The sequence below is a fragment of the Rhinatrema bivittatum genome, chromosome 19 (genome assembly GCF_901001135.1).
Source record: "Rhinatrema bivittatum chromosome 19, aRhiBiv1.1, whole genome shotgun sequence".
In the NCBI taxonomy this organism is placed as follows: domain Eukaryota; kingdom Metazoa; phylum Chordata; class Amphibia; order Gymnophiona; family Rhinatrematidae; genus Rhinatrema; species Rhinatrema bivittatum.
In genome coordinates, this window is record NC_042633.1 from 28,724,322 (window position 1) to 28,868,146 (window position 143,825).

The 143,825-nt window shown below is 47.6% G+C and overlaps 3 protein-coding genes across 4 annotated transcripts; 1 reads left to right on the plus strand and 2 right to left on the minus strand.

Moving 5' to 3' along the window:
• Window positions 1–10,358: 10,358 nt before the first annotated feature.
• On the minus strand, window positions 10,359–96,614 carry MSH5 (mutS homolog 5). The gene is made up of 27 exons (XM_029584326.1): window positions 96,498–96,614; window positions 95,704–95,828; window positions 89,800–89,923; window positions 81,508–81,588; window positions 80,728–80,796; window positions 72,286–72,407; window positions 71,648–71,757; window positions 69,602–69,637; window positions 69,173–69,255; window positions 63,661–63,706; window positions 56,148–56,286; window positions 55,656–55,718; window positions 55,088–55,216; window positions 51,314–51,386; window positions 47,285–47,394; window positions 46,826–46,906; window positions 38,416–38,503; window positions 31,958–32,144; window positions 28,581–28,707; window positions 26,985–27,134; window positions 26,062–26,136; window positions 25,719–25,862; window positions 18,777–18,914; window positions 18,625–18,698; window positions 13,848–13,961; window positions 12,442–12,495; window positions 10,359–10,582 (listed from the first exon to the last, which is right to left on the minus strand). The coding sequence occupies exons 2-25, from the start codon at window positions 95,812–95,814 to the stop codon at window positions 13,850–13,852; spliced, it is 2,472 nt and encodes an 823-aa protein (XP_029440186.1). The 5' UTR covers window positions 95,815–95,828; window positions 96,498–96,614; the 3' UTR covers window positions 10,359–10,582; window positions 12,442–12,495; window positions 13,848–13,849.
• Window positions 96,615–117,172: 20,558 nt separating this feature from the next.
• Window positions 117,173–128,848, plus strand: CLIC1 (chloride intracellular channel 1). Its single transcript, XM_029584175.1, has 6 exons — window positions 117,173–117,548; window positions 124,083–124,192; window positions 124,416–124,541; window positions 125,932–126,038; window positions 126,232–126,413; window positions 127,130–128,848. The coding sequence occupies exons 1-6, from the start codon at window positions 117,510–117,512 to the stop codon at window positions 127,289–127,291; spliced, it is 726 nt and encodes a 241-aa protein (XP_029440035.1). The 5' UTR covers window positions 117,173–117,509; the 3' UTR covers window positions 127,292–128,848.
• A 3-nt stretch (window positions 128,849–128,851) lies between these two features.
• On the minus strand, window positions 128,852–142,684 carry LOC115080130 (CCN family member 1-like). Of its 2 annotated transcripts, none has more exons than XM_029584174.1 (8): window positions 142,345–142,684; window positions 141,271–141,484; window positions 138,839–139,015; window positions 135,296–135,505; window positions 134,068–134,247; window positions 133,538–133,735; window positions 131,753–131,943; window positions 128,852–130,622 (listed from the first exon to the last, which is right to left on the minus strand). In XM_029584174.1, the coding sequence occupies exons 1-8, from the start codon at window positions 142,399–142,401 to the stop codon at window positions 130,311–130,313; spliced, it is 1,539 nt and encodes a 512-aa protein (XP_029440034.1). In that variant the 5' UTR covers window positions 142,402–142,684; the 3' UTR covers window positions 128,852–130,310. The 2 variants fall into 2 exon arrangements, with proteins under 2 accessions (XP_029440034.1, XP_029440033.1); XM_029584173.1 differs by having other exon boundaries at window positions 138,839–139,018.
• Window positions 142,685–143,825: the final 1,141 nt, after the last annotated feature.

The following is a 143,825-nucleotide window of genomic DNA, read 5'->3' on the forward strand; positions in this document are numbered from 1 at the left end:
TCTCTCTTAGCCTGTCTTATCAATGTCTTACATTTAACTTGCCAATGTTTATGCTTTATCCTATTTTCTTCTGTTGGATCCTTCTTCCAATTTTTGAATGAAGATCTTTTGGCTAAAATAGCTTCTTTCACCTCCCCTTTTAACCATGCTGGTAATCGTTTTGCCTTCTTTCCACCTTAATGTGTGGAATACATCTGGACTGTGCTTCTAGAATGGTATTTTTTTTTAACAATGACCACGCCTCTTGGACATTTTTTACTTTTGTAGCTGCTCCTTTCAGTTTTTTTCTAACAATTTTTCTCATTTTATCAGTTTCCCTTTGAAAGTTTAGCACGAGAGCCTTGGATTTGCACACTGTTCCTTTTCCAGTCATTAAATCAAATTTGATCATTATGATCACTATTGCCAAGCAGCCCCACCACAGTTACCTCTCACCAAGTCCTGTGCGCCACTGAGAATTAGATCTAAAATTGCTCCCTCTCGTCGGTTTCTGAACCAATTGCTCCATAAAGCTATCATTTATTCCATCCAGGAACGCTATCTCTCTAGAGTGACCCGATGATACATTTACCCAGTCTATATTGGGGTAATTGAAGTCTCCCATTATTACCACGCTACCAATTTGGTTAGCTTCCCTAATTTCTCTTAGCATTTCACTGTCCATCTCACCATCTTGACCAGGTGGACGGTAGTATACCCCTATCACTGTAGTCTTCCCTGACACACAAGGGATTTCTACCCATAAAGATTCAATTTTGTATTTAGTCTCATGCAGGATGTTTATCCAGTTGGACTCTATGCCATCCCAGACATAAAGCACCACACCTCCTCCCGACTGCTCCTCTCTGTCATTGCGATATAATTTGTACCCCCGGTATAGCACTATCCCATTGGTTATCCTCTTTCCACCTTTCTTTATCTGTTTTTTGTAAAAAATTAGTTTATTTTTGAGCAGGGATTATGATGGTTTATTGTATTTTTTTCTGTACTTTTCTTTAACTTTTTGCTGATTTATTTTTAATTTTTTATTATATTTTATTTAATTTATCTTTTGGTTAACTTGATCTATATAATTGATTCTTGTAAACCGTCTTGATCAAACTAGTTTGAAAAGAAGGTATAGAAATATTTTTAAATTAAATAAATGTCTCTGAGATGCCAATTAAGACTGTCATCATTTACTGCTATACATTCTAATTCTCCCATCTTACTACTTAGACTTCTGGTATTAGCATACAAACATTTCAAAGTTTGTTTTTTGTTTGTATTTTTATTCTGCTTTTTAATTGATAGGGATAAGTTAGAATTTTTTAGCTCAGGTGAGTTTTTAGTTACAGGCACTTGGACTACTTTTCTAAGTATTGGAACCTCAGTAGGGATGCCCTAATTCTAATGCATCATTAGTATCCTTTAAAGATACATCTCTCCGAACCATGTGCTGCTGAGCGACTGTCGGCTTTCCCCTTTGTTCTAGTTTAAAAGCTGCTCTATCTCCTTTTTAAAGGTTAGCGCCAGCAGTCTGGTTCCACCCTGGTTAAGGTGGAGCCCATCCCTTCAGAAGAGACTCCCCCTTCCCCAAAAGGTTCCCCAGCTCCTTACAAAACTGAATCCCTCTTCCTTGCACCATCGTCTCATCCACGCATTGAGACTCCGGAGCTCTGCCTGCCTCTGGTGACCTGCGCGTGGAACAGGGAGCATTTTAGAGAATGCTACCCTGGAGGTTCTGGATTTAATCTTTCTACCTAAGAGCCTAAATTTGGCTTCCAGAACCTCCCTCCCACATTTTCCTATGTCGTTGGTGCCCATGTGTACCACGACAGCCAGCTCCTCCCCAGCACTGTCTAAAATCCTATCTAGGTGACGCGTGAGGTTCGCCACCTTCGCACCAGGTAGGCATGTTACCGGGCGATCCTCATGCCCACCAGCCACCCAGCTGTCTACATTCCTAATCAAATCACCAACTATGATGGCCAACCTAACCCTTCCCTCCTGGGCAGTAGGCCTTGGGGAGATATCCTCAGTGCGAAAGGACAATGCATCACCTAGAGCAGGTCCTTGCTACAGGATCCTTTCCTGCTACACCTGGTTGGTGCTCTCCCATTATGAGACCTTCTTCCTCCAAGGCAGCACCAGCGCTGCCAGTCTGAAGTTGGGACTTGACTACTATGTCCCTGAAGGTCTCATCTATATACCTCTGTCTGCCTCAGCTCCTCCAGGTCTGCCACTCTAGCCTCCAGAGATCGGACTCGTTCTCTGAGAGCCAGGAGCTCTTTGCATCGCATGCACATGTACAACTTCTCACCGGTGGGTAAAAAATCATACATGTGACACTCGATGCAAAAGACTGGGAAGCCCCCCTCTTGCTGCTGGACTGCTGCCTTCATCTCAATTTTGATCAGTTCCTAGTTAAGTTTTAGGTTGCTATGGGAGTAGGAATGTGTCTAACTTCCTTTAAATGTATTAGTGAATTCACTGTGTCTGATAGTGGCCTACTGGGGTCTGATCGAATTCTCAAAGTTTTTGTTGATTTTTTTTTTTGTGAAAGTGGCACCTGCCTATAAATTAAGGGATGAGCTAGGGTTGGGAAATACAGTCTAACTTCAGTTAGTCAGCCTGAGTGGCTCACTGCTCCCTTGATTAACAAATGTTGGTCCCTATTCAAACCCAATCACACTACCTCAATACCTTTCCAAGGTGAGTAACTGAGCTGAACTATTCAACTTTTTTACTTTGGTATACACTGCTCATGGCTTATTTCTAGCTTCTGGCTACTTTTTTGTGGGGTTTTTTGGGTTTTTTTCAATACAATGCACTCAGTATTAAAAACAGTCTGCTCTTTAAAAGTCTGGAGAACACTCAGTGTGTTTATTTTTAAAAGTCTGCAGAACTATCTACTGCTACCTTATTGACTGACTACATTAGGCACTGTATCTTTCACTGGCTAACCCCATATACCTATCCAAGTTATATGGACCTGTTCATTGTAAGACATTTACTTGTAAATGTGATTGTTCTGTTATAATGTAAACCGAGTTGATCAGTAATTCTGTTGGAAAGTCAGTATATAAAAATGCTAAATAAATAAATAAAAATAGAGTCTAACTTGTTTATTTACTGCCTTTATGACTATTAAAGGCACAAACCCACTAAATATTATCAAATAGTTAACTTCAGGGTCTCTCCTGTCAGGCTATGTTGGCAGAAGTTCTCTTCCTTTCTTAAAGGTAACATTACACAGGAATAGATGCAGGGTCTCCCCTGTCAGGCTGTGTTGGTGCCACCTTCCCCATACCTTCTCCAACCTCTGCCTGCACCTCTCCCCTGAGCTGGGAGCTCTCTCTGTAGGGCTCTTGGCAGGTCACGGCTGGACAGAGGGTGAGAGCCTGGGACCTGGTCCCTCCCTCCACGTCCCCTCTGCCCGTGCCTCTCACCACCTTCTCGGCCGGGCCTGGATCCATCACTCTGGGGTTCTCTGAAGGTTCTGCTCGCTGAGAAGGAACTGCTGGTACTGGGCTGTGCCCCACCTCCTCACCCCTACCGTCCAAGTGCAGGAGCAGGAAGGGGTGGGGCTGCAGCAGGGCTCTCCTGTGATAGGCTCTGACCTTGCCTGTCTCGTGCTCACAACCGTATAATATAATAACAAGGAGCGACCAGCAGTGGGGGTTTTACTACTTTCTACTAGGAAAAATGGCCCAAATTTCATCAAAACTACCCCTTTCTAGTCCTTGTGATCAGTAACATTCTCTGTCGCGTAGAGGATATTGTATCCCACGGTGTTACTAAGCTGGTGGGGCTTCAAACCCAGTTTCAATGGTATTAACCCGGCTCTTAACCTTTAGACCAGCGAGGCTTTCACACAGAGTACTTTTCGGAACTTACATTTGACTTTTTCAGGGCGTAAAAACGCCTCCCCAACCACCTCCGAAAAGATATCTTTACCAGGAGCACTACATACTCCCAAGCTCCCATCAGTGGCTTAGGACTCAGAGGGAAGCACTTATAAGGCACAAGTCCACCGGTTCACATTCTGCCTCTGTCTTACTTAAACACGCTTCAATGTTTTTAATACAATAAAGTTTTTTTTTTAATCAGGAAAACAGCAAGTGCACAACGCCTCTATCCATCATAATTCAGTCATCAGCCAATACAAAGTACAGAACATTATTCCCCCACCCCGGAGAATGCTAGGAGTTCCACATCTCCTAGGGCTTCCCTATATCTGTAAACAATCCAGCCCGTTTCTTCGTATTGCACTGACCTGCTCCATCCCCTGTGCATCTCATCCGGACGGCTGCAGGCCCGCGACATTGCCGGAGCGGCGATCTTCTTCCATTCGGCCGGATCCGAGCGTCTCGCAGCCTTAAGAACCTGAGACATGAACTGCATGACCTGGGCAGGAGCCTCCTCGATCGCCGCATTAAACAGCAAAACGTTAGATTCCCATAGGAAAGCAGAGTCCTCACAGTCTTTATGAGCTGCTGAAGGGCTCTGCATAAGGGAGCGATCCCCACACAACAGCATCACACACGTCCCCCGGTGCCTTCCTCCCCAACCTCTGCCCGCGCCTCTTCCCTGGGCCGCGATCGCTCTCTCTGTAGGGCTCTTTGCAGCTCGCGGCCGGACAGAGGGTGAGATCCTGGGACCCGGTCCCTCCCTCCACGTCCCCTCTGCCCGCGCCTCTCCCTACCTTCTCCCCTGGGCCTGGATCCGTCTCTGGGCTTCTCTGAATCTCCTGCTCGCTGCGAAGGAACGGCTGGGACCGGGCTGTGCTGTGCCCCGCCTCCTCCTGCCGTCCAATCACAGCAGCAGGAAGGGGCGGGGCTGCAGCAGGGCTCCCACCCTGCCTGTCTCGCCCTCACAATCATGGCGGAGCTGTAGCTTCCGGTCGGTGACCGAGAGCTCGGCCGTGCGCTCCGAGAGCGGGCAGCATCCGCCCTGCCGGGAAAAGCCGCTTAGCACGGAAGGAGCAATGGGGGCTAAAGGTGGGGGGAAGCGCGAGTTCTGGCCCAGGCATGAGCGGCGCTTTACGGCCTCCCCCTCCCCAGGCTTTAAGCTTGCAAGTCCTGCAAACTGTGCAAAGGTCCCCGGGTTTTAAGCGGCTCTTCCCGCCAGCCTGCTCTCACTGCTCCTTGTTCACGGTCTGATTGTGACAGAGGTGTTTGCATGGAACCAGAAATCGGCTAAATAAATGACCGAGGGATGCGATGAGAGGGTGAGCGGTAAATATCGCACACGGGGAAGGCAAAATCTGTCCTGGGGCTTCCTTTCCCAGGGCACTGCTGGACGGTCTGTGCTGGCAAGAGATGGCTCAGAAGCTCCCCCTGGAGCCCGTGTCTAACAGCCCCTGCTAGAAACCCATAATCTCTGCACGTTTAATGTTTGTTTGCATAGGGGAGGAGGTTTCACCACGCACTGTGTGCGTTAGAAAGATTCTTTTATTTTAAGAGAGAACATTTCATTCTTGTGATTGCGGGCGAGGAGCTGTTAACCACTGGATGGTGTAAGACAAGAGAGTCCTGGAAAGAGGGGTAAAACCCCGGAGCCTCTGTCCGCGGCTGCCTGGAGAGTGCAGAGCCGGCTGTGAAGGGCTGGTCCTTAGGCTGGAGTCCTGTGCTAGGAGAAGAATAAGGGGTAAAAACCCGGGAGTGTTTGAATAACAAGAAAGAGCCACCAGCAGACTGGGGGTTTTACTACTTTCTACTAGGAAAAATGGCCCAAATTTCACCAAAACTTCCGCTTCTTGCTGCTTCTGATCAGTAACATCCTCTGTCGCGCACAGAGGATGTTCCATTCCGCGGTGATACTGAGCTGGTGGGGTTTCGATTCCACAACCTCCCGGATAGGAAACCGGCGCTCAACCCTTGAGCCAACGAGGCTTTCACACTAAGCGCTTTTCGGAACTTATATTTGACCTTTTCAAGGAGCAGAAACGCCTCCCCCAACCACATGCGAAAAGATATCTTTACCAAGAGCACCACAGCCTCCCAGGATCCACTGGTGGCTCAGGGCGAACTACATATAAATCACAAGTCTCAGGGTTCACGTTCAGCCTCTGCTTTATTTAAACCCACTTCGATGTAATTTTTATTACAATAAACTTTTTTTTTTTATCAGGAAAACAGCAAGTCCACATCAATCAGCAACCACCAATATCCCCAACCCTTCTTTTATTCCCCCGCCCCGGAGAATGCTAGGATTTCCACGTCTCCTAGGACTTCCCAATAGTTGTAAAGGATCCAGCCTGTTTCTCCGTATTGCCCTGACCTGCTCCATCCCCTGTGCATCTCATCCGGACGGCTGCAGGCCTGTGACATTGCTGGAGCGGCGATCTTCTTCCATTTGGCTGGAACCGAGCATCTCGCAGCATTAAAAACTTGACAGATGAACTGCTTGACCTGGGCAGGAGCCTCCTCGATTGCCACATTAAAAAGCAAAAAGTTAGATTCCCATAGGAAAGCAGAGCGCCTCACAGTCTTTATGAACTGCTGAAGGGCTCTGCATAAGGGAGCGATCCCCACATAACAGCATCACACACGTCCCCCGGTGCCTTCCTCCCCGCACCCTCTCCAACCTCTGCCCGCGCCTTTCCCTACCTTCTCACCTGGGCCGGGATCTCTCTCGCTGTAGGGCTCTTTTCAGCTCCTGACAAGGCTGAGGGTGAGATCCTGTCCCTCCCTCCACGTCCCCTCTGTCCTTGCTTCTCCCCACCTTCTCCCCTGAGCCTGGCCGTACAGCAAAATGGCGCCGGCCGAACGGCAACACGATTCGAGTGCAGGAGGTCGTTCCTGGACCCCCGCTGGACTTTTGGCAAGTTTTGTGGGGGTCAGGAGGCCCCCCCAAGCTGGCCAAAAGTCCCTGGGGGTCCAGCGGGGGTCCGGGAGCGATCTCCTATGCTCGTGACGTCTGGGAACAGGAACCAAAATGGCGCCGGCGCTACCTTTGCCCTGTCATATGACACTGTAACCAACTACATAACAAGGAAACTGCTTGTTATGTGGATATTTGGGCGGTTGCCCGCCTCGAAGCAGCCTTTTGTTCTGACTGCCCCCCTGGGATGGCTCCCGTATTTTATTCTTTATTTCCTTTCACAACCCGATTTTTTTAATTTTCTCTTTTTTGTCTGATTCAGATAACTATTTTGTCCATTGCTCGGTTCCCCCGTCATGCGGATCGACCCTTTACCTTCCTTTTACCTTCCGAAGTTTATACTCAAATTTTCTTATCTATTAGCTTTTTGCCGCTGGTTTCGGGTCTACTCCGCCGGCCCGACATGGGCCATGTTTCGGCGTTCACTGCCTGCTTCAGGGGCCGCGGGAACAGGTTTGGGACGGAGTCTGCATATGGACCTAAAAATATAACTATTTTTAAATCTTACTAAAAACTAAATAATGACATTGTTCTTATACTTTTAAAATAAATATTACCCCACTATTCAAGCCTAAAAGTACTTACTGTATCTTGTGGTTTATTCATTACCGTGAGCGGCGCCTTCACTCGCAAATCCGGCTTTGCGACGCCGGGTTTTAAATTGAATTCTGGCTGTGATGGGGAGCCAATGAAGTTGTTTGAGAATAGGTGTGATGTGTTCTTTTCTGCGTGTGCCTGTTAATATTCGTGCAGCTGCATTTTGTAGCAGCTGCAGGGGGGCAAGGCTGTTCTTCGGGAGACCTAGGAGTAGAGCGTTTGAGTAGTCTATTTTAGATAAGATGAGGGCTTGTAGGACTGTTCTAAAGTCGTTGAGGTGTAGGATAGGTTTAAGTTTTTTGAGGGTGTGTAATTTATGGTGTATGTCCTGTATTGTTGAGTTATATTTGTTATTTGTGTATTTTAGCCCCTGAGGCAGCCCCAATGTGGGGGCAAAACTCGGCCTGAGTCGGGCTCACCTTAAAAAGAACACATCTCCATAAATAAAGTTTCTAATCGGACATTCTTTGGCTTCTAATCCAATTTAAAGTTCATTCTCAGCCATCCTGCAGTAGGGATTGTGTGAACAAACTCCTCCAGCTGTCATCAATGCATCCGCACTGCACAACTGACAAAAATACGAGAAAGAGCATTCTCCCTCGCCAGCCCCAAAATTTGGAACACACTTCCGACCGAACTAAGGATGCAACCCAACCTAAAAGAATTCAAGAAAGATCTAAAAACTTGGCTGTTCACCAAGGCTTACAAAGACAGCCTAGAACAACTCAATAGCCCCATCACAACTGACCTCCTAACCAAAAATAAACATGACCGCATCACTCAGACAACATAAGCACCTGAACTCTCATTTTTGCTAACTGTAAACTGTATACATACCCACTTGAATTATTATCTACTACTTATTATTACCCGCTAACACTGTTAATGTTACCGCGATCTATTCCATTATCTAACTTTCTGATACCTGCCTCTAAATGTACCTGCTCCCATACTTATATTTCAATTTACTATAATCTTGATCTTTGATTTTCCCATTTAAATTGTCAGTCTCCGATCGAAACTTGTAAACTGTTGTGATGGCGAAACCGAACCACGGTATCTAAAACTCGATAGATAAATAGATAAATAAAGATGAAGAAATGGAGACTTTGCAGCGACATGTGCCAGGCATGGCTGAACTGGGGGAAAAAAAAAACCTTTGTGGGGAAATCCCTGCCCTTCCCAAGACACTTCATACTTTAAAAAATATTGTGCTGGTGAGCAAAGTACAGAAAAACCTGCCAGAGAGTAGCATACCATTGTCCTGACTGCCCAGTAAGAGGATTAGTATGGAAGCTGGGTTAAAATGTCCTTTGGCACTAGAGAGAGAATGAACATTTTCCATGGTTGCAGCATTACCCACCTACCTGAGTTATCACCACATCTGTACAACGTACAACCAAGCTGCCAAATACACAGCCCCTTGCTCCTCGCACATCAAATTTTGCAAAAGTACAGGGACCTGCTACAGTCTGGGTCAGTAAGGTTTAGAAGAACTGCTGCTGCTGCCTGAGAGCCGGGCTGAGTGCCTTTTTGCCTGGATTTCAGAGGCCCAGCGATCTTACACCTCATGCATGGGCTGCCTTTTATTCTTCTTTAGGCTCCTTGCCCAGAACACAGATACTGAGCTGGGCCACAGCCTCTCTCATGCACTCTTCCCCCTCCATGCCTTGTGACCCTCGGGGCGCTGCTCAGAGCAGAGTGAAGAATCCTTTTCTAAAGGTTGGCTTTTCTCTAGCCTTGAAAAGTCTTTTCTGTGAAGTGTTTCTGTTCTTTATAAACACGTTTATATTGGATTATTTAACGTTAACCCCAGGGTCCTTAAGGGTTGGGTCCCAGTCGAGCCATGAAGCTGCTCACTTTTGATGTCCGTTTCTTGGCTAGCATTTGTAGACTGCCTGGTGACAATAAAATTATTTTTCAGTAAAAGGATTTTGGATTTCTCATTGCAGGCATTCGTTTTGCAGAGGGAAGGAGTCTTTGACAATAACTCGCCATACAGAAATCACAACTTAGCTGAGGACGAGGAAATTCTAGCAAGAGAGTCGTAGCATATTTACATGACCAGTTCTTGCCAGCAGTGTTTTCACCCTAAACTGAGTACTGCTAGGAGTCTCCCCTCTCCCAGAGGTGCAGGTACGGGAGGCAGGAGTAGACGGCAGCCTTTGTCCCTGTTGGGATGGACAGGAGTTATTACATCTTCCTTTCCTCACCCCAGAAGAGACGGGGAGGATGCAGACTAAAAGAAATCAAAACATGCGGCAAAGGTTACAAAACTCTTTTACACTCAGCAGGTTTTCTTGTTCCGCCTTTGGGTCTTCAGCTTAGTTTTTTTTTTTTAAACTCTTCCCACCCCAATACATTGTCTGGCAATTATAGCCAGAGTCCTGGGCCAGGGGCCGTGCACCAGGGCTGCGTCCAGAACCCTGAATCCCACCACTGACTTCCTGTTCCCTGTCTACCCCCCTTCCCACCCCCAATACATTGTCTGGCAATTATGGCCAGGGGCTGTGCACCAGGGCTGCGTCCAGAACCCTGAATCCCACCACTGACTTCCTCTTCCCTGTCTACCCCCCCCCACCATGTGTGAATTCTGTTCCCCAGCCCTCACACTCAGGTGTTGAATCTGAGTCTTTCCACATGGCAGGATTCATACATTGAGTTACCATGAAAGCATATAGGAAATCAAGGAAGTGCAGCTATTTCCTTCGTAATGTTTGTGAGAAATGCACTCTCGCTATGATCAGGTCCAGAAGTGCTATAGCTTCTAAGAGAAGTAGCTTTATGTAACGTTTCCTTGTGGATGCTCAAATGAAGATTTTTATATGATCGTTATTTAGGACAACTATAAACCGTCCAAACAAAGAGAAAGACAACACAACACACAAAAAATGTAGGTTCTTTTTAACATTTATTCACAGTGAAGAACTTAGACTGCTGCTACTACCTGGAAGCCAAAACTGGACATCTGTAATCAAATCCCTCTTCCAGGTAAGAGAAGAAGAGGCAGGTCAGCAGCAGCCAGGGAAGAGCCAACAGTGTCTGCACCTGATACCAGTCGACTGCCATAGCGCTCAAGTAGCTGTAACGCCACACCATTTGTCCAACCAAATCCCTCCTATAAAATCAGAGATCCCCAGCATTAGATTCACTGAAGCCAATTTCCACTCCTGCAGCATCTACAAGCCTAGGGCTGGATCCACCCCGGTATCTGGTCTGTCCCTGCCTACAGCACTGGTAATGGCAAGGATGCACTGCACCTAACCTGCAGGCCGATACAGTAAAGCGCGGCCGCGGTTACCCTGCTTCTAACCCGCTTTGTACCCACAATTTGGCCGCGTAAGTCCAACCCGCGATTCACTATCCCTTTTAACCCATCCTTACCGCTTCTTTAAATCAACGGGTAACCCTTTCCGCCCGCGGCATGTATATGAGATGTAAACGATCGGATTAGCTATTCCCTCCCATACAGTAACATGCGCCCCGATTATCGCCTTTTTAACCTGCAGTTTTGCCGCGTGTTTAACCTGCTAATTTACTGCCTACCTTTACCCCTGCGTTAGTGTGGAGCGTCAGGTCAGAGAGACGAAATTTCACGGGCAAACGACCCCCTCATCCCCTGGGACAAGACCTTTAGAGGAGCCAGGATTGGGCAAACTTTCCCCCAGCCCCCGCTCACCTGCCCTGGTCGCGTCCATGGATGCCGGTCTCCCGTGCGGGCGCGCTGACAGCTCTGGAGCAGGTGAGCAATGCGAACAGTATTCTGAAAAATAACTTTCAAACCCAGGGTGGTGGAGCATTGTTGTGCTTGATAAAACCTGCACTCAACAGGATCGGGCAAACTTTCCCCCAGCCCCCGCTCACCTGCCCTGGCCGCGTCCATGGGTGCCGGTCTCCGGAGCAGCCCCAGTCCTCTCTCCCCTCCTCCCGGGGGCAGCCGGCAGCGAGAGCGGCTTCAGCAGCCCGGGGCGGATCGGGCACTCCCCATGCGAGGCGGCTTCCAGCAGCCCCCGCCGGCGAGGGTGCATGAGCGCACGCCGTGACCTGAGCGCCCGGCTGGACGTCCGAGGTCATGGCGTGCGCTCATTCACCATCGCCAGCGAAGGCTGCTGGAAGCCGCCTCACATGGGGAGCACCCGGGCTGCTGAAGCCGCTCTCGCTGCCGGCTGCCCCCCGGGAGGAGGGGAGAGAGGACTGGGGCTGCTCCGGAGACCGGCACCCATGGACACGGCCAGGGCAGGTGAGCGGGGGCTGGGGGAAAGTTTGCCCGATCCTGTTGAGTGCAGGTTTTATCAAGCACAACAATGCTCCACCACCCTGGGTTTGAAAGTTATTTTTCAGAATACTGTTCGCATTGCAGTGGAAAGGAGAATGCATTGACATAGCGGAGAGAGGAACTGGGACGCTTAAAAAAAATCTTTCGTCCTTCCAGTGATGGGATTAGTCGCGATCTGAAGAGCGGCTTTCCCGGTGCGTTGGATTTTAGGTTGGGCAGGCAAGAGTTTAGGTTATGCTTGGAAACAACAGGTCCTTCCTAATACGTTTTTCTTTTGGTCTGATTTGATTGTATTTTTTCCCCTAGGGGAATTGTCTTGCTAAATCATGACCCTTGCTGTTAATGGCCGGCTGATACCTCTCTGATCCTTGTCTTTTGCTTAAAGTTGGGATCCACTTCCTGGTACCTGTCATTTGAAACGACAGATACCAGCGCACCCAGGATACTGTATAGGCGCTGTATAGCGCTCTATACAGTAAAATGGATTGCGCTTCATGGACGTGCGTTGGACGCGCTTTGGACGCGGCTTGCATTTGCATGCCATTTAAATACTGTATCAAGCGGTAGGTGATCCGAAGTGTGCGCGCGGCAAACGAGCGGGCGCCCGGCACTGCCGCACTTTTTCTACCGCGTCCTTACTGTAGCGGCCTGCTGGTAAATAGTTTTTCAGCAGCACTTTCAAAGTTCAAATCCACCTTTACCTGCACGTCATACTCTCCACCTCCTCCAGGCTTTCCATCTCCATTCATGGCACACTAGAGAGAGAAGAAGAGAAAGTGAGCTAGGCAAAGACCCCCAAGGGGGCAGCGTCATGATATGTCCCCCGGAGATGCAGCGGGAGCAAGTGCCTGCAAGAGAAAGGCGCAGGTGTGTCTCCCCCACATGCCATGCACTGCCCGCTGAGCTGCATGGTTGAGGAATTACTTAGTCTTTTTTTTTTTTTTACAACCGCTGCACGAGCTCGCACGCGCCAACGCCGCCAAAAACCAGACCTTAAGCGCACTCGACGCCCCCGAATCGGAACGCTGCGAAACCTGGCCAAAGCACCCGACCAGCACCACAAAAAGCAAAGAAACTGTGAGGCCTTTTTTTCTTTTTAAACTTTATAGAAAAGACTTCTCTTTTGTGGCTGCAGGTTCTGGCTGTCCAGCTGTAGAAGGGAGGAGAGGGAACTGGCCCCACCAGTTAGCGGGTCAAGGTTCTGGACAGACCCAGGGGTTTCCAACCTCGCCCTCTCGTCTGCTCCTTTACATGAAAGGACGGCCCCCACCAGGACCTATCGACCTTCAGGGAGGGCTAAGTAATAATCTTAAACTACTTCTAAAATCTTTTTTTTTTAATTCTCCTCAGACTGCGGGATTGGCACCACCTTCCATCTGCTGGAGACAGAGAAATACTGAGGGACTGCAGGTGGCACACCAGGTTAAGTGACAGTGTCAGTAAAACTTTCTCTGTCTCCATCTGCTGGAAGGGAGGCAAAACCCAGGAGTCTGGACTGATCTGGGTACGTACAGGGAACATGGTTTTTGACCTAATTTTCTAACAGCTTGTTGCAATAGGCGGACAGGAGAATGATGGGTGATGTATGGGTCCCGTTTTCTTTTATTATTATTATTTTGCAATTGTTTTATTAGTTGCATTTTGTTTGTTTTTGATATGTGATGCATTTTATATTGTGATATGTATTATTGCTGTACATTACTTTGGGGATTTCTTTTAATCAGTGAAGGGATTCATAAGTACTATAAAATAAAATGTGCTGGGATTTGGAGAGGGGGAGAGACATAAGGGCTGGCAAGCTCTAGTGATTCTCCCTTTTTTTTACTCTTTTATTATAATTATTCTTTATATTACTTTGACAACACATGTAAAATTGTCATGCCAATAAAGTTAGCTGAATCTGTAAGGGACAGACTGAACCAGTCCTGTTTTACCCACACTGAATCTATTGATCTGTAGTTTCCTGCTTCTCAAGGAAGTCAGTAAAGGTTCATAGACACAATGGGGAAAAACTAGGCCTGACTCAAGCAGTCTTCAATGTCCTCTGGTGATGATTAGGAAATGAGTCAGAAACAGTGGGCATGTGCTGCTCAGGCTGGTCACTTACAGTCACATGATGGAGGCGGCAGAGGGTAGCACATCCTGGCTGATGAAGTTCTGCAAGTCTAGGCTGGGATTCTCCAGATCCAAGACCAGGAACTTGTCCACCAGAGTCCTACACCTACAAAAACAAGCAACAGCAGCAGTGCCTCATTACTTGACTAGCTTGGGCTGAGACCCCACTATGATTCATTGTTGTCTGTTTAGTATTCTCGGAGCACGTCACAGTACATTGATCCCATTGGGTGCAGAGGGTGAGAGAGTCAGGTCTTCAGGCCTGCGGGGTCTGGGCTTCTCCAGAGGGAGCACCCCCAGCCTCTGGAGGGTTGGGAGATCTTAGCCATCGCAAAGCAGTGACATTTATGAGTGAGATTCAGGATGCAAATGTACCAGGTTCCAAAGCGAGCCACAGCCCATGACCTCCTATTAAAGACTGTCGCTGTGATAGGTGGATTATAGAATGAGGCAAGGTAGTAAATTAAAAAAAAGAGGGGTAGGAATTTGTTCAAGGCTCTCAGGTCCAGCATAGGACGTAAGCTTCCAGTTCTCTTTGGTATCAGGAAATACCGAGAGTAGAACCCCCTGCCCCGCATGTGGAGGGGGAAGGGTTCCACTGCTTCAGCCGTTAGAAGGGTGGAGAGCTCTGTCAGAAGTATTTCCTGAGGAGCAAATGAAGCCCACGATGGATGTGGGGAAGAGTCCGCAGGGATGTCCCTGAAATTTAGCCAGTACCCTCTGTGAATGATGCTGAGAACCCACTGGTCCGATGTAATGTGGAGCCAGCGGTGTGCAAATTGACATAGCCTGCCTCCGACCAGGGTACGGCAATATGGCTCACGCTCCCTCGCTCCCAATCAAAACCCCATGGCGGGGCTCTGCTGGGGGGGGGGGGTGGGCTGAGGCCTGGGAACCCGTTGCTGACGGGAATGACCTCTGGAACCAGCGAGGGGAGTGCGGGCCCGCGAGGCAGGAGGATAATATTTCCTCTGGCAAAAGAAACATTTTCTCGAGCTTTGCCTCGAGGATTTCTTGACCGAGGATGGCGGGTCGAAAGCACTGCCGACAGGTGTTGCAGGGTCTCATGGTGGTCCTTCAATTGAGCCACTGTGTCCCTGACCTTATGCCTGAAGAGATTCTGACCCGTACAGGGTAGATCTGCCAGCTTTTCTTGGACCTCCGGCTACATTGGGTCATACATAGTTGGCAGAAGACGATACGGGTGATGAGCTTAGCGCCCTGAAACACCTTCCTACCCAGGGCATACAATGCCTTGTGCTCTCTCGCTGGAGGGGCAGAGGCATGGGTGCTAGAGCGCTTGGCCTTTTTAAGGGCGGACTCCATCACAACCAACTGGTGTGGAAGATGGCGCCTCTCAAAACCCAATGCCCGTTGGACCAGGTAGATGGCATCTGCCTTCTGATTGACCGAAATGATGGACACAGGTTACTCCCAAATCCTGAGATGTTCCTTAAAAATATCATGGACTGGCACAGCTATTTCCTTTGGAGCATCTAAATTTCATTTAGACATCATGTTGTATGTAAACCGATGTGATATGTCAAATCAAATGTCTGTATAGAAAAATAAATAATCTACAAACTGGAGGACCTCCAGCATTTTGTGACGGATGTGACTGGCATCCTCTTCTGTGAGGAGCTGGAATGGAATGGCTTCATCCATGGCCTGGACAAAGCCCACAAAGAAAAGATTCTCCGGGGGAGATCTATGTCTCTCATCCGGAGGAGAAGGCTCTGAAAGAATATCTTCAGAGTCCTCTGAAGAAGACTCCGAGGCATCATCCCCCCAAGGGTCATATGGGGCCTCTTCCTTGCTAAGGTCCCTTGGGGGCCAGCGAGGATGGTCTCTGCCCAGGCCTCTCGATTTGGGCACTGGGGGCATCAATGGTGCTGAGGGTATTAAAGGCACCGACAGCCTGGGAATGGGGCCGGAAAACTCCGGCAATGGGCCCAGTGGTCCCATAGGCACCGACGGCTGCGGCAAGTCTTCCTCCTCAGAGGATCCAATAATGGGTATCACTCCAGAGGGAGGCATCAGAGGCTACTGAGGAACCAATGGTCCTCCCAGCACCGGCTGCGTCAGAAGGACGTCTAAAAGGGCGTCCAGACTCTAGCAGGGGTGCCAAAAGAGATGGTGCAGGCTCCGGCACCGCCATGGGGACCGGTGCTGATGGCGGTTCAATACCCTGCAGGGTTCGGAGCACCGCCATCTTAACCCTGCGGGCCAACTCCTCCTGAAAGTCCGGTGAAGGGAGAACGGAAGGAGGAGGAGGAGGAAGAGGCGTCACCACAGCTTCCTCGGAGCCCCGAGGAGGCTCAGTGCCTGGCACCATTATCAGTGAGGGAACGCCTGGGACTTCCGGATCTGATAAAGAACGATGCCTCTTCCCAACAGGGTCGCTTCAGTGGCAGCAGGGCGGCCGCCGATGCCGCACTGGCTCCAGAGCTATGCGTGGACCAGTGACGGTGTTTGCGGTGGTGCTTGGCTTGGTCTTTTCCCAGCACCGAGGTCGCTGAAGATTCTGACATCTTGGAATGCGACATCGGAGACGGTCTATCTCTGGTTTCTCTCTCTCAAGATGGGCCTGCTGGGGGAGTGGAAAGGGATGGCGTATACAACGGCTCACCTTGGCCTCTAGGTGAGCCGTTGTATACGCATCCTACTGCATCTTGTCTTATCTCCCGCCAACAATGATGTATCTTGTCATATCTCCCGCCAACAATGATGCATCTTATGGAAATGCTTATTATATAACCTATTGAAATGTTAAGACTATGTTAATACTATATTCACAGTTCCTATCCATTTCTCCCTCTCTCTCCTACTGCTGTTATTCACGCTCCCTGCGCGCTTGCTTTCACCCTGCCCTCTGCTCTCCCCTTTCCTTCTCTGCTCCCCTTCCCTGTTATATGTAATTCTTTTTTCCCACCTCTTTGAGTTGATTGTAAACCGGTATGATGTGAACCACGAATATCGGTATAATAAAAGTTCATAAATAAATAAATAAAATAAAATAAATAGGAGTTGACACCCCCGACACCGGATTGGATGGATCAGACTTTGAGTGCAAAAAGCTCTTCCATCTTATCCAGCCGGGCACAAAGGCCCTTAGGGGCCATCTGATCACACAAGATGGCACCTACAGACATCCTGCGATACCCCCAGGCAGAGGATACAGACCTTGTGCGGATCAGTAATAGACATGGGCTGCGGGCACTGGGGGCACCATTGAAAACCGGACGCCATGAGAAACAGCCAGCGAGCAGTTGATGGCTGGCAGCCACTGACCGGCAACACACTGGGAATTGACCGCAACGAAGGGGAAAATAACAGCACCTACCACGCCGCTGGACGGCACAGACCGGAGAAGAGAGACCTGGCTCAGGAAAAGTAAAAACAAAACAAAACAAAAAAAACGACCGGGAACACTTTTTGAGAAAAAAACAAAGCACGGAGCTCCAGAACCACGAGGCAATTACGTCATGGAAAAAAAAAAAAAAAGACTGAAGGGGGACCCCGCATGGATACATGGATAGTGGCATGCTCAGTGTGCCAATCAAAGTTCTAGAAACTTTGACAGAAGTTTTCCATGCTGGGCTCCACTGATAATGTCACTCATTTGTGAGGACTACCACATCCTGCTTGTCCTAGGAAAACAGATATATTTGAGATATATATCTCTCAAATATATCATACATATAAGAATTTTTATAAAAAGTTTTTATAATCTATTTGGTGAAATTGAAAAATAAAATACAAATTGGTATGTTATGGGGTGGCAGTACAATGATTGGCTAAAGGACGCCAGAAATATGGTGGTGATTCCTTTCTGCATAATTGCAGTGTTATGATATGAGTATTACCACTCCATTATAGATAAAAATAAAACATTAAAAAAAAAGTTCTTAAAAAATATACAATTTTTTAAAGGGATATTTCAGGTTGGTCTCCACTTGGTCACTACCAACATTTGGTGTATTAATATTTTACTGACATGAGAAAAAAAAAGCATCCTAAATTATTCATGTACATGTCATTTAATACATGTCATTGTCAATAACAATGAATGGAGGAAAAGGCTTCTGCTGCCAAATTTAAAAGCTCTAGGCTTTCCATTTGGTGGAAAAGGCACTTTAAAGCACAAAGAATAAATTTATGAACAGGTTTTCTGACTGATGATTATGCCTTTTAAATTTGGTATCTGAAGTCTTTATCTCCATTCATAAGTTATTCACAATGACTGTGTGTCTATATGAATAATTTAGGGTTTTTGTTTTTCATGTCTGTGATTTAGAGTACCCATTGAGATTAATATTTTACTGTCAGAGGCCTCCACCTGCTGGTAGGGATACACAACCCACTTCTCTGGACTGATCAGGGTATGTTCAGGAACCAACTCTGTCAAATTAACCTGGCCAATTTCAGCAGCAGAAGATAAAGAGGCAGAGATGCCAGTATCAGAGACAAAAATCCTGCATATCCTGAAGGAACATCACAAGTGGTTAGAGTACCGCATGGTACATCCTGAAAAGTCTGTGGAGACCTCACATGCATGGTGTGGAGATTGCTGCAGCATACAACACATGCTCAATGAAGCAAAGAACACCTCCGTCCTCAGTGATGTCACACCAGATATGGGACTGACTTTCCTGCTTATCCAGGGAGAACTCCCTTTATATATTACAGCTAGGTGCTTCATGACAGTCCATGAATTTTTTTTTGAAGACTCTAACTGGTTGGTGTCATGCCATAAATGCCCAACTTACCGCTCCAACTGGTCTTCCACAGACAGAGGGTATGGGCGCCGGATGGGCTTCCCACTTCGGAATAGCTCTGACACCTAAGAAGAAAAAGGAAGACAACATCAGGAGCTGCAAGGGCGGAAGCCTGAGGTCACTATCTCCCTCCTGTCACTTACGTCAATGCCTCTCCTGATGATTTTTGGGGGTAGGCCAGCCAAAGCAGCAATATTAGCAGCATGGCTGATTGTGGCTATGCCCTCTTTCAGGCGGTAGAAGAATACCAGCTCATCTCCATCCTGACAGGTTTCCAGGGTCTGGGAGGAGAATGGGAGAGAATGATGAAAGGTAGTGTTTTCACACGGGCCCACCCTAGTAAGTTCTTTCATGGAACCAACAACTAGTGATTTTTTTTATTGAAGTGTGCAGGAAAGCAGAGTTGCTTACCTATAACAGGTGTTCTCCAAGGACAGCAGGATGTTAGTCTTACACATGGGTGACATCATCAGATGGAGCCTGGCATGGAAAACCTTTGTCAAAATTTCTAGAAACTTTGATGGACAAACTGAGCATGTGGAGGGGGACGGGTTCCACCGCTTCGGAAGGAACTTTGGATGCGTATGCAAGACCACCTTATCATGACAAAACATTGTATAAGGGTGGTACGACACCAGAGCCTGCAGCTCACTGGCCCTGCATGCTGAAATAATCGCCAACAAGAATATGACCTTCCAGGACAGGTACTTCAAATCGCAAGACCGAAGGGGCTCAAATGGAGCCTTCATGAGCTGGGACAGGACTACATTGAGGTCCCAGGAGACTGCTGGGGGCCGAGTAGAAGGCTTAAGTTGCAACAAGCCTTGCATGAACCATTCCAATAGCGGATGGGTGGAAAAGGAAGCACCATCTTTCCCCTGGTGGTATGCTCCGATGGCACTAAGGTGAACCCTCAACGAAGTGGCTTGCAAGCCTGACCTGGAGAGGTGCAATAGGCAGTCTAAAAGCTGTGGTGGAGAACAAGAAAAGGGATCTAGACCGCACCCAACACATCAAGCTGAAAACCTCTTCCCTTTAGGTTGTAGGATTTCCTCATGGAAGGTTTCCTGGACTCCAAGAAGACCCAAGACACGCCTTCCGAGAGACCTGTATGGTCACCTGGTCAACATCCAAGCCGTGAGAGACGGGGCTTGGAGGTTGGGAAGGCGAAGCCTATCCTGGTCTTCAGAGATCAGGTCTGGAGCAGTCCCCAGCTGGATCAGGGGGGCGTGAGGCCAGCTCCCATAGAAGAGGGAACCAGACCTGGTGAGGCCAAAAGGGTGCAAACAGGATCAGGGTGCCTCGGTCCTGTTGGAGCGTTTTCGAGATTAATGGAAGGGGAGGATAAGCATACAGCAGACCGGTGCCCCAATGACGTGAGAAGGCATCAGACACCAATCCCCTGTCTACCTGTCCTAATGAGCAGAATCAATCCACCTTCTTGTTCTCTGGGGAAGCGAACAAATCTATGTCCGGGGTCCCCCATAGGCAAAAGATGCAGTTCACTAACTTTTGATTCAGGGACCACGTGTGGGGTTGGAAGGCCCAACTCAAAAGAGTCTGCCAAGACGTTGTATGTCCTGGGCAGATACACGGCCCGAAGGAAGATGCCGTTCTCGAGGGCCCATGACCAGATTTGGACGGCCTTGCCTCTTGGCAAAGGAGGTACGACCCCCATCCCTTCCTGTTTGTTCAGATACCACATCGCCACCTGATTGTCGATTTGAACCAGGACCACCTTGTTGCATAGGTGCTTCCTGAATGCCTTCAGGGCGTAATGGATTGCCCGTAACACTAGGACATTTATCTGGGAATACTTCTCCTGCAGGGTCCAAAGACCCTGAGTGTGAAGATGTGCAACATGTGCCCCCCAATCCATGTGAGACGCATCTGTGGTGAGGACGATCTGGGGCTATGGGCTCCAGAAGGGCATCATTTGCTCCAGATTGGATAGGAGGATGCCAGAGGGGAGTGGTGATCAGGACCCGAGCCTGAAGATCCTAGGTGGCTTGACACCACTGGGAACATAAAGTCCACTGTGCTCTGCGCATGTGAAGCCGAGTGGAGTGACATGCATCATCGCCGCCATATGTCCCAGAAGCCTCAGAAACTGGTGAGCCGAGACATGGTAGCATTCGGAGTCTACTTGAACAAGGGCAGCAAGGGTCTCTGCCTTGCCTCGAGGCAGAAAAGCCTTCTTCTGGACAGTGTCCAGTCTGACCCCAATGAAGTCCAGTTGCAGTGATAGCTGGAGATGTGATTTCGGATAGTTGATCAGAAATCCCAGATTTTCCAAGGCGCATATGGTGGACTGTAGGGAACGCAGTGCTCCCTGCCTGGAGTCGCTCTTGATAAGCCAATCATCGAGGTAAGGGAAGACATGTACTCGTTGCCTCTGAAGATACCTCCAGGCACTTGGTGAAGACAAGGGGCATTGACGTGAGGCCGAAAGGCAGTACGCAGTACTGGTAGTGTTCTTCCTCTACCAGGAACATTAGATACCTCTGATCCACTGGAGAAATGGGGATATGGGCGTATGCATCTGAGATCGAGGGAGCAGAGCCATTCCCCAGCTTTGAGGAGGGGGATCAAAGTGCCCAACGAGACCATCTTGAACTTTTCTCTGACAAGAAATCGGTTTAACACCCTCAGGTCCAGAATTCTTGGGAATCAAGGAAATACAGGGAGTAGAACCCGTCCCCCCCATTGGCCTGATGGGTCTGGTTCGTCCGCACGAGCCATTAAGAGGACGGAGAACTCTACGCGGACTATCTGCTGATTCTCTACATCTCCCCACTGGGGACACGGGGGGAACGGGGTGGAGGTCATTGGAAATGCAATCTGTACCCCTGCCTCACGAGGGATAGGACCCAGTGGTCAGAGGTAACTGACATCCATCGTTCTGCAAATAGCTGTAGGTAGTCCCCCACTGGGGAGTCAGTGCCCTGGGGTAGGGTTGGCTGGCTCAAATCCCCTGGCCACCAGTCAAAATCCCGTGATGGAATTTTACGGCGGTGCCAGAGTTGGATGGGGCGCACAAGGTTGTCATGCCCTCGATCTTGCCGGTGCCTACTGAGGCCTTGACCTAGAGGCCGGCAGGTAGTATTTGCGCGGCCGGTAAAAGGGCCATCTAGGATATTGCCTCAGAGGCTTTTTGCTTGAGGGCTGAGAGTTTGAAGAGTTGGTTGACAACAGTGATTTTTTAACTAACCCTTAACGCTTATCCATCAGCATCTCATCTATATATAAACCTGAAAGCCTGTGTCACTAAACTACTCGTCTGACTTATCCCAGTTACTTTCCTACCCAATTGCCTCCTTGTAACCCCACCCTACGTGTATCAGCACATGTTATAGCAACTAACCCACTAATTATCATGAAGCTGCAAACCGATGTAATAAAAAAAGTAATAAAAATACGCTGTTATATTATGTAACTAACACACTAACCAAACGATGTAAACCGTTCTGATGGCAAAACCGAATGACGGTATACAAAACACAACAAATAAATAAAATAAAATAAATAAGACTGCTGAAGGTTTTCATGATAGTCCTTCAGCTGGGCAACTGCCTCTTTAAACTTGTCCCCGAACAGGTTCTCCCCTGTACAGGGCAGGTCTGCCAGATGGTCCTGCATCTCAGGGCGCAGGTTGGATGCACGTAGCCAAGCCATGCAATGAGCTCCAATACCTGCAGTGGCAACTCTCATAGCTGTCTCAAACACATCGTACGATGAGCAGACCGTGATTATCACAGTCCAGGCTCTGCTGAACTATTTTCTGGAAGTCCTCCTGAAATTATTGTGGGAGGCGCTCTTCCAACTCCTGGGCTTGTTTCCAGAGATTTCTGGAGTACTGCCCCATATAGAGTTCATAACAAGCAATCCTAGCTGCCAACATTGAGCCCTGGAAAACCTGTCGTCCAAGAGCATCCAGAGCTCTGTGTCCCGGCCCGGGGGGGCCAAGGCATGAGTCCGAAGTCTCTTTGCCTTCTTTAATGCCGATTCCCCCACCACTGACTGGTGAGGCAGCTGACGGCGCTCAAACTCTGGTCTGGGCTGGACCAGGTAGACTGTGTCCGTCTTCCGGTTCACAGGAGGAATGGAACTGGGGTGTTCCCAGAGTCGGACAACTAGCTCTTTAAAGATGTCATGAACCCACTTCTTTAGGGGCATCAAAGAATTGCAGGATCTCCAACATCTTGTGACAAGAATCCTGTTCTGTCAATAGCTGGAAAGGCACCGACTCTGCCATGGCCTTAACGGAACCAGCAAAAGAAAGATCCTCTGGAGGGGATTTCCGCCTCTCTGCCAGTGGAGAGAATTCCGAAGGCAAGTCTTCTGATTCTTCAGTGGAGGAAAACAATGCCTCCCCTTCCCAGGGATCATAGGGGGCTTCCCCCTCACTTTGAACATCCGGAGACATGGGGAGTGGAGGTCCCACTTGCACCCGGGCCTTGAGCCAGAGGGCTTCGGGGGCAACAGTGGAATCGAAGACGGATCTGACGGTACCGGTGGGTTCCCGCATTACCTGGGCACGGACGGATCCATCGGCTTCGGGAGCACTGGAGGCATCAGTGGCATCGAACCCAATGGGGCCGGGAGTGCCAGAGGTTGCTAGGGTGTCATGTGCTTTCCCCACCACGATGGCTGGGGATAATCACAATGTGTGTGTAAGCCTCCTTGAGATTGAGGGAGCAAAGCCAGTCTCCTCCTCTGAGAAGCGGGATCAACGTGCCCAGAGAGACCATCTTGAACTTTTCTCTTATGAGAAACTTGTTCAACGTCCAGAGGTTGAGAATGGGGCACAAGCCGCCATTCCTCTTTGGAATGAGGAAATACCTTGAATAGAACCCTCGGCCCTGCTGACTGGTTCCACTGCGCCTGCTGCAAGGAGGGTGGAGAGTTCCGTGTGAAGAATGATCACGTGGGCGGACGAATCCCATGATGGACATGGGGGAGAGGTCTCTGGGAGTCGGCTGAAATGTAGATGGTACCCTTTGTGAGTGATAGAGATGACCCAGCATCCGACGTGATCTCTTCCCGGTGACAGGCAAAGCTCATGAGCCTGCCTCCTCTTGGAAGTCCGGAGAGGCCAGGACTGAGGGAGGAGGATGAGGCATCACCAGCCCTTCCTCGGGTCTCCGAGGTGGCACGGTGCCCAGCACAGGTGTCGTGAGGAACGCCTAGGACTACCAGGGGCACTGGAGGATGGGGCCTCCGATGGCTAGTGTCACTTCTGTGGAGGCTCGACAGCCGCCAATGCTGCCCCGGAACCGTTGCTGTGCGTTAACAGCAACTGGTGGAGATGCTTGCTTGCGGGACCTCCTTGAGTGCTCAGCCTGGTCTTTCCTTGGCACCGAGGAAGCAGAAGGTCCCGATGACCAGGAGAGTGGCGAGACCATCAAGGATCGATCACCGTTCCCTCGATCCTTGGAGGTACTATCGAGGGGAATTGCCACGGGAAGTGTGTCTGAAGGCTCCCCATGACCTCTTGGTGTCGAAGGAACCAACGCAGGAGTAGAAGGAGAATATTTTGGAGCCCCCAAAAAGTTTCTCCATCTTATTGAGGTGTGCCCGACTAATCACACAGACAGCACCATGGACATTGAGCGAGGCCCCCTGGCAGAGGACACAAACCTCATGTGGATTCGTGATGGACATGGTCCGCGGGCACTGGGGGCACAGACGAAAGCCGATCGACACCACAAAAATACCCAGCATGCGGTTGATGACCAGTGGTCACTGTGAGGCGAGAGTCGGGAATCGACCGCAAAGATGGAAAAATAAGTGAGAAAAAGTCTACCACGCCGAGGGGACACTGACCGCGAAGGAGGACCCGACGTGGGAAAACACAGAAATCCAAAACTTGAATCATGAAAATAAGAAAAGAGACGAGCTCCATGACCATGAGGCAACTGCACCACGGAAAAGAAGAGACTGAAGGGGGACCTCGCGTGGATATGTGGATAACGGCAGGCTGGGCATGCTCAGTCTGCTGGTCAAAGCTTCTAGAAACTTTGACAAACATTTTCCGTGCTAGGCTCCATCGGATGATGTCACCCTCATGTGAGGACTACCATCCTGCTTGTCCTAGGAGAAGGAGAAATGCCCACCTGAGGAGCAGAGGGAAGCCGTCTGAATCCCTGGGGGGGGGTTGGGGAAGAGAGGGGAGGAAGAGAGGAGTGGAGGCCAAAGGGAAGATAAAGAAGCTGGACGGGTCCAACAGCTGAATTCCTCAAATTAGGTGCTTTCAAATGCTTCTTGGCTGCCCCCTGCATCTAGGTTATACTTGACTGGGGGGGTGTCAGCCCTGAGGACTGACCCCCTAGGAGCCGTTACGCTCCCCATCTCACCAAAATGTGCCTGCTCTGACTGGGGAAGCGAGCCCAGAGTACTGTCACCCCCAGAAGCTGCCACATCTCTTCAAATTTCCTCTTCATCTGGCCTAGACCAAGTCTCAGCTCAAAGCATGGGATGCTTGCCTACCATCTGCTGGAGAAAAAGAATACTGGCAGGCTGAGGTCAGCATGGATGCATATAAGGGGTGATGTCAGCATACCTGTTGATCTCTTGTCACCATCTGCTGGTCGGTGAGCATAACACATTCATCTGGACTGGTCTGACTGGATGAAGAGGAACTCATTTTTATTCATGTAGACTTGGAAAAGCCACTACTATCCCTGTGAGTGAGCTACAAGGAACGAATCGACTCTTTGGGAGCTGCTGGGTACTTGAAACCTGGATTGGCCACTGTCAGAGACAGGATGCTGAGATCAATGGATTTCTGATCAGATTCAGCATGGCGCATATTCTTTAAATAAAGCTCCCATCAAAATGTGTGCTTCCCCTCGCACTCCAATCAGAAGCCTGCTTACCTGCATACACCAATCAAAAACATTCTTTCTTCATGCTCCAATCAAATCACAACATTATGCATGTGCATAATGCATGCATCCTTGGACATGCCATAAGAATTTTTCCTGTAACTTTATTAAGAGTGCTGCAGTGGGACTCTTAAGCAGGGTCTTTTAAGGTAATGCCACTGGGGTCTGTCAAGCAGGGAATATGAGGAAGGAACTTACCAGGAACTGCAGCAGAGGGCTATCGGGCAGCAGTCTGAGGTGCAGCAGACTGTGGAAGTTGGTGGAGATGAAGATATATGGGCACTCATTCCCTTGTCTGATCCAGTGTCTCAGCACAGCAGCCAGCAGAGCCAGACCATCCACCTAGGAGAGGAGGAAGAGCAGACCTCACAGGTCAGTCTATGAGGATGTCTCTTATACCCCAAGAGAACAGCTCAAAGGTTAATCTGCTCTCTGAGGAGGTCACCAGGAATAAATGTTATATCAATAGTAAATATGAGAAACATTTCAAGCTGTCTCCAAGATGGACGTTGTGTAAACATAGCTGTGTGTGCTCACGTACCGTATTAGTGCCTTTGCCAAACTCATCTATCAGCACCAGAGATCTCTTGGTGGCATTGTTCACTGCATTTGCTACCTAATAGAAAGAGAAAGATATTAGTGAACTGATGCTAAGAATAGGTCCAGTTTTATGGGAGGCAGTGCACCCCACCTGCATGATCCTGTTCCCCATTCTTCTGAAGAGCAGCACTTCATGCCGTGTTTGTCCCTGCTGACTGGCTTCATGCTGAATTTTGCACATGTGGGGTCCCAGAGTATTGTGGGACCTATCAGCCTGTGCATTCAAACCGCCAGACTGAAGAAGCTGACTGGTGCTAACCTAATCATTGTCAGTAAAGCTTTTCTTTTCTATCTCCATCTGCTGGTAGGGGAGAAAAACCTCTGTCTGGATTGATCTGGGATATGAACAGGAATTGGCTATATCTGGTTCCATGCATGACATACATACAGATGTTGTCATCAAAAAAGAAAATAAACAACTCTGTCTTCAATGCTGTATGAGGGGACTAAATCCACATGTTCTTGACTGGTGTAGCAGAAGGAAAGGAAATTATTAGGTAAGGCTTAATTTCTGTTTCTCCTGCCTAACCAGGCCTCAGCTCACAGCATGGGAGGCTTGCCTACTATTTGCTTGAGACAGAGAATATTGGCAAGCTAAAGTCAACACGAGAGTTTATAAGGAGTGATGTTAACAAACCTTTTAGCCTCTGTCTCTATCTGCTGGTTGGTGGGCATAGCCAATGCATCTGGACTAGTCTGGCTGGATGAAGAGGAAGATATGACTCAACTCCTGCAAGCCATGACAGGCAGAAATGCCAAAGCTGTATCCCCCCCAGGCCACAGTGCTACCAATAGGCACCATGTGCTAAGAGCAACCTCCAATGGTTTCCCATTCATTATGCACTCTCTCAGAGCTCTCCTCACCTGGTTCAGGTCGATCATAAAGGTGGAAAGCCCCAGGGACACAGACTCCCGGCTGTGTATACGGGTGTAGATCCCGTCAATGGCCCCAATCTCGGCTTCTGTGGCTGGGACATAGCTTCCAACCAAGGCCATAAACACAATGAGACCTACCTGTGATGGGTAAGAGAACAAAGGTTACTTGGGGAACTTGGTCATGCTAGTGTTCAAATCCAGGGCATTAACAAATGAATACTTCTGTAATGTTTAGCCGACTGCGATATAGTGCCGCAGTCAGCCCCACTCCTCCTCAGGGTCCCTTCCTGACTCACCCGAGGCAGGACAACACCATCACCATACCACTGCTTGCTGCCGCCGTCTCCTTAGGCGCGCACATCCCCTCCTTAAAGGCCCTGCAGCACCTCCTGATGACATCAGCCATGCCAGGATATTTAAAGGCCAGCCGTCCAGCTAAACGCCAGCTCAGCAACAGGTCCTCCTGTGCTTCATAGGTGTTGGTTGCTGCTCGTTCCCACTTGTTCCAGTTGCTGCTGTTCCTGCTATCCTATCGTTTCTGCCTTGCCCCTGCCTGGTTCCAGTTCCCTGTTCTTGCTGCTGCCCTTCCTTCTCCTTTTCTTCCTTCTCCTTGCCCCCTCTGACTCTTGAACCTAGCTTGGTTTCTGACTCTGCCCTCTTAGGTCAGGGAATCAGCTATTATTAGAAATACTCTCTTTTAGACTAATTCGTACAGATGAACCACGTGAGTGGCTTTTCATGATACAGGGTCCTACGCTTTGGAACCTTTTACAATTAGAGATAAAAAAAGAAGTACCATTTAAATTAGAAAGTGGATAAATACATTTTACTTTAGTCAAGCTTTTAATAGCTTTTAATATGTTTTTAAAAAGGGAGTTTAAACACTCCTGGATTGAGATATTGTTGTGGCATACTCTTGCTTTTTTGTTGTTGTTAAAAGAAGCTATTGGAATCTAGGCAGTATTGAAGCTTGAACTGTGTTGTTTTGATGTAATGTATGTCTATTGGAACTTGACATGTCTTTAGTGATTTAATACATGCTTATTTTAAGATGTTTTATTTTGTATTTTTGTATTAATTATGAATATTTTTATTGTAAACCACCCAGTAATTGATGGGTGGTATATACATTTTATAAATAAATAAAATAAATACATTACTCAATACAGACCTCATACAGGTTGATTTTCAGTGGGCCGTGACCAGGAAAGTTACTTAGATAACTATACCCGGATAAGTGTTCTGTTGAACGTACCCAGATAAAGTCAGTGCTCACTGGCTAAAATATAACCACATCCCCGGAATGCCTCTATCACTGCCTCGTTCCATCCAGTCAAATTTTGGGAGGGTAATGAGTTTAATATCCTGACAACATTTAGCAGTCAGCTGGGGGAAATATTCCAATCTCGGGTTTTGTCCAAGTAACTTGAAAAGTTACTGGCCAAACCTTTGAAATAACATCATAGTGTCCAAATCCAGAGAGTTGAGAATGGAATACTGCATTGTAGTGTGCCAAATCCATTTTCAAAGCGGTTCTTCCTGGGTTTGTGAACTTTGAATCTCTCTTAGACCCTGCTGCTCTACCTGCTTTAGGTACACACTCTTCCCACAGGAGTTTGGCCCCGTGAGTATCTTTATCCTGCCAGTCTGTTCACTGCTTTCCATGGAGTTTGGAACGAAGGTTCTTGTGCACAGCTCCATGAGTGGATGCCTGGAGAAAGAAGCCTGAGCTGTGGTAAAGAGCCTTTGACAGCACCATCACTTGCTCTCTGTAGAACAAGGCTGCTGCACCTTAGCTCACAATTCTTTTTCTTTTTTAATTTGAAAGGAAACTATTAGTTTTAATGATTAAATACTTTGAGGCCAATATTCAAAATAAGTTGAGTTACTAAATTTAAGCACCTAACCCCTACATTTATCAAAATGCCGTATTTATAGTAGAAATAGCGCCTGTGATTAAAAAAAAGGGGTGTGTTTAGGAATCACACGCTTCCTTGTGTTATTTAAACACATCACTTCTGAGAGAGAGAGAGATACTCTATATAGAAATCAATATGTCACTCTCTATTTATACCACTGTATAAGAGAGGGCACTTTTAACTTGGTGTGGGGTTTGGGGGGGGGGTGGGGGTGATTTTACATACACAGTCAGAGGTACAAACAGCAAAGTTGACATCACTGAAGATTTTCTGTTTGAATTGATGAAAGGTACACGAGGAGTTGATTTGTACAATGTACTCTCTACCTAGCTTCAAACAAGTATAAATCAACTCCTCGTGTACCTTCCATCGATTCAAACAACATACAATCTTCAGTGATGTAAATTTTGCTGTTTGTACCACTGTGTATGTAACCGCCCCCCAAACCTACCCCACCCTCACAAACCCCACACAGAGTTAAAAGTGGCCCCTCTTATAGTGCATTAAATAGAGTGACATTGATTTCTATACAGTCTCTCTCTCTCACTTACATGTTAAGGCCCTATTGTGAAATCATAACCATCTTAGGCTCAAATTTAGGAACCTAAGTCCAGAACACATGGGTTTTCTCCCCGTACTAGCAGATGCGGCCAGAGGACACGCCTTTTCTGTGACATCATCACTGGTCGTTACCATGGGGCAGCGCCAGCAAAAAGCCAGTATTCGCTGTCACTGGATGCCACACAATGCCTTTTTTCAGATGCTCTGGCAGATTGCACTGGTTTTGGCGAGTGCTTGCAAAACAGCTATTCCAATAATAGGTGGCACAGCCCTGAAAGATCACCAGGAGAGAAAGATTTTAGTCATCCACATCTTTCCTGGTGCAGATCACCATCTGTGATGTATACAGAGCTCAGGAGCTTGCGCTGGGAACAGCAGCTCTCTGAAGGGCCGGAGGGGGCTTGGCTGCAGTGCAGTGCTGCTTTCCTGGAAGCTGTCTTGCATGGCGTTATTGGAATCTAGTTGTGTAGCCTCGCCGGTTGCGGCTACGGCAGGGGCAGCAGATACTTCCTCCAGAGCCCATGTAAGCCAGCTGTTCTTACTGCTCTTGAGTAGCTTCTGCACTTGCAAGCAGTGGTTCCAATTCCATGTGAAGTACAGGGGCACGGGTCAGTACTCCATTTATTTTGTGACAGTGCTAATCAGCAGTCTTCACATTTCCCATTCCATATTAGTGACTGTGTGGCACTACACGTTTCTCTCTTCTTGGAATCTTTCTGAGGCTTACTTCTATATTCCTATCTGGGAAGATTATCATAGGGTTCTCCATTTTTTGCATCCTGAAAAAGCCCTTTCAGTTCAGGGCACTCCCATTTTAGTCTCTTCAGGGCTCTAAGAATCTTTTCAAGGGAATGGCAGAGGTGGCAGCTTTCTTACAAAAGGAATGAATTACGGTTTGTCCAGACCTCGGCAATTGCTTAACAGGACCAAGTCCCACCAGGAAGGTCTCTACGGTGGCCAACAGACTTGCGCAAGTTTAGAAGGCTTAGGCTGGGGATCATTAATCCAAGAAAAGTTTGGAAGGCTCATTTCTTTGGAGGATCCTTTATGTGTTTCAAATAAAGAATATGTTTAAGAGTTTGAATCATTCTTAGCTTTTTCTTCTATTGTTTTTCACATAAAAATACTGGCTTTTGGCTGGAACTGCAAAATGGTAACAGCCAGTAATAGCACAGAAAAAGGTATGTCCTCTATCTCCATCTGCGAAAAACAACCCATCTGAACTGGTGCAGTAGGATGATAAGAAATTAGGCATTCAGTACATTTTCAAAGGGGTCAATGTAGGAGCCCTACTTCCCAAAGTTAGGAGCCTGAACCCTTTGAAAATCGGCCTCTCTTATGAAACAGAAGTTCATATTCAGAAGCATTTAGATGGATAACTCAGAAGTTATTCAACTAAAAGAATATGCTATATTTTAGCCAGCTAATAAGTTAGTCAGCTAGAATTTAGCTGGCTAGAAAGTTAAGGGCATTCCAGGGGCGTAACTGGGAGGAGCTGAGTTTGCCAGCTAAGTTATCCAGCTTACTCTGATATTCAAAGTTAACCAACTAATTTAGCCAGCCGAGTCTTAGTCGGGCCAAGTTAGCTGGCTATATTCATCAGTGCGGCTGTACTATTGAATATCCCTCCAAAGTTAGCTGGATACGTTTATCCGACTAACTGCTATCCGAATGGTGACTGAATATGGACCTCACAGAACATAATGAAATCCAAACTGTATTTCCCATTTGCACGTCAACAGTAAACGGGTCTTGTGGAGGCCAATTTTCAGCCTCTGAACTCCCTCATGATGCCAATATTAAAATGTGTCCATTCTTTATTTGTTATACTTTTGATTTTTATGAAGAGGAACAGAGAACAAGTTCAGGTCCAGACTGATCACTCACTTTTTATATAAGTATCTGACAAGTCTTACCTTAATAATACTAAAACACCTTGATGCCAGGTAAAAGTAATAATAGATTTCTTATTAGCTTATAGGAATAATTTACAAACAACACTAAATGGTACAAATAACACTAAATGGTTGAGTACAGACAATAACAACTACTCAATTAACAGAGATCCACAGAGGTCGACAAATCACATTTTCATGAAAAAACGTTTCCCAAACATTATGGGGACAATTTTCAAACTGTCTGCACTGGGACAAAGTCCACACATACTTTTTACTCGTGGACTTCTTTGCAGGGACAGATTTAGAATTTTGCCAACCCTAGGCACTTTCACCCACCTATCCACTTCCCTGCTGTTACAGGGTAGCAGAGTGCTGCTCTCTGCTGAATGAAATTTAGCAGAACTGGAATGCAGCAAATCTTGACCAGCCTGCTGCCTCTGAATGTTTGCTGCCCTAGGTCCAAGCATAATGGGTGCCTATTGACAAATCCAGGACTGCTTCTTTGCCCCAATTTTCAAAGCAAAAGCTGCAGTAAAGCATGACTTACCACAGACCAGTTCGGACTCGAGGAGCTTGCTCTCACCTGCCATCCTTGATACGAATGCCTCTGCACTGGGAGAAGCTAGGTCTGCTATAATTGCTCTCCCGGGCTGCGACCGCCAGTGCCAGCAGAACATCCAGCTGTGCCACATACTCCGTCACCTCACTCAGCACCTGCGATTTCTCCAGGACCTTGGTCTGCAACTGGTGCATAATCAGGGCCTCATGGTCTACACGACGAGATGCACAACACAGGATACAGAAGGGCCAGCCATGGAATACATAAATACGCAATGGCTTGTTGCAGAAATAATTTACTTTCCTTGCTCACAAACCTGTGGCACTGGGTTTGTGGGAAACCCCTCCCCTCCCTTATGGGCTGTGAGACTTAAACCTATAATACTTATCATTTTTATAGCCCTACTGGTTGTACACAAAACTGTACAATGGTGATAAGTGTTCAGGTATGATAATTCCCTTCCCCATAGGGTTTATGATCTAACAGGCCGATGCAGAAAGGTGTGCTCACCTGAACGCATAGGTTTACCTGCTCTTGAACACACATTTTGTGAGCGTAAACCTTACTGCCAATGCAGCAAGTTTTATGCTCACAAAATAGAAATATAAAGGAAAATTGGTTCTTACCTGCTAATTTTCGTTCTTGAAATACCACAGATTAGTCCAGACAAGTGAGTTTTGTAACCCTACCAGCAGATGGAGGCAGAGAATAAAAACTTTTCAGGCACTGCTACATAACAGAGAGTGCCACCTGCAGTCATTCAGTATTGACCTGTACCCAAGCCAAGTAGAGCCACAAACTCAAATTCAATGAACAATGTCTCCTACCAGGCTGATCATAGTTGGAGCCCCCTGAAGTAGAGCCCTCACATTCAACAAGGAACTGAAAACCTAACCGTTCTAAAAGCTCCAACTATATACTATTTATTTATTTATTTATTTATGAACTTTTAATATACCGACATTCGTAGGACATATACATATAATAAGCTCTGCCTAAACACTTATCACAACCATGTCAGTCTTTTAGAACCAGGGGACAGGTCTCTGGACTGATATGTGGTATTTCAAGAATGAAAATTAGCAGGTAAGAATCAATTTTCCTTTTCTGTTCATACCCCAGACCAGTCCAGACAAGTGGGATATACCCAGGCTCCCCTACACTGAGCAGGCCCCTGAAAGACCCGCGATCAGGACATCCTCACTGAAGCTTGCCTCCTCTGGCGCCTGCACATCTAAGCGGTAATGCCTGGTGAAAATGTGAAGTGAAGACCATGTCGCCGCTCTACAGATCTCTTGAGGCAATTCCAACTAACACTCCGCCCAAGACCGCTTGCATTCTAGTAGAATGCGCCTGCAACTCCTCCGGAACCTTCCGGCCTTTACAGAGATAGGCCGAAAAAATAGTCTCCTTTAACCATCGAGCAATAGTGGCTTTATATACTTTGGCTCCTTTTTTTGTGCCCCCAAGTAATCAAACAGATGATCTGATCATCGGAAATTGTTAGTGACCTTAAGATAATGCATCAAGGTCCGCCGCACATCCAACAAGTGAAGCTCCCTCGCATGCACTTGCTCTGTAGACAAATTCAAAAATGCCGATAGTCCACAGTCTGGTTGAGGTAGAAAAGAAAAATCATCTTCGGCAAACATGAGGGTTCAGTACGCAAAGTCACACCATCCTCTGAAATCCACAGGAACGGTTCCCTTCAGGATAGGGCCTGAAGTTCCAAAATCCAGAAATCGCTACCAGAAACATCGCTTTCAAGGTGAGGTCTTTCAGCGATGCCCTCCATAAAGGTTCAAACGGATGCCCACAAAAACGTAGCAATACCAAGTTAATTTTCCACAAGGGACACATTCTTCTCATTGGCAGTCACAAACGCTTGGCCCCCTTGAGAAAATGTATGATATCCAGATGGGAAGCCAAAGGTCTTCCCTGTAACTTCTCCCAAAGACAACCCAAAGCCACTACCTGTACCTGAAGTGAAGTGTAGGCCAAACCCTTTGACAAGCCCTGCTGCAAACAGGCCAAGATGTACGGAATATCCACTCACAATGGGTCCAGGTCCTCCTCTATACACCAGGACTCAAACACTCTCCACACTCTGACATAAGCCAGCGAAGTGGCTGGCCTCCTTGTCTGTAGCAATGTAGCCTCAACCAACTCCGAGTACCCTTTGGATTTTAATAGTTTCCTCTCAAAAGCCAAGCCACAAGACAAAAGCGATCAACCCGATCTGAAGAGACAGGCTCTTGCCTGAGCAGACCTTGCAGATAAGCCAACCAGATGGACCCGTCCACAGCGAAATGAATCAGATCTGCGAACCACGGATGCCGCGGCCACTCTGGCACTACCAGAACCGTGCATGAATGTCGCTCTATGTGCCACAACACTCGACATATGAGAGACCATGGAGGAAACAAGTAAAGCAGAATTCCCGTTGATCACAAAAGAACCAGAACGTCGATCCCGTCGGCCCCTACCTCTCTTATGCAACTGAAGAACCATGCTGCTTGGCGTTGCCTCAGGTCGCCATTAAATCCTGCTGGGGGCTGCCCCACCTGGCTCGAATGAGATCCAAAGCCTCTGCCAACAGCTCCCATTCCCCCGGATCCAACTGCTGTCTGTTGAGAAAGTCCGCTTGTATGTTGTCCACTCTGGCCACATGAGATGCCACAATCCCCTCCAGATATTGTTCTGCTCAAACAAACAATTCCTGAGCCTCCAGAGCTACACTTTGACTCTTCATCCCACCCTGCCAATTGATATATGCCACTGTTGTTGCACTGTCCAAGAACGCTCTGACCATTCAACTCTGAACTTGCGGAAGGAACTCCACCAATGCACTGCGCACAGCCCTAGTTTCTAAATGATTAATAGACCAGGATGCTTCTACTGGTGACCACAGTCCTTGTGCCGTCTGCCCTTGGCAGACCGCCCTCCAACCTCTGAGACTGGCAACCGAGGTCATCGTGACCCAGTCCAGAACCTCCAGATCCACACCCTTCTCCAAATTGGGCAGAGAGAGCCACCATGAGAGACTGGATCTGGAGATCCCCCTGCAGCAGTAAGGGCCGATGAAACTCCTCAGACAACGGGTTCCAACGGGGTAGAAGTGCCCTCTGGAGCAGACGCATATGGGCAAAGGACCATGGCACCAAATTCAGCGGAGATGCCATAGAACCCAGCACTTGAAGATAATCCCAGGCCTGGGCACCAGCATTCACAGAAGCCAGACCAGAATCCTTATTTTATTTATTTATTTTAAAATACTTATATTCCGCTGACCCCAGAGATCAGTTCGACACGGATCACAATAAAACATTCATAAAACAATACAATATAAACACATACATTCTACACTAAAATAAAAAAAAAAAACACAATACATCAACAAGTATAAAATATCAGAAACACTTTGCCCATCTGGTGTCGAAACTCGCTCCCAAGTATTCCAATGTCTGTGTCGGAACCAGGTGACTCTTTCCTAGGTTCACCACATCTCCAACACCCTCTGAACCAACTGACGATTTTCCTCCTCTGACTTTGCTTGGACAACCCAGTTGTCCAGGTAAGGATGAACTAGGACCCTTTCCCTTCAAAGCGCCGCCACCACCACATCCATCATCTTCGTGAAAGTGCGTAGTGCTGTCGCTAGTCTGAATGGAAGGGCCTGAAACTGGAAATATTGACCCAGCACCATGAAATGAATACATTTCTGATGATTCACGCATATAGGTACATGCAAATAAGCCTCCATAAATGCCAATGAAGCCAAGAACTCCCCTCAACGGACCGCTGCTATTATTGTCCATAATGTCTCCATACAAAATCAGGGTACTTGCAGCGCCGCATTCACCTTCTGCAGGTCAAGGATGGGTCGAAAAGTCCCCTCCTTTTTGGGAACCACAAAGTAAATTGAGTACCTCCTTCAACCCTGCTCCATTGATGGCACCAGAACAATCGTACCTAACTGCTGAAGGCAACACAATGTATCCAGAATCGCTTCCTACTTGCCGCAGGACATGCAATGTGACACTACGAAGACTTCCTTGATGGGGTAAGAAAATTCTAAGGCATAGCTGTCTCTTATCACCTTTAGCACCCATTGCTCCAAAGTGGTACACTCCTTGTAAAATCGTGTTAGGCATCCCCTGACCACTTCCCTGAGAGAGTGGACCAGCCTGGCTTCATTGCGATGGCTTACCACTTCTGGTGCCTTGACTGGAGCTCTCTCTTGGAGGTCTCTGGGAACCCCGAAAGGACTGATCCCTGCTTCAGCAAAAATTTCAAAGAGCTCTTGTTGGGACAAAACCATCTCGTATCCCAAAAAAGGGCGAAGTCTGGAAAGCCTCCCTGCTGGTCTTCTTGTCCTCCGGCAGCTTGTTTCCATTTGACTATCCCAAAATCTTCATCAACTGCTCCAGGGTCCTCTCCAAACAAAAACTTTTCTTTAAAGGAAGATTACAGAGCTTAGTCTTGGACCACATATCCGCCAACCAATTCGGTAACCACAGAAGTTGGTGCGCTGAGACCACCACGACCATACTCCTGGCCGAAGTCCAGATCAAATCATACAATGTGTCAGCCATATATGCAACCCCGGCCTCCACCTGGGCTGCCTGCCTAGCATCGCTAGAATTGGCTAAGGTCTTCTCCTGAGACTTCTGCACCCAGTGCAAACAGGACTTTTCATGAGACTACCACAGATCACCACTCGTAGGCTCAAAGCCAAGACCTCAAACATCCTCTTCAGCTGAATTTCCAGCTTGTGGTCTTGAGCATCCTTTAACACAACCAATCCCGTCACCAGAATGGTCATCTTCTTGGTGACCAGAGACACTGCAGCATCCACCTTAGGCAATACTAGTAGTTGCAAAGCATCCTCCGTTAAAGGGTATAACTTTGTCATTGCCCTAGCCAACTGGAGACCAGTTTCCAGAAAATCCCATTCCTGGTTCACCAGTTTCTTCACCTTCTTAGGCAGTGGAAAAGCCTTTGGCTTCCCCAAATGGTTTACTTGGTACTAAACAAAAAGCCGGCCTGATTTTAGTCTCTTACAGAAAGACCACGGTCCATCAGCTTCTCTTTCCCCTATCTCATGTGCCTGTACATGCCAACAAGGGTTTATGCTTGACTTCAGCTGATAGGCTGAAGCAGTTAAGATGAGATTCTGAATTTGTGACAAAAGGCAAGGAAATAAACCTTCTCCCTTCTCTGCTAAAATACTCTGTGCAAAGTTTAGATTACTTAACTCGGTCTCTTAGGAGGGTGAACTATCCATGTCTCCTGGGCCTGAATTTCTCTGGAAAGGAAGTCTCTCAGCTCCTGGTTCCTCCGTCCCTTTATGGAATTTTACATGTAGCTCGGCTAAGAAGCAAGAACAGCTGTTTGTCTCTCTATTTCCTCAGAGCATAGACTTCTTTCTTTCCCTCTCGATAATTAGCTTTTCAGGAGAAGAACTGATTGCAGGGCTGCCAGATGCACTCCTCTCTTCCTGGCTCCAACTCCTTGCTGTCCCTGCCCCCCATACACAAACAGAGCCAGACAATTTGCACCTTTTCTTCCTTAAAAGATCTCCCAGCATTCCTTTGATTTCTTCCTCTGCTGGCTACGTAGTGCTGTTCTCAAGGCAGGATAAATAGTACAGACCTTATCCCAACTTGTTAACACTGTGAGTGCTGGATGCTGGTTCTTGCAGAACATTTGTCATTCACAGGAGAGCACACAGGGGTTTTTGACATTTTTATATTCTTTCACCTTGGCTGCAGCAGCTTGCAGTCTCTGCAGGGTTGAAAACCCTTTTTTGACAGGTCCAAAATTCATCACTCAGATCCAGATGCAGCTCGGTCCACATTGTAAGGCTTCAACACAAGATAAGCTCATGGGGGCAGGAACCTGGTTTATAGTAGCTTGCTACATCTGTTTTCCAGGCCTTGCCCCTGTCTTCCGGTCCAAGCCTGCCCTTGATCCCAGTCCTTGTCTCCAGCCCTGCCTATATCCATCTCTCAGCCTGTATCATGTTCCTGCTCCCAGTCTATGCCATGTTCAAGCATCAGCCGTGCTTTCAGTTAAGTCCTGCCAGCCGCCAGAACCCAAGGCCCAACATGCAGGGGAGGTGGCTAGTATAGGAAGAAGACCATCTTCAGTCCTGCCTGCAGCCCTGTGTCAATTGTGTGTGAATGATCCCCGATTCCAGCCTGCTAGACCATGACACTGGGTTTCCCTAGTTCTCAGCCCATTGCCCTAACCACTAGGGCACTTCCTACAACCCACACCATTTCCTCTGCCCATTTTGCCTTTATCACATGTGAACCACACTAATTTTAAAAATAAGTTACATCTATTCATTCACTCATCTATCTATCTAACCACCCCACCATCCATAAATCTAGTTTATCTTTTATAGCTTCTACTAATCCATCTATCATCTCTTTTTCTAGTATCTAATCACTCTGTCTATGGATAAAAGTTCTTACCTCTGATCTCACAGTGCAAGTCTCCCAGCATGGCATCGAGCTCCTTGGTCCTGCCACTTCTATAGTGCAGCCTCTCCTCTGACAGGAACTGATGGCAAAGAAAAAATATACTCGTGAATGCTCTTCTCACAAAATTCTAAGCGAGGTATTTGTCGTGAAAACAATAGGTGAAAATGAAAGACTAAAGTACCTCTATTTACCAATAATATTAACCCAAAACAAAAACAATTTTTTTGTTTAATGAACTCATACCAGGCTTAATAGTGCAAATTCTGCAATCATTCGCCATTATGTGCGGGATAGCATGTATTGGTTGCTTTCAACACGCTATATTTAATCATCGATCATTAAAGTTTTTTCATGCTCATCATATCTAAAATATAGGTGATTGTAATATATTTATTTATTTATTTATTTCGGATTTTTATATACCGGCATTCGAGACCGCAGTCACATCATGCTGGTTCACATAAAACAGGGGTGCATAGTAAACTTAAACTAAAACAATGGTGCGGAAAAGGCAGTTACATATAACAGGGTGATAAGAACTTGGCAGAGAAGGAAGAGAAAGGACAGGTTATTAATTCAACAAGGTAAACGATAGTGGAGATGGTATATATGTACCATTTATGTGAATAAAGTCATTTTGTGAACTTGTTGCATTGTCCCTTTTTTTCATTGCATTATTTTGCATAGTTATATACAGTTTTCCAGCTACTTAGCTGTGTACACCCGGACGGGTTAAATGCAGCTATTGAATGGTATACCATCCTGTGATTATTAGCTACCGTATTCATGTGGATTATCTGACGTCAATATCATCATTTTACGTGGAGTCCTTACATTGGCCAAGAGCCCTTTAAAAATGGCGCTCACACGTCCCCTCTCCGGTGGAAGAAACACACTACCGGATGACGGAGTTAAGAGACGCTGAACTTAGTCAATCTTTAGTACCTCGATTACCGTGCAAAATAATAATTTTTGGTTTACTGTTATAGATAAAATCATGTGTATTTGTTTTTTCATAGATGGCCCTATGAGGAAGGTGTTCAGCCAAAACACGGACCGTGTCGGGCAGCTTGTCAATACCTCTAGACAATGGGTCAAAAAAGTGTTTCTCCATGATAAAGCTATGTAGCTGGAAAACTGTATATAACTATGCAAAATAATGCAATGAAAAAAAGGGACAATGCAACAAGTTCACAAAATGACTTTATTCACATAAATGGTGCATATATTACAATCACCTATATTTTAGATATGATGAGAATGAAAAAAACTTTAATCGACCGATGATTAAATATAGCGTGGTGAAAAGCAACCAATGTTACGGTCCCGGGCCGTGCCCCGGGACCTCCACTTACCACGCGGCCGGCCCGGCCGCAAAGATGCCTTCCCCTGGCCTCCAAGGCCGAAGACGTGGCCCTCCGCGGCGTTCTCCCTGCAGGGGAGACGCCGGCGCTGATTCCTGGCTGGCCCCGCCCCCTAGGCGCACACACGCTAGGGTTCCCTCTTAAAGGGGCCAGTGCGGGAAAACACAGGAACAGTCCCTGATGATGTCAGACGCTGCCGGGCCATTTAAACCCAGCAGCTGCAGCAGTTCAAGGCCTTGCAAAGAGGTTCCACAGTCTTCTGTGTCTTTAGTTGCTGCTTTGGACTTCGGTTTGCCTCTGCTGACTCTTGACTCCTGGCTTCTGACCCTGCTTAGTCTCCTGACCACGTCTCCGGCTTCCGCTCCTGGTTTGGTTTGTTCTCGGACTTCTGGCTTTGACCCGACTCCGTCCCACGACTCTGTCTTCGGCTTACGTCCCTGGCTTTGGTTTGGATATCGGACTTCTGGCTTCTGACCCGGCTTCGCTCTTGGACTCCGACTTCGGCTTCTTCCATCATCTCAGGTATCCAGTACTCGCTGGCCCAGAGGATTCTCCTAAGTCCCAGCAGCTCGGGCTCTCATGGGCTCCTCCCGGGGGAGCCACGGGCTTCTGAGGGTGAAGACTCTTCAGCTACCTGGGCCCAGCCGTCCTTCATCCATCTCTTTGGCCGCCTTCCGGACCCTTGGTCGCATAGGATCCCACCTAAGTCCAAGAGGTCCGGGTCTCTACGGGCTCCTCCTGGGGGGACCGCGACTTCCAGTGGTGAAGCCTCTTCCGAGTCTCTTCAGTGCCGCCTTCCGGCTGAGACACTCGCTGTGGGCCTCCGCAGTTTACCATCCACTGTTTCAGCCGGCCCAAGGGTCCACAACCGTAACAACCAATACATGCTATCCCGCACATAATGGCGAATGACTGTGAAGAATTTGCACTATTAAGCCTGGTATGAGGTCATTAAACAAAAAAATTGTTTTTGTTTTGGGTTAACCTAAAGAAAAAATATAGCCATGAATTTGAGGGTAAAAAAAAAAAGACAATATGAAATTCAGAAGAGAATGGACACTAAAAGATGAAAATAAAGCAAAATCAGATAACAAAAACTAATTAAAATAAATAAATATCCATATATCTAGATAAAATGTTAACTGCACTAGAGCTAAGCGCATGGATATTTACCCACCGAGAGACTTTTGTGGGAGCTGGTCACAAACATCCTCTTTCATTGCTAAAGGAGAAATTTATTCTTACCTGATAATTTCACCCCTTACAGGCACCCATCTGACCTCAGCCTGCCAGTAACTTCTGTAACAAACTAAGAATAACTCCCACCCCCCACCTCCCTAAGGCAGGGGGCTTTGAGAAAGAACAATTAGGAGAGAAAAAAACAACCCACCTTATACAACTATAGACTCGGTGCTTACCACTTCCCATTGGAAACATACCGTAAGCTCTATTTCGTCAAATAAACACAGCTGTAAGAAACGTTTGGCAGAATAGGGAGGGTCCTGGACTGGTCTGGCTAGACTTAAGAAAGGAAATTATCAGGAAAGAATACATTTCTTCAACCAGACCAACTCAGACGCATGAGATGTAATCAACTAACCCTCGGGTGGGCAGAAAAACCCGCCAAAACCAACTCTCAATACTTCTGAACCAAAGGAAGCTCTAGTTTGGACATTCAGTCAATAATGTTTTGAGAATGAATGGAAGAAAGACCAGCTCACACCAAAACATTTCTTTACCAAAAAATTCAGAAAACAGTGCATGGAACAATTACAACTAGAAGTGTAAAGTAATGAGAAAAAGACCTCAGATGTATTTGTATGCCATTACTGAAACTCGTTAAGGAATGCTAATGCATTAGCAGCTATAAACGCAAATAAATATATAAATACCGATGTAAGCATTGGTCAAAAAACTTCCAACCTTCCTTTATTGTTTAGACTAAAACAGTTCACATGCTAATTTTTTAGGCTTTTAAAAATTTTTTTGAAGAATTTTCTATATGAAAACAACTTAACTTAAGCAGAAACTTTTTCCTTTTTTTTTTCTCACATAAATGAACAGGTTACTTCTTATAGGATCGAAAAACAAGTTATCCAACTGCCGCATTTAAACGGGTCATTCAAAGTTAAATCAAAAGGGCAACCTGCCCAACAACTGACATTGACCAGCGTTTCACTTTCACTGCCTCAGGGTGAAATCGAGGCACAAAAGAAAGTGTGCGAGTTATGAAACATAAAATGCTAGAAAACAGCACTGCAAACTTAGATGAAACACCACATTTAGAATTTGCTCTTAATTGAGCTTTAGATGCAAAAATGCCCAAGCATGCACAGAGCATGTTTTAGCCTACACGGGACATGCACGTTAATGCTAAAATAACATGCATGGTTAATGTAATTGTAACACTATATATTCTATATCCGAAAAAGCAGCCCATTCTGTGGCCAGATTCAAGCCTAGGGGCTTCACAGATTGGAGTATGACAATCCATCTTTGCTCAAGTTGAGTTAGTGAACGGTCCCGATCATCGCCACGAATGCTTCTCTTGATTAATGATGAAACATTTGAAAGATGAAAAATCATGTTGTTTATCCATAAAATGGGAAAGCAGTGGTACCTCCAACTTGTTGGTTTTCAAACAGCTTTTATGTTCCAAGATACGTCTTCTGAATGTTCTTTTGGTTTTCCCTATGTAACATCTTGCAAAGGCAGAAAATAAAGGTAATAAAGTGAGTGAAACAATTTTAAGTTTCTAGATCTGGTATAGGCAAAATGGATCTTTTTGTCCTTAAAACAGGGATGTAGTCCTAATGCAGGCAGATGTCACTGAATGATTTTACTGATGTTGAGAATCAACATCGAATAGTAGGCCACAAAAGTAAGGACTTCCTGTGTACAAGACGAATTTGGCTTACCAGATAACAGTAATTCCATTCTATGGCCAGATTCAAGCCTCATCTGAAAAAAAGATATAGTTGCGATGGAGAAGGTACAGAGAAGGGCGACCAAAATGATAAAGGGGATGGAACAGCTCCCCTATGAGGAAAGACTAAAGAGGTTAGGACTTTTCAGCTTGGAGAAGAGACGGCTGAGGGGGGATATGATAGAGGTGTTTAAAATCATGAGAGGTCTAGAACGGGTAGATGTGAATCGGTTATTTACACTTTCGGATAATAGAAAGACTAGGGGCACTCCATAAAGGTAGCATGGGGCACATTTAAAACTAATCAGAGAAAGTTCTTTTTCACTCAACGCACAATTAAACTCTGGAATTTGTTGCCAGAGGATGTGGTTAGTGCAGTTAGTGGAGCTGTGTTTAGAAAAGGATTGGATACGTTCTTGGAGGAGAAGTCCATTACCTGCTATTAAGTTCACTTAGAGAATAGCCACTGCTATTACTAGCAACAGTAACATGGAATAGACTTAGTTTTTGGGTACTTGCCAAGTTCTTGTGGCCTGGTTTGGCCTCTGTTGGAAACAGGATGCTGGGCTTGATGGACCCTTGGTCTGACCCAGTATGGCATGTTCTTATGTTCTTGTTTGAAAAAAGCGCTCTTTTATACACCCTCTTTATGCAGAAGTATCCATGCTTGAGCAACTTTGCAGAAAGCTTGCTAGACTGATCTTTGAATTCTTTAATATTTATACAATTTCTCCTGATACACAAGAACTGAGAAAAAGGTAAACTTTGTTTCGACTGTGGTGAGTAAAAACTTGTGAAATGAAGAAAGATATTGTGATCCATGGGCTTTGAAAATACAGTGGTGACAATAGAACCCATCTGACATTTTAACAATTCTGAGATCTAAAAAAGAGATTCATTAATGATCAAAACTCATAGAGAATTGTATGTGTTGATCGCTAGAGTTAATCCATCAATGGAAAGCATGTAAATCCTCTATTGAACTATTCCAAAACAAACACATCGTCAATGTACCTCTTCCACAATTTAATTTGGTCACTAAAAGGAGAATGTGAAATCCAGCAGTCCTCAAAATCAGACATAAAAAGGTTGGCCAATGAGGGGGCCATAATAGCTCCCATCGCAGTACCGGAGATCTGCTGGTAAAATTTGCCTTCAAAAATAATAAGAATTTTTGTCAAGAACAATGTAGCCAGCTGAAGTAAAACAATGAATTGGTACAGAATGGGGACATGCTCGACTGCTTAAGAATTTTGCTAAAACTTGAGTGCTTCGTCCTTGGGAATACTGGCATATAGTGATTTGACATCCATTGTGACTAAATACAAACCCAAACAGTTCTCATCAAAAGTATCTAAAATGTTCACAAAATGAGTAGTGTCCTTAATATAGGACTTAATTTCAAAGACAAATGGTTTTAAGAAAAAAAATCAACATAAATGGACAACCTTTCAAGAACTGAGTCATTAGCGGAAATAATAGGTTGCTAGGGGGGGGTGTTACTCATGTCCTTATAGATCTTAGGCAAAGTATAAATTGTAGGTATACATGGATGTTTAGGGTTCAAAAATCAAAACTCAAGCCAGGATAAATACCCAGCTTGTAGAGCACTTGTTATTTTCTTGATGGCATTCTGTAAAGGTTTAGTTGGATCTGCACATAAACTTTTGTAGCAAGAAGGGTCTTGAAGCTGGTGATGAATCTCACTCATATATGCTCTAAGACTTTGGACTTCTGATGATTTATCCTGTTCCTTTACAGTCTGCGTCTTTTTTTTTTTTTTTTTTTTTTTAAGAAGTGGGAGCAACCCCAAGAACGAGATGCTGCTGAATATCCTTTGTAAGTTAGCCAGACAAGTCTTATCCAGCTAACTTACTTAAACGACTATGTTTGAATACTGAGCCTCCAAACCAATGGCATAGCCAGAACTGAATTTTTGGGTGGGCCCAAGGTTAACATGGGTGGACAGTAGGCATACAGGTCTAGGATCTACTAGTTGTACTGTTATCGATAAATAATGCCTTAGCATGCACCATACAATGGATTTCTAAAAAGTCTGCAATAGCCGTCATGCATCATGAGTGACATTTTTAAATATTTTAATTCTATTATTTCAAGCACTTACCAACATTAAAAATGCCTTATTAATCTGGATTAAATTTATGTTATATTTATTGCAACTTATAAATTACATAATATCATGTAAAAAGTAAACAAAGAACATTTAACAGAAACATTAGATCCAATCACATAATAAAAAAAAGTACTCTTTTATGAATACTCATGATATAACTACAATAAAACAGCAATAATCATAATAATCATAAGAACTTAAGATTTCCAATGGGTGCAGAACAGAACTAGGACATGCAAAAAAATATATATTCAAATTCTGGTGTCATCTCAGTGATAACAAAACAAACTTTCCCCACTGCCAAACACTTTGTGAAGTAACACAAATTCTACAAAAAAAAAGGACACCATACCATTCCATAACAGCAATAACTCTCAGGACTCAAACTGCAGCGAGCTGAAATTACTTCTTACCTGATAATTTCCCTTCCTCTAGGACAGGCAGGCCAGTCCATACAAGTGGGTTACGCACTCCAACCAGCAGATGGAGACGGAGACAAACAGACTCACTGATGTCACTGTATATATAGCACTGTACCGACATCAGCCAGCACAGCACTATCCCTGTCCAGTAATGGGCAGGGAAAAGGAGTGATCCAATTGAAACTCCTGAAATCACTATTGGCAAAAGAAAGGAAGTCACGCACCGAAACAGCCCACGGCAAGAACATCGTATAGCTCAGAAATCAAACGTGCTGAACAGATTGCCACAAGAAAAAACTGCCTTCAAGGTAAGTAGCCGCAAGGAAAGACTACGCAGTGGACAAAGGTTGTGAACCGTTTAATATGGATGAGAAGACAATGGTCCGCCATTGACTCGTCCCCTATAACAAGCGAGTTGCTACTTGAATTTTCAGGGTGTTAAGGGCCAAACCTTTAAGCAAGCTTCCGGCAGAAATTCCAAAATTAAAGGAATACATGCGCAATATGATTCTGTGGTATTATACGCCCAAATAATATGCGCTCCCAACAGGATGTGCTCAGAAACAGTATGCGCTCAGATAGCATGTGCCCAAGAAGATACACATGGTATGCGCACAAGTGCCTGTGCATACATAACCTATGCACACAAAACCCCTGCGCTCAAGAATATGCCTAAATATAGGCCCCAGCCTTACATGCCCAAGTACACACACACGTGCGGGCTTACATCTGTGCACCGCCGCACAGCGTGCTCACACGCCAGCACAAGGGAAAAAACACCGCCGTGGCTAAAGAAACTGAGCCTTTCGAATGGGGCCCTAGCCAAGGGCTGCTCAACCTGCCAAGCCCACGCTGCCTCTGCTCGACAATAAACACAGAGAACTGAGAGGGAAGGGGGAAGCACGATGCACACCAAGTGCCAAGGGAAGGAGACCCAGTTAGGAAGGAAAAAGAAAACTAAAAACCTCCCTAAACGTTCTTCTTCTTTTGCATATCTGAGCTCAACCTTCCCTCGCTGAGCACATGAACTGTTCTCCGGCTATGGGGGAAGAGGGAACAAGCCATCACTGCCGAGCCCTCCCTCTGGCTCCAACTGCTTATCTTTTTAAGTCCACGCCTGGGGCAGGCTCCTGGACTGCAAATGCTCAACTGAGGGAGGGACCCACTTGTGTCACCTCAGGAACTCAAGCAGTTTCCGAAAATCCATCTTCTCTTTTTTCTCATTATTATTATTATTTTTTTTTTTTACCACAAGCAATCCCCAGAAGGGACATGTATGTAAGCAATTTGCTGGAGACGGAGAATACTGGTGGGCTGATGTCAGGGCAGGGCTATATGTCCATGACATCAGCTTTTACTCTGTCTCCATCTGCTGGTAGACGTGCACAACCCACTTGTGGGGACTGGCTTGCCTGACTGCAGAAGAAGAGTCCCAAGTGGATCCTAAGGCTTTGGGTTAACACCAAAGGTATGTTGAAGAGTCCCATGTGGGCCCTGAGTATCAGGAAGGATGTAGAAAAGAGGAACACCATGCAGCAGAAATAAAAGGACTCACCATGAAGTCCAGCCCATCTATCTCAAAGTCGCCCTTCTCCAGCATGGAGGGCAGGCGTGGGATGGAGAGTAAGAATCCAATCTAAGACAGCAACAGAAGACGTTAAAAGCAGTGTGGCCTCAACCAGAGACTGGGAATCTATCAAGCAAGCTGGGCTGTGGGCAGGAAATCATATACTACCCACAGATTCTGAGCCAGTCCTGGTTTACCTCCACCTACATCTATGCACTTGTAGTTCTACTTTTATTACAGAAATAAGAGCTAAAGTCCTTACTGTAATCTTATTATCATTAGTAATATGCAGGTAAGAAGTCCCGAGTTCACTTTGCCAAAGCTAGGGTAAAACCATGACTGGTCGTTTACTGTACCCCACTGTTAATAAATAATGCAAACGCGTATGTGTGTGCAGTAGGGAAAGTGAGGAATACTGTGGTCCTCCCCTGCCCCCAGTTCGCTCACCAGCGGGATGTAGATCACACAGCAGGATGGAATGCGGCTGTCCAGGGTCTCCAGTTCCTTGCGGGCCACATCGGTCAGGAAGTCCGAGAGGCCCATCAGCTTCCGCTTCTCTGCAAGACAGCAGGGAGATATATTAGGACAGGGTCACCAGACAGATAAGCCAAATGGGGAAAGAAGAGTTGCTTACCTGCAAGCAGTGTTCTCAGAGGACAGCAGGATGTTAATCCTCACACGAGTGACATCAGATGAAGCCTGACATGTAAAACTTATGTCAATGTTTCTAGAACTTTGACTTGGCACACTGGGCATGCCAAGTCCACACGGGGTCCCTCTTCAGTCTTAAAACTAGAATTATATATAAATCAAAAATAGGAGAAACCCAACTCTGCGGGGTGGCGGGCGGGTTTCATTGAGGACTAACCTCTTGATGTCCTCTGAGAACACATGTTACAGGTAAGCAACTCTGCTTTCTCCGAGGAAGAGCAGAATCGTAGTCCTCATACAGGGGTGAAGCCCTAGCTACAGGCTGCTCCCCAACATAAAAGGGGACCAACAGTCACTCAAACCAGGTGCCACCGGGCACTATAACAATGGTGCTGTTGGTAACAGAGGGGGAGACAGCCTGAACCCAAACAACAGGCCCTAGGTGGAAGAGACTTGGGTTCTACACCTCAAACAGATTCTAAAGGACAGACTGGCAAAACCTACTATCGCATCAGCCATCCCTATCCAAGCAATAGCGAGATGCAAATATGTGGCGAGAACTCCACATTGCAGCCTTGCAGAACTCCACGGGAACTGCTCGCAAGTTGGCTACAGACGCTGCCATGACACGGACAGAATGAACCTTGACATGACCCCCAAGATGCAATCCTGCTTGAGCATAACAGAAGGAGATGCAACCTGCTAGCCAATTCGATAGTGTCTGGCAATGCCCAATCTGTTCCTATCAAAAGTAACAAAAAGTTGGGTGGATTTGTCTATGGGCTTCTGTCCGCTCCAGACAGAAGGCTAAGGCTCGCTTGCAGTCCAAACTATGCAGGGCTCGTTTGCCTTGGTGCGAATGGGGCCTGGGAAAGAATGTTGACAGATGATGGATTGGTTAAGAAGGAAGTCTGTCACCACCTTAGGCAAGACCACTCTGTCATGATAAAACTTAGTGTACGGTGAATAAGTCACTAAGGCCTGAAACTTGCTGAACCTGTGCGCTGAGGTGACCGCCACCAAAAATATGACCTTCCAGATCAGGTACTTCAGGTCACAGGTGCACAGCGGCTCAAAAGGAGCTTTCATCAGCTGAGCTAACACCACGTTGAGGTCTCAAGACACAGCGGGAGGCTTCAATTGAAGCAGGCCCTGCATGAAACATACAACTATAGGCTGTACAGAGATGGGCATATCATCTACACCATGGTGATATGTGCCAATTGCACTCAGATGAACTCTAACGGAGTTGGTTTTCAAGCAAGCTTCCGATAGGTGTACAAGGTAATCAATTAGTTTTTGTGTGGGGCAGGAGAAAAAGATCTAGGGCCTTCTGCTCTCACCACACTGAAAACCTCCTCCACTTCAGTCCACAGGACTTTCTAGTGGAAGGCTTTCTAGAAGCCACCAGGACTTGAAACGCATCTGAAAGATCAAGTGGTTGCAGGACTAACCTCTCAAAATCCAGGCTGCGAGTGACAGGGCCTGGAGGTTGGGATGTCTCAGCCTGCCTTGATCTTGCATGATGAGGTCTGGGGAAGTCTGAAGACTGATCGGTTTTTGGATGGACAGCTTCCGTACGAGTGGAAACCAGACCTGTCTCGACCAATAAGGGGCTATGAGGATCATAGTGTCCTTGTCCTTGCAAAGCTTCAAGTAAGTCTTCGCCACTAAGGGAATCAGAGGAAACACGGACAGAAGACCTTTACCCCAATATCAGGAAAGGGTGTCCGAGGCTGGTTTGCCATCTGTTCTGTACAGGGAGTAGAATCAAGACACCTTTCTGTTGCAAGGGGATGTGAAGAGAGCCACATCCGTGCTCCACAGAGGCAAAATATCTGGGGACCACTCATGGGGAACGAAGGCACGAATCAGTCTGCCCGCTAACACGTTCTCCATCCTGGCCAGGTACATGGCCCTGAGCACCATCCTATGGGACAAGGCCCATGACCAGATCTGAACTGCTTCCTGACACAGGAGGTACAACCCTGTACCTCCTGTACTTACTTTTTTAAAAATTTAGTCTCCCCACTTGTTGACATACCACATCGCCACCTGGTTGTCGGTTTGGATCAGGATAACTCTGTTGGCTAGATATCTCTGAAAGTCCATTGCGTGTACCGGTTTGCCTGGAGCTGCAGGAAACTGATTTGGCAACAGCTTTCCTGGGCAGACCAGAGACCCTGGGTGCTGAGCCCATCTACATGAGCTCCCCATCCCAAGGTAGATGCATCCGTGGTTAGGACAATTTGGGTAGGAGGACTTTGGAATGAGATCTCCCATTCCAGATTTGAAAGTACCTGCCACCAGGACAAAGAGTCCCGGAGGGGCGAAGTGACTTTGATGCAATCCTGGAGGTTCTGAGTGGCCTGGTGCCACTGCGACCTCAAAGTCCATTGGGACTTGCGTATGTGTAATCATGCCAAGGGAGTGACATAGATAGCTGTGGCCATATGCAAATAAATCAATATACAAAGCAGACAACAATGCATTCAATAACATCATAAAGATACACAGAGCACAACGCACAACAAGAACCGCAAGTAAACTTCACCTAGTCATACCATCACTTCCATCAGCTAAGCTATCCAACACAAGAAACAGAGCCATTTCCATTGCAGGCCCAAAATTATGGAACTCACTACCAGATTACCTGAGCTCACAAAGCAACATCAAATCATTTAAAAAGGAACTCAAAACATGGATCTTCAGTCAAACCTTCAAAGACGGTATCGGTTAAATTCACATATTAACACATAACCAATTTCGGTTATGCTAGAACAATTCCGAAGACTATTACACTGAACATTTAAGCTTGATTGTTCAACGACAATAATTATACTACATATTATCCGCAGACTTTTAAAATCAGCTTCTCATAGATAAACCGAACCTTAATATACTCTTCTTCCCTTTAAAAATATATTTTCCCCATCATTAATAACATATTTCTCCCCGTCAACGATAACTCATTTCAAATTATATAAATTAGCCCACTCTAAGCTGTTTTATGTACATAATTTCTTTAAATGTGCTGATTATCACCTGGTTGACCCCAACTATACCCTATTTGGTTCAACTGTTGTAAAAATGTTTTGTATATATTGTTGACAAAATGTACTAAGTTGTTATATCTGTAAACTGGAGTGAAGGCATCTAGCTATACTTCGGTAGAAAAAAAAACATTTAAATAAATAAATAAAATAAATAAATATGGCCCAACCACCTCAACATGTGCCCGGCTGACATCTGCTGGCTCTGATGAATCTCTGCCGCAATGGTCAAAGTGATGGCCTTTTGATTGGGCAGGAAGGCCTTGGCCAGATCTGTATCTAGCAGGGTTCCTATGAAGTCCAATTGAGGTGACGGGCTGAGATGGGACTTTGGATGACGAACCTTAGTGTGTTACGATTCTGGCTGCTATGCAGCCTCCTTACCACCAGAGGCCCTCCACAAGCACTCTCCCCTGGCTGGCCCAGCCTTCCTTGACTATCTGCCCTATGTCCAGACCCCAGTATTTAACCCTGCCTAGCCCATGCCTCGGTGCACATGCTTTCCTATCTCTGACCTAAACCCTCTCCTTTTTTAATGCAGACAAAAGTACATGTGCAGTTTGACAGAGAGATGGGAATCTGGGAATGGAGTCGGAGGAGAGCAGGAGGGAAGATACTGCTGGATAAGGCGGAAATGTGGAGGGAATGCTGTGCCAGAACCACCGGTGCCAGAGGGGGTGCTCTATAGCTGCCAGAGTAAGGGATGAGGGTATACACAAATTTGATACCTATGGGCACCAAATGTGGCCCTGTTCTGATGGAGGTGTCTTACTTTCATCGATGGCCGGGTCCACGTTAGGTTTCACAACAAAGCGATTCTCTGACAGGCTTTCCTCAAAATCTACCTGCAGGTGAAGAAAGAGTGTGCAAGAAAGTGAAACATCTGTGTGTGTCTGTCCGTATGCATATGATAGTGTATGTGTGTGCATTTGTATATGTTGTGTCTGCATCCTAGTATGTCTGTGTGTGTTGTTTTGTGTCTATATCTGAGAATGTGTGCGTGTTTGTGTATCTGAATATATATATATGTCTGAGTGTTGGGTCTGTCTGTCTGCATATATCAGAGTGTGTGTGTGTCTTTGTAGATCTGAGTGTGTGTATGGAGAAATTTGTTCTTACCTGATAATGTCCTTTCGTTGAATCCAGCTGCACCAGTCCAGACATATGGGTTATGCCCACCAACCAGTAGATGGAGACAGAGACAAACAGGTTATTTATTTATTTATTGGTTTTTATATACCGTCGTTCAGTATTCTATCACAACAGTTCACTGACATCATCCCTTATAGGCTCCCATACGGACTTCAGCCTGCCAGTATTATCTCTAACAAGCTAAGAACATAACTCGTAAAAATTCTCCCCTACCCCACAACCAGGGGGCTTCCAAGGAGTCAGAAAGAGAAGAAAAAAAATTATTTACATCAGCATAAAAAAAAAACTTACCATTCTTCTGCTGAAATAATCATATGAGCTGTTCATCCTAAACTTTAACAGATGTAATAATAGGTTTGGCAGAGAGAGTAAATAATCGATTTACATTAACTTGTTCAAGTCCTTTTATAATTTTGTAGATCTCTATCATATCCCCCCTCAGTCGTCTCTTCTCCACTGAACAGCCCTATCTTCTTTAGTCTTTCCTCATAGGGCAGCTGTTCCATGCCCCTTATTTTGGTCGCCCTTCTCTGCACTTTCTCCATTGCAACTATATCTTTTTTGAGATGCGGTGACCAGAATTGCACAGTATTCAAGATGCGGTCTCAGCATCGAGCGATACAGAGGCATTATGACATCCACTGTTTTATTCGCCATTCCCTTCCTAATAATTCCTAGCATTTTGTTTGCTTTTTTGATCGCTACAGCACACTGAGCTGACAATTTCAATGTGTTATCCACTATGATGCCTAGATCTCTTTCCTGGGTGACAACTCCTAAGCTAGAAGCTAACATTGTGTAACTACAGCAAGGGTTATTTTTCCCTATATGCATCACTTTGCACTTGTCCACATTAAATTTCATCTGCCATTTGGAAGCCCAATCTTCCAGTCTCACAAGGTCCTCTTGCAATTCATCACAATCCGCTTGAGATTTAAACTGCATAATTTTGTGTTATCCACAAATTTGATCACCTCACTCATCATATTCCTTTCCAGATCATTTATAAATATATTGAAAAGCACCGGTCCAAGTACAGATCCCTGAGGCACTCCACAGTTTACCTTTTTCCACTGTGAAAACAGACCATTTAATCCTACTCTGTTTCCTGTCTTTTAACCAGCTTGCAATCCACAAAAGGACATCACCTCCTATCCCATTACTTTTTAGTTTTCTTAGAAGACTCTCATGCGGAACTTTGTCAAATGCCTTCTGAAAATCCAAATACACCACATCTACCAGTTCACCTTTCTCCACATGTTTTTTTACCCCTTCAAATAAATTGTAGGAGATTTGTGAGGCAAGACTTCCCCTTTGGTAAATCCATGCTGGCTGTATCCCATCAAACCATGTCTATCTAAATGTTTTGTGATTTTATTCTTTATAACAGTTTCCATGATTTTCCCAGCACTGAAATCAGGCTCACTGGGCTATAGTTTCCCGGATCACCTCTGGATCCTTTTTTAAATATCGGGGTTACATTCTCCATCTTCCAATCTTCAGGTACATCGGATGATTTTAATGATAGGTTACAAATTAATGGAAATAGGTGTGCTTTCTGTTGCGGTGGGAACTGTGGCCATATTGGAACCATGATAAGGGAGTACCTCAGAGCAGGGGCCTCCTATGCTGGTTCTGGTGGTCTCAGACGTTACAGTGGTCTGGTCTACAGCTCCTCCAGGTGGAGTTCCAAGAGGAGCAGTTCCCATTTCTTTAGGTGGAGATGTTATTTCCTTTCCCTGGGCTTCTGTTCCCACAGAGTTTGTGAAGTATTTGCATCAGGCCATTTTCTATAGGGCAGAGTGCAGGACTGGGTTTCTCTCCTGCAGAAACCCCTCCCTGGGAATCCAGAGCAAGAGAATGAGAAAAGAAGTAAAGGTGGATTGAGAAGGGAGAAAGTCCGTGCTTTCAAATTTGTCACTTGTAGACCTTAAGGTTTTAAGAAAAGTAGAAGTGAGGAAGGAGGAGAGTCCTCTGACCTGGATGACGTGGCATCATCCACCTCTTCTTCCTCCTCTTTCCTAATCCTCTATCTCCTTGACCTTCCTAGAGTTCCCTGGGGAGGAGGGACTACTAAAGAGAACCCTGGGTCAGAACTTTGCCCCATATCAAAAAACTTGGTGAAGATATGTTTTTGTTTCCTAATTTCTTTGAAACATGCCCAGGCAGAGGAAGGTGGCTCAAAATTCATGGAGAAAGCTGCTCACTGCCCACACATGGTCTGCTGAATTTAGATCTGCTTCCTGCACTGCAGGACTGAGGGAAAGAAGTCCTAGCTACTTATTCTTTTGCCGCAGTTCAAACATGGCTGCCATTCCCATATAGGCAGCCATCCTGCCGGCAGGAACAGAGAGAATGGCTGGCCCGCTGATGTGGACCCTCCCTCCCACCAGAACAGCTGAATCTCCATGCTACTCAGTCCCCTCTTCTCCTCCACACACCCATTGCACGATGAACCTTTCCCCAGCATGCTACGGATGCATAACTGACACAGAGTGTGGTTCTCTTCCTGAGCTCCAAAGAAGATATGGCTTTTGTATTGCCGCTCCAAACCAAAACCTTCACCGCTGTAACCCAAAGAAGTGAAAGAGGTGCTCAATTCACCTGGTGCTCTCCTTCCTGAGTATCATTACTAACCACTCCTGTTCTTCAAACTCTTCTCTTTTTTTAAGCTATAATGTGCCCACTGGAGGCGGCAAAGGAAAACTATAACTTTTTTTTTTTTTTTTTGTGAGGTGAAGAAGAGATCCCAAAAAGGGATCAGAAGAGATAAGGGGGGAGAGAAAGGGGAAGGCTACCTATAGAAGAGTCTGTACCTAAACCAGCAAAAACAAACAAAACTGGAAGGCTCCTGGCCCAGGGCTATGCTCAACTGAGGGAGGAAGTATTAGACTTTCACTTCAGGAGCTGCCCTTACAAAATTTCTCAAATTCTTCTTTAACCAGCCAAATCGTGCCTCATCTCACAGCACAGGATATGCTTGCCTATCGCCCGCTGGAGTCAGAGAATAGTGCAGGCTGAGGTCTGCATGGATGTATAAGGAGGTGGCATCAGCGAACCTATTAGTCTGTCTCCATTTGCTGGCTGGAGGGCATAACCCATATGACTGGCTTGGTCTGGCTGAATGAAGAGGAAGTGTGTGTATATGCGAGTGTGTGGCTTATGTGTAAGCCTTGGCTAGTATTGCTATTTTTCTTCACAGTGGTGATATCCAATTCAGCAATTCTGTGCTGCACCGAGAGTGGGTTCTAATCCCAACTCTGCCACTAATGTATTTATTTTATTTAAAATTGTTTAGGAGTCCACAAATTTATTCTGCATGTGACCTTGGTTACATCTTGCTGGGGTGATGGAAAGCATTGTGGCTGAGGCAGCCACTGTAAAGGAGACGCACCACTTTGCTGATGAGGCTGGCAATGTAGTGGAGGTCATCAGTGAAGACCCAGGAGATCCTGGCGAAGAGGTCAATGGACTGTGGCAGGGAGCGGCAGGTGTCCCGGATACACAGCGAGCTATATACTGTCTGCAGAGAAAGTGAGAAGAGACACAGTACCAATGAGCTTCAGGTCACGCCATGGAAGAGTGGTTCCCAACCCTGTCCTAGGGACACCCCAGCCAGTTGGGTTTTCAGAATATCCATAACGAATATGCATGCAAATTTTCTCTCATGCATATTCACCTCGGATATCCTGAAAAGCCGACTGGCTGGGGGTCCCCAGGACAGGGTTGAGAACCACTGCCATAGAATGATGCCCTTATTACTGAAGCATTTTAGGGTATTTCAAACCCATAAAGCAGGTCTACATGCCTCTCTCTGTGGCATCACTAATCTATGCATTTCCTACTCCTAGTTTTCTGGGAGGGTTATTTTACTAAATTGTTTTTTTTTCTGTTGAAAAGCTGGTGAAGACTTGGAAAATAAGGATGTCCTATAGGTACTCATATCTATGGAAAAGTTGTACCTTGTACAGCGCCTGCCAGTCATTGACCTTGGTGTAGGAAAGAGCCATCCGCTTCAGTATCAGCTGCAAGAGGACACACAGCTCCAATCAGAAAAGAAGGTAGGGATTTCACCAATCAAAGAAAGGTGAAAGGGATGGTGTCACCAGTGAGAAGGGAGAGGAGGGCAGCATCCCCAGAAGAGCTAGGCAAAGAGGGAAGTGTCACTAGTGAGATCAGGGATAGGAGGACTACATCACCAGTGAAAAGATCAAGTGGGACAGAGCCACTCGAGAGAGAAGGGTGAAGTTGACATTGTCACCAGGGAGAGAAGCACTAGGAGGCTAATTTTATTGGCAAGAGCAAATAGTGAAGTGTGCTACGTCACCGTGTAGAAAAAAGAGTGAAGTGGCCTGCATCACCAGTGACAGAATGGCAACATTGGCAATATCACAGTGAGAGCAGTGCAAAAGAGATAGTGTCACCACGCACAGATGATCATATACTTCCTTTACAGGTATGTTCTTGATGTTCCTCAGACAGTCCTGTAGGGTCTGCACCGCCTCCTGGTTCCGGGCCAGCATGAAGAACTGGATGACATCCAGACGTGCATTCAGTACTTTCAGATCCTGGGTGGGCCGCATGAACCACAGCCTGCCATAGAGAGGGTGACACAAGAAGGAAATCCATGAGCCACACAATGCACAAAAGAGGGCAAGAGTTGAAGAGGTGCATGGGTGCACAGCTCAGAGGGACTGAACCTTATATTAGTCAGGCCCACTACTGTCAGGTATCACAGTCAAAAAACAAACATTCTCCAAAATGAAAAATCATTTCTCCTAGGACAAGCAGGATACATGGGTGACATCATTGGATGGAGCTCGGCACGGAAAACTTTGATTGTGCACACTGAGCATGCCAGGCATGCCCTAAACCATGCAGGGTCCCGCTTCAGTCTCTTTTTTTCCATGGAGCTTTGTTAATACCTAGATATAGGTGCTAGTTTTGCACTATTTACAATTGTGCCATTTTAACCTGTTGTACCATCCTAGTTTATCTATTGTGCATCATCTTGGGTGAATCCTTTTTCAAAGGAGAAATTACCACCTGTTAATTTTCTTTCCATGAATCCTACTATACCAGTCCAGTCGAGACAATTAGAAAATACCAAAGCCCAACCAGCTCTGGAGGGAGGAAGCAAAGGCCACATTGAGAACACCAGTCCCAAAGGCTACATTCTCCAATCCAACCTGTAATGCTTAGATTTACCAAGTAGCTGCCTTATCAATATTCACCGGCACAATAGCAATTCCTTCTGACCTGGAAGAAGACGGAGCATGAATAATCTCGGACATCATGCGGCCTTTGATATAATATAGGAAAATTGGTTCTTGTCTGATAATTTTCGTTCCTGGAATACCACAGATCAGTCCAGATGCATGGGTTTTTCATCCCTACCAGCAGATGGAGACAGAGAAGAAAAGCTTTACTAACATTGTTACATAAGATAGCAATGCCACTTGCAGTCCCTCAGTATGCCTGTACCCAAGCCAAGATGAGATTAAAATAAAAAACTAACTTCATCTCCCCACCCTCCCCACCTAAACCAAGCAGGAGGAAAGTGGAGCCCCCCAAACTAGAGCCCTTTCTCCAACTAAGGGGATTAAATCTTCCCCAACAAGTAACCAATTCTCCACTGTTTACATACAGAAAGGAAAGCAGTCTTTCCAGTGTGAAGTGGGCTCTGGACTGATCTGTGGTATTCCAGGGATGAAAATTAGCAGATAACCCATTTTCCTTTACTGTTCATACTCCAGATGCATGGGATATATCCAAGCTTCTCTAAACTGGGAGGGAACCTGAAAGACTCACTCTTAGCACACTCCAAAACCAGCCATTTCCAGTGCCCAAATATCCAGACCATAATCTCTTGTGAAAGTGTACAATGAAGACCAAGTTGCCGCCCTACAGTTCTCCTGCAGGGAAACCCAACTCTGCCCAGGAGGCTGCCTGCACCCAAGTAGAATGAGTATGCAGTCCCTCGATAATTGGCCAACTTTTGCAAATATACACAGTCACAATTGCCTCGTTCAGCCACCACGTGATGGTAGCTTTGGAAGCCTTACCCCCTTTCTTCACGCCACCCCACAGAACAAAGAGGTTGTCAGATCTCTGAAAACCTTTGGTAAACATGAGATAATGCAACAAGGCTCAATGGACATTCAACAAATGAAGCTCCCGTACATGTGGAGTTGCCAAATCCAAATTTAAAAAAACGGGCAGCTCCACTGTCTGACTGAGGTGAAAAATAGACACAATTAAGCATAATTAAGCTCTGGAATTCATTGCCAGAGGATGTGGTTAAGGCAGCTTGTGTAGCTAGGTTTAAAAAAGGTTTGGATAAGTTCTGGAGGGGAAGTCCATAAACTGTTATTAATCAATAGGGAATAGCCACTGCTTGTTGATGGCATTAGTAGCATGGGATCTATTTTATGTTTGGGTACTTGCGACTTGGATTGGCTACAGTTGGACACAGGATACTGGGCTTGATGGACCCTTGGTTTGACCAAATATGGCATATCTTAAGTTCTTATGTACCTTTGGTAAAAAGGAAGGCACCATTCGCAATGACCTTCCTCTGAAAAATGAAGGAAAGGATTCCTAGAAGTCAAGGCCTGAAGTTCCGAAATCCTTCTGGATGAGCAAATCGCCACAAGAAAGACCACCTTCAGGGTAAGATCCTTTAATGATGCCTAACGGCTCAAATGGAGCACCACAGAACACTTATAGCACTAAATTAAGGTTCCATGAGGGACACACTCTTCTTACTTGTTGTTACAAATGCTTCACCCCATAAAGAAAATGGACCACATGCAGATGCGAAGCCAGGGACACACCATGCACCTTACCTCAGAAACAGCCTAAGGCCGTTACTTGAACTCTAAGAGAATTAAATGCAAGTCCCTTCACTAGGCCATTCTGCAAAAAGGTCAAAATATGAGACACTGAAGCTCGAGTAGGCTCAATTCCCTCCTTGAGACACCATGTCTCATTCTCCACACCCTGACATAAGCCAAGGAGGTGGAAGATCTTCTAGCCTGTAGTAAGGTGGTAATGGCTTCTTTTGAATATCCCGTCAGTCTCAAATTATTCCTTTCAAAATCCAAGCTGCGAGACAAAAGTGATCCACTTGATCCAAGAAGACTGGTCCCTGATGAAGAAACTTCTGAAGATGCCAGAGCCCTAGAGGGCCATCCACCGCAAGATTTACCAGATTCGCAAACCATGGCTGATGTGGCCATTCTAGAGCCATGAGAATCACCCTCTCCCGGTGAATCTTGCTATGTTTTAACACACTTCCTATCAGGGGCCACGGAAGGAAGATGTATAACAGAATCCCTGGCAACCATGGGAGAACCAGAACATTGATTCCCTCTGCTTTGCTCTCTTGCCTGTGACTGAAAAAGTGGTGCACTTTGGCATGCTGTCTCAACGCCACCAAATCCAGCTGGGGAATGCCCCACCTGGTATGAATGGGCTACAAGCACGTCAAGGCGCTGAGGGACACCATGCGGCCAAAGTCAGCACACTCTGCGACATTTTCATGCTCGACGCCATCTAAGTCTCCAAGCTCTGCACCATCTAAAGCACCAAAAGAGTCTGTGCCGTATACACCAACGAAAGTACCCATGCTGTCCAAGGTGCCAAAAGACTGCACTGACCAAGGTGCCGAAGGACTCAACGCTGTCCAAGGTGGAGAAGTCAGTGGACCAACACAGGGTACCTACTCATACCACGCCAACAACAGCTACAGCGCCATCTAAAGTACATAAACATGCCATCCCCTGCTCTTTGGTGCACTCCCAGGTTACTTCACAGAAATCTTCTCATCTGGTTCTTCCAGAGTTCAAGCCAATGTTTTCTATTGAGCTTGTTTTGGAATCTATCCAAGACTGGTTCAAACCACATTGTCAACTGTCCGATTCTTCTTCTGAGTCTAGTCCGGTCTGTTTGGATATGCCGCTGGACCTGTCGGACCCTGCCATACATGACCATTGGCATGCTTTTCTCAAGGCTTTCTTCAAGGACATGCCAAAGCCTCTCTCGGCTCCGTCCTCTCCATCCCCACACTTGTCTCCAGTGCATTTTACGCCAGTGTCGACTCCAACTCCTTTTCCTCTACCAGTGAGTGCCTACTCCTGACGGGACACAAATCTCTTCCTTGTCCTCAATCATGACCTCGGCCATGATCAAGGTCCCTAGACTCGCTGGATTTGATATATTCGCCAGCTTATTCTCCAGTTCCTTCTTCCCCAGATTTCTCTTACATAGAAACATAGAAATGACAGCAGAAGACGACCAAACGGTCCATCCAGTCTGCCCAGCAAGCTTTCACACTTTTTTTTTTTTCATACTTTTCTGTTACTCTTGTCCCTTTAAATAATTTTTTTTGTTCTATTTCCCTTCCACCCCCGCCATTATAGATAGCAGTGCTGGAGCTGCATCTAAGTGAAGTATCCAGCTAATTGGTTTGGAGTAGTAACCGCCGTAATAAGCAAGCTACTCCCACGCTTGTTTATCCAGCCTCTGCAATTCAATCCTTGTTGGTTGTTTGAATATAAATCTTCTTTTCTTCATTCCCCCTGCCGTTGAAGCAGTGAGCTGCGCTGGATATGTATTCTAAGTGAAGTATCAGGCTTGATTTGGGGTAGTAACCGCTGTAACAAGCAAGCTATACCCATGCTTATTTGTTTTACCCAGCCTGTGTAATTCAGTCCTTGTTGGTAGATGTCTGAATATAAAACATCTTTTCTTCATTTCCCCTGCCTTTGAAGCAGAGAGCTATGCTGGATATGCATTGAAAGTGAAGTATCAGGCATTTTTGGTTTGGGGTAGTAACCACCGTAACAAGCAAGCTACTCCCCTGCTTTTATGTGGATGCAAATCCTTTTTCCCACATTTCCTCTTGCTGAAGCATAGAGCAATGTTGGAGTCGCATTACCCGTGTGTATTTTTACTGAATAAGGATATTCATCTCCAGGTAGTAGCCGTCATTCCCACAAGCCACCCCCATGCCTCTTCTCTTCATTCACATCCTCTAGACTTTATGGATCCACAGTATTTATCCCACGCCCCTTTGAAATCCTTCACAGTTTTGGTCTTCACCACTTCCTCCGGAAGGGCGTTCCAGGCATCCACCACCCTCTCCGTGAAGAAATACTTCCTGACATTGGTTCTGAGTCTTCCTCCCTGGAGGAGTTTTAAATCGTGACCCCTGGTTCTGCTGATTTTTTTTGCAAAGGAAAAGGTTTGTCGTTGTCTTTGGATCATTAAAACCTTTCAAGTATCTGAAAGTCTGTATCATATCACCCCTGCTCCTCCTTTCCTCCAGGGTGTACATATTTAGATTCTTCAATCTCTTCTCATAAGTCATTTGATGAAGACCCTCCACCTTTTTGGTCACCCTTCTCTAGACCGCCTCCATCCTGTCTCTGTCCCTTCGGACATACGGTCTCCAGAACTGAACACAGTACTCTAGGTGAGGCCTCACCAAGGACCTGTACAAGGGGATAATCACTTCCCTTTTCTTACTCGATATTCCTCTCTCTATGCAGCCCAGCATTCTTCTGGCTTTAGCTATCACCTTGTCACATTGTTTCACCGACTTCAGATCATTAGACACTATCACCCCAAGGTCTCTCTCCTGCCCTGTGCACATCAGCCCTTCTCCCCCCCATTGAATACAGTTCTTTCGGATTTCCACACCCCATATGCATGACTCTGCACTTCTTGGCATTGAATCTCAGCTGCCATATCTTCGACCACTCTTCCAGTTTCCTTAAATCCCATCTCATTCTCTCCACTCCTTCCGTCGTGTCCACTCTGTTGCAGATCTTAGTGTCATCTGCAATAAGACAAACCTTACCTTCTATCCCGTCCGCAATGTTGCTGACAAAGATATTGAACAGGACCGGTCCCAACACAGACCCTTGTGGCACTCCACTCAACACCGCTCTCTCTTCAGAGTAAGTTCCATTTACCATCACACATTGTCTTCTGTTCGTCAACCAGTTTGCAATCCAGGCCACTACCTTGGCACTCACTCCTAAGCTTCTTATTTTATTCACCAGTCTCCTGTGAGGAACCGTATCAAAAGCTTTGCTGAAGTCCAAGTAGATGACATCGAGTACTCTTCCTTGATCCAATTCCTTGGTTACCCAGTCAAAAAAGTCTATCAGATTTGTCTGACAGGATCTTCTCCTGATGAATCCATGCTGCCTCTGGTCCAGCAATTCTTCTGACTGTAGATAGTTCACTATTCCTTCTTTTAACAGCGACTCCATTACTTTTCCCACCACCGAGGTGAGGCTAACCGGTCTGTAGTTACCAGCCTCTTCTCTGTTTCCACTCTTGTGAAGCGGGATCACCACTGCTCTTCTCCAATCACTCGGCACCACTCCCGTTTCTAGGGATCTATTGAACAGGTCACACAGTGGACCCGCCAGCACATCTCTGAGCTCCCTCATCAGGCCCCATGAACCTCATCAGGCCCCATCTTCTCTGGCCTCTCCAGACATTATTGGAGGCTTTGCTCCACTGGATGATTAAGCCTATTCATTTTTTCTGACAAAGCTTGCTTCAGCCAACAGATTTAACCTTCTTGGCAATGATGCTCCACTGAAAACGTACAAAGGAGTTTTCGAACTCCTTCAGCCTCCTAACTGGGCTTGTGTGGTCCCCGTACATGATGAATTGCTGGATGCCCAACAGAAGATCTGGTCTACTCCTTACACTGGTTCTGCGGTCTCCAAATCGGTTGACACTAAGCATAAAGTTCAACCTTGTCTGGGCCATTCATGATCTCAAATTACTTCAAATTCCATTATCGTGGAAACCACTCTTCTTTGTGCTAAGCGCTCCAGATCTCGCAATTCAGCTCTACCCAGGAAGGATCCTTGGTTTCTTGATAACATGGGGACAAGGATATTTCAATCTGCGGTACTCATTGCTCATATTGCAGCACATCAAGTACAGATTGTATGCTTTTAGTTGTCTTATTTTTATTTTATATGCTTTTTACTTTGTATGCCTCTTATTTGTTTTTATTCTTTAATTTTTTATTATTTTATATTGCAACTGTAATGTTTTATTGTTATAACTTTGTACATCGCTAAAATTGTCCTCATAGATTGACAGTTTATAAAAGCAACACATAAATAAATAAATGCTACTATGTAACTTGCTGGGCAGACTGGATGGACCGCTTGGTCTTTATCTGCTGTCATTTACTATGTTAGTGAAAATGGTGCTGCACCACCAGTATGTCCTACTATCTGCTGGAGGAAGAGAATACTGGGTTGTTCCTGGGCTACACCACTTCTAAGTAGTGGTGATGACGTTACCAAGGAAAACTGTATTCTCTGCTACTATCCACTGGTAGGGGACCATAACCCACTTGACTGGACTGGTGTAGCAAGATGAAATGGAAAAGGCAGTTAACATATTGTAATAATGTGATCATGCTTGGACATCAGAGTAGTGAAACTCATCACCAGGAACCCAAAAATAGTAGGGCACTTTTAATAATGCTTGGTTACATCAGCTGAATACATAGCATGAGAGGATTCAAGATCAATGTTTTCATTTTTTAAAAGTAAAATCTATTGATCCCAGGGCTTATGGAGGCACAAGATCAAAAGTATCCAGGAAAAACATAAAAGCTCTTTAAAATACTCCCTGGTATGGGTTATGGCTTGCTTAAAGCACTCCCTGGGCCCGTCATTAGCTATTAGTTGAGGAGATATGTCAACTTGCTCTTCCTCAGCTAGGCTGGCGCTGCAGTACTCGAGACAAGTAGATACTTGGAAGAGTAATGACATGAAAGCCAGTGATTGGAACATGTCAGAGGAGCACCCCAATGGTAGTACAAAGCCAGATTTGGTGCTGAGGCACGTGTGCCCATGCATGTGTGAGTGTACACATGTATGAGGCACAACTGAACATGAAGGAAATTACTAATCAGCTCACCTCATCAGTTTCTCTCCCCACTTAGACTTGCAACGGTTCATAATTCCTAAATAGAAGGTAGACATCTTTATACCACCACAATTTCTCTTTTTATATTTTTATCCAATATAGGGTTATGCAATGAGCAGAGACCACTAGAATGGTATTCCGCCACTACTACTACTACTACCAGCACTACTGCTAACAGACATTCTCTTCTTAGCCTGTTCAGACTCTGAAGCTTGACTGAATCCAACTGATCTTATTGATGTCATTGAAAGCTACAAAGGCACTCTGTGAAAGAGGAAGTCAAGAGTAGGGAGAGGACAGAAGTATTCAGATACCTTAAAAGCAAACCTTTCTCAATGAAAAGGACATTTTAGACCAAGGACTCACAAATATGAGGTTGAAGGGGGAAACAGGGCATTTTCAATTTGTCTGCATCGAGACAAATTCCATGGGTACTTTTTATCTGCAGATTTTGCACTAATTTTCAAAGAGAAAGTACAGGAAAATTAGTTTCTTACCTGATAATTTTCGTTCCTGTAGTACCACGGATCAGTCCAGACTCCTGGGTTTTGCCTCCCCTCCAGCAGATGGAGACAGAGAAGTTTTTTCAAACAACCCTGCCATATATACTAGGGTGCCACCCACAGTCCCTCAGTCTTACGTAATGTCAAAGCAGAATGGAATAAAAAATCTATTCAACCGTTAACTAACCTAAAGCTCATAATCAACCCGCAAGTAGGAACCGAACTCTCAGAACCAAAGGAACAAACAAGAATGAATGGTAAATAACCTGACCAGAATATATTATACGAGCGGACTCTCCATTACTTAAGAGTACACAAGTATAGGGCGGGACTCTGGACTGATCCGTGGTACTACCTTAACGAAAATTATCAGGTAAGAAACTAATTTTCTTTTCCCTGTATGTACCCGGATCAGTCCAGACTCCTGGTATGTACCAGAGCCAACTTACTGAGGGTGGGATCCAGAGAGGCCCGCTCGGAGCACTCCTTCTCCAAATCCCCCAGCATCTGGAGCACGCACATCCAATCTGTAATGCCTGGCGAAAGTATGCAAAGACTTCCAAGTGGCCGCCCTGCATATTTCCTGTGGTGAAACTCGGTGACATTCCGCCCAGGAAGCGGCCTGAGAATGTGTAGAATGAGCGTAAAGCCCCACCGGTACCGTCTTACCATGCAATAGATATGTTGAACCGATAGCCTCTTTCAGCCAACAAGCTATCGTAGTCTTGGAGGCCATACTGCCTTTTCGTGGCCCATTCCACAACCCGAAAAGAATTGGTAACCTCCAGATATCGAATCAGAGCCCTGCGGACATCCAGCTTCCGCAAATCCTTAGCTACCGGATCCGAACGATCCAGACCAGAGAAGGCTGGAAACTCGATGGATTGATCCAAATGAAACAATGACACCACCTTCGGAAGAAAGGAAGGAACCGTTCGCAAGGACACCCCTGAATCAGAAAATCGCAAAAAGGGTTCCCTGCACGATAACGCCTGTAATTCGGACACCCGGCGTGCTGAGGAAATCGCCACTAAAAATACCACTTTCAGCGTAAGATCCTTTAGCGTCGCTCGCTTGATAGGCTCAAAGGGTGCCTCACACAACGACGAAAGCACGAGATTGAGGTTCCAGGAAGGACACGGATGACGGAGGCCAAGCGCCGCAACCTGCGCCCTTAGGGAACTACAGGACAGACCTTTCGACAGACCGACTTGTAGAAAACCTAGAATATCTGACACTGACGCCCTGGTGGGGTCCATCTCACGACCCGAACACCAAGCGTCAAAAACTTTCCAGACCCTGACATAAGCCAGGGAAGTAGATGGCTTTCTCGACCTCAACAATGTGGCTATGACTGCATCCGAGTAACCTTTATTTTTCAACCATTGCCTTTCAAAAGCCATGCCGCAAGACAAAAGCGATCCGCCTCTTCCAAATAGACGGGGCCTTGACGCAGCAGCACCGCGGACTCCCGAAACCACAGAGGGTCCGCTATTGACAGGTTGAGTAGATCCGCAAACCAAGGACGCCTCGGCCATTCCGGAGCCACGAGGATCACTTCCACCGGATGGAGCCCTATTCTCCTGATCACCTTTCCGATCAGTGGCCAGGGAGGAAAGACGTACAGTAAGATGTTTGGCGGCCAGGGAAGTACCAGGGCATCGACTCCCTTGGCCCCCGTCTCCCTGCGCAGACTGTAGAACCGTGGGGCCTTGGCATTTTGGAACGTAGCCATCAGATCCATACGTGGTGTGCCCCATCACTCGCAGATTAGCTGAAAAGCCTCGTCAGACAACTTACACTCTCCGGGATCAAGATGGTGGTGACTGAGGAAGTCCGCTTGAACAGTCTACTCCGGCAATGTGAGAAGCCGCGATGCTGACGAGATGCCGTTCCGCCCAGTCCATCAACTGTTGCGCCTCCGTCGCCACCGGACGACTCCTGGTTCCTCCTTGGCGATTGATATATGCCACTGTGGTTGCATTGGTGGACAAGACTCAGACCAATTTCCCTCGCAGGAGCGGAAGGAAGGCCTCCAACGCCAGAGCTACCGCTCTGGTTTCCAACCAGTTGATAGACCACTGCGACTTCTCGGGACCACTGCCCCTGCACCAACTTTCCCAGGCACACCGCTCCCCAGGCGGAGAGACTGGCATCCATAGTAACAATCGTCCATTCGGGCATTACTAAAGGAACGCCTCGCTCCAGGTGGTCTGAGACAAGCCACTAGTCGAGACTGGCTCTCGCTGAATCCGTAAGTGGAAGCGGAAGATGGAACTGTTCCAACACCGGCTTCCAGCAGGACAGCAACGCTGATTGTAAAGGACGCATATGAGCGAAGGCCCAGGGTACCAATTCCAGGGTGGACGTCATGGACCCCAAGACCCTCAAGTAATCTCTCACCCTGGGCACTCGCATGGACAATAGGTCTCTCACCTGTCCCTGTAGCTTGACTATCTGTTCTGTGGTGAGGAACACTCTCCCCAGCATCGTGTAGAAAAGAGCTCCCAGAAATTCCAGAGACTGCGAGGGCACCAGCCGACTCTTGGCAAGGTTGACCACCCAGCCGAGGGAGTGCAAGAGCTGTAGAACCCTGCGGATAGCGGCTTGACACTGAGCCTCGGACTTCACACGAATCAGCCAACTGTCCAGGTAGGGATGCACCAGCAGACCTTCTCTTCGGAGTTGCGCCGCAACCACCACCATCACCTTGGTGAACGTCCTGGGGGCGGTGGCGAGGCCGAATGGCAACGCTCGGAACTGGTAGTGTCTGCCCAGAATGCAGAATCTGAGGAATCTTTGATGATACGACCAAATACCGATTTGGAGATACGCTTCCGTGAGATCCAGAGACGCTAGAAACTCCCCCTGACACATGGAGGTGATGACCGACCGGAGCGTCTCCATCTGGAAATGCGGTACCCGAAGATATCGGTTGACCTTTTTGAGATCTAAGATTGGTCGGAAAGTTCCTTCCTTTTTTGGAACTATGAAGTAAATGGAGTAACATCCCTTGCGCCTTTCCGCCGATGGGACCGGTGTAATAGCTCACAAATATAGCTCCCTATATTCCACTCGTTATGCTTGTTCAACTACAGTTCTACTCTAGTACAATTTTGTTAATTATGTTCTTATTGTTGGCTGTACAAGGTTTAGTTAAATTATGTTCTTATTGTTTGATGTAATTTCCAACTGTTGGTTCACTGTAAACCGAACCGATATGTACTTGTACATGATCTTCGGTATAGAAAAGTATTTAAATAAATAAATAAATAAATAAATCCAGAAGGCGCTGGAGCGTTCCTCTGACCGCTTCCCGTTTCTCCCGGTACACACAGGGAGAGATCAGGAACTGGTCCCAAGGGAGCCGTATAAAATCTAAAGCGTAGCCTTGACTTATGACGGTGAGGACCCACTGGTCTGACATTAACTTGGTCCATGCCTCGAAAAAGAGCAACAGTCTGGCTCCCACACTTGATACTTGGTGGATGATGGATACCGAGGGATGGACGGCCATATTTCATTGTGAGGCCTTAGTCCCCGCCATCGCCAGGGGGTTACCGGGTCTGCCAAAGCGTCTGCCACGAAAGGACTGATTCCACGACTATGTCTGTTGGAGCAGGAACGAAAAGAGGACCCCGACGACCGCACCGGCCTGGGTTTCCGACTACCACGGAACCGAGCCCGAGCTGAAAACGATCCCCTGGAACGGGGCCTATCCTCTGGAAGCTTATGAACCTTGTTCTCTCCTAGGGATTGTATCATGTCCTCCAATTCCTTACCGAACAACAACTTTCCTTTAAAAGGAAGGGAACCGAGGTAGGACTAACGTATCACAATCCGCTTGTGATTTAACTACTCTGAATAATTTTGTATCATCCACAAATTTGATAACCTCACTCATCATATTCCTTTCCAGATCATTTATAAAAATATTGAAAAGCACCGATCCAAGTACAGATCCCTGAGCCACTCCACTGTTTATCCTTTTCCACTGAGAAAATTGACCATTTAATCCTACTCTCTGTTTTCTGTCTTTTAACCAGTTTGTAATCCACGAAAGGACATCGCCTCCTATCCCATGACTTTTTAGTTTTCTTAGAAGCCTCTCATGAGGGACTTTGTCAACCGCTTTCTGAAAATCCAAATAAACTTCATCTACTGGTTCACCTTTATCCACATGTTTATTAACCTCTTCAAAAAAAGGGTTACCGATTCTATTGACTGTCCCCTCACCTGCGGCTCAGTTGACAGCTCGGGAGTTCCAGGAACTCTGGGTCCGCACTGAGGAGATGCTCCAGAAGGCGGCAGAGAGAGCCAAAAAGGCCACGGATGCACACATTGAAGCCAAGGGACAAGGTCTGGCTTAGCACCCATTATATTCGACTCCGGATGCCCACCATGAAACTCATCCCCTGTTATATCGGGCCCTTCCCAATCACCAGCAGGTGGGTCCAGTAATCTTCTGCAGTGAGGTAGTGAGAGGTAAAGTTTGGCACAGGCACAGAGGAACTTCAGTGGTGGGGAAAAAGGGGTAAAGCCTGGTACAGGCACAGAGGATCCTCTGAGTTGGGAGAGAAGTAAAGCTGGGATTTGTTAGCCACCTTATCCACAGTATAAGACGGGAAACATAAAAAATAGTGGGCTAAGTGGATTAAAAAACAGAAAAAATACAGAAAATAACTGTAATAAAAAAACATACAAGCCAATATGAACAAAACAATCAAAAGCTATTTAAACAGGGGGATGACAAACACAAATAATCTGCTAAGAAAGTAACACAGTCTGAGACTAGTCATCATTAATACGCACCTGAAGTATTCATGCCTCGGATTTAAAAGTTTCCTGCACGTTGTAACACATGTAAGGTCTATGGTACTATAAAAGGAAGAAAATATGGGACACAGACACGGGGGGGGTGGTGTTTGGAAGTTTTCACTTGTTGCCATATTCTACATTTCTCTATCAGTACTCTCTGCAGAAAAGCGACCAACACTCACCGTATAGGCTAAGTCCCTCCTTCAGCCCTGTGGCCAGCTTGTACACAGAGGGATGCACCTCACTCTTAAATATCTGTAGGACGCTAGAAAAAAGTGAAGTCAGCAGGAGATAGTGCCAGACGTCTCAAGACAAATGCAACAACTGCACACACATCTGGAGTTCTTGCTAATAAGCTGCCTTTCCTGACAATAGTAGTTGCATGGATATATTTTTTTTTATTTATTTTAAACATTTATATCCCATTAATTCCAAAATCCTAAGCAGCTTACAATATAGTAAAGTAATTTGCCAAGTTCACTGTTATACTAATTTTCTGATATGACAAGTTTCTTATTTATAGCTAATTCGTTAATATTGTTAATTTCTTGATGTGGTGATCCTCTCTTAATAGTGGTGAGTTTTCAGGGTATATAGACATTTAGTCTTACCAGTAAGTGTCCTGGTCCATCTGCACAATATCAGTCCTTAACAAAAATACAGACATACAAGGTGATTTAACATTACTTATACCTCCTTTGTAATAAAAAAAAAAAAAAAAAAAGCATTCTGGCGTATAAAGGCAAAGTAATGACGAGGACAATCACCTGGATGTGGGGCAGTTTTATATAAGTAACATCATCTGAGAAGTCTAAAGAACTGATCAGTTTTAATCGGCCATGAGCGTGCACTGACACAGAGAAATGTACTCTTACCTGTTAATTTCCTTTTCTTGAGTCCAGCCAGACCAGTCTAGACGAATGGGTTATGCTCCCTAGCCAGTAGACAGAGAACAAAAGTTTACTTATAAGGGGTGATGTCAGCAAACATTTGTTCTCTGTCTAGCTGAGGGGCATGTCCCATGCATCTGTACTGGTCTAGCTGGATGAAGAGGAAAAGGGAATTAAAACAGCACTACTGGACATAATTCCCAAAAAAGCTGTTAAAATCTCTTTCCTCACTCCACAGAAGATGGTTTCATGTATTTGCTTAGATGTCACTGTCTCTATTCAGTTCCCACTGAGCTCTGGGAGACTGCCCCACTTCCTTCTCTGATTTCTAACCTGGTGTAACTAGGATATTCTGACAGATTCCTCCTCTCATCTCTCATAGCTCAGTCAATAGGAAGCTCAATATTTCATGATGCAGGAGGAAGGGACATGGCCATATTTAAAGTGGATCTTCCAAAATTATTTAAACAAATACATTTAAAAATGATTTTTCTCCTAATTTTGACGTGGAGGAGTGAAAGAACTGATTGAATTACTTTAGCCAGAGGGCGGCTAGAGGAGCCTGTTACCTGAGTATACTAGCTGTCTGAACATTACCTGGCTAACACAAGTAAGTGTAAGTGTGTGTGTGTGATCAATAACACACATACTTTTAACATGGTAATAAGCAAGCAGCCCTAGGGGTATATTTAGGTTGGAGGATGGATTATACAAATCTACGCATGTTGAAATCCATATTCAAAAACATTTATTCAGCTAATTCAGATGTTAGCCAGCTAATAAGTTAGGAAACTAGAATTTAGCCGGATAAATTAGGGGTGTACTGGGGGTGTAACTGAGAGGAGCTGAGTTAGTCTGGTCAGGCCAAAGAGCTGCCCTAAGGTTAGCTGGCTGTATCTGAATATGGACCCTGTCCTTTTCAAGGGAAAAGTACCCACAGAAAATAAGAGGAACAAATCTTTCAGCTATTTTTTCCCAGGGCCATTTTCAAAGGGAAAATATAATCATACTTTCTCTTTGAGAACTGGTGTAAAGCCTGCAAGTACAAGTACCTGCGGACTTTGCATCTATCCAAGCAGTTATGAAAATTGCCCTCTTAACGCACAACCAGCCTTAAAATCAAAGGTGGAACAATGCCGAGGTGCAGACTTCCATCCACCACCACCTCCTGACCTAAGGTTTCCAGGTCATCAAAGTCAGACTGTGCCAGTCCTAGTTTTACCTCTTTTCCTCCTCCCATCTATGGGATTTATAATTCCAGGTCTCTGTCAGAAGCAGAAGTTACAAGTCCCAGCATGCACTGGGGATAGCCTGATTCAGCCTGTCCTTGATGACCTGGAACTCTATGGTCACTTTTCCTTAACGTCCGCTGTACAGAGATGGAAGCAAAAAACAAACCGGAAGCCGATCCAATATAGCTGTGTAGCGACCAAGAAGAATGCGTGTCTTGTATTTATTCATATTTATTTTTATTATTTATGTTATATCGTGATGTCAACCCATTTGTTTTTTAATGTTTTATGCTTACATTTATGTATGTTTTAATTATAGTAGCCCCTGAGGCAGCTCTATCCATAGAGCGAAACTCGGCCAGATATACTGTGAGAATAAAGTTCTTTGACTATACACCGACCGCATTCTTCTTGGTCGCTACACAGAGATGGAATGCAGGACAATAGCTTCAGAAAGAGGTCAACAAGGTTGTATGTGAAACCTGAAAAGGTACCCTCTGTCCACTCACTGCACTGGAAAAAAAAATAGACTCACAGGACATACTTCTTGAAGGCCAAAATGGGAACCCCCATAGTTGGGTCTTCCAATTCCACACCAATCCGCCTGCGATCCAGAAACTTCAGGAGGCCCCCCAGAGCTCTGATCTGGAGGTGTGTGGGGATGAGGGGTGGAGAGAAGAACAAGCAGGGGGTTAACATGGACGAAAATGGAGCAGCAGTTGTAGAGAAGCAAAGGGACAGGGGTATAAACTATCCTAGTGAATTTATCTAAAGCAGGAATCAGATGATGCAGAGGAAGGTAGGAAAGGTTTCCAGCAGAAATGCAGAAGCTGAAGCCCGGCAGGATCTAAGAGTGTTATAGTGCAGGCATTCACAGTGCCGTCCTCAAAAACACAAGAGCAACACCCATATGCCAACCGGACACCAGAGGTGACTGTCGTCCCTGTGGCACTCAGTCAGAGGATCAGTATTTCGAAGAGGGAAAAATCCTCATCTTTACTTGGCAAAATCTCAGCTTCAGCTCCCACCTACTCCATCTCTCTCCACTGTCTCCCTGGTGAAAAGCAGAGCCAGAGCCTGCCTGCGTGCGTGCCAATGGAGACCAGCTGACCATTCCCTCGTCATTAGTCTGTCTAAGCTGCAACAGCCAGAGAAGCATCCCACGGTACTTACCATGACAGGGCTGTCAAATGGAAGCACAGAGGAGAGGTAAAGAATCCGCTCTGTCTCTGTCATGTGAGTTGGGATAAAGGGGAAGTACCCAGACAGCACGCGCTGCTTGCACACTTCAAGTCCTGCCGAGCAGAAGGTACAAAAATAGTTATGCTTCTAATACATTTGTAATCACACAGGAAGTAGGATTCTCCCCATTTTCATGTCCCTCCTTCCTATATAACTGCCATCTCTGGGCCCACAAAATGTGTAATGAGATCATTTAGCCCAAACTGATGAACTCTGAGCCACACACAGCCAGAATATACAGAGGCATGACCCTGCAGTGATATTTGCTAATATTTAGAGAGATAATAAAAAGGTCACCGACACTGATCCTGCAGTCATGAGATCCCTTTGCTACTATTTACAGAAATAATAAAAAGATCACTGACCTTGTGAAACCTGAAGAGAGGGGAATAAAGTCACTGACCTCGTAAAACCTGAAAGTTGTGATTAGGCTGAGGGAGGGAATGCTTCTCCCGCTCCTGAATTGCAACTATTTTGGATACATCACAGAACTGTATAAAAATGATCAGAACTATCAGAAATCAGATTATTCAAGCAACAAACTTCCAGAAGTGGCTCAGCCAGCCAATTTCTTGGGCCCTAATTGAACACTGTAAGGAATGTATACTTTGCCTATTCTTGCTTATATATGCAATCAGCCAATCAGTGATTATTAGCTTATTTGCCATTTATTTTATCTGATCAGTATATACTCATGATAAACCATTATTCGCCTAGAACCAAATAGTTTCAGTGTGTGTGTGTGTGTGTGTTTTAGAACCACCATACCTGCGGTGGGGTGAGAATTACAGTGAGCTTCTATATAGGATAAGCTGTAGATCTCTCTGAACAGGGAGGCTGCAGTGAGCTCCTATAAGGGATAAACTGTGTGTTGTGTATGTATGCTTGTAGGGTAAGCCCTGCCATAGTCTCAGGTAGGTAAATTCCTGTGTGTCTGAATAGGAAAATTGGTTCTTACCTGCTAATTTTTGCTCCTATAGTACCACTGATCAGTCCAGACTCCTGGGTTTTGCCTCCCCTCCAGCAGATGGAGACAAAGAAAGTTTTACTGAAACTGCCACTTAACACGAGGTGCTACCTGCAGTCCCTCAGTATTGATCTGTACCCAAGCCAAAACAGAAACAAATACCAATACAATAACCAACTAACATCCCCTGAACGAGCAGAGGGAAGAGGAAACCTGGAACAGATAAGCACGCCCACACAAAACCCTGTGCCATTCTTCAGAGTATTCACACTAAAACAGAACAAACGGACTCCACAATTATCCCTTTCCTCAACTGGGCAGGACTCTGGACTGATCAGATCATCGGAAAGAATTGGTGACCTTCAAGTAACGCAATAGGGCACACCGCACATCCAAAAGATGGAGATTCCTACCCATGGAGGGATCACGAGACCAGTCCGGAAATCCCAGTAACTCCACCATCTGATTCACATGAAAAGCAGAAACCACCTTAGGAAGGACTATACGTAAAGAAACCTTGTCGACCGAGATCCACAGGAAAGGATTGCGGCAAGAAAGGGCTTGCAATTCCAAGATCAGTCTAGCCGAGCAAATGGCTACAAAAAAGACAATCTTCAAGGTAAGGACCTTTAAAGATGCTCGACCCAAAGGATCAAAGGGATCCTCACAGAGAGCTCGCAACACTAAATTGAGATTCCACTCCAGACACACATTCCGGAGAGGAGGGGACGCAGATGTTTAACACCCCGCAGAAAACGCACAACGTCAGGATGGGAGGCCAAAGACTTAAGAACATAAGAAAATGCCATACTGGGTCAGACCAAGGGTCCATCAAGCCCAGCATCCTGTTTCCAACAGTGGCCAATCCAGGCCATAAGAACCTGGCAAGTACCCAAAAACTAAGTCTATTCCATGTTACCATTGCTAATGGCAGTGGCTATTCTCTAAGTGAACTTAATAGCAGGTAATGGACTTCTCCTCCAAGAACTTATCCAATCCTTTTTTAAACACAGCTATACTAACTGCACTAACCACATCCTCTGGCAACAAATTCCAGAGTTTAATTGTGCGTTGAGTAAAAAAAGAACTTTCTCCAATTAGTTTTAAATGTGCCCCATGCTAACTTCATGGAGTGCCCCCTAGTCTTTCTATTATCCGAAAGAGTAAATAACCGATTCACATCTACCCGTTCTAGACCTCTCATGATTTTAAACACCTCTATCATATTCCCCCTCAGTCGTCTCTTCTCCAAGCTGAAAAGTCCTAACCTCTTTAGTCTTTCCTCATAGGGGAGTTGCCCTGCACCTTCCCTCTGAGACAACCCAGGGCCGAAACCTGGACTCTAAGCGAGCTCTATAAGCCAATCCCTTGGACAAACCCTGTTGCAAAAAGGACAAAATGTGCGGAACGGAAACCATAAGCGGATCCAAATCCTGCTGCCACACACCAGGTTTCTAAAATCTTCCACACTCTGAAATACGCAAGGGAAGTAGCCAGCTGTCTAGCCTGAAGAAGGGTAGCAATAACTGGTTCCAAATACCCCTTCAGACGCAAATGCTGCCTCTCAAAAGCCAAGCCGCGAGACAGAAGCAATCCACCTGATCCGAAAATATGGGACTTTGACGCAGCAGTCCCTGTAAGTGAGCCAGACGCAGAAGCTCGTCCACAGCTAGATGTAGCAGATCGGCGAACCACGGGTGTCGTGGCCATTCCAGCGTTACTAGAACCACCAAACCTGGATAAGCCTCTATTCGTCTGAGCACTCGAGCTACGAGGAGCCATGGAGGGAAAACATAGAGGAGGATTCCTGACGGCCACGGGCACACTAGAGCATCGAGGCCCACCGCTCCGGTCTCCCTCCGGCGACTGAAGAACCTGTCATGAGGTCCAGTTGAGGGGTCCCCCAACGGACACAAATATGATTCCAGGCTTCCGGGGACAGTTCCCACTCCTCCGGGTCCAACTGCTCCATCTGAGATAGTCTGCTTGGACGTTGTCCACTCCTGCAACGTGAGAGGCTGCAATACCCTCGAGATGGAGTTCTGCCCACATGAACAAGAGCTGAGCTTCTCAAGCCACAGTGGAACTCTTGGTTCCCCCCTGGTGGTTCATGTATGCCACTGTCATCGCATTTTCTGAAAACACTCTCACTATTCGACTGAGGACCAAGGGAAGAAACACCTGAAGGGCTTTGCGCACCGCTCGTGTCTCCAACCGATTGATAGATTACGATTGTTCCAATACTGACCAGAGGCCCTGGGCCGACCTGCCCAGGCACACCGCACCCCAGCCCCAGAGACTGGCATCCGTGGTCACTACCACCCAATCCGGGACTTCGAGGGGCATTCCCTTCTCCAGATTGCTCCTTGTCATCCACCATGCTAGACTGGACCTGGGTTCCTTTGAAAGGAGCAGTGGAAGAAAATACTGTTCTGACAGAGGGCACCAGCGGGACAACAACATCTTCTGCAGGGGGCGCATATGAGCGAACACCCAAAGCACCAGTTCCAACATCGAAGCCATTGATCCCAGGACCTGCAAATAATCCCAGAATTTAGGAATAGGGAGGCGAAGCAAACAAACTATCTGAGCCTGGATCTTGACCACCCTGTCAGCAGTGAGAAACACTCTTCCTTGCTGTGAGTTGAATCGGGCCCCCAAGTACTCCAGGAACTGAGAAGGCACCAGGTGACTCTTTGGCAGATTGATGATGCAGCCCAGTGATTCCAGTAGAGAACTCACATGGAGTACAGAATGAGAGCACTCCTGATGAGCCAGTCGTCCAGACAGGGGTGCACCAAAACTCCATCCTTTCTCACAGCAGCCGCAACGACCACCATCACTTTTGTGAAGGTTCGAGGAGCCGTGGCAAGGCCGAAGAGAAGGGCACGAAACTGAAAAAGCTGACCCAGCACCTTGAACTGGAGAAACTTCTGGCGGTCCTGTCAAATGGGGATGTGCAGATAGGCCTCAGTGAGATCCAGAGACGCCAAAAACTCTCCTTTTTAGACCGCTGCAATCACGGTACACAATGTCTCCATCCGGAAGCGTGGTACCTTCAAACTCCGGTTGACCTTTTGGAGGTCCAAGATGGGTCGAAAGGTGCCCTCTTTCTTTGGAACCACAAAATAAATGGAGTACCTTCCCTGTCCTTGTTCGAAAACTGGAACCGGGACTACAGCTTCCAGACTTAATAATCTTTGGAGGGTCTCCTTGATTGCCACCCACTTGCTTTGGGAAAGACAGCGTGACTCCAGAAAGACAGACCTGAGAGGATGAGAAAACTCTTAAGGCGTAACCTTTCCTGACGACCTCTAGCACCCACTGGTCGGAGGTGATCTTGCTCCTTGAGCGGACTCGCCTCTAGAAGACTTTCTGGAACCTCGAAAGGACTGTCTACTTGAGGACTGCCGCATCGTTGAGGATCCAGCAGTTCCTCCAGAGCGGAATTGTCTCGGCTCTTGAAACCGGGGTTGAAAGGAGAAAGGCTTCCGCGTTGACTTCTTATCCTCCAGTAGTCTGTTGCCTTTGGTCTCCCCCAAGGATTTCATAAGCTGGTCGAGGTCCTCCCTGAACGAAAGCTTGCCCTTAAAGGGAAGGTTACATAACTGTGACTTGGTCGAAAGATCCGCCGACCAATTGTGCAGCCACAACAGCCGTCTTGCTGCCTCCACCGAAACCATGCTTCGTGCTGTGGTCCGCACGAGGTCATATAAGGCATTGGCCACATAAGTGACACCCTCCTCAAGGCGGGCCACCTGAACTGGGGACAGCGTCCCTGCAGAAAATTATGTTGGAGCCAGAAGCCTCAGAGCAAACAGGCATGCTGCATCAGGCTGGCACAGACCGCAGCTCGGAGCCTGAGAGCAGACACCTCAAAAACCCACTTGAGCTGTACTTACAGTTTATGATCCTGAACGTCCTTCAGAGCAATCACCCCAGCAACTGGAATCGTGGTCTTCTTGGTGACAGCCAACATGGCGGCATCCACCTTTAGGGTTTTGAGAGTATCCAAATGATCCTGCAGCAAAGGATAAAGCTTCGCCATTGCCCTCCCCACTTTTAAGCCTGAGTCCGTGGAGCTCCATTCTCGGCAGATCAGCTTCTCGAACTTCTTAGGAATGGGAAAGGTGCTGGGAGGTCTCCGTAGGCCATCCAACACTGGATTAACCCCCTCGTTATCAGACTCCTCCAGAGACAGCTTAACCCCCAATTCCTCCAGGACTTGGGGAATGAGGGAAAGCAACTCCACCCTCTTGAAAAGGTTGACCACCCGCGGGTCATCACCCTCTGCCTCGGGCCCCTCAAAGGCCCCCTGATCACCCTTAGGGTCATCCGAGTCCTGGGGATGCCCCCTATCTGGGTCTGCATCCAGATCTGCCGCCGGAGACAAACCACCCTCACCCTGAGGGTCATCGGAATCCTCAGAATCCCTGGGGTCGGAGTCCAGGCGCGCAGGGCAGGACCCTTGAGGCTGTTCCCACGATTCCGCGGAACTCGTAGGGATCACCCTCGGTCTTTTAGTGGAGTCTGCTGGGCTGTCCTTAAAACGCCTCTTTCCTGCTTCGCAAGCCAGGAAAGCCTCGTGAAGTAAGAGGACGAATTCAGGCAAAAAGCCCCAAGGGCCCTTCCAGGCTGCTGGGGCCCAACCCAAGCGGCCCCTCCGCATGCTGCTGAACCGCGGGGGATAGAGGAGGAGGGGGGAGTCCCTGGAGCCCCGGGATTGAGCCCCCATGCCCGACCCCTTCCACAAGAGACGGACCGCGTCCCTGTGGCCCCCCGCCGCCCTCACTGACTGCGAGGCAGACGGCGATTTTGACGGCTTGGCAGAAGCACACTCCCCCCCACAGCACAAACCGTGCAAAGGGGGAGGGGATTAAGATATTCAGACCAGACTCCGCAGGCCTGGCAGGCTTCCACCAGCGGCCTTGTCCGTCATCGGGCCTGAAAAAAACACTGTCCACTGATGTCGCGGGGGGGGGGGGGGGGGGGGGGGGGGGGGGGGGGGGGGGTTGACTCACCATGCAGTCACTGCCGGAGCAGGAGAGAGAGGGCGCACTGCTATGAAAAGTTCCCGCTGGCACGAAGGAGAAGTACTGACGCAGCGGGAAACGCGGTCGCTACTGCAATGGGAGCAGTGTAAGAGTCACTTTCCCATGTCTGGAGGCACACTCCTATTGCGGCAGAAGTCGAGCCTCCCCTCCCTGCACAGCCTGAATCCTCCGAGGCCGACCCCCGACGATCCCACCGACCAGGCCGCCTGACAGGCTGCCCAGACACTAAATCTGGGCTGCCGTCGCTGCTGATCCTCTTAGACTTTTTATTTTTTAAAGGAACCACAGGAACCAAGAATCAAAGGAAAAGAACCCCAAAGGGGGATATTTCCCTTAATCCCAACGGGCAGGAGGGGGGGGGGACTTTCGGGCCCTATTGAGGGAACCAGTCCCCTTTCTGTCAGTGGTCCCGGGGTCGAGGGCTAAAAATTACTAGGGGTATCTAACCCCTGTTCGCCCGGCTCAACCCGAGGGATGGCCCTCCACAGGAACCTGGCACCTCAGGAAGCAGCAATCTTCCAAATACCAGATCAGTCAGGACTGCAGATTAACACCTCTACCATCTGCTGGAGGCAGAGAAATACTTAGGGACTGAAGGTGGCCCTCTCGGATAAGTAGCAGTGCCCAAAGTTTTGTCCTCTGCCTCCATCGGCTGGTAGGGATGAATAAACCCACTTGACTGGACTGATCTGGGTATGTTCAGGAACAGCACATACCAAGGCATCAACCTTTGGGAATTGCAACTGCTCCCTTGCCTTTGGATCCAAGAGATATAGGCCCACCAAACAACGCCCTACTTTAAAGCTTGCTTCTGGGGTGTTCCACTCAAGGTCAATTAACTCTTGAATTGGTTCCAGGAGGGGAAAGAAACAGGATGCCTTGCACAAGGTAACCAAGATAGGATCTTTCTTTTGTGATCCCGTAGTGTCACCCCCATCTACTCCAAGTGTTTTCAGGGTCTAAGTCAACAGACCTGGCAACTCGTCTTTATGAAATAAGCAGAGTAGAATCCTATGTGGTTCTAAGTCAGGCAGAATTTCCCCTTCTTCCAGAGGTGTGAAATCTGAATCTCCACCGGAATCATCCAACGGGCCATGATCCTCATCCTCCTCTATTTCCCCCAGGGGCAAGCCTCTCTACGGCGCTTGCCCGACTTGGACACCAAGTGCAAAGCCCTATGACGAGCCTTCCTTCTTACAGGGCTGCTTCACCTCCGCTAGACGCCCTTTCAGAAAGGCCTATAAACCCTGGAAAAACACCCAGGAGAAGGAGGATGAAATCTGTACCAGGGCTCATAGGACCGAACATGGCACTCCTCTGATCCTTCCCCGTGGATGTCCCTCATATCGCCTCTGCGCCTCCTCCCATAGAGTCCTCCATCAGTGGAGGGGATGCCCCAACGGCAGCAAAATCCTTGGGAGTCAAATCACCTTGAGCCTCCAGACAGCACTGGCACGGCGAAGTAAGAGAGACAGCTGATTTGCTCTTATATGGCAAGCCGCGCAAATGCAAGGTGCTTAGACTTTTTTGTCCCCGGCGCCATTATCCTTCGCCAAAAAGGTCACTCTCTTTCCATACAGTCTCCTACACGTACACCAACGTGTGCATGGGCCTACCTGCGCAATTACGTATCTAAATCTAGGCCACGGGCTTGCACTCACGTGCCTACGTTAAGCCACTGCTGTACCGTGTGTACACGAGCATGCGCCTGAGCACGACAGGAAAAAAAACAACCAGTCGCGTCCTACCACGTGACTGACTGACTGAGCGTGTGATGCGGGGCCGAGCGAAAGCTGCTCTACCCACCAACCCATGCCTCCTCCACTAACTCCCCAGAGGCGAAGGGGAAGGGTAGTAAACACCAAGGGAGCCATGACCCTGTAATGAAAAAAAAAAGGATGGGGGGGGGGGGGGGGGGGAGCTTAACACTTCCCTCCTTTCTCTTTTTTACCTGAGCTCAGCCCTTCCCTGGCTGAGAGCATGATCAGGTCACTGGCTACAGGGGGAAAGAGAAAGGGCAAAAGCCTAAGCCTGGCCAGGCATCAAGCCTTGAACTGCTCACCTGAGGGAGAGACCATTCAGATGTCACCTCAGGAGCTCAACAGCTTCCTTCTAATTTTTTTTTTTTTTTTTTTTTTTTAAACACTAGCAATCTCCACTAGGGAGCTGCATGTCCACCATCTGCTAGAGACAGAGAATACTGGCAGGCTGATTTCAGGGCAGGGCTATAGGTCAGTGATATCAGCGAGTCAGTTTTCTCCTCTCCATCTGCTGGTAGGCGTGCACAACCCACTATTTCTGCACAGACCTACAGGAATGAAGCTGGTCTGCTTTCAGAGCAAGGTCCCATACCAAAGTCTGTATTAGAGAACAGTACCACTTCTGGCTTGCCATCCTCTCTACTACTGCCTTCGACAGATCCTGCGGGAGGTGAGAACAGAGTGAGGAGTCACTTAAGAGCTGCTTTGACATAACACAGAAAACAAGTCAAGCGTTTAAACAAGTTAAATGTAGACAATTGTTTAGAGATGCTGCCTTGAACTTGGATGGCCTGTACATTACCGCCCGAGGCATTTGCACATGTGACCAAGCACCCCCACATACATTTCCAATCTGACAGTCAGACATCCCGTACTGGCCGACAACCTGCTCTGCTTTCCATATGCTTCAACTAAGGGAAACAAATATTTGTCTCTTCAAATCTACCCCATTACTCGGCATTTCAGTGTGACCCAGAGGGCCTCGTGCATGATTTCCGAATCATATGGCCAAGTATCATTCACTTCCATTATAAAGAGAGATGCACAAGGACCCATGATGCTAGCAGGTTTTGGCTTCTCTGGGGTGCTGTTTGAGGGCAGCATGGGATTGTGACACTAGTGTCAGTCTCTGAGAACCCCTCTACCCTTCCAACAGGTCTCGGTTTCCAAGGTATCCACGTTGAATATTTTCATGCTATAGTTGTATATAATTGGTCTAAGAATCAGCTTGATTTGCAAATCATGGTCTCCCTGAAAAGCAGACACATTTGGCTTGGGGAAAGGAAAAGATGTGATTCGCAAGGACTAGAGTTAGAGAAGCGCCATTCCCAGGAAGTTAGAAAAAGAAATGAAGGAATTTCTGGCCACTCACCTGCCTGTTTCAGAAAGGTCGCCAGGTTCTGGTCCTGCTTGGCACTGGTGATGATGCACCTGGGCTGCACTTCCTCTATGACTGTTGAGATATGGGGCAAAAAGAGGAGAATCAGCACTTATCCAGAGTGTAAGTGGTGCATGTGATGAGAAAACATAGCAATTAATGTGTGGTGCAGAAAGAAAAATAAGTAGATTGTACTCTTACATAGCATCCATTATTAGAGGTCGAGAGGCAAGGACTCATTAAAGAACTCCTAAAAACTTGCCACCTTTCCACATACAATTTAAAAGTGGGGAGATCCGGAAGCTCTGTTGAAGTTTCATCAATAGAATGAAAGACAAAATGTTCAAGGAGCTCTCAAATGAAGGAGATGATCACACAATGGACAAAACCACCCAGGCTTGCACCCAGTGCTTTAAACATCGGGCTCTACACGTTAGTCTTTTTGCATTTCTTATTTTGCACATAAAACGGTCCAACAATACAGATAAAACTTTTGTTGCTGAACAGAAACATTCATAAAACATCCTCAAATAGTGTAAAAGTGCGGAATCCTGTAGCATGCAACATTAGAGATACACCAGCAGTGCACAGACCTGATAGGATTCATTGATTCTGGCAAGAAGATTTAACCAGAAACACTCTGAACACACACCAGGACTTCACTAAAAGCATTCCTAACACAGGGGCTGTGTTTTGAAAATAAAATCTGTATCAGGGCAAACCCCTTGCAGCACAAGTTCATAATGGAGCCATACCAATCTACATGGGTAGCTAATCTCAACAAGCATATGTAGACTGTTTTATTATCTTTATTGATGGCCTGTTATGAGTGATATGAAAAATATAAAAATAGTGCCAAAAGACACATTTACGTGTGGGGCTTGATGACTAGAGCACAGGACGAAAGCTTGGCTGTTTGTCAATTGCTTATGGGTGACACCTAGTGGTCATGACTGCAGGGCTCTGTGGTTGCATTGATCAGATAAGGTATGTTAGGGTGGTGGATATAAAACAGGAGAATAGTTGTGAATGAAGGCTTATGGTGCCAGATTCCACCCATGGTTCTGATTCAGCCGGAAGGAGCAGGAAGAAACTGCCAGGAAAAAAAAAAAAAAAAAAAAAGGCGAAATTACTTCTTACCTGATAATTTCCTTTCCTTTAGGATAGGCAGGCCAGTCCACACAAGTGGATTATGCAATCCATAGTAACATAGGAATAACGGCAGACAAGGACCAAACGGTCTATCCAGTCTGTCCAGCAAGCTTCTTATGGTAGTATTTGCCGGACCGTGCAGTTATTCCCAAACCTTACGATAACCCATAAAAGATTTACTGCTAGCAACATTTTTACTGCCAGCAGATGGAGACAGACTATATATATATATATGAGTGACTTGCTGACGTCACTCATATATATACATAAGAAAATGCCATACTGGGTCAGACCAAGGGTCCATCAAGCCCAGCATCCTGTTTCCAACAGTGGCCAATCCAGGCCACAAGAACCTGGCAAGTACCCAAAAACTAAGTCTATTCCATGTAACCATTGCTAATGGCAGTGGCTATTCTCTAAGTGAACTTAATAACAGTAATGATAAGAACATAAGAATATATTCCTGAACAGACATCAGCCTGCCAGTATTCCTGGAAAAGCCAACTGTGGACAACTATACAACACTTAAACTGCAAGAACCAACATTTCCTGAACCCAAAACCTTTTATTTATTTATTTTTCTTTCTTTCAGGAGATCAAAAGCACTGGGCTCAAGAAAAGAAATCCATTAACAGCAGCAAGAAAAAAAAAATCCATTACTTACCCAGATTTTCATTATCCCGAACCTTTACTGGTTTCCAATGTGAAGAGAGAGGTTTACCCTGAATATGCCCTTTATAACAGGCAAAGCAACTACCTGTACTTTGAGTGTATTAAGAGCCAACCTTTAATCAATCAAACCTTCCTGCAAAATGTCCTAAGATTAAACGGCACCCCTGCCTTAAGGGGATAACACGAGCACTCCTTACAACCAGTTCTCAAAAAAATTCTCCAGACACTGACATAAGCCAAAAATGTAGAAAATTTGGAGCCTGTAATAGGGTGTTCACTATCTTTGTCATGATTTGAACATTTTTCTTTACTCGTCTTCCCTTTTCTGATCAAGATTGTTTCTTGAAAATGTATTGAAACATGCATAAATAAAGAATTTAAAAAAAAAAAACCTTTCTATCCTGAGCATCCTTCATAGCCGCTCCACCTTCCACCAGAATCGTGGTTCATCTTGGTGATGCAAGCACAAAAACGCAAGCCACTTGCAGAAACTAAGTTTCTCTCTTGCCTTAGGGTCCAGAGGGTAAATTCCCGCCCCTCTTAAAATTCACCTCTGGCGCACTCAATCAGCTCCTGAACCCCTTCATGAAGAGGAAAGAAACAGGATGCCTTCCATATACTAACCATAAGGAGGTCTTTCTTCTGCATCTTTGACATGTCAGGCTCAGCTGCCTGCATTCCCAGAACCTTCAGCATTTGAGACAAGTCTAGCAACTCATCACGGTGGAATAAATGCAGAATAGTTCTGTGTGGCTCCATGCCCGGTGGTGTCTCTCCTTCCTCCAAAACTAGTTCTCCTAAGTCACCCGGAGAAGAAGCAGAGTCACCTGAAGAGTTCTCAGAGACAGCGTGATCCTCCTCTTCTTCCAACCCAATCCCTCCCTCCTGTGCTTGTCCTGCCTTGAAGAGGGGAGAGGGTGGTCTTGAGCATTTGTTGGCCCTCAGGGAGGGTGACTTCAGCTGGACTTTTTTCTCTTGACCATGGATTCCTTTCTTCCTGAGCTCTGCAAAAAGTCTGCAGACCTTTAAAAAATTCCACTCAAGAGAATGAAGCAGGATCCATTCCTGGCATCATAGGATTGGACAAAGCAATCTCAGACCCTGAGCTCTCAGGCCCAGTGGAAATAGGCATCAGGAATGGAGGGAGAGCTCTTCCCTCTCTCTAGAGGATTGCCGAGCCTCCCCCTCTTTCTTGGGTGTCCCCTTCTGCTGGCCTCTCTATTCCAGAGAAAGAGGCTCCTGTAGAAGTAAACTCAGCTGTAGGCAATTTCCCCTCGAGTCTCCCAACACCTCTGGCACATACTAAGTAAAAGGGAGGGCTGAATTGGCCACATAAGGCAAGCTATGCAAATAGGAAGCCTCTTCCCACATTTACCGCCCTGCGACATGACCTACACAAGCAATGCTGCAAATTCAAAATGGTGCCCATGCCGCTCTCAGCTGCACAGTAAGTGCATGTGTACATCTATGCCACTGAAAACTAAAGCGCACCGCAAGAAGCATCGGCATGGTATGCAGAAATCAGCTGGCTTGAATCTAATTTCCCCAAGAAGATTTGCCGATGCTGCCGGCCCAGGAGTCGCCTATAGCCCTGAGTCGTGCCTCCTGTCACCTGTCCCACACCTGATAGGCCTATCTATGTCCACAGAAGATATGCATATCTGCCATCTGCTGGAGAAGGAGAATACTGGCAGGCTGATGTAGGTACAGGACTATATACTGTATATGAGTCTGTGATCTCCGACTCCTTCTGTTGGCAAGATTGCATAACATACTTATGTGGACTGGCCTGCGTAGACAAAAAGGAAAGGAAAATTGGTTCCTACCTGCTAATTTTTGTTCCTAGAATACCACAGATAGGAAAATTAGGTTCTTACCTTTGCTAATTTTCGTTCCTGTAGTACCAAGGATCAGTCCAGACAGCTGGGTTGTGCCTCCCCTCCAGCAGATGGAGTCAGAGAGAAAACTGAAGACACCCCCTAGATATACGGGTGTGCCACCTGCGATCCTTCAGTATATGTGATATCAAAGCAGAAAAAACGACAGGACCACTGTAGCCACGGTCAAATTTTAACGATATATTTTAGAACTCATTGACCAGAACAAGCAAAAACTTCCCTGAGGAATAACAAGGAACAAGCATGACAACAGCCATGACAACCTAAACTGTGTAGAACACCACAAAACAATGACAACTTACCGCCGAACCTTGGCAAGTCGCTTGAAAAATTAGCTTGAAAAAGAATCAGTCATCGAGAAATCGAAATACGAGCGGACTCCCAGACACCATGGGCGGGCGTCTGGACTGATCCTTGGTACGACAGGAACGAAAATTAGCAAAGGTAAGAACCTAATTTTCCTTTCCCTGTACGTACCAGGATCAGTCCAGACAGCTGGGATGTACCCAAGCCGCCTTATCTGGGGTGGGACCCCGAGAGTCCCGCTCGAATGACGCTGCTCCCAAAGGACTCCGCAGGCGGACCGTGAACGTCCAAGCGATAATGCCTGGCAAACGTATGCCGAGATTTCCAAGTGGCCGCCCTGCATATCTCTTGGCAAGACACCAACTGATTCTCTGCCCACAAAGTCGCCTGAGAACGCAACGAATGAGCCTTAAGTCCCTCAGGAACAGGCTTACCACAGGCAATATACGTTGACTCAATCGCGCCCTTCAACCAGCGAGCGATAGTAGTCTTTGAAGCCTGAAGCCCCTTCTTGGGACCATTCCACAACACAAATAGATGATCGGACCTGCGAAACTCATTAGTAATCTCCAAGTACCGCAGGAGAACCCGACGGACGTCCAAACGCCTCAATTCTCGACCTTGAGAAGACTGCAGCTCCTCCTCCGAAAAGGAAGGCAATTCCACTGTTTGATTAACATGAAACGCCGAAACCACCTTTGGCAAGAAGGATGGAACGGTGCGTAAGGAGACTCCCGACGACGAAATCCGCAAGAATGGTTCCCTGCACGAAAGAGCTTGCAGTTCCGAAACCCGACGAGCTGACGAAATGGCCACCAGAAAAACCGTCTTGAAAGTTAGGTCCTTCAGCGAAGCCGACTTAATAGGCTCAAAGGGAGCCGAACACAGACCACAGAGAACCAGGTTCAAGCTCCAGGTAGGACAGGGAGCCCTCACCGGAGGACGCAAGTTCCTAACGCCTCGCAAGAAACGAGCAACATCAGGATGACATGCAAGAGAGAACCCCTCGACCTTACCTCTCAAGCACCCCAGTGCTGCCACTTGAACCCTAAGCGAATTGTATGCCAAACCTTTCTTCAGACCGTCCTGAAGGAACGTAAGAATATGCCCCACAGAGGTACGCCGGGGCGCAATACCTAGAGTACCACACCAGGTGTGAAAAACTTTCCAAACCCTAGCGTAAGCAAGCGTAGTAGAAGATCTGCGCGCCCGCAGAAGAGTGGAAACCACCGCGTCCGGATAACCTTTCTTCCTTAGCTGCCGCCGCTCATAAGCCAAGCCGCCAGACAAAAGCGATCCGCCAGATCAAAAAATACCAGACCCTGACGGAGGAGATTTGGAAGATGGCCCAGACGCAGTGGACCGTCCACTGCTAGATTGACGAGATCCGCGAACCACGGGCGACGTGGCCACTCCGGAGCTACTAGAATAACCAGACCTTGATGGGACTCTATGCGCCTTAACACCTTCCCTACTAGGGGCCACGGAGGAAACACATAAAGGAGTATACGACGAGGCCACGGAAGTGCTAAGGCATCTACGCCCTCCGATCCGTGGTCCCGCCTGCGACTGAAGAAACGCGCCGCTTTCGCATTTAGCCGAGTCGCCATCAAATCCAATCGCGGAACCCCCCAACGCTGAACGATGAGGTTCATTGCTTCCGCCGACAGCTCCCACTCTCCGGGATCTAGATGCTGCCGACTGAGGTAGTCTGCCTGCACGTTGTCTACCCCTGCGATGTGGGTGGCCGCGATGCGTGATAAATGACGTTCCGCCCAGGCCATCAACAACGCCGCCTCTATCGCCACTGCCCGGCTTTTTGTGCCGCCTTGTCGATTTAGACAACGCGACCACGGTGGCGTACAATCGGTAGGAGGAGACGTAAGGCCAGACGTACCGCCCTGGTCTCCAAACGATTGATGGACCAGGTGGACTGGAGGGCAGACCATGTCCCCTGAACCGCTCGAGACTGGCACACTGCTCCCCAGCCATACAGGCTGGCATCCGTTCCAGAGCACAAACAACCTGACCAGGACAGGACCGCAGGTTATGCCTCTCAATCTGCTAGAGTCAGAGAAAATACTGAAGGATCGCAGGTGGCACACCCGTATATCTAGGGGGTGTCTTCAGTTTTCTCTCTGACTCCATCTGCTGGAGGGGAGGCACAACCCAGCTGTCTGGACTGATCCTGGTACGTACAGGGAACAGTCCAGACTCCTGGGCTTTGCCTCCCTTCCAGCAGATGGAGACAGAGAAGAAAAACTTCACTGCTATTTAACCTAGAATGCCACCTGAAGTCCCTCAGTATGACCTGTACCCAAGCCAAAATGAGAATAATTATAATAACTGAGACTCGCAACCCCCCTCAATGAGCGAGAGGAAGGCGGAGCCTCTATGGAAAATTCGTTCCAACAACACTAAGTAGAACTTGATTTAACCAAACAACTCACTCCTCATCATTTTCATATTGCCATGACGAGCGGGCTTTATTGAATAAGCGGGGTTCAGGATTGATCGATGGTATTCCAGGAACGAAAATTAGCAGGTAAGAATCAAATTTTCCTTTCCTGTTCATACCCAGATCAGTCCAAACTTTTGGATGTACCCAAGCTCCCCTATTTTGGGCAGGAACGTGATAGCCCTGCTCGGAATACGCACTCTCCAAAAACCCGTGAAGTCTGGATCTTGCATATCCAAACGGTAACGTTTAGCAAAAGTGTGTAAAGACTTCCAAGGCACCGCCCAACAGAATTCTTGAGGCAAGACCAGCTGACACTTGGCCCATGAGGTCGCCTGCCTGAGTCAAGTGAGCCCTTAGACCCTCTGGTACCAAACAACCTTTACAAATGTATGCCAAGCCAATCGCGTCCTTCTGCCAGCGCATAACGGTAGCCCTGGAGGCATTTCATTCCTTCCTAGGACCACTTCATAGCACAAAAAGATGATCCTATCTCCAGAAATTATTAGTCACCTTGAGATACTTCGAGTGTGGCTCTGATGAAGCCAAATTAGGAAAAGCAAGAATTCCACTGTTAGACCAAGCTGAAAAGCTGAAACCACCATTTGGCAGAAATGGGGGCACTGTTCAGAACGACATTCCACTCTCCGTAAACTGCAGAAAGGGATCTCTACAAGACAATGCCTGAAACTCTGAAATTCTTCTGGCCAAACAAAACGTCACCAAAAAAAAAAAACCACCCACTTTCAGGGTTAAATCCTCTAGAGTCGTCTTCCACAACGGCTCGAATGGAATCCCACACCAACACCCTCAGAACCAAATTAAGATTCCAAGAGGGACACACCTTCCACACTGCCGGCCACAGTGTTTCGCCCCACGAAAATAACGAATCAAAACCATATCACGTCCCCGAAGACAGCCTAGAACCGCTACCTACACCCGAAGGGAATTATAAGCCAGGCATTCACTAGGCCTTTCTGCAGAAAGATCCAAAACTAGGAAACTGAAGTCCAAGTAGGCTGCACGCCTCAATCGACACACCAATGGAGCAACGTGGAAATGATGTCTTTGGAATATCTCTTTCATCTCAAGCATTTCCTCTCAAAAGCCAAGCTGCAACACAGAAATGATCTGCCGGATCCAAAATTTTGTACCCTGACGTAACAGCCTCGAAAGGTGACCAAACCTTAAACGATCCATCTACCATTAAGTTTACTAGGTGGCTGACGTGGCCACTCTGGAGCCATTAGAATCACTTTGCCTGGGTGTTCTCCTTACGTCTTAGTACTTTCCCACCAATAGTCATGGGGGAAAGATGGAAAGAAGAATCCCTAATGGCCACAGAAGCACCAGAGCATCGATTCCTTCTGCTCTATGTTCTCACCTGCAACTGTAAAACCGCACCACATTGGCATCGTCTCGATGCCACCCAATCCATGCATGGCATTCCCACCTGGCCCAAATAAGAAGCAGTGCTTCCTCAAAACCAGGGGGGATGGCCCCACTAGGACCTAACAACCCCTGGGAGGCAATCTCCAAGAAACTTAACTTTTTCTTTTTTTTTAATTATTCTCAGTCTCAGACTACAGGCTTTGCACCTCCACCATCTGCTGGAGACAGAGAAATACAGAGGGACTGCAGGTGGCACCTCGTGTTATGTGGCAGTGTAAATAAAACTTTCTCTGTCTCCATCTGCTGGAGGGGAGGCAAAACCCAGGAGTCTTGATTGAACTGGGCACGTACAGGAAAAGCAAGTATACCCCCCTCCTCTGGAAGGATACAAGGACTGTGAGATGTTACCTTTCTGCAGCAGTTTCAGGTCGTCCCCATCCGGGACTTCGGGCATGAAGTAGATTGCGCACTCACTGGTGATGTAGTAGGCGAGGCCCAGCTGGCCAGAATGCCATAGCACACTCATGTAGGTCTGGTGGGATGGACAAAAAGACTAACTGTTTATTGGGTAAAACTGCTTTTACAATTGAAACAGCAAATGCAAATTGTAAACATTATCACCGACCTTCTGGGGGAAAAAACTGCAGCTACAGTTTACAGTTAATAAACATTACCATTTATATTCTAAAAACCTGTAAACATTTCAGTTTACAGCTAGTAAACACTGAAGGAAAATTGGTTCTTACCTGCTAAGTTTCATTCCTGTAGTACCAACAGATCAGTCCAGTCTCCTGGGTTTATTCATCCCTGCCAGTAGATGGAGACAGAGAAAAGCCTCGCTGACACTGCTTGATAAGCCCTGGTGCCACCTGCAGTAGATCAGTATTAATCTGTACCCAAGCCAAAAACATTATGTGCCAAAAACTTGATAAAAAACTTGTAATGTATGAGCAAACTAAGAACAGAAGTATTCTGAAAGGATTATAGCTGAGTGGAAGACTCTCCCCCTTCAACCCGGGCGGGTTCTGGACTGATCCGGACGGACGCTGATGATCCGGACGGACGCTGATGATCCAGACAGACGGGGATATATAGATACACCTCCCTCAGATCCAGGGGAGCCAGAAACTCCCGAGAGCGCACCGCCGAAATCACTGAACATAAAGTCTCCATGAGAAACTGTGGTATCTTTAAGGACGCATTGACTGACTTGAGGTCCAGAATGGGGCGAAAAGCACCCTCTTTTTTCGGCACCACAAAGTAGATGGAGTAACGACCCCTGCCCCGCTCGTGCGGAGGAAGTGGGATCACCGCCCCCAACTCGTGCAACCTGCACAAAGTCTCCCGAACTGCAAGACGTTTCGCCAAAAAACCTGCAGGGGGAGACTAAGAACAGGTCGCGAACGGGACGTGCAAACTCTAACGTGTAACCGTCTCTTATCACAGAGAGGACCCACTGATCTTGCGTAACCTTGGTCTACTCCCCATAAAACCCTGCTAGATGGCCCCCTATATAGGGAACGGCGGAGTGAACCGGTTTCGCTTCATTGGAAAGACTTGACCCCAGCAGCTCCCCCACCCGTGGGAGCCCTGAAAGGCCTCCAGCCACCCGAAAGGACTGACCCCAATTCGTGCTTCAAGGTTGAAAAGGTTTCTGCGACTGCGACACCACAGGACCTCTAGAAGGACGAGATCGCCTGCCGTCCCTAAAATGTGACCTGGACTGAAAAGCTGACGATTCCGAGGCTTGTCCTCCGGCAAGTTGTGTACCTTCGTTTCGCTCAACTGCTTTATCAGCTGCTCCAACTGCTCCCCAAACAACAGACGACCCTTGAAGGGCAAAGAACCTAACTGGGCCTTAGAAGACACATCCGCGGACCAACGACGGAGCCACAACAAACGTCGGGCTGCTACAGCGGAACTCATAATTCGAGATAGCGAACGCACCAAATCATAGAGAGCATCAGCTACGTATGCGACCAACGCCTCCATGCGATCTGCATTAGACGTGTCAGTCCCAGGTTGCGTTTGCCGGTCCTGAAAACTCTGAACGCAGCGCAGAGATGCCCTTTGCATAAAGCTGGAGCAAATGGCGGCATGCAGTCCCAAGGCCGCCCCCTCAAAGATCCTTTTGAGATGAAGCTCCAACTTCCGATCCTGAACATCCTTAAGGGCCGCAGCTCCCGCAACCAGAATAGGGGTCTTCTTAGTGACCGCAGAAACTGCTGCATCAACCTGCGGAAGCACAAAAAGCTCCAAAGGTTTGCTCCGGCAAGGGGTAGAATTTCTACATTGCTCTACCCACGCTCAACCCGGAGTCTGGGGAATCCCACTCACGCTCTACCAATTGCCGCTCAGACCTATGATAAGGAAAAGCGGAAGGAGGAGCCCTAAGGCTATCTAGGATAGGATCTGCCTCATCCATCTCCAGAACCTCCTGAGGAGTTTTCAACCCCAGCTCCTCGAGAACTTCAGGGAGCAGAGGCTCCAACTCCTTCCTCCGGAACAAATGGAGAATTTTGGGGTCATCACCCTTTGAAATCGAAGGGGTCCCCATGTCATCTCCCTGATCTCAGTCCAGGAACCCCTGATCATGTGCTGCCGACGCTGTCGCTGCCCCCCCCCCCCCCCCAGAAGGACCGGGACCTCTAAGTCCTCCCCCCCCACCGGCTGGGCAAACGCGGGCCCTGAAGTCACGCGACCGAGTAGACCCTGACGTGGCACCCAGAGGCTGAAGGCACAGACCCTGAGGTGACAGGGGCAACTATGGGCATCCCAGACCTTCCTGCTGCGCCAGATAGGCTTGATGAAGCAGGAGAATACAGTCAGGGGAGAAGGGGCGCGAACCCGGAGGCAAGACCGGAACCTGCTCTCCCCCAGGCCCCTGAGACAAAGGGACCTGCCGATTAACACCTCCGGAGAGCCCCTGCTCCTCTAGGGGACTCAGTGGACTGGGGAGAGCCGCGGAGGAAGATCCCCCTCCCAACATGGCGGCGCGCGTGAATCCGGCATCCAAATGGCCGCCGCTCCCGCCACAAGGGAGCCGGCAGACCCGGAGCCAGCAGCCGCATGATAAACCATCTCGACCGCGGCAGCCACGCGCTTATGTAAGCGCTGATGTTTTTTGACCTCCGGGAGGAGGGAGGGCCCTTCCCCCCCCCCCGAAACGCACGCAGAACAAAGGCCAGCCCGACTAAGATGCGCTGGGACCGCACCACACGCATGGCAAGCTGAGCCGTGAAGCATTTTCCCGAGACAAGAAGAGAAAGAAAGGTAAACTAAAAAACAACAACAACAAAAAAAACAGCCCGACCAATGGGGGGGGGGGGGGGGGTCACCCCAGAGCCTTACCACTCAGACGTGTCTTTTTTTTTTTTTTACTTTACTAAAAACCAAAAATAACAAAAATAGCAGGGGACATTCCTCTCCTAAATCTGAAAGGAGCTGTCCAGCTCAGATCAGCTACAAGTCAACAATGAGAGAAACCCCTGAAGACGAAAAAGGGGGCTGAAAGCCGCAAGACCGACCTCATGAGGGGAGGGATCTGGACCACCAGATTTCCACCCCACGGAACAATTTGGATCTCAGCTGGTTCACCTCAACCGAACAGGGAATGGTTCCCAAGGGAACCAACCCCCTGGGAGGAAGGCTCACCTGAAAAAATTCAAAGAAGGCAAAAAAAGACTGCAGGTTTATGCACCTGCCATCTGCTGGAAACAGAGAAATACTGGTCTACTGCAGGGGCCACCAGGGCTTATCAAGCAGTGGCAGCGAGGCTTTTCTCGGTCTCCATCTGCTGGAGACTGGACTGATCCGGGTACGTACAGGGAATGTTACTATTTATCTATTTAAAAATGCTTATAGACCAAAACATGCAATAAATCTTGTTCTGGGCAGACAAACTCAACACACATAATAGATAACATACAAAACAATATGTCAAATTACAGGAAACAACAAAAATAGTAAAAACAAAATACAAAAGTCTAAAAATCAAATCAGGATTAAAAAGCAAATTTAAAACAGCCAAGCTCACTTAAGATAACTAAGCTAACAATTAAGATGAATAGTTGGACTTCCAATTCATGTTTAAAAAACTGTCAGACTGTTACTTAAAGAAGCATTCTAGATAAACAACCACAGGAAACCTTTTTTGGAAATGTTTGAAAATATCATTCGATATTATCTAAACTACCTACAATGTGTTAAAAAACCAAATGTTATTACTTAAATGTATCTGCATTATACTTTTTAGACTAACAACCTAAAGATACGTCAGCAAATTTGTTACATCAAATCTTTGTAAACCGTTGTGATGGCGAAACTGAACAACGGTATATATAACTCGATAAATAAATAAATATATATATATATTTTTTTTTCTTTAATTTGGTTCCTTAAATCTTTGTAATTAGAAATTATAGTTTACTGCAAGTAAATGCTGATATTACCATTTACAATATAACTGTAAAATACTGCAATAAACAGTTATGAAGCACTTTTACTGTTCACATTACAAACTGCAGACACTGACGTTTACAGCTAGCAAATACTAATGCTTGCATGGCTGGCCCAATAGCTCAGTTCACTTTGATGCAGAAGTAGTGTTTGATTCCTGGGCCAGGTTTCTGTTTGCCAGGCTGGAGATGCTACAGAGGCAGCAGTCACAGCCCTTGGAGAGGGGGAGGGAGTCTTAGCTATTGGCTCAACAGCAACACCTGGAGACCAAACTTGGGATTCATGTTAGCCTTGTTCCACAGGGAGCCCCTGGCAAAGGACTGTTGCTGGGATGGCTACGCTCAGTTGGGAGGAGGGTATAACAAGAGGGAGAAAAAAGAAAAAAAAAGTATAGCAGTTGTGAATGAAGGTTCATGGAGCCTTAGCTAAAGATAGGTCTGTTCCAAGAAGCCCACAGGAACAGGAGCTACCAAGCCAAAACAAAATTATCATTTACATTGTAACTGTGAATATAGCAGGTTACAGTTAGTGAACACTATTATTATCAACTCTGCTCTAAAAAGAGCAAGCAGAAGACCTGGATTTTCTGAGTTCTTCCTCTCCAGCCTGATATATTCTGCTACACGTAATGCCGATTAGTAACATAATAGATGACAGAAAAAGACTAGTGGCCTATCCAGCCTGCCAGACTACCCTAGCTGTGAAGTTGCCTGCATTCTGCTAGGACTGCTAAAATTTCATATTATCTACTTTCAAAACAAATTTTCACAACAACTTGAGGAAAACTGCAAACAAGCAGATTATATGTTTGACAACAACCATTCAAAGAATTGTTCAAAAAGACAACAACCAGCAGAGAGTGGTATCAGAAGATTGTATAGTGCTTCCAGTCTCATGGGCTCTTGCCCTTACAGGGCTACAACCCCTCTCTTGTATGAACACTGTTTAGTCACGTCATTTACCAACTCACTGATGGCTTGTCTGATTAATTTTATGGGGTTGTAGCCCTGTAAGGGCTACAACCCCATAAAATTGCCCTGTAAGGGCAAGAGCCCATGAGACTGGAAGCACTATACAATCTTCTGATACCACTCTCTGCTGGTTGTTGTCTTTTTGAACAATTCTTTGAATGGTTGTTGTCAAACATATAATCTGCTTGTTTGCAGTTTTCCTCAAGTTGTTGTGAAAATTTGTTTTGGTTATAAATTTGAGGATGTGAGCCAGTATTAAGATTAAAAAAAAAATAAAAAAATAATATTATCTACTTTGCCATTCCTTTTTTATCATTCTAGTAGGATAATTAAAAAAAAACATTTTTTGGAACCCAGATGTTTCCTCCTGTCCTTTGGGCATTCCACTCATTCAGAACTAGGGCTGAGGTCTGGAGCCATGAACCTTCTTTAGCAACTACCCAGGGATTTTCCCCTTATTTTATATCCTTTCCCCACTGCAGTGACATTCCTCGAGCAGGGACCATGTATCAGGGCTCTTTCTGGACCCCTGCAATCATGGCTCCCAAATCCGACCAATAGGTGCTGCCATTACACAAGGACTGAGACGCTATCCCCAGCTGATCTGGGGAACGGAAAACCTGAACTGGGAATCAGGCCACCAGGCCTTTCCTGGTTTAACCCTATTGCATACAAGAACTTGTAGTTTTGACTGTCCCATTGATTTGCCTGGAACTATCAGAACTACAAGACCGTGCATACGGCCAGGTGACAATCCTAGTCACTACAAGTGGGATGTAAGTTCAAAAAAAACCCATGAATTCCCAAAAGTCTCTAGTCAGAAACCAGTTCAGGTGTGCATGTACAAGGAAGACTACAAAAAAGAAAAAAAAAGATGGTGCACCGTGGACTCCTCTTGCTCGTTTTCTTGACTGGTATGAGCAGGGAGTGCGAGAGTGGTTCGGCTGCTCATCCCACCACCACCATTGCTGCTGCTGCTGCTAGCAAAGGCCATTTCAGCCGCTTTGCCTGTGAATAACAAATATCATCATAGCGGTGGTTAAAACTATAGTTCAAGTTAAGCAACCCACCTACCAAAACCCATCCTCATCCCCCTTCCAAAAAAAAAAAGAGACTGTTTCTACCCGCATTTATAATAATCAATGGTTTTATTATTAATGCAGCATTATTGTTATAACACTGCTGTAACACAGCAGGGATGGAGCCAGCTGAAAATCCTCAAGTGCAAGACAATAGCTTTAATTCCCCTGCACCAAAGAGGTGAGATCTAGGTTTGGGATAGGAGTGTAAGTGAGTAGCCACAATCCTGCACAATGCTGGTCAGGATGTAGCAAGGCTAAATCCGGCCAGGGTGGAAACTCATTTTAGCAGGAAAGCCTTGATAGACGGGGGAAAAGGGAGCAGGTCACCAACATCCTCTGAATACACAGCCCTAACTCAACAGAATGGATTAAATTCCAGTCCAGCTAACAGAAGTCTCTCCTAGGCCCTTGCCTATAGGGGTCACGATCTCCCCCCTAACCCCTCCCTAGCCTATAGTGCAAGGGATCTCACCCCTTTCAGCCCCGCCCATTATATTTAGCTCCTCCCCAAGAAGCCCTTGGTCTCTCAAACACGCCTTTAGCCCTCCCTATATTCACTTAGCCCCTCCCACATGTTTTTAGCCTCCCCCCTCACCCAGCTGAATGGCTCCTTCTTCCTCCTCTCGAGTCGTTTGCCCCTCCTCCTCACCACCTCGTTCCCCACTTCCCTCGCTCTGCAAGATGTCGGCGGCTTGGGCGCTTGAAGGGCGCAGGTGAATGCGATGCTTTGCGTGTGCGCTTGCATGCGCGCGCTGACTCAAGAACCTGTGCCCCGCCCTCCAACGGCCGCCCACAGGTATAACGTGTTATAGTAAGAAAGACGGGGTGGGGGGGGGCGCGAGGAACTTCCCTGTGCTCGCACCTCTGCCGGTCGAGTTCATTTGAAAGGGGAGGGTTAATTAATTGCACTCTTTTCCTTGAGGCGCGACAATGCAGGTCAGAACTCAGAAACTCAGATAAGATTATTCCAAGCCTTATGAACCCGGTGGACATGGGCACATAGGCATAGCAAAAAAAAAAAAAAAAAATTTTGTCTTGACTATAAATATAACTCCCTCTATAATGGTTCATTCCAACAACATGCGTGTCGTCACTTTGGGGGGGGGGAAAGGCTGAGAAGGCGTGGTATCAGCGGATTTGGGCAGTAGCAGGAATTCAGTGATTTTATACTCAGGCAGGAAAATGTAAACCATCGATACATAAATATGCATAACATATATTGTCTGTTATGCTTTTGTCCTTATTTTTAGTTGTATGGATTGATCTATTTTCTATGTTGCATTGTACCCCACCCGAACCCTGGAGAACATGAGTAACAAATATTTTAAATAAATAAATACAACAGAACCATAAATAAATATATTGTCAGTGACAGCCAAGGGCTAGAACTCTGGCAAGCTTGCTTTCTTGACCTCAGCTCTTGCCAATAGAGAAAAAGAGGCAACAGCACTCCTAATTCAGCCCTGAAGGAATCTGCACTGCCATCCCCACCACCATGATCTGCCTCCTCAGGAAACCGCTGCTTCCTGTCAGATTAGTAGGGTCTCAGACAATCCCTGCAGCTTGCTTTCATGTCAGAAACTCCTCCAAAATTAAGCCCCCATATCCTTGTTCCCAGGGCCAGTGCAAGGTATTTGGCGCCCTAGGCAAACCTTTGGTCATGCACCCCCCCATCCTCAATGTACCCACTGATGGCAACTCCAGCAGAGCACTCTCTTTTTTGGCAGTATTGGCTTTCCCCCCTCTGGGTCTCATGCTGGTGGGATTTTGCTGCCCCCTCCCAAATTTTGACGCTCTAGGCGACTGCCTAGTTTGCCTAATGGAAGTACCATCCCTGCCTTTTCCACTTGTTTCCCCCTCCTTCCCTTAAATGGGGAAAAGACAGAAATCCCTATTGGAGACAACAGGGGCCAGGGGTTCCTCATCCAGACTCCTGATGTCAGCTGGGCACTGGAGCTAAGAAGTGATACAGCCCTGAAGCTCTGCCTTAGTCACATTGCTCAGCTTTGCCAAGGTGACAGCCCTAAATGGGAGGAGCAGTGGCTAGTAGAGGGTGGAGGAGGACCTACCATGCCAACCCCCCCCCCCCCCCCCCCCCCCCCCGTACTCTCTCAGAAAGTCAATTTAAAAATCCTCTGAATCCCTCAGCTGCACCACTGGCAACCTCATTGATATGGCAACAGCCAATGGAGAGACTACAATGACTGTGACTGATTACTTCAATGCTTCTACCACTGCTAAGAGTCAGGCGGCTCAATTCACGAAGGTGAGATGGCACTGGTGGCATGATAACAGCCACTGCTGGTATGGCAACAGTGACTCATTCCGGCAATCGGAGCAGCTTGAAATCCGTTTCCAGTATGGCTCGTGGATGACATCATGCACAAACGATACCTTCTCCCTCGATAACTACACAGGGTAGTAATGGCACTGTTAGGGCTGGGCATGGCCTGCCTGCCTGCACCTCCGAGAGCAGGGTGCGGTTTCAAATCCTTCACCTCTTCGGTCCACGGAGCCCGGCGAGCGCTGTCAGCATCAAGCTACACTGCCAAAACAACGTCACGTTACCCTTCGATAACTTTCAAGCCACACAGAAATAAAAACTGAACATGCAGTGCAAGCTTTTCTCTTTCTCCCACTACAGAACAGGTACAGCCAAGGCAGCAGCAGTGTAAGTGTCCCTTGCACACACAAAACACACCGCCCCCACATAGGCCTGGTTTTTCTGATATCTTTCTCCTGGTGTCTTCTTATACATGTATTACCTCTTTCAAAAACTGGAGAAACAGGAACCAGAAATACACTAGAAAATATTGTAAAAAACCAGGAATAGCCAGAAAGCCTTCCTACAGTATCTGGATTACTGGAAGGGGCAGTGGTGAGGGTAGGAGATACAGACGGTCCCTGAGGCTGGGACATGCTCACAGAGCACATACCAACCCCAGAAATGATTACTTTTTGATGGGATAATGTCTGCTAGTTGGTAAGTTATTAATGGGCAGGACATGTTTGGTTTATCTTTAACTCCTCTTTTGTCGGTGTATGTCTCTTTCCCTTCTGGTGATGCCTGTGTGTGTGTGTCACTGCTTTATGACTCTCTGCGACTCCCTTTAAGAAATGCCTGAGTGTGTGCCGGGTTTGTTTCTCTTTCCCACACTCACTTTCTGGGACTGGTATAGAAAGCTCTGGGTGTTTTCCCTATAACAGCCATTGGCAGGCAGACGTGCAGACTAACTTTGGGGTTCAGGATGTAGGCTACAGGGAGAACACAGCCTGAGCTTGGCCATCTGTCTTCTCTCTGCAGTAGTTGAAAGTGTAAGTAAAGTGATGTGTAGCCTCTAAACATGAGGCAGGTGTGAACTGGGAGTTGCAGAATAAAGCCAGGCACAAAGGCATCACCTAAGGTGCCAATATTCACCCAATAATGACAGGTAAAGGTTCATTTGTTAGAAAGACTGTCTGGCTAAGCTTTGGGCGTTGCCTCCAGCTATTCTCAGTTATTACCTCAGGGAGTTATTTTTAGGTACAGATTTCTTTTCCTGTCCTGAGATTTCATGATGCAAATGATGCCCATGAATGCTGCTTCTTTTCACTAGAGATGGTCACCATTTGCATGCTGGTATCTTCAGCCCCTGCAGCTCTCTGCATTTTGCCAGAGTCTCCTCCAGTATTTTTAGCACCCCTCGCATTTTCTGCAATTTGCTGGAGGTTCCTCGGGTAGTTTCATTCCCCTTACATCCCGGATTCTCTGTGGGTTTGTTTTTTTTGTGCCAGAGAATCCTTCAGCATTTGCCACCTCCCACCGTTTTTTTTTCCCCTGCATTTTACCAGTGCTGCCACCAGCCCCTGTCTTCTTTGGCACTGTTAGCCCCTGCAATCTGTTTTTGCTCTGACCTCTTCTGGCATTTTCTTAGAATTTGGCAGTATGGTCTCTTAAACATTTCTTCTATCCCCTTCTAAGTGCCTCCAAAGATATGGAACTGCTCCAAGACAAGGTTGAGCGCTTACTTACAAACCCTTTGCATTCTTTTGTTCCAGTGCCCCAGGGCAGAGATGTGAAGTAGAGAGACAAAATAAAGGCCTGAATAAGATTTAAAAGGAGGAGCGGTTAATAATTAATAAGGGGGCCTGATGTCCCAAAGGTTTCCTTTAATTCAGTGCCTGTGTTAAAAAAAGGCACAAAGTCCTTTCTTAGTAATAGCTTTTGCTATTTTCTTCTCTTTATTTTGGGATGTGAAGTTCCTCTCCCCAAAAGTGATAGCAGGGAGGAGGCTGGAAACTACGGGAAAATGAATGGAAATTCTGCTGAAGGAAAGGATAATGAGTGAGCTATCTACAGTCCAGAGGAAAGCTGTGTCAAAGAAAACGGGTAGATTTTTATGAATGGGTGACTAGAGAATTAGATCAAGGGACAGCACTCAATGTGGTTTACTTGGATTTCCGCACAGCTTTTGAAACAGTCCCACCTAGGAGGCTCCTGAATAAAATGAGAAGCCTGGGAGTGGGTCCCAAAGAGGTAGAGTGGATTACAAATTGGTAGACTGACAGACCACACAGCATGTGATGGTCAATGGAACCTACTCTGAAGAGCTGATAAGTGGAGTGCCTCAGGAGTTGGTTCTGGGACCGGTTCTGCTCACTATCTTTGTGAGTGACATCGGAGAGGGATTAGCTTACTAAACTCCGCACCACAAACGAAAGAGCCCTATCCCTAGCAGGCCCGCTTCTTTGGAACAAGCTACCTACCTCCATCCGCCAAGAAACTTGCCCAAAAATATTCAGGCAAAACCTGAAGACCTGGTTCTTCAAACACTCTTATACCTAATATACACACATACACTCTCACCCCCCCCCGCAGACCTGGGTCTCCAATCCTAGCTCCTCAATTACTTCTACCCCTTATATTCACACAACCACTCTAACCCCACCCCCCTACAACTCCTAACCTCTCCCCCTCCCTCTCCCCCCACCTATTTTCCACCTCCTTTTCACCCCCTCCCTCTACTCTAAACTACCTCTTCCCCCTCACCCCCCATAAAGTGAATTTATCAGGACTACATATTGTATATAAAAAACTTATATATAAAAAATTTGTTCCCAATCACGTGTATATATACCTCCTTTAATTGTGGATACCCTCCTATATATCAGAATCTCCCCCTCCCCACCCCTATATATCAGAATCTCCCCCTCCCCACCCCCCCACCCCCGTTTAGATAACCTCTTTCATGTATCACACTTTTATAATTTTACTTATATAATCTAATCTGTTATTTGTATGCTCTGAATGTTCCTTATTTAATTATCTAATTACGCAAAAATTGTAAACCCTGTTGCTCAGTTCTGTTATATGTAAACCGACGAGATGTTCCCAACGTTCGTCGGTATATAAAAGTTACTAAATAAATAAATAAATAAAATAGGAGGTAAAGGTTGTCTAGTTGCAGATGACACTGAGATCTGGAACAGAGTGGACACCCCTAAAGGAGTAAACAAGATGAGAAACGATTTAAGAAAGCTGAAAGAGTGGTCGAAGGTTTGGCAGCTGGGATTCATTGCCAAGAAGTGCAAAGTAATGCATTTGGGATGCAATAAGCCAAAGGAGTTTTGTACATGATGGATGGTGAAAGACTGATGTGCACACACCGGGAGAGAGGGTGATAGTGTTTGATGGGCTGAAGACGGCGAAGCAATGTGACAAGGCAGTGGCTAAGGCCAGAAGAATGCTGGGCTGCATAGGGAGAGGAAGAACCAGGAAGAAAAAGGAGGTGATAATGTCCATATCCAGGTCTTTGGGTGAGGCTTCACCTGAAGTACTGTGTCCAGCTCTGGAGATCGTATCTCATAAAGGATAGAGACAGGATGGAAGAAGCCCAGAAAGGTGTGGGGTCTGCAGCAAAGGACTTCCTAAATATGGCCACCCTGGATGAAAGGAGACAGGGGAGATATGATACAGACTTTTAAATACCCTCAAAGTTTAAATGATGAACAAAAAGCCAACCTTTTCCGATGGAAGGGAAACTGTACAACTCGGGGTCATGATAAGAAACTCCAAGGAGGCAGACGCGGGAAATATTACTTTGTGGAAAGGGTGATGGATACATGGCATGCGCTCCCAGGAACAGTAATGGAATTCAAACGAGGATCCCTAATGGCTGCAGGATGAACATGAAGAAAAGGGGTAACCTATTGCTAACTTTAGGGCTGATGCAATAATTGTGCGCAGAGAACGGGCGCTCTGTGTTGAGCACTTGGTTTTCCTAGCACGCGCCCCAGCCCCCTCTCCTAGGGGTGCGGTTCAATATTTAAATGAGGGGGGGGGGGGTTACGCTGAAAAGGAGGTGCTAGGGAAAACTGTGCATCCCTAGCACCTCCTCGGCATTGTCAAGCTGGTTGGGAAAACAGAATCTCAATCTACGAACGTCTCTGTTCCCTGTATGTACCCGGATCAGTCCAGACTGTGGGTTATGCCTCCCCTCCAGCAGATGGAGACAGAGAAAAAACTTGACGCTTTCTCCCGCTACTGGCATAGACACACACAATCTCCACGGTCTACCTGGACCCTGTGTATTGGACATCCAGAATTCTTTTTTTTAACTAAATACTGCTTTATGTGGTTCCTCCTACTTAGTATTGCGACAATACTATTAGGAAGAATCACAGTAGGATTGTTCTTTTCATTCAATGTGCCATTGAGTGTGGCATTCCTTTCCTAGCCCTGGGCTGGCGTAACATTTTCCACAATGCAAGGGCGCATTGGCAGCGCTGAAAATATATTGGATGGCGGGGATTAGCGAATAGCCTCATCTACATGAATTTGCATACGATGAGTGCTCTTAGCTACACGGACATGCATTTTGGACGTTCTGATCCCCATATTGGATTGGGGGTTATGGACGTGCGTCTAAAATTCGCATCCAATCGCCTGTTAAGCTGTACGCAGCAGCTAGCGCACGGTCTTGCATTGGCCTCTTTAGGTGTAGCATTTCTGAATGTGGGTAATCTGCATGGAGCGATAGTTTCTACCCTTAACAGAAGGCATGGGGATAACCTGCAAAGGGCAGTAACAGGCACAGGAGAGGTAATCTGCATGCATCAGTAGTTACTGCCCTTAATGGTAGGCAGGGATAATCCGCAAGCAGCGGCAGTTACCACCCAAACAACTTGCTGGGCAGGCTGCATAGACCATTTGGGTCTTTATCTGCAGTGGTAGAGATAAAAAGGCCGATCGGGCCCAGGGCAGGGAGGCACCCTGTGTCTTCCACTGATACCAATGAGTTTTTTTTAAAAAGTGGGGGTTCAGAGGGGTCTGGGGTGGAGGCAACTAAGGCCACCAGGGTTATTTGGGGGGTGCCTACTTGGGTTTACTATTATTGAAAAGGGTGACCATGGAGTAGGGGGATTAGATAAAAGGGGAGGGGTGTTTTGGAACAGGGAGGTAGTTGAAATCATGTTTATTTTAAAACTGTTTTTGTGGGGCCGCCTCGAATGTTGGCCCTGGGGTGGCTGGCTCTAATAAGACCTCCCGGAGGCTTTTTTAACTATTTTGGTGGGGGGGGGGGGGGGCGGGCAGGGCATGTCAGGCCCCATGGCCCTTTAAAGTGATAGCGGCTCATGAGTTGGGTGCCACCATTGTACGTTTAGTAGGCACCAGCTGCGTTCTTTTGAGTCGCTGAATTTTTTTCCCGCGCGACAAAAGAGTGCGGTGATACTGCCACAGTATTTTGTCAGGGAGGGGCAAAATATCACAGGAAACCCCCCTCCCCATGATATTGGGCCCCTTCCACAGTTAAAAAAAAAAAAACCAAACCAAAACTGCAGTTTAGTAAATCCAGGCCTCAGTTTGCTAAGGAGAGCAAAATGATAAAACTGCAATTCTCTCTCCACAGCGCACAATGAAAGGCCTATGAGAACTCAAAAGGCAGAAAGAGAAACATCAAGGCATGGCTGAAATAGGAGCCTATACGTCTCTCTCCGGACAAGGCAGGCCTCTGTGCTGCCTGAAACACAGGTTTCTTTCTCTGCTCAGCGTGGGAATGTGTGGCTACAGTGGAAGATTAGGCACGCCGCCATTTTGGTTACTCTTCTCACAAGAAGTTCTTGTGTTTCACCCCAATCTCACTAGTAGAGCCCCAAACCTGAATTTTCCTGCCGCACAGAAAATCATGGCTGAGAAACCCGTGATGTTATTTTAGTACAGGAGGAGAGGATATTCTTTCATTACTGGCAACCAGTGTGTGTGAGGCTGGGTCAGGATTTTTACTCTGTCCCAGATCAGTCTTCTGCATGTTTCCTTCTCTTTTTCTGGTTTTGTATCTCCCAGAAATGTGCAGAACAGCTATTCACACCCAACCAGCATCCACATCACAATTTTAGAATTATATGGTGACCATAGTTGCCAAGCATACAAAAAGATGATACTTGTTGAGATGATAAATATATATATGTATACACCAGATATAAAGTCTCAACAATATACAGAGACGGGCAAACAAAAATTGGCACAAAGGTTGTGAGGCAGTTGGCTGCCACAGTGTTTGGAGTTGACTGTATCTTAGGCCTGAAAACTGAAGTTCCTTGGAGCCTCTGAAAGGAAAAACAAAAAAAAAAACCGCAGGAAAGAAAATTGTGAAAAAAAAAAAGATCTTATGATACATGTACAGTGGCCTTTTGCCTGGTCAGACCTTAGCACACAGCTTGCTGCAGATATAGGCTTCATTTCTCAAGTCCTCGGTCCCTGCCAGATGTACAACACAGACCTACAGTATGGCCAGGCAAAAGGGAATTTTTTTTCTGTCCTCTCCTTCAAAACCCACTACAGGGATAACCAAATGGGGAGGAGGCCTTTCGCTTCCAGGGGGAGATCGCTGCACTCGTTACTAAGTTCCCTGGGTTATTTCAAGTGGCCCTTCAAGCTGGGTTACTGAAAAGCTCATTTTCTGGCAGTAAAACATGATCCATTTGTGGGAACATCTGTTCTGTTGACTCCCCATTCCTGCCGGTGATGTCTGTGTCTGTCAGAGAGAATAGGGACTTACCCATGAGCATTACTACTCCCCATAGAAAAGAAAATATTCAATTTCTGGTGTCATCACAGTAACAGCTACACCATCTCCCTCCACAAAGTAACACAAAACCCTGCAGGAAACACAGGCGGCGCCTGTACAAGGTCAGCTTAGAGAAGTTTTAATGTCTCCATGTTCTGTTTGTGCTACCTGGTTATTTGTAAAATCAGATGTTTCCCTTGTACCCCACCCTAAACCCTGGTAGAGCAGGTAACAAATATTTTAAATAAATAACATGTAAAAATCCTACCAGGATTCAAATACAACAACTGCAAATATTATCGCAGGCCCTAGAGCACAGGCAGGCAAACTATGGCCCGCAGTGGTGAGTCAGGTCCCAGCCCACGGCTGTGAAAGCAGAAGCCGTGTGGCCAGAAGTGACTGCACTGGCAGGCTAATGGAAGGTCTTCATAGAATGACTTATGAGGAGAGATGGAAGAATCTGAATATGTACACCCTGGAGGAAAGGAGGAGCAGAGGTGATATGATACAGACTTTCAGATACTTGAAAGGTTTTAATGATCCAAAGACAATGACAAACCTTTTCCGTTGCAAAAAAATCAGCAGAACCAGGGGTCACGATTTAAAACTCCAGGGAGGAAGACTCAGAACCAATGTCAGGAAGTATTTCTTCACGGAGAGGGTGGTGGATGCCTGGAATGCCCTTCTGGAGGAAGTGGTGAAGACCAAAACTGTGAAGGATTTCAAAGGGGCATGAGATAAACACTGTGGATCCATAAAGTCTAGAGGATGTGAATGAAGAGAAGAGGCATGGGGGTGGCTTGCGGGAATGACAGCTACTAACCTGGAGATTAATATCCTTATTCAATAAACATACACACAGTTAATGCGACTCCAATATTGCTCTATGCTTCAACGGCAAGAGGAAATGTGGAAAAAAGGATTTGCATCCACAAAAAAGCAGGGGAGTAGCTTGCTTGTTACGGCGGTTACTACCCCAAACCAAACAAGCCTGATACTTCACTTTCAATGCACATCCAGCATAGCTCTCTCCTTCAACGGCAGGGAAAATGAAGAAAAGATGATTTATATTCAGCATCAACCAACAAGGAATGAATTACATAGTCTGGGTAAACAAAAAAGCAGGGGAGTAGCTGGCTTGTTACGGTGGCTACTACCCCGAATCAATTAAGCCTGATACTTGACTTGGAATAAGTATCCAGCGCAGCTCACTGCTTCAGCAACAGAGGGAATTAAGTAAAGAGGATTTTTATTCAGACAACCAACAATGGCTGAATTGCACAGGCAGGGTAAACAAATGGGAGTAGCTTGATTATTACGGCAGTTACTACCCCAAACCAATTAGCTAGATACTTCACTTAGATGCAGCTCCAGCACTGCTGTCTGCATCGATGGTGGGGGTGGAAGGGAATTGGAACCAAAAAGTTACCAATAAGGGCCCTGACCTCAGCGGTGAGAGTAACAGATAAGTATGAAAACAAATAGGTGTGAAGGCTTGCTGGGCAGACTGGATGGGCCGTTTGGTCTTCTTCTGCTGTCACTTCTATGTTTCTATGGTGGGCAGGCAGGTAAGGCTTATTGGATCGCCAAAGGGACTTCCCTTCCTCAACATCTTGCCAAACCTCCAGGGGATTTCATCCCCCCCATTCTTCAGACCCTCATTGCTCCCCCCCCCTCCCTCCCCAGACCAGGCCCCCAGTGTGAATGTCAGGCCACAAAATTTGCCCACTCCTGTCCTAAAACAATAGTACTCCTCGAGGACAAACACAAGTCAGATTGCTGTAGATCCCTGCACAGAAACCTGGGCCAGAGAGCCTCATTAAGGGCCCAATCTGGGTGGGGAGAGTAACTGAGGGCCTAACAGGCCAATGATGACATCATTTCTTGCCAAAAGTGACATGTTCTTGCCACCATGTGCTAGAACCTGACTTGCTGCTGTGGGCCAAATCGAAACTTCCTGCCATGATGTGGCCAATGGATAGAATTGCCCAATTGGCCTGTATTCAGCTGCCCTGGCCAATTTTTTTTTTTCTGGCCAGGCCAACTGCTGGTAAAAGTTAAAAACTGGCAGCAGTGGTCATTTTCTAAAACAAAAAAAAAACAGGTCCCAGCTCAGGGCCAGGGACGGCCTTCACTTCCCACTCTAGCTGCAATGGGGAAAAGGAAGCAAGTTCAAAACGGTTCCAGGTCAGTGACAAAAGGTTCCAGGTTGGCAACCTGGCAAGAAAATCCCCACTGACCAGGAGCATACAAGCAGCGGGTGTGTTTATTTGGTGAGAAGAGAACGAATGCGGAGGGTGAAGGTTGGGAAAACGGTGAAGACTGAGTGAGGAGATAAGTCTCAAGGAGGGGTTGAGTATAGGTGAGGGTGAGCTTGCTGGGTGGACCATTTGGCGCTTTTCTGCCGCCATTACTGTGTTACTGTGTAACGAGGACGGGGAGGAGGGGTGACGAGTCACAGGAAGCACATGAAAGTTGGGGGAAGTGGGAGGATGTGGTGACAAGGAGACGGTGAATACTGGGAGCTAGAGGAGGAGATGAGGGAATGAGGCAAGAATTGGTAGGACAGAGGAGGACTATGGGAAGGTTCTCATGGGGAAGGGGTGCTTTTTCTCTCACAGTTGGCAATCCTGCAGTGGGCCCTAGTTTTCCAGCTTCTGCACTAAAACTATCTCATCTGGGTCGCACACAGAGAGCACAGGTAGACCCTCAGCAAATACAGAATAGTAACCACCAATTAGAAATAGAAACAGACAAACACTGATCTGGAAAGCCCAAGAAGCCAAACTGTGCATGCAGTGCAACCAGGGAGAAAAGATAGACAGAGCTGCATTTCCTCTTGTACTGTGCAACATCCAAAGATGGAAGATCCCAAAGCTGAACCAGAAGATGAAAGACTTCCCGTAGGACAAACTGAATAATCGTGGAGGCCACGGTAACTAGAGCACAGGCCGGACACGTAATCTCACCAAGAAGGAGCAAGCAGCACCAGGACCCAGGATTTGACTGTCATCTCTCTTCTGCACTTTGTAATTTTATTTTACTGTTATTACCTATTATATTTGTATATAGTTTCTCTTTTCATTTTTACCACATTATGCAATACTTTACGGTATTAGCCCTTACAGTTTTGTAGTCGCCGGAGAACTGCGCATCCCAGAATGCACGCTGTTTAAAGTGGCCCGCTCATGCTAGGATTCCATGGTCAGGTTAAAGTGCCTTTAAGGCTGGGCCCAATAACTTGTGGACCCAAGTGATATACCTCGAAGAGCTCCATGCTGGAAGCTGCCAAATCTTGAACAGCAGCAGAGCCTCCCCCGCCCCTCACTGACATGTATTTATGGTTGCATGTAAATGATAGCTCCAGCCACTAGATGGCAGCCAAGAGTATTCTAGCTGAGCTCGGGCTGCTCTCTGTTCTGTCTGCAGGAGGCTCGACTCTCCATCCCCCTAAAAGGGACATGTATAGGCCATTGCTCCCCAGTAAATCTAGTATCAAGACCTCTGCACTGATTTGCTTTAGCTTCTGCTCCAACAAAAAAATGGCCATTCCCAGCAGCAGCAATGCCAGGAAGCTGCCAGCCCTAAGAGGTGGCGATGAAGTCAGAACAGACTCCAAGCTATCGACATGTCTCTACTGACAGCTAGGGAGTTCCCTTACTATTTACAAAGCTTCCATTTATTACACCCTGACTCAGGGAGCTGTCACTTCTTCCACTCCCTCCTCCTACCTGGACCAGTGCCAGGGCAACATGGAAAGGGGGAGCCCCTTTCACTTTCGCTCCGTAAAACACCAGTGGTGCTAAAGTAGTATCATACCCTAAAGATGGCAGCCCTGGGGCGGGTTAGTTCTTCACTAACAGGCTCTGTCCCCAAAAGGCACATACTTTTCGGGGCAAAGTAAGGTCACTTTCTTCCAGCGTTTCCAAGAACTTGAATCGGGAGGTTTTCAAAGCTTGCCTGGTGTTGGTACCTACCCTGTGGCTGTCATTTTATAGCTGTGGGGCACAGGGCAGGTTTGTGCATGTGAGGGAAGCTTGCAGTGACACTAGGGTTGACACTTCACCCCAGGTCAACTGAACAGCAATCCAGTCCTGGTTTTGCCTCATTGCTTGCACAGGGAAGATCAGAAAGACATCTCCATGCGTGCAATACAGCAAAACCCGGACCAGCCTGGCCTGTTCAGCTGCCCTGAGGTCAGGTGGCCACCCTGCTGCTGCGTGTGCTGTACCTGTTGGCAGGGGAGTATGTGTGTGTGAAGGAAGCTTGCACTATTACTGCCCATGTTTGCATTTAGGGCTGATCCTAGGTGGGGCCCAGAGAGATTCAATGGGAGCGATGTAAGAGCAAGGGAGGGTCCTCTCCCCTCGGATATTAAGGGGCAGGGGGGGGGGGGGAGAGGAACTGCTCTTTCCATCATGCAGACCCTCCGACCCTCCCGAGGGATGTCAGACATTGGGCAGTCCCCCCAAGGATGGATCTACTTGCAGTGCAGCTGCCTATGCTGTATGTGCTCTGATGTCTCAGCCCGTGCTGTCCTTATCCCTTTCACCAGCACCGAGCTTCCTTTGGATAACAGGACCTAACCTTAATCAAAACTACATTCAAGCAGAGCCCACTGTTCCAAACCCAAGGAATTGCGTCATTTTTGGAGGGGAAGAGAGCTGGGTGGAGTCCAGGCAGTGGTTCTCTCTTTCCTTTTTTGGACAGGACTGAATATTCCCCAGGATGTGCTGGCATCTCTCGGCACTGGAAAGAAAGCGTTTTTTTTTAAAGCCTGGGAGTTTATTCCTTTGGCTGCCAGTTGATATCATCAATGAGTAATGGGGTGGGACTCCCCACCCCCCACGACCCTAAGAGATGTGTGAGCGCCGTCTCCGCAGCATCCCCCGCTCCAGCCGGGCTCAGGAATCACAAGCCCTTGCAGGGCAGCACCTGGCATCGCTGCTGATCCCACCCCCCACCCCTGGTCCAGTCTAATAAAAAAAAAAAAAGAGTCCTTAAATAGGCTGGGTTAAGAGGAGAGAAACATAGCTACCAGCCCTGCAGGAAGTCAAATCACAATCCGTTGAAATAACAACCTTTTTCTAGTTCTGTTTCAGGAGGGAGACAGACAGACGTCCTGACTAGCTTGTAAGCTCCTCGGAGAAGGGATATCTGTATCTGTTCAGCACTGCGTATTTCTGGTAGCGCTTTACAAATGATAAATGATAGCCAGAGACAGCGGGAAAGTATCCCTGACAGAGACACAGAGCAAGAGACAGGCCAGAAACCGTGGGAGAGAGGAGTTTGACAGAGTGGCAGAGGAGCAAAGAATACGGTTACCAAGAAGTAAACGGGGTTGGTCTGGTGACCCAATGGGCGGGGAGGGATTCACCGAAGGAAATATCCCTAACAGAAAAAAAAAAACACAGCAGGTCTGCAAAAGAACCTGCCGGAAACTGCAAATCATGCCCCTTCTCCCAGAACACCGTAAATTGTCATTTTTATATGATGTGCACAGCTTTGGGCTCACCTATCAATGAAACGAGATGAAAGGGGGAGCGAGAGGACAGAAAAGGTGCAGGAGGAAGCAACAGGAGTAAAAAGTGGATAAAAGTACTCGGGGACTTTGCACCAAAATGAGCAGTTTTCAAACTTGAATTATTAAACTTTGTTTTGTAGATGGATGCACAATACAAATATGCTTCAAACATTGTGTTACAATGTCTGATGAATGTGTCTTCTGTGATTTTACGGGCAGACTGCAAAATAAAAACAAGAAATACATAAAACGTATAAATAGAAATTGAAAAGTTAAATCCATACTGCACCGGCTGGGGATAATCTCTGAAATGATTGCCTGGCCCGGCTGGCTGAACGAGGATGCTTCCCCTTACTATTCACCATACAAACACATTTCAAATCCTATTCTTACCTCAGTAAGGGTGACACAGACCCTCTTCATTGCCAGGCACTTTGTGAAGTAACACAAAACCCTGCACAAAAGTCACTCAGAACCTGTACAGCAAGCCTGCCATACCAAAACAGCACTAACTCCCAGAACCCAAACAGCAACAACACGATTTATGTACAAGCAACACTGCAAATATTGCTCTGGGCCCTAGAGCAGCATTACTGTTCTTCCCAGCAGAGAAAAAGAGTGGCCTAGTGGTTAGAGCAATGGGCCACGAACTAGGGAAACCAAACTTCAGATCCCGCTTACTCCACTGCCACTTCTTGTGAACTTGAGCGAGTTGCTTTATCTCCTAATGCCTCAGTACCCAGACTGTAAGCTGTTTGGGGGGAAGGGACATCCTGTACCTGAATTCTAAAAATGCTGTCCGCTGCCTTGACCATTATGTGGAAAGGTGGGCTAAAATCCAAACGTATTACTTAGCAATACCTCCTATTGGGAAAGTGGAACTGCATATTAGCAGAATACCTCACGTCGGTCACACATAGATCACAGAGAAAAACCCTCACCAAATACAGAAAAAAATGACAACAAATTATAAATAGAAATATGCAAACAAATAGTGAACTGGAAAGCCCAGGACACCAGACCCTCTATGCCAGAGGTAGACAACTTCGGACCTAGAGTGGCACAAACCGATCTGGTTTCCAGGATATCCACAATGAATATGTGACAGGGGGCCCAATTTGGCCCCATACTAGATGGCATGGCAGCAGCAGTGGCCTCAGCAGATGTGCTTGCCAGCAGTGTGAGTCAGAGGTCTCCATCCAGAGCCCGCTCCTATGTGGGAGGTCAGTGAATTGAGGTAACGTACCCCTCCCCATCAGGGGGGATAGGAGTGTGCATATAAAGGCTACACTCGCGTGATGCAGCTAGAGGATCCAGGAGACGGGCAGGCTTAGCACAGGGCCGAGGCAGCAGGCGGAGCTCCTTGCAGAGGACACCTGGAGACGCAAGAGACAAGGGGATTCGGCGGCAGCTTGGATGAATGTACCGGGGAGAACAGGCTGCCTGGGATCAGCCGCAGACTGCAGGCGGATCAAGCAAATCATGCGAGAAAAGAACCGCGAAGATCAGCATCACCCGGAAGGTACCCGTCCCTAGGAGGGAAGAAAAATGGAGGGAGTGAAGAGAGCCTGTCTCTGGTTTGTACTAACTTTGGAACGTGTGTGACTGGCGTGCACTACCATCTGCTATGCTGTTGTGGGCTGCGTTTCATCTGCCTGTCACCAGTCGCAGTAAAATCTTTTATTCTGATCAACAGAACTGGAGCGAAGAATGATTGTGAATGTAACTGACGGATGCACAGAAGGGAGCGAGAGACAGACCCGAAGGGCCTTGAAAAGATGGCCTTTTCCCCGGGAAGGTCCGTGACCCCTCCCCGACTGACTCCCGTGCCCAAGAGCTCATCGGGGACAGGAGCTACAAAAATGCATGCAAGAGATTTGCATGCCCTGCCTCCATTGTATGCAAATCTCTCTCATGCATATTCATTGTAGATATCCTGAAAACCTGGCCTGCTTGTGGCACGTCGGGCCGGAGGTTCCTCTCCCTGCCCTATGCAATGCAACACCGGAGAGAATAAAATCCGAAATGCAGGTCCTCCTGTACTCTTCAAAATTTAAACCGATCCGAGATGCTCAGTTCCCAAAGCTAAGGGAGAAATGACAGACTTCCCACAAAAGAACAAACAGGAAAAACACCAGGAGACGCAGCAGCTTTAGCAGTAAAATATGTATCCTGCCAGAAACGTAATCTGGCAGGGACAATACGGACAAAAACCAGGAAATTTGTATTGTCCTGTAGTTTTTATCTTACTGTTATTATCACTGTTTTATCATTGTTTCCCTTTTAGTCACTTTATGTATTACTTTGGCTCCACTTGGCCACATTTTCATGCCAATAAAGTTATCTGAATCTGCTCTGTTTGCTCCAGCCTCACCTCTTCCCCTCCTGTTCCCTGCACAACAGGAAAGGGGAGGGGCTGGGTTAGGCAGCAGAGTGGTTCTTCCTTCTTCTGCTCTGTCCATGCTTGCCTTAGCCCCTTTCCTCCTGTCCACACTGCTTTGGGAGGGGAGGGGCTAGGACAGAAAGCAGAGGGCTGTTCTCTGCCTCCCGAGATTTGGGGCACTAGTTAAGAGAATCATGGCAAAGCCCTGTCAGCTCAGGCATAAGGAAGATCCTGGTGCTCCACCTGCCAAATGGAAAAGCTGGCCCTGAACAGAAGGGGAAAACAGGAACAAGAGGAGAGTACAAGAGGAGCCCAGGAGGAAATAGTGGGAGGGGCGGAGAGCAGAGGAGAAGAAGCACAGAAGAAAGTAGAGGGGGGGAGGCAGGGCCAGATTGAGGCCAAATTCAAGGGGACTCCCCTTGCTGATTTCTGATCTCCAGGGGTTGCAACGTGTGGCCGGCGGCGGGACGGCCCCACGATCCCCGGGATATGACAAGCCACCTTCCTGTCCTGCGCCTCCCCGCAGGCGAATGCGAGCACGCACAGCTGCACTGCTGGTGAAGGCCCTGGTTTGGCTTTTCTGGCTGGCACGGGTGCCGCAGCAGCAGGTCCTCCTGCAGCCTTCCGTTTGCTTCGTCTTCTTGTTCTTGGGCCTGCCCTGCTTGTCCTCTCTGCCTGGCCTCCTCATGCCTTTCCCTGCTTTGTCATGGTCCTCCGTGTCTTGTCTGAATTGGCTTGTTTCCTGGTTCTAACCTCTGGTTTAATTTAATTTAAAATTCTTTTCTATACCGTCGTTAAGATAGATACCGTCACAACGGTTTACAATAAGGCGCATAAATTAATGTTGCTAAGTGTATTAAATTATATCAATTAAACAGGTGCCATCAAGTTACGGTAACATAGTTATATAATAAATATTATTTGGTGAGTGTGATAAAGCATGTCCATTCCTATCTGTATCAGTTTTAAATACAAGAATGGATTAATAATTGTATCTTATCCTTTGGTGGTGAACGAAAAATTAAAATTAAATACACACATATTGATTAGGGTGATGTGTGTGTGTACTGTGATGTGCTATGAATACTGACTATTCTGGATTGCCGCCTGTCCTGACCCCTGCCAGGACTTGGCTACAGACTGATTGCTTCCTGCTGCGACCTTGGCCTGGACCCGGATACTGCTTGCTCGCTACCTGCCATAACCTTGGCCTGGACCCGGATACTGCTTGCTCGCTACCTGCCATAACCTTGGCCTGGACCCGGATACTGCTTGCTCGCTACCTGCCATAACCTTGGCCTGGACCTACTGCTTGCTCGCTACCTGCCATAACCTTGGCCTGGACCCGGATACTGCTTGCTCGCTACCTGCCATAACCTTGGCCTGGACCCGGATACTGCTTGCTCGCTACCTGCCATAACCTTGGCCTGGACCCGGATACTGCTTGCTCGCTACCTGCCATAACCTTGGCCTGGACCCGGATACTGCTTGCTCGCTACCTGCCATAACCTTGGCCTGGACCCGGATACTGCTTGCTCGCTACCTGCCATAACCTTGGCCTGGACCCGGATACTGCTTGCTCGCTGCCTGCCATAACCTTGGCCTGGACCCGGATACTGCTTGCTCGCTACCTGCCATAACCTTGGCCTGGACCCGGATACTGCTTGCTCGCTACCTGCCATAACCTTGGCCTGGACCCGGATACTGCTTGCTCGCTACCTGCCATAACCTTGGCCTGGACCCGGATACTGCTTGCTCGCTACCTGCCATAACCTTGGCCTGGACCCGGATACTGCTTGCTCGCTACCTGCCATAACCTTGGCCTGGACCCGGATACTGCTTGCTCGCTACCTGCCATAACCTTGGCCTGGACCCGGATACTGCTTGCTCGCTACCTGCCATAACCTTGGCCTGGACCCGGATACTGCTTGCTCGCTACCTGCCATAACCTTGGCCTGGACCCGGATACTGCTTGCTCGCTACCTGCCATAACCTTGGCCTGGACCCGGATACTGCTTGCTCGCTGCCTGCCATAACCTTGGCCTGGACCCGGATACTGCTTGCTCGCTACCTGCCATAACCTTGGCCTGGACACCATCAGCTCGCTGCCAGCCCTGACCTTGGCCCATATCTTGACTTCGTCCGACCGCTCCTTACGGATTTCTCGCCTAAGCCCTGCCAGCCCCTGGAACCCAAGGGCTCCACCTGTGGGGAACGGGGCTGGTATAGGTGAAGTCCCAGCTCCTGTTCCAGTAAGGGCGTGTTCACCAGCTGTTGGCATGGGCCTAGTAGGTTTGCCAGAAGGTGAGGGGGTAACATGCACAGAGCAGCAGTTACAATTAATTTATTGATTATTGTAAATGTTTATTGTAAAGCACTGTTGCATATGTTCTAGTTCGCACACCTGCAATGTTTTTGTTATCTGTGAACCGATGTGAGGTTACTAAACAAATGTCGATATATAAAAACTGCAAATAAATAAATAAATAAATAAACCCTACACAGGTGAGGGGGTAACCTGCACAGAGCAGCAGTTATAACCCCAAACAGAAGGTGAGGGGGGTAACCTGCACCTAATGGTAGTTACTACCCAGAAAGGCAGTAGTCCAACTTGAGAGGTTGGGCGAGGGAGATGGGGGAAGGAGGAATGAAGATCAGATTCCAAGTGGAAATTTGTGTGCACATCTACCCGGGATGGATGGGTTGCTGCTGGGTAGACTGGATGAGCAATTTCAGTCTTTTTTTTCTGCTCTCATTTACTATCTTAATATTTCATAAGAAAATGCCATACTGGGTCAGACCAAGGGTCCATCAAGCCCAGCATCCTGTTTCCAACAGTGGCCAATCCAGGCCATAAGAACCTGGCAAGTACCCAAAAACTAAGTCTATTCCATGTAACCATTGCTAATGGCAGTGGCTATTCTCTAAGTGAACTTAATAGCAGGTAATGGACTTCTCCTCCAAGAACTTATCCAATCCTTTTTTAAACCCAGCTACACTAACTGCCCTAACCATATTATTCAAGTTCTCCGCTACAGGAGTGAAGTTTGTGTCTATCATTAACCCAGAACTATAGAAAAAACTGTTGGGAGATGAGGATTGGTAAACAGAATAAACCAGACTATGCTAGATCTCTCCACAGAAGCTACGTGCTAACAGAATAGCTCACCTCAATCACACACAGAACACAGACCCTCACCAAATACAGAATAAGGGCTCACTAGGCTTGGATTTAGGACTAGGCACCAAAACCGGACCAAAGTGAAGCCTGCTCTCTCCTGCTTCGCTGCTGAGGTACTCTGGCCTCGATCCTCTTTCTCCCAGTTCTCCAACCTCTGCTTCCGGACCGGTCTGGGGGCACCAAAATCTTAAACCTGAACTTGGGGACCATAAATTAGAGATAGAAAAGTGCAGAAACCCCCAGGAGGCCAAACTCTGCGTGCAGTGCAACTGCAGAGGAGAAAGAAAGGAAATGCATTTCCCTCCTGGATTTGTACACGAGTCCTACCAGGCATGTTAGGCCTGTGCCCTAGGGAGGTGAAATTCTGAGGGCGGCAAAGATCCTGCCCCCTGCTGCCCTTCCATCCGATTTGATTGCCACCCCCTTCCTCTGGTGGCCCTCCAATTCTTTGTCTCTGTGATTACAGCTGCACTGCACTGGAGCTGGGAGGGGGGGGGATTGAATCAGTTGGAGGGGGGAATGAGATTGCAAGTCCCAGAGGACAGAGGGGTCTGCTTGAGGAGGGAGAAACCTTCCGAAGTGTATCGGGCTGGGAGTGGCCCGGCCCCTGTACCCTTAGTGCGTAGGGGCAGCAGAAGATCTGTCACTGCTTCTGTATTGTGGAAAAAAAGCCGGAGAGAAAAATCAAAGACGTCCCGCAAAAGAATGATCCGGAAAAGCTCGGTGTAAGTCAGCGAGAAAGAGGAAATAGAGCAGCACAAACTTGTCATGTCCTGCCCCCGGGCCAGAAGTGTAAGCTGATCAGGGACAATACGGAGCAGCTCGGGGGTCCAGGAATTGTCTGGGTTCTCTCTCACCTCTCCTTCGTAGTCCTTTCCTTTTGCCTCTATAGATGTTACCTGGGGAACCCAAGGCCAAATGATCAGGCCCCGAAAAGGTTGGACGGGGACGGGAAAGCTACCAAGTGTCTCAGAAAAAAAGAGAAACGGGTGGGGCCAGGAGAAAAGGCGTGCACCTTGCCTTTGCAACCCCACCCCCGACGTCTAAGCTATAAACTCGATCACGCTAAAAAAAAAAAAAAAAAGGGGGAGGAGAACTGTGAATAAGATCATAAAGGGGTGGCCGGTAGCAAGGGCTCGGGCTAAACGGGTGGCGCTTCACTTTCCTAGCGCGAACGGTTCGTGCGGAGCCCGGGGCGGCGTTAAAAGGGAAGGGGTGGGCCGGCCGAAGAGTGGCCACAGCCCCGAGCGCCTGCTCTTTGGCTCGGCCCCAGGATCGCAGCTCGCGGAGGCCGTGCCTGTTTCCTGGGTGGGGTTTCTTTTTCGCGCAGAGCCCAGCGAGCGCCCTTTCCGCTCGCCCAGAAGGGAGTTTTGCAAGCGGGAGCGCGTCTGTCCTTGCGGAGCGGGTCGGCACCGACAGCTTCTGGGGTCTGGGAGGTGCTGGCGTGCGGCTCCTCGTCCCCCTCCCCCACCATGGCGGAGGAGCAGCTTCCTGTGGAGCTCTTCGTGAAGGTGAGCGACGCCCCCGTGTGTGGCAGGCGAACGCTACTTTCTGCGCTCCCCCTCGGGGCGAAACTACTTCTTTACTTCCAGGGGGGGCGACCTGTCTGGTAAAAAAAAACTCTTTCCAGCTCCTAAACCGGGAGTTTGCCTCTTCTTGTTGGGGGGGGGGGTTTTGTGTTGAAAGTGTGGGTGGCAGTGGCTGAAGGGACCAGAAGTGAGCAGGAAGCTGATTGATTGATGGAAGACAAACTCCTGGACTCCTACAAAGAGCGGAAGCGCCCAGCCTCCTCCTGGCTTTAGTTAGGTTATCGCGCCCCCCCCCCCCCGCTTCATGTATCATTGGCCCCTGGACTTCTCTGATCTGTCACTGCTTGAGGGCTGGGATACCTGCCCACCCCTTTGCTTTCAGTCCCGGATAATTTGCTTAAGGCCCGGGGCCATGGATGTTGCAAGAACTCTTCTTCTTCTTGGGCTCTGATTATAATCTCTCGCCTATAACGCGGGGGGGGGGTTTTACTGCCGTTCCCATCTCCTACAGTCAACCCGATCTTAGGTTAAGGGACTCCTTAACGGAAGTTTCCCCGAGAGGTTAAGTGACCCAGTAAATGGGATTTAGAGCGGGGGCCGGGCTGCAACCTCACAAGTACCAGTGTAAGCCGATAGCGCCCTCATCTCTCCGGCCCGCGTGGCCCGCCCTAAAAAAAAAAAACAAAACAAACCCAAACCAGCTTTGCGCTACCTTTGCCGGGAGATCCGATTGCTCCCGTTCCATTGTCTGCTCAGTCACTACAATTAGAAACTTTGCTTACGGGACGCTTAAATGCTGGCCAGCTTACAAAACACGTGCTCGTAGCTGGGAAGCCGCCGTGCAAAGGGGATGGGGAGGTCAGCGTAGGCGCCTAAAAGCAGGTTCTTAGGTTTTGAGGAGGGCGACACCCAAATCCAAGGTGGAAGGGTTTGGGTGCCTTGACTTCCTACCTCTTTCTCGGGCAAAACGTGGGATTTCCCGAAAGACTCTGCTTCTCCCTGGGGTGCAGCGCCTTCCCCCGCCCTCGGAAGTTCCATGTGCGGTCCGCACCCTGAGGCAGCTGGGGCTAGCGCTAGGCTGAGGAGGCCCCTGGCCATGCGCTCCTACCCGTCTGACATGTTGCGTTATCGGGAACTTGTGCGAATGTACTATGGGACTTGGCTGGCTTTCTGCGTGGCTGATGCCAGCCTGCGATAATTGAAGGTTCCCACTGTAATGGGAGGGGGGGAAAGATGCCCTCCCTGCTCATTGCTTGGGCCCCCTCCTCAGTCGCACATCTGCAAAGGTACAGACACGAAATCTCTGGCGTGGGGGAGCACAAGCAGTGTGCTTTGGGTGTCTCTTTCTTGGGGATGGAGGGGAGAACAGCGGACATATGAAACTATGCTGGAACTTGGTACAGAAAGCTTTGTATTCCTCTCCTAAATCCTGTAGGAAGGGATAGTGTTGGGCAAAGCTATGTGGTGCTGGAATAGCAGGGATGCTGCAGAGCAGGAGTGAGCTGCATTGCCAGAGGTGTGTGCACAGCTGGTGGTGGGGGTACACCCCTCACCCTCGGAAAATATTGATGGCAATAGAGGAGATAGATCGATCTATCTATATCCTCTTTAACAGTCACAGCTTGCTCAAGCAATAACTTAAGCCTTTATTTGCAGAAATGTAGCTAAAGGACTCCTGGGCTTCTGATTTAAGCACTGAATACAACCTGGTATGGTTCAAACTGCTAAGCATTGGGCTTCTTGTCTTTCTCAATAAGAGTAAATGTGTGTTGGGATGTACCTGTGGCTCTGTTTGTTCTTGCTTTCCCACCCCTGCTCTTGAGAGAGTTCCCCTGTCTGAGGCTGTGGAGTTCTCAAGTTGCTAACTGGATCTGCCCCTGGCGTTTCCCCAGGGCCATACACGGCTCTGGCCTGCTGAGTTGTGTGCACAGAAATTCTCTGGAAGTAATAAGCAAACAAGAGAAACTTTAAGCAGTGCTGTCTGTGGTGGTGGTGGTGGGTGTGGTATGTGTTCTGTTTTTTTTCCCCACCAGGCCTTGCTGAAAACTCTACTCAGTTGGTGTCTTAGGGCATCAGGGGGGCCAGTTCTTATTTTAAGATTATAGCCTTGTAGTTGGGACTGTACTCGTGTGCTGAAGGTCATGACTGCAGCCAGGCAGCTTTTGTGATCATTTTGTTTTTCCCATTCCCAGAAGGTGTAACCTGATGTCACTGTTTGCCCTAGGGGTGTGGTGCAGCCATTTTGCTTAGTGGCCGTATCATTTGGCCACGGAGTGGAAGAAATGATTTTCTGGAGTGAGGTGTGCACGCAGGGAGCTCCCTGGGCCTATCTGTGGTCTGTGCTCCTTTTTTTGTTTTACAATATTATCGTAGTAGTGGCTGATCTTTTGAGTGGGCTCCACTTTACGGTTATCAGTGCAGTGCATTTTGCAGACATGAATTTTGATCCCACATATCCCACCATCTCGGTGACCTATAGCCAGTCACTTAACCTCTGCCTTTGCTCTTTTTGTCTGTTTTTGGAAGGTCTTTCATGTTAACACTTGCTCCTCCAGTCTAGATCTTTCTTTCCCTCGTGCTTTGGGCAGGATCAGAAACGTTAAGTTTGTAAGGCAGGAGAAGAGACTGCAAGTAGTCCCTGTGATCTCGAAGGCCAGGCACTGCCTCTGTTTGCTCGGCTCTGTAGCCAGTTCATTTTACAGCAAGTCCAGGAATGTGAACTTCTGTGAAAAGGTGAATTTAGAGAGAAGGGACTGCCTAGAGGAGAGTTAATCTGTAACCAAACCAGTTCTGCCCTGCAGCACCCCCCCATTGCCTCTGCTGTTCCAGCACGGAGTCTGGCACAAGCTTTGCCCAATGCACCTTGCTCCTACATAAGAACCTGCCATACTGGGTCAGACCAAGGGTCCATCAAGCCCAGCATCCTGTTTCCAACAGGGGCCAATCCAGGCCATAAGAACCTGGCAGGTACCCAAAAACTAAGTCTATTCCACGCTGCTATTCCAGTACAGAATCCCCCACCCCGTGCACCTCTGCGGCCGTTCTGGTCCACTAGCACCGAGAGCCACCTCCCATCAAACCCTCCCCCACCACCTCTGTAGAACGCAGGGCTTCCTACAGAGAGAGAGCCTTTTTGTACCAGGTTCTAGTACTTTGGCTCCACGTTGCTAACCTCCTCCTTGAGAGGCTGCTGCAGAAAGGTGTGTTCAGCCCGACGCACAACTGCTCTGGACCGTGCGCTTTCTGCAGCAAGGAATTCTGTGTGCACGTAAAACCGTGCATCCTGCTTGGCTCCCTCGCATGGAAATGCCATGCAGATGAGGGCATCAAGCAGCGCCCCCCCATGCAGGGAGGTGCGCTGGTCCTAACTCTTTTTTTTTTTTTTTTTCTTTTTTCTTTTTATTCTTTCGTATTTTAACGCTGGAAACTCTGCTCCTGGTCCGAGGGTGGAGTAAAGTTTCCAGCGGCACTGTGCCAGGTGTGAAAATGGAAGTGGGACAGGCTAAAATAAAAAGGTGTTGTGGCTGGCCAGATAGCTGGAACTTATCCAGCTAAGTGGCAATCGGCAGTACATGGTTGACGGGAGGCCCCCTCCTTCGTGAACCAAAGTGTTAGGCCTCTGCTGTACACATGGTGCAGTCAGCACACTGCTTTGAACTCCAAAGGTATTAGCATAGCATTAGCTTGCTGCAGTGAGACTTTTTTTTTTTTTTTTTAATATCCGTGCATTAAAAATGTGCACTGAGATCCAGTTCAACGTGCAGATTCCTGCATCAGCCTTGGGAGTAACTTCTTGAAGCCGCCTGCACTCCTGGGAGGGGAGGACCTGTGTGTTTTGCTTGGCACTGGGGCACAGCTGGGGGCGGGAGCTGGCTGGAGCAGGCTGAACGCTGCACACAGGCCTCACTTGTCTCCTCCAACCACATCATCTCCCTCCCCCCCCCCCCCCCCCGATCTGCACCCAGCCTAGACCGGGGGACCCTCTCGGCACCCACACTGCTGTGGTGGGAGGGGGGGGTGTCTCTCTCTCTCGCTCTATTCATATTTGTTTTGTGGGTGGCTGGGTGCCAGATCCTGAGTGCAAGGGGAGCAGGTGACGTTCCCTTCACCTGCTCTGCTTCTGCTCGCAGTCTGTCAGCGCTGTTGCAAACTCGGGCCGAGAGAGCAGGCCGGAAACAGCACATCCTGCCTGGCTTCCTGCTTCTGAATCACGCTGTGCCACCAGCACCTCCGGCGCTGGGTCCTCGTGTCGCACAGATCTCGCATCGAAAGCCTACGATTCCCAAGTGCAGCACTTCCTCTTTTATTTTATTTTCAAATCTCCTTGCTTTCTCAGTTACAGGAAAGAGATCTTGTTCGGCTGCTGCCTCTTGCCTGCCCCACCCTCTGAGACGGGACGGATTGTTCTGGCTGAAGACTCTTGCCAGGATCCCAGGCACAACTTCATGTGCATGTTTTATATAGTGATCGCTGTTTTGTATTTTGGAGTAAAACACCCCCGTTCCCTGGCCATCACCCATACACAAGCTATGCCCTATCGCTTTATATTAAGGCTAAAACCCTCGCTGCCAGGCCCCTTCCCTACCTCAACATCCTGGCAGTGGGGGGAGAACTGAATTCAGGCTCTGCGTGCGAGTTTGGCTCCATCCCAGGCTGCCCCCCCAGTCTCTGTAAGCTGTGGAGATGACATGGGGCTTTCTCTCCATTTTATTCACCATTCCCTTCCTAATAATTCCTAACATTCTGTTTGCTTTTTTGACTGCTGCAGCACACTGAGCCGACGATTTCAATGTGTTATCCACTATGACACCTAGATCTTTTTCCTGGGTGGTAGCTCCTAATATGGAACCTAACATCGTGTAACTACAGCAAGGGTTATTTTTCACTATATGCATCACCTTGCACTTGTCCACATTAAATTTCATCTGCCATTTGGATGCCCAATCTTCCAGTCTCACAAGGTCTTCTTCCTGCAATTTATCACAATCTGCTTGAGATTTAACTACTCTGAATAATTTTGTATCATCTGCAAATTTGATTCTCACTCGTCGTATCTCTTTCCAGATCATTTATAAATATATCGAAAAGCACCGGTCCCAATACAGATCCCTGAGGCACTCCACTGCCCACTCCCTTCCACTGAGAAAATTGTCCATTTAATCCTACTCTCTGTTTCCTGCCTTTTAACCAGTTTGTAATCCACGAAAGGACATCGCCACCTATCCCATGACTTTTTAGTTTTCTTAGAAGCCTCTCATGAGGGACTTTAACAAACGCCTTCTGAAAATCCAAATACCCTACATCTACCCGTTCACCTTTATCCACATGTTTATTAAATACCTGCTTGCCTCCCTCCATATTGCTCTTTACTTTTCTTGCTACTGCATTATGAGGTCTGAGATCCCCGCTGGGAGTGGTTTTTCCCTGCTAAAGATCTTTCGGGCCATGCCAGAGCACTTGCTTCTGGAGGCGGACGCTGGGGCCTATCCTGCTTTTAGTGGGGGGTTCTGGTCCTTGTAGTGCTGATGTCATGAGCAGGGACTACAAATTCTGCAAGGAGAGTCATGGAATGTGTCAAACGGACTGGTCTACGGGTCTCCTCATGGAAACGGCGTGTGGGGAAGGAGGGGCAATCCCTCTGCTGTTGGTAGGGTGCAATGAGGTGGTAAGGCCATAGCCTCCAGGACAGCAGGCACAGATGGATCCAGCCCTAGTTTGTATGCGTGACATGTGGGGGGGGGGGTTTTGTTTGTTTTTTTAATTTCTGACTTACATTTCACCTTCTGTGACAGTCAGCCGCTTCACGGTGGATTGCATTCGGGTGCTGTAGGTATTCCCCTGACCCCAGGGGGCTTTACTAGTCCTGCTTCTCTGATAAAGTAGACTTAAGAGATGGGTAGAAACCCAGGACTGGCTAGGCATGGCCCTTGTGCCCACAGCCATCCAATTGCATTCTGGGCAGGGGATGTAGGGTGATGGCAAAAGCACTGGCAGTGATAGTGAGATAAGAGGCCAATGACAGCCAGGCTAGGCGATGCCTTCCTGGAGAGAAGTCCATAAACTGCTATTAATCCATCGGGAACAGCCACTGCTATTGCTGGCATCAGTAGCATGGGATCTATTTAATGTTTGGGTACTTCCCAGGTACTTGTATCCTGGATTGGCCACTGTTGGAGACAGGATGCTGGGCTTGATGGACCCTTGCTCTGACCCAGTATGGCACGTTCTTGGGGGGTCCTTTCTTCCTCACCAGCGCTGCTCTTACACAGGGCCTGATTGTTTAAAATGCTGTTTCCACCCCAACACACACAAGCAGTCGCTGGAAAGTGTTTTCTTTTCTGGTAACACACGGCCATGGTGACCTCACTGCCTGCTGCAATGGCTTGTGATGTCGGCTGCAGGGGCGCGAGCGAGTGACGCCACGGTTGAAAGGGGATGTTACCCCCTCCCCCCCACTCTGATCGGGGAGCAGCCAGCTTCAAGCACATAACCTCTGCCAATCTTCATCTCTCCTAGGCTGGCAGCGACGGGCAGAGCATCGGGAACTGCCCCTTCTCTCAGCGCTGCTTCATGATGCTCTGGCTAAAGGGGGTGACCTTTAATGTCACCACGGTGGACACAAAGAGGTGAGCGAGCGTGCCGTCCTCTGTAGTATTCGTTTCTCTAAAACCTGACCGTGTTACTGAGGAATACTAAACGCACACCCTGTCAGAAGCTTACAGAGGAGCTCTATGTACACGTGGGCTGTTGCTGTACAGAGCTCTGTACACTGATGACCTTTCAAATATCTGCTGAGATCCTCATCTATTTTTTTTTTTTTCCCTTTCCTGTCGCTTGCTCATGTTGCAGGAAGCTCGAGATACTGAAGGATATTGCCCCTGGAGCACAGCCTCCCTTCCTAGTCTACGGTGGGGAGGTGCAGACAGACACAAACAAGATTGAAGAGTTCCTGGAGGAGACACTGTGCCCCCCAAAGTGAGCGTGAGCCTAACACATCTCCGGGAAGGAGGGAGGTGTAGTGGCAGAGCTGTGTGTGTGGAGAGGGGGAGGATCTCGGGACTGGCAGGAGGGAGGTGTAGTGGCAGAGCTGTGTGTGTGGAGAGGGGGAGGATCTCGGGACTGGACTGGCAGGAGGGAGGTGTAGTGGCAGAGCTGTGTGTGTGGAGAGGGGGAGGATCTCGGGACTGGACTGGCAGGAGGGAGGTGTAGTGGCAGAGCTGTGTGTGTGGAGAGGGGGAGGATCTCGGGACTGGTAGGAGGGAGGTGTAGTGGCAGAGCTGTGTGTGTGGAGAGGGGGAGGATCTCGGGACTGGCAGGAGGGAGGTGTAGTGGCAGAGCTGTGTGTGTGGAGAGGGGGAGGATCTCGGGACTGGACTGGCAGGAGGGAGGTGTAGTGGCAGAACTGTGTGTGTGGAGAGGGGGAGGATCTCGGGACTGGACTGGCAGGAGGGAGGTGTAGTGGCAGAGCTGTGTGTGTGGAGAGGGGGAGGATCTCGGGACTGGTAGGAGGGAGGTGTAGTGGCAGAGCTGTGTGTGTGGAGAGGGGGAGGATCTCGGGACTGGCAGGAGGGAGGTGTAGTGGCAGAGCTGTGTGTGTGGAGAGGGGGAGGATCTCGGGACTGGACTGGCAGGAGGGAGGTGTAGTGGCAGAGCTGTGTGTGTGGAGAGGGGGAGGATCTCGGGACTGGACTGGCAGGAGGGAGGTGTAGTGGCAGAGCTGTGTGTGTGGAGAGGGGGAGGATCTCGGGACTGGACTGGCAGGAGGGAGGTGTAGTGGCAGAGCTGTGTGTGTGGAGAGGGGGAGGATCTCGGGACTGGACTGGCAGGAGGGAGGTGTAGTGGCAGAGCTGTGTGTGTGGAGAGGGGGAGGATCTCGGGACTGGCAGGAGGGAGGTGTAGTGGCAGAGCTGGGTGTGGGGAGAGGGGGAGGATCTCGGGACTGGCAGGAGGGAGGTGTAGTGGCAGAGCTGTGTGTGTGGAGAGGGGGAGGATCTCGGGACTGGACTGGCAGGAGGGAGGTGTAGTGGCAGAGCTGTGTGTGTGGAGAGGGGGAGGATCTCGGGACTGGCAGGAGGGAGGTGTAGTGGCAGAGCTGTGTGTGTGGAGAGGGGGAGGATCTCGGGACTGGCAGGAGGGAGGTGTAGTGGCAGAGCTGTGTGTGTGGAGAGGGGGAGGATCTCGGGACTGGCAGGAGGGAGGTGTAGTGGCAGAGCTGTGTGTGTGGAGAGGGGGAGGATCTCGGGACTGGACTGGCAGGAGGGAGGTGTAGTGGCAGAGCTGTGCGTGGGGATCTGAATAGTGGAAAATCATCACAGCAATTCACCTAAAAAGTTTCTCTTTGCTTTCCAATCCATGTCACACCCAGATATCCTAAACTTGCAGCTAAGAATCCAGAGTCTAACACAGCAGGCCTGGATGTTTTTGCCAGGTTTTCAGCGTTCATCAAGAACAATCGGCCAGAGTTAAACCAGAGTGAGTTTGCCTTTAACTAGGAAACCGAGATGGAGGTGGGAGCTGAGGAGAAATGGATGCTAAACTTCCTTTTGATGGGCTACCACATCTCTTAGGCTGGGTTGGCTTTCTCACCCCAGTTACCTTCTCCCTCTCCTGGGTGAAACCCCACTTCTTCTTCTCTTTGCTCTCTGACCTGCATTTCTCTCTGCAGACATGGAGAAGGGGCTTCTGAAGGCCTTAGGGGATCTTGATAACTACCTGTGCACCCCCTTGCCGGATGAGATCGATGAGAACAGCGCGGAGGATGAGACGACATCGCAGCGCAAATTCCTGGATGGGGACGAACTGACCCTGGCGGACTGCAACCTCCTGCCCAAACTCCACATTGTGCAGGTGAGTCAGAACAGGAGAGGTGCCAGGCTGGGTCACTTGGGAGGTACCCAACGGATCCCAATAGGAAAGCAAATTCCGTGCCGTGTTGGTCCCTCCCAGACGTTGAAGGTGGGGGACACACAGGGCTGTCTGGCGTAGCAGTGGTTAAGGATGGATCTGTCCTCCAGAATCTCATCCAAACCTTTTGTTAAGCTCTGCCTTACTACTAGCCGTGATCACCTTCTCCGGCAGCAAATTCCATAGCTTTCTTGGGCGTTGACTGATACTTGTGTTAAATCTGCTAATTTCATGCAGCATCTCCCTAGTTCTAATAGTCATTTGGAAAGAGTCAATAACTGTTCCCCCCACTTATGTCTCCTCTGTCCTGCTTCTCAAAGCAGAGCCCTGACACTTTGGTTGCCCTTCTTTGTATGTTCTCTAGATAGACTTTTTTTTTTTTAATTGCCTTCATACTCAGAGCTGAGGATTTCAACTTATGGTCCAGTGCCCTCGTGGTTACTCCTAAATGTGGAATCTAGCATGGTGAACCCCTAGGATTATTTTTACCCTGTGTACACTACCACTAGGGGAGGGGGGGGGGGGGAGGTAGTGTTTGCAAGTCGAGATGGGGGGCGGTGCCCGTTATGCTGACGCTCGGTAGCACTGTAGAAGTGATAAGTAGGAAGGTGGGTGCTGAAGATCATTCTCTCTCTCTCTCTCTCTCTCTGCCTCTCCAGGTGGTGTGCGAGAAGTATCGCGGCTTTAAGATCCCTGCCGAGTTCACCGGCATCCACCGTTACCTGAAGAACGCTTACGGGCGGGAGGAGTTCTCCAGCACCTGCCCTGCCACGCAGGAGATCGAGATCGCCTATGAGCTGGTGGCCAAAGCGCTGAAGTGATGCCTGCCACCCCCACACACCAGGATCCGGGGGGGAGGGGCAGACAGGCTCACCCAAAGAATCCCTGGCCACCTGTGGCCACAGATTCAGGGGTGGCCACCTGCCTTCCTCCTGGGGGGTGGTTTAGGCAGGATGTGGCCAAAGCACAGCAGCTGTGAGGTTGTTTGTTGTCTGTAAAACGTAGATGTAATATTTTTTTGTACAAGAAGCTGGTGGCAGGAGTTTGTTGCTGCTGTTCATGTCCATTCCACAGAGCTATAGGAATCTGGTCCAGAGGGAGGCAGGATTTTTGTCCCCCTTTTTTTTTTTTTTTTTTCTGCTTCCCCCACCTCCCTTTTTTAAAAAACTTTTAAACAAGTTTTTCTCTCTTTGGAATGCTTTATCTGTTCACATGCTGGACTGAAAAGGCCCATCTTGAACTGTGGAGGTGGGAATTCTGGAGAAATCCCCCCCCCCCCCCCATAAACTGTTAGGACCAACCTTGAAAATGCAGCCCCCAGCCTAAGTGCAGGGGAGAGCCCCCAGGTCCTTGGCTGCTGGTGATCGTCTCTCTCCCCTCCCCCCATGGGTTCTACATTGCTGGGCACAATTAACAGATAGGAATATTTGACCAATGGGGGCATGAAGCCCCTGCAAACCAGGTTAGCTTTTCAGAGTATGCATGGGGATGTCCTGAAGAGCAGGCACTGACTGCAGTTGCCTTACCCCCCCCCCCCCCCCCCCCCCAAGCTAGAGCCATACAGATGGCTCGCTGGCCCTGGCTTGTACCAGCCCAGTTTATTTTCCTCTCCCTTAAGTGCAGACTGGGCCCTGAAGTTCCTGCTGCTTAGAGGAAGTTAGAAGCCCGGGTCTAGGCATGCAGGTGGGTTTTAATAAATCCAGAGCCACCCACAGCCAAACTGAAACAGATGCTTCAACTGCAAACCCAACCCCAGTACTATGACTGAAATCCCACAACCATGCTGCATGCTCATACCTTCTCTGACCAACTTAGCTGTGCAGAACTGGGGTGAGCGAGTCTGAGAAGTGCAAGTGAGGACAGTGTTAGAAGCCATTTGTTGTTTGACAGATGGCCTTAAAAAGCAAATTAGTTAAGGGGAGGGTGTGGGCGAGACTAAATGTAAGCCTGCTCTTTTAAGGAGAGGGGTGAAAAACATTTGTAAAGCAAGAGCCCCATCTTGTGGCCATTGTATAGAATGCAGGTGTGCATGGGTTACATTACTGCATTGCCTCTTTACAGGAGAACAAAAGTTTCAAGGCTTCGGATTGTTTTTTGGTCAGACTAATGTCATACATTTTTTTTGGCAATGGGCATTCAGGCGCTAAAACTCCCATCAGCTTTCACTGAGATCTTGTTTGCTTGTCTCAAGACAGAAATGTATTAGGTTAATTGCATTATAAAAAATTCCACTTAAAGTGTGTCCCTACAGGTCAGAGATGCATCTGGATGTTTCTCCTTAATGGAATGATGTTCTGTGGCATTTTCTCTTTTTTTATGAGGTATTGGTAACATGGGCCTTTTGAAATAAAAAAAAAAAAAAAACCACTTACAAAGTACAGTTTCCTTGCAGCAATCATGATATTTATTTGACTGCACGGGTGTATCTGCCCATGATGAGTTGCAGGGATAATGAGGGTCTCTTACAGCCTGGAGTATGCTACAGGTAGAAACAACTTCTTTGCCTGCTGAATATTGGAGGGGGAGAGAAATGGTGCCAGCTAAGGCTTCTGTAGGGACAGACAGCAATATCCCAGGCGCCCTAGCTGACTTCAGTCCTGGTTTACACAACTTCCATTGCCCTCCCTGCTGCTGGCGTTGTAGTTCCGACTGCTTTAAGACATTCCAGTGGGACCTATTTGTCACCTCTGTGCTGGGACCATCAGTGTCCCACTTCTGGATGTCTCTTAAGCCCCTGCTTGTGTCTGATACACAGGAACTTGCAGCCTCTTTAACATCCTCTAGACAAGATCTAACATGAATGTGTTATTTTTTTTCATTAATACCAGACTCCCCTTCTCCTGCCAGGAATAGCTGTCAATGTACAGTGGGCAATACTAATTTTTTGGGTGTTGTGTACCTCTGCTTAAATAAGGACTGAGTGTGATTACACTTTAGAGGGGACAGGGTGCCTGTGGGTGAGTTTGATTTTTAGGGGGGGGGACAGCACGATCAGAGTGAATCGCTGGGGCAGGTAGTGAGAGGGCCAGAGCCTGTCTGGGTATTAGACAGACAGGGTTTGGGGTGGGGGTCACTGCTTGGGAGACTTGTGGGCCTTGCTGGCTCTCCATAATGTTTCCTGAAGGGCTGCATTAGCGGGGTCATAACGGGCAGTTCCCCCGCAGCTCCTGCTTCCCCCTAGCTCCATTTTGAAATAAGTTCAGCAACTTTGGCTGCTGAGTGGCTTCTCTCAGAGCAGAGCCCCAGACACAGCTGTTCCCTGAACGGAGGTGAAGTAGGAACGCTGTGCACAAAGATGCACTCGCACACGATGAAAGTGCAGGTAACTGTGCGACAAGAGCTGTGCACGTCTCAATTTTTAAAAGGACTGCTAGTTCCCCTCTCGACTACTTTTCAAAACTAATATTGATTTGATACAAGCAAGGTTGTATATACCCTATAGAATAGCCTTCAGGTATATGTGCATGAAGAAAGGAGCATGTGTGAGTAGGTGCATGCGTGTATAGTGTTTAGCAGTACCACTATACACTTTTTAATATACCAATGTGTAGACAGTATTTGAAGGTAACCTTTCCCTGTTCCTACATTTTGGGAGGTCTACCTGCAGCTGTGGTGATGACGTGAATACCGGGGTTGATTGTGGTTTGTGTGTAATTACAAGGCCTGTATATTTGTGTGTACCTTGCATGGCTCTATAAAAGCATTTTGGAATGCAGGTGCCATCCTCGTATTTCATGTGTTTAGCATCTGTGTCATGTGCTTGTAGTGGCTGCGGCCTATGTCGCTAGGTGTCTACATCTCCTCCTGTTCCGTAGTTTCATGCATAAGCTTCTCCCAACTTTACATGCTCTCTTGCAGGCCGTTCTCTTGATCTCGGGGCTCCTCTGGCCCTCTTTCCACTGCCTCCTTTCTCTTCCCCTCACAGCTGCAGTTCTGGATCCACATCACGTTGCGGGTGAGTGAGGCCCCCCGGTCGCAGTAAAACCGCAGGGGCAGGGTCCGGGTCTTGGAGGGAAGACAGCGGCGGCCGTCCGTGCAGGAGCCGCAGAAGTTGGGCAGCAGGGCCCGCTTGCTCCTGCAGTCTTTAAACAGCCAGAAGCGGGGCTGATCAGCCTGCAGGAGTCTGGTACATTTGGGTCCCTTCTTCCTGATCTGGAGGGAGGCAGCAGAGCTCTGGTTACAAACAGCCTGCCTGTTACCAGACCCTGGCCTGAGCTAAGGTTATATATACCCGGATATCTAGGCTATTTGTTTTATTTGAATATTTTTAGAGGGGTTTAGCTATAGCCCCTGCACCATCTTAGCAGCCTTTCTCTGGCTTGCCTCCAGCTCCTCTTGAAATCTTCTCAGTGATAACTTGCCCATACCCTCTATGGAGCTGATATGCCTCCCTATGTACTATGCTATCCCTCTGTCTCCTGGTCCATGCCTTATCCCACCATTTCATAACCTTGAGCTCCTCAAAAGATGATTGCCCTGAGGTCTCACTCCTGGTCAGTGCACATCTGTTTGACTTCCAGCTGTGTACTGCAGCCTTGACTTTCCTCATCTCAAATGGATGGTACTGTACTTTAAGTGCTTGGCTGTTAAGATTTTTTTTTATTTTTTTTTTGCAATCAGCCACTTATTTTGTCTATTTTGGGCAGGGTGTCGACACTGGTGCAGATTAAAGATGTATTCTGCAAAAAAGGCAAACTTCCATTTCATCCTGCTCCATCAGCAGAGGGTGGCAGCAACCAGTGTAGTGCAGCTTCGTGGAAATCCACGCTGCAGTGAGGGACCACATCTGGCCTTGTCCTGTCCACACGCTCTACCAGAACGTCATTTGCTCTCTATGTATGCCCTCTGCGCCTGAAGCTTTGTCTGCTGTTAGGCTAGTTCCGTACACGTGCCCTCTGCCCCGTTATCAAGCAATGTCTTACCAGCCCTTGGCTGTCATGTTTAGAGTATTTACCATGGCTGTAATCACGAGCAAGAGGACTCAAAAGTCCTACCTCTCTATACTGCCCTACATTGTAAACAAAGTCTTGTCCCCTTGCTTTACTCTCTGCTGTCTTCTGGTTTTGACTTTTCTGCTTTCTACCAGCTATTCAGGCCCCTGCTCTCTTATAGATCCTTTATAGTTTTTGAATGCCATTTTTATTTTTTAACTTGGCCTTTTTGCCTAACCTCTTTTGAAAAGGTGAGGGTGGCCATGATCTCTTATGCCCTCTACCAACCCTGGCTGTGCTGTCATTAGGCCCAGGCCCCTCTCTCTCTCCCCTTCAGCAGCAGTCACTCACGGTGTAGTTCCCCGTTTGTAGAAAGTCACCACAGGGCCGCACCAGGCAGAGGCGTCTCTCAGAGAGGGGGGTGCAGCTTCCGTCCTGCCAGACCAGCCGCGTGGAGGTCCCCTGGCCACAGGTTTTAGAACAATGGGACCACTCCGTGGGTTCCTTTGCACAGCCGTTCACATCACCTGCTCTCTTCTGAGCTAGGATGGAGAAGAGGTTGGTCAGCCATGGTAGCAGTGTGCTTAATCATAATGTAGCCGAGAAGCCACCCTGCTGGCTGTGGGGTGGAACCTGGAGTCTTTCCCCCGGTCGGCTGGTGCAGTGGAGGGACCGGTGCTCACTACACAGCAGCACCTCTAGGCCAGATTTCTGTCCAGTAGGAGCCTTTTGCCATAGGGCCGGGCCTGGGTAAGGGGAGGTGATTGGGCAGAACTCTACAGTACCAGCTTCCTGCCCTGGTTTCGATTGAGCTAGAAGCCCCATCCTGCAGTGGTAAGAGACCTGGTACGAGTTAGAGGGTGGTGGAAAAGGTTAATACTATATATTTATAGAGATGATACATCCAGGTTAAACTTAATCTCTCCCAATACTACCTGAACAATACACCTTTCCAACCAATGTTGTTGCCTTACTTGACCTCTTTACCAACATCTAAATCTGTTTATGAGAATGGGTGGTAGTTTCATAGATTTTATAAGGCACGCTCCATGTTACCTCTTTTAATTTAATCATGAACTACCCTCCAACCTCCATTTTTTATTTGAACAAATCTTTTAAAATTTCAAGTTTGGCACCAAAGTTTGACCATTACTTATAACTTGTGCCTTATTTTTCCTTTTTTTTTTTTTTTTACGTGTGTACACCCTTAACTGGTCAGTGTAGCCTAAACAATTGCTTAAGTTTTAGCTTTTAAAATGTTTACTTAGCTTTCGCTTTGAAAATCCACGATGGTTACAATGTTCATTGAACATTGTAACATTACCAGCGGGGACTGTGCTGAAAAGCCCCGATCATTTACAAATATGTAAAAAGGAAAAATAAGGCACAAGCTATAAGTAATGGTCAAATGTTGGTGCCAAACTTGAAATTTTAAAAGATTTGTTCAAATAAAAAATAGAGGGTAGGTAGTTAGGTTAGATTAAAGGAGGTAACATGGCGCGTGCCTTATAAAATCTATGAAACTACCACCCATTCTCCTAACAAACTTAGATGTTAGTGAAAAGGTCGTGAGGCATCAACAGTGGTTGGAAAAGTATAGGGTTCAGGTAGTATGGTGAGAGACTTTTAGAAAAGGTAGCAACGTCCAGCCTTGTACTGGACGTCAGAAGGGCATGGGCCGCTGCCAGGCCCATGGCATGAGCATGATTAGCTACGGGGTGGTCAGGATGTGCTAATCCCATTGCAGGCGGAGTTAGTTGCCATGGGGTTGGATGCACTATACTAAGTGCACTGTACTGCAGCGGCCTGTCTGTTACAGCACCACCTGATTCTAAGAGGGGTGAACCTTGCCTGTAACATGGCTCCCCTCCCCTTGCTCATTGAGCATCGCTATGGCCAGTACTACTGACCAGAATCATTGATCATCCAACCCTGCTCATGGTGGGTGCCACTTAACAAGATGAGTGACTGAGGTCAGTGTTCACTAGGAACCATGGCACACTGCCCCCCCCCCTCCCTAGTTGTGTCCAGTCCATGAGTTGGTTGGTCAAGGGAAGGGGGTCATATTGACGCAGGCCCTCCTGAAGAAGATGGGGTGAGGGGAGCTCTCCCACGGCGCCCACTTGTCTGTCTTACCTTTAATGCTCCTCTTGGCTCCCTTGCCCTTACCAAATGCCGTCTGTCTTGCTTGCTGTGCCAGTGCTTTCCTGCTCTTTACCAGAACTGCTTGGCTGGGAGCGTCGTGGAGGAGCTGGTAGAGGCTGGCATTTGGCTGGGGCTCCTCGGGGCGGTGATACTCTGTGCACTGCCACTCTTTGCAGCACTGACCTGGCACTGGTGAAAGAGGCAAAGAAAAAATGATGGAGGAGAGAAGTAATAGCAGTAAATGGCTTTATCAAATGAATGGATGAATGGATGAAGAGGTGATAATACTCTAAGCATGGGCACTGCCTCTCCTACTAATGGGGCAATGCTGGGAAGGGCTATCCTTGGTATGACAAAAGCAGCTCTGGGCCCTGCCCTTCAGATCAAGCTGGTCAGCAGCACGGAGGCATGGCGGACTGGGGAAGGGGATACGGAGTGGTGCCAGGCAACACCCTGGCCTGCTTTGGGGAGAAGCAAAGCCGCGAGTCAGATACAATTAGGTAGGGGGCTGCCCTCCTTACCTTCCACCTTTTCCAAGACCTTGCAGCCCAGCACCGGAGCAGGAACTACGGGTGGGCACATGGGGCTGCAGATAACGTTCCCATCGTGGCAGTGACATATGCCCTGGCATCCAACCTGGAACCTCTCTCCGTGCTGGTATTCACTGCCATTCACCAGGCAGGCATGGCCCCCCTTGATCTCTGCAGGGAAGGGAAAGCAAGATACACAATCACCTGAGGCAGGTGGGACTCCCAACTCCTCCCTGAAGCCCCCAGGCCTGTACCATAAGGTCAGGCTGGACTAGATTCTCACTTCACCTAAGGGGGTGCAGAACATCTCAGATGAAGTCTGACCCCTCTGCCTATTAGACAGAGTAAGCACCCAAGGGTGCTCCTGGAGGTTACCATAAGCCCTTACGTGGGTGCATCGGAGAAAGGGACCCCACTCCCAGGCCTTTTGTGTCAATGGTAACAACGTCAAAGTGAACTCCACACCCTGGTCCTGGACCTGATGAGAGCAGTAGCTGTAAAGCCAGTGCTCAGTACTGAGACCTTCCTCTCCCCCCCAAAACATGCACTTTTGCCACTGCACCTTGCTCCTGTCCTGCTATTCCAGGCTTGGGGGACCCCCCCCCCCCCCTACTGACAGCTCTGCCAATGGATTTCATCCCTGCCCTGTGCTACCTCCTGCCAAGCTTAATTTGTAGACAAAAAGGAAATGGACCTGGGGAGCAGGGAGTGGGGGAGAACTCGCCCTCCCTCAACCCGTTCCTAAAATGCGCACATGCTTCTCGTGGCGTTGCTGCGGGGGTGGCACCACCAGCTTTACACACCAGCTCTATTCCACCTCATTGGGTCCCAGAGCGAAGGTGGCAGGATGCCCGCTCTGCGTCACTCGGCCCGAAATGTCAAGTCCTAAACCCTGGGTAGAAACCAAGCAGCATGGTCAAGGCTGAAGCCTTACTGAGTGGCCACTTCCTGGGTGGGGATCCCATGGCCCTCCCTCTCCTCTGCAGAGGGAGCAGGACTGGCTGCTCTGCCTCCTCCTCTTCCCTGCAGGCTGCCTGAAGGGGAGGGCCTAGAGCCCAGCACCCCTGCTGCCCTGCCTCTTAAGGTGGAAAAGAAGTAGTGGGAGCCCCTGGACCAGACCATTCCCCCACCAATTACGCTCTGCCTCCTGCTCTTTCCAATCTGGAGACCCTCCCCATCGGTCTGGCACTGCTCCGCCGTCCTCCCTCCTGGATCCTACCTGGATCACGTTTCTTTGCAACTCCTTGTAGTTGCCCCTTTATTTTCCTGCGCTTGATCTGGGCCTTCCCCCGGGTGTGCCAGGAGGGGCTGCTCCCTCTTTCCCTGTTGCCGGTGCCACTTCGCCAGTCTGTCTTGTCTTCAGCCACCAGCCAGTCCTCAATGCTGTTGGACTTCACACATTGCCATTCCCTGCAGCACTGCCCCGGCACTGGAGGGAAGAGGGCAAAGGCACATGAACGGGTTTGGTAGGAAGTCCACAAAACCCAGAAGGCTTTTATAATGGGTCATGGAAAGCCAGGACTGGAACAAGCCCAGCAGTGCAACTGTGTCACTGACCATGTTGTGTGAGTACAGGGACTGTGGCTAGGACTGGCTGACTGTGCTGTGACAATACTGTGACTGTGGGTTACCATAGTGTGACAATACCGTGATGTCTGCTTACTGAATGGGGCGGGGAAGACCTGACATGGGGGTCTGCAGGACCATGGGGTCATTGACCATGACTGGGAATGGCTGACCACAATACTGGTACTGTGGTTACTGACCATGGCTGGCTAGCGTATCTCTTATTAGTCTCTGGACTGGTAACAATTCTATTACAGGCAATGATAGGATGGAGCACATTGCTGCAGAGGTGGCACTGTATGTTAAAGAGGGCAATGAGTCAACCGGTAAAAGTTAGGCAGGAAACAAAATGCAATGTTGAATCTTTACGGATAGAAATTCCAGCTGAAACAGGGAATGAAATAGGCATGGGGGTGTATTGCTGGCCAGAATGAACTAACAGACAATGAAATGCCCCTCTGGTTTCTCTGTAGTGCTTCTCTCTGGCAACCCTGCGCCTCTCTCTCTGGCTAGTCTGTGCTGCTTCCAAAAGGCCCTGCTACACTACCTCCGTCAGGGCCGGCTGGAAAGCTCTCTTGCATAGCAGTTCTGGTCATTAGAGGTTCAATCACCCGAGTTCCATTCTCCTTTCCCGCACTATCCTGTGCTTCTCCTTGAAACTCGGGCTTTTCTTCTGCCACCTGTTTCAGTGGTGGGTTCACTGGTTCCATGCCAGGTTTTCCTGTCACGCCTTCCACAGGCTCCCCTGTGAGGCAAGGCTAAAGAGGTTAGGGCTGTTCATGTTCACCCTGGGGAAGAGACGGCTGAGGGCGGATCTGATAGAGGTCTACAAAATCAGGAGGGGAGTGGAACGAGGAAATGCTAATCGGTTGTTTACCCTCTCAAAAAGTACGAAGACCAAGGGACATACAAGGAAGGTACTAGTTACACTTAAAACTAATAAGAGAAAATATTTTTTTACCCAATGCATATGTGATGGGGTCTATATCCCAAAACAGAAACGGCATCTAAAAGCCCAGGAACTAAAGATGCAGGAGAAAGGGGGAAGGGAAATAAGGCAACTCCCAGCTGAAGACGTCCCTTGGTTCCTCCCACCAGAGGCTGTAAGTGCAGAGGAGCCGCAGGTGTGGGAGATGGAGGGTGGAGCTGCTGAGCCCAATCCCTGGGTCCAAGGGGAGGTGACAAATGAGGAGGGGCTGTACAGAGCCAACCAGCTACATGTGGAGGAGGAGTCTAGGGAGGATAAAAAGGCCACATCAGGAGAGCAGTCTCAGTCTCCAGCCGGGGACTGAGGGAGGAAGGTTGGACTACCAGGCTGCTGTAAGGATGCTTTGATACCAGACATCCTGACCGTGTGGTGGATGACCAGCCCCATCACAAGGCAGGTGAGCAAGGGGACTTTGTTGGTCTGGACTTACAAAATAGACATGTTTGCTGCGAGAACTGCCAGCGGGTGGTTGTATCCTTGGGGAGAGAAATACCTGACCCGAAGGATATGGTGGGTGGTGGCAGTTAGGCCCAACAGGGCCAGACTCTGGAACCTTGAATATTGAACAAATATTCTTCTACAAATTACAAATCCTCAAACTGAAGCCCCTTCTCTATGCCCATGACTTCTGCATGGTTATGCAAACCACCATACTAACCAAACTTGACTACTGCAACTCTCTTCTCTTAGGCCTCCCTTCCTCTACCATTAAACCCCTTCAAAATGCCATGGCAAGAATCTTAACAAACACCAGAAAAACTGACCATATCACTCCCATACTCCAAGATCTCCATTGGCTCCCCATCACCCTCTGCTCCCAATATAAAACACTCACCATCCTCCACAACACATTATACAACAACAATTCACCCTGGCTTGAAGACTTACCACAATTCTGTCAAGCTAATTGCCCCACTAGAAACTCCCTTGCTGGCACTCTCCAAACCCCCTCACTTAAAAGTGGGCACCTTACTGCCACCAGGGATAGAGCCTTTTCCATTGCAGGCCCCACCCTCTGGAATTCCCTACCCGTCAAACTCCGCTTAGAACCGTCCCTGAGCCATTTCAAAAAAGGAATCAAGACATGGCTCTTTAAACAAGCCTACCCCACCTCCACCCAATCCTAACCAATGTCCTCCTGAACCACCTCAATCCCAACCTAGCCTATTTCCTTTCTCCCTGATTTCAATTTACCATCCCATGCCCCCCCCACTATTCAATTTCTCCCTGAAAACTTTCACCATTTGCACCTGGTTCCCACCCCCCTACATCAGATTCTAATTGTTCTTACGTGCACCTGCCTGTCTTACTGTAAATAAGTTTCATATGCTAAGTGTCTCAGGTGCACATGCCCCTTAACTTTGTATATTAGTTCATTTTGTAATGCTGCCTGTTTGACTCTCCTCTCCTCTTGTATATCATCCAGTTAACCCCTCCCCTGTTCATTGTAACTTCCTTTCCTTTCTCAGTTATTTGTAATCTGACATGTGTCCTACGAATGCCGGTATAAAAAAGTTAGTAAATATTGGTTAAAGCTGACCTTTTATACCAAACTTCAGGAACTGAGTGGTGGCTCAGTAGAGAAGGCATCTGCCTTCTAGCCAGGTGGAACAGGGTTCAAATCCCACCTGAGGACTTACTGGATAAATGCTAATAAACTGTTATCTGGAATTGTGGAGTGTCCAGAGACGCTTGACCAGGGATTTGATTCCAGGAACAGATGCTTGCAGACGGTGCAACGCGTCACAGCATAATTAAGCTCTGGAATTCTTTGCCAGAGGATATGGTGAAAGCTATTGCTGTATCTGTGTTTAAAAAAGGTTTGGATAAGTTCCTGAAGGAAAAATCCATAAACCATTAAGGTGGACTTCGGGAAATCCACTGCTCATCCCTGGGATAAGCAGCATGGAATCAATGGAGCTTTTGGGATCCTGCCAGGTACTTGTGACTTGGATTGGCCACTGTTGGAAACAGGATACTGGGTTTGATGGACCCTTGGTCTGACCCAGCATGGCAATTTCTTATGTTATGATTTACATAAATGTGAGGCAAATGCTGTGTTATGTGTGGCAGTTTGGTAATAAAGCATCTGAAAGTCTTTCAGGGGATCAAATAAACAATCCTTTAATAGCATTTTCTGCACAGTTTTTTGGGGGATGCTTCTATGTGATGCCAGAGATTCTGTCCCACACTTCACCTCCTCCTTACCTTTCACTAACTGCATGTCCTTGCAGCCGGGCAGTTTCAGCGGCTTCACCAGGGGGCAGAGGGGCATGCAGGCCACGGAGCCATCCTCACAGTGGCAGGCAGCCTCGCACCCAAGCTGGAACCTTTCCTGGTGCCTGTACACTGTGCCACTGATGAAGCAAGACCGCCCCTCCTCAGCTGCTGCCCAGGGGAGAGAAAGAGAGATGGGCTCAAGTATCACATCTTTGTGTGTACGCTAGCTCCAGTGTGACCTAGGGATGACCGATAGGCTCTTTCCAGCCCCGATTCTGAATGACCTCATGAAGTTCCCCATCCATCTCTATTCTTATACCATTGTAGATGACTTCTTCTGGTCTCCTCCAGCCCTATCCTATGAATCTAGACCTCGTGAGGTCCCATCTTACTCGTTTCTTCTGTAACTCTAGATTACCTCTTAAGGTTCCTTCCAACTCTATATTCTACAATTCTCAAGCAAGGCTTCCCCAATCTGTCCTGGGGCTCCCACAGGATAACCACAGCGAACATGCATGAGATATATTTTTATACACAGTGTCTCCAACAGATGCAGATTTATCTTATGCATGTTCGCTGTGGATATCCTGAAAATTGGACTGGCTGTGGGAAGCCCTATTCTAAATGTGGGCACTTCCAGTCATGTTTTGCAATGGTTCTAGAAGACTTCTTTAAGTCGCTCTCTGCCCTATCTCTCTCTGATTCTAGATAACCTTAACCTCCAGAAGTCTCTTCCAGTCCTATCTTTATAGGATTATTTGATTTTTGCTGCCATAAGCAAGCCTTCATCAGAGCAAACATTAAAAGGAACTTATAGACCTTGCTGAGATCTGTTAAGGGAATTTATAGTAAGCACAGCATGACTGCTTGATGTTGAATATAAATGCTTTATTTTTGCTCATGTATAACATTGTTGGATCTCCCCCTTTTTTTCTTTATAACAGGGGCTTACTTAGATTCCAGACTGCACTCTTTTGGAAAATTATTGTAAGGAAATTTTATCTTTTGCCTTAAATTAATCAAGAGCAGTTCAGGTTGTTGAATTACTTTGTAATATTATTTGTACCCTTTCTTTGACATGCTGTAATTGCTGTCAGTATTTGTGAAATGCATAATAAAAATTAAATAAGTTTCTCTTTTTTTATGTGAGACTTTCTGAACGTTTATTTTAAATTAATGGTTGCTCTGATAACATAGGCAAGCCTTTTAACAACTCAAAGGAAGCCTGGCAAGAATGTCTTTCTTCCCCTCCGGAACCGTAAAGCTCCTGCTCTGGAATTGGAATGCGATGAGCTCAGAGCCCGTCTCTGACCAATCAGCATGACTGAGGTCATAGCTACTTTCAGGTCAGTGGATGACACAGTAAAGGCACTGGGACAGTGAGTCTCCATCTAGAACAGCTGCAAACAGGCAACTCAGGAATCAACTTTGGATCACAGTGTGCACAAACCCACATCTTCTGTACAAAAAAGTCACATCAACTCTCAACGTCACTGCTTTGGGTTTTCAACTGAACGCTATTGCGATAATGTCTCTTCCTTGGTAGCGCAGAGTGAGTTACATTCAAGTGCTGTAGGCGTTTCCCTGTCCCCAGCGTGTTTACAATCTAAGGCGGTTATTGAATAAAGGTCTTCTCCCATTTTGAATCTAGGGGGAAAATGCTCAGTAAATAGGACTCTGCATTGATACAGGAGACAACAGAGGGTGAAGCAGCAGGATTTGAATCCTGGCTCTCAGTCTGCTGCTCTAACAACTAAGTCACTCCTCCACTTTAAATAGAAACTCTCAGTGCTTTTATGCTGTCAGATTGGCTGGAGATAGATGCAATGTCAGTGAGGTCTAATCTACTGGGCAGAGAAATACAATGAATGATATAGCTCTACTAATTTAATGTTTACATATTATTTTAACTATATTTTCATTGTAATGCATACTAAATAAACAAGGCCCATACTTAATGCTCACTCAGAGTTTGCTCAACCATATCATTGACATGATGCTTCTAGAAAGCAACAGCCATGATGTCCCGGGAAGAGCTGAAAATGCCATCTCACACACAGGGGTACAGGAGCCAATCAGAAACTGGCGTGTCGGTAATGTCATTTATGCCTCTCTCCTCCCAAGATGGCCGCCCCCAGAGTTATAGCATGAAAGGATCAAGAAACTTAAGTTGGTAATAATCACAGACAGAAACAGTTTGAGAGACATCCAGAAGCAGGGGAACACAACGTCATTTGTCCCTTGTCACTGTTCTAAAACAACATAGGAATGTAAGATCCTGTTGTACATGTTTAAGTCCAATTAATAACAGGAAGACGGGGCCTTCCGCGCAGCATTATCTTGTGGGTGAGTGGTAACAGAAAGGAAGAGCCACGGGGGGGGGGTAATCACTTCCCCTGCAGAAGATTTCAGTATCTTACCCCTGCAGATGCCTTTTGGACTCTCAAGGTTGTTGCCAAGATCACAGAACAGTCCCCTGCTGGAGTCGCAGGGGGACAGCTCACTGCAGTTCTCGCCCAGCTGGGCGGCACACACCCGGCAGCCACAGCCACAGCCATCTGGCAAGGACGGCACCCCAGGGGGGCAGGGCAGGCTGGGGGGGCAGGAGCAACCCAGGGGGCATGTCGCCCGGACCTGCAGAGGAGAGCGAGAAATCAGAGAGGGGCGAGGGGGAGAGAAAAGGCAGAGTTACGTGAGCCATGCCCTGGAAGCAAGATATTAGCAACTCAGTCATAGCTCAGATTAGTTTAATAGTTCAGGCTAAATGTACATCGCTGGGGAGAAGGACAGAAGCATAAATACTACTACTTATTTCTATAGCGCTACTCGAGCAACGTGGTGCTGTACAAAAAAAACCACATGAGGCAGTCCCTACTCAGTAGAGCTTACAATCTAATCAAGACAAACATACAGGACAATTTGCTAATGCAAATCCACCGAGTACATTCCCACAACGCACTCAGCAAACCCCCATCTGTGGTTCTTGTACTAATGGCCCCCTAAAAGCAACATTATAGGGCCCCTCAGGGGTCTTTGAGATCAGAACCAGACTTGGGTAGGGTTGCCAAATGACTCCAGCTTTTCAGGAAAGGTTGATCCAGTCCTGGATTTATCCCATTGCATGCTGGGCCTTATAGTTCTGACTTCTCTATTGTTGCTCCTTAGAAAAGCGAGACTAGAAGTCCCTGCATGCAGTGGGGTATAACCAGGCCTATTTTAGATCGGCCACAGTCTGATGCCCCCTGGTGGTGGTGCCAGAGCAATACATATAAACCTTGGATCCCTTTGAGGAGAACCAAGACAAAAGACCAATCTAAACTAAAAATCAACATAACCCGGTTAATGCTGAATTTTAGTTTAGCTGGGGTATAACCAGGACTGGATCAGCCTGTCCTGAAAAATCTGGAGCCAGTTGGCAACCCTAGACTTGGGGCCCCGCAGAGCGCCCTGAGATCAGAGCCAGACTTGGGCCTTAGGGCTTGGAAGGTGCATACCTTGCTGGGGATTTGGATCCATGCAGCAATGATCACGAACTTCAGGGCCAGATGCATGCTGGTGCCGGCGATTCGCTCACTCCACACACTGCGTCCCTCCCTCCCTCCTTCCTTTATTCTCTCACCTCCCGATACTCTTTTCCCTGTCTTTCTGTAATTCACTTTTTTTTTCCCCTTCTGTGCCTCTGTCACTCTCTCACCTGTCTACCTCTCCCTCTGCGGCACAGAAACTTTCCCCACTCCCGCAATAGCCCTCGCCCTTCCTCCTGCTTCCCGTCCAGGCCCTGGAAGTGGGTGCAGAGTAGCTGAAGGGCCGGCGTCTCCCTGTGGCTCAGGCTGCTGCCTCTTTATAAACCTTCCTCGCCTCCACCCTCAGTCTCCTTTCACTAAAAATACAGCCCCAGGCCGGAGGCGGCCTCACTGTGACATCCGACCACAATGCTCCCTGTTACAGGAGATAACATGAAGTGATGGTGGGACATGGAATCCATCCCCTTCTTACAAAAGAAGGCATTTTAAGGGATCTGTACCCCTTCCAAAGGAAGCAGAATTCAGTGCAAGCCTCAGTCAGGCAGGCAAACCCAGGCACTGCCCTCCCCACCGAACAGGTACAGTAAGGGCGGCGGGAGGGCAAGCCAGCATCATTTTTACAACAATAACCCAACTAGGGGGGGAGTTCCCACTCCTTTCTTATCTGGAATGTGAACCGCTCCTGTGGGCATTAGCCAGGGTTATCTCACAGCCTGTGCCATCTCATCCTTCCCTGAGAAATGAACACTCACTTCCCGAGCCTGAAGCCTGTTAGAAACATCCAGAAGGTCACAGCTCAGGGCAGTCCCGATAAACATGGAAGAAAATCCAGCAGGCCCCAGCCAAAGGGTTGGAACAATACGACTGCGAGTTTGTGCGAGGCCTGTCTTGCTGCGGCCTGTGCTCGTGAGAGAGAGGGGGCGAAGCTTGGATTACTGTGGCCTGTGCTATATCTGTTTGGGGGGGGAGCTTGTACTTCTACTGCCCATGCTAATCAGTTACTGCAGAGTGGACATGGATTCAAAGTCTCATGCTGTGTTCTGATGTGAACCTAATGCCCACGTCTCACTACTGATTCCTGGCTGTGCCTCCGATTATCTGTCACCTTGGAACCAGTCACTTTCTAGAACAAGGGATCCTTATGGGAGTCTCAAAATGGGTAGACTTAAGAGTAAGAGCAAATCATTCTTCACTGAAAGGGTGGGGAATACTTGGATCAAAAATGACAAAATTCAAGAAAACCTGGCATAGGCAAAAAAAGATTCTCAGTACCGTGTGAACGAGGGGTAAAGCCTGGGATAAGCACAGAGGATCCTCAGGGGTGGGGGAGTGAGGGTAAAGCCTGGGCTGGGCACAGAGGATCCTTAGCTGTGGGGGAGTGAGGGGTAAACCCTGGACTGGGCACAGAGGATCCTCAGAGGTGGAGGAGTGAGGGGTAAAGCCTGGGATAG

Coding starts and splice junctions, on each gene's coding strand:
- MSH5 (XM_029584326.1), bottom strand. CDS start 95,814: ATGGCCTTTGCTAGCAGCAGCAGCAGCAATGGTGGTGGTGGGATGAGC. Junction 81,589..89,799: donor CCTGAAACTGCTGCAGAAAG/GTAACATCTCAC, acceptor ATATCTCAACAG/TCATAGAGGAAGTGCAGCCC. Junction 69,638..71,647: donor GCCTTCAAGAAGTATGTCCT/GTGAGTCTATTT, acceptor ATTTTTGTTAAG/GACTGATATTGTGCAGATGG.
- CLIC1 (XM_029584175.1), top strand. CDS start 117,510: ATGGCGGAGGAGCAGCTTCCTGTGGAGCTCTTCGTGAAG. Junction 124,542..125,931: donor GAGACACTGTGCCCCCCAAA/GTGAGCGTGAGC, acceptor TGTCACACCCAG/ATATCCTAAACTTGCAGCTA. Junction 126,039..126,231: donor TCGGCCAGAGTTAAACCAGA/GTGAGTTTGCCT, acceptor TTCTCTCTGCAG/ACATGGAGAAGGGGCTTCTG.
- LOC115080130 (XM_029584173.1), bottom strand. CDS start 142,401: ATGCATCTGGCCCTGAAGTTCGTGATCATTGCTGCATGGATCCAAATC. Junction 135,506..138,838: donor GGACATGCAGTTAGTGAAAG/GTAAGGAGGAGG, acceptor TCTTCCCTCCAG/TGCCGGGGCAGTGCTGCAGG. Junction 134,248..135,295: donor TGCAAAGAAACGTGATCCAG/GTAGGATCCAGG, acceptor CCTTCCCTGCAG/AGATCAAGGGGGGCCATGCC.